This window comes from Manis javanica, chromosome 10 (assembly GCF_040802235.1).
Source record: "Manis javanica isolate MJ-LG chromosome 10, MJ_LKY, whole genome shotgun sequence".
In the NCBI taxonomy this organism is placed as follows: Eukaryota; Metazoa; Chordata; class Mammalia; order Pholidota; family Manidae; genus Manis; species Manis javanica.
Window position 1 is genome coordinate 60,687,670 of NC_133165.1, and position 144,179 is coordinate 60,831,848.

General features: G+C 41.2%; 1 long non-coding RNA gene and 1 other non-coding gene across 6 annotated transcripts; both read left to right on the forward strand.

Moving 5' to 3' along the window:
* Nucleotides 1-9,358: 9,358 nt before the first annotated feature.
* LOC140844100 (uncharacterized) lies at nt 9,359-59,252 on the forward strand. Of its 5 annotated transcripts, none has more exons than XR_012122322.1 (9): nt 9,359-9,585; nt 10,154-10,283; nt 11,881-11,927; nt 35,023-35,123; nt 44,371-44,398; nt 44,931-45,056; nt 45,168-45,255; nt 49,964-50,084; nt 51,370-51,807. It is a non-coding gene; the product is annotated as an uncharacterized lncRNA (long non-coding RNA). The 5 variants fall into 5 exon arrangements; XR_012122323.1 differs by lacking the exon at nt 51,370-51,807 and adding an exon at nt 58,352-59,252 and having other exon boundaries at nt 9,521-9,761; XR_012122321.1 differs by having other exon boundaries at nt 9,521-9,761.
* On the forward strand, nt 36,006-36,112 carry LOC140844123 (U6 spliceosomal RNA). Its single transcript, XR_012122375.1, has one exon. It is a non-coding gene; the product is annotated as a U6 spliceosomal RNA (small nuclear RNA).
* Nucleotides 59,253-144,179: the final 84,927 nt, after the last annotated feature.

Sequence of the window (144,179 nt, forward strand, 5' to 3'; positions counted from 1 at the left end):
GCCGGCTCCCTTGGCCTGCCGCGATCGCATTCCCCCTTCAGTACCCACTCGTTTCCTCGGGTCCCCTCGGAGGCCTCATCGTCGGTAAGACACGCTGACCCTCCCCAGACCGAGAAGGCCTTGAATTTAAAAGATTTTTTTCTTAAGTGCTAAGTGGGCTCTGTGCCCTTTTCACTTGTTCAAACATCTTGGTGCGCGTCCACCTGCCCCCTTTAGCCTTTCCTATGAGATGTGCTGCCAGAACTGTTCCCTTCTTTCAGTTCCTCTAATTCGCTCATTTTACTATTCCTTTTATTTTTAATTTTTACCTTTTTTTGCTATCATTAGGGTACAGTTACATGAGCAACACGGCGGTTACTAGACTCCCCATATTATCAAGTCCCCCACTCTTACCCCGTTACAGTCACAGTACATCCGCGCAGGGAGATGCTATAGAGTTACTACTTGTCTCCTCTGTGTGCTATAGAGCCCTCCCCGTGCTCCCCGCCTACGTCATGTATGATGATCCTAATCTCCCTTATTCCCCTTCTCCCTCCCTTCCCACCAACCCTTCCCAGTCCCTTTTCCTTTGGTATTTGTTAGTTCTTTCTCGTTTTCTGTGAGTTTGCTGCTGCTTTGTGCATTCAGTTTTTTCTGTTCTTATGGTCTGCAGATGAGTGAAATCATTTGATACTTGTCCTTCTCTGCCTGGCATATTTGACTGCGCATAATATACCCTCTAGCCCCATCCACGTTGTTGCAAATCTTTCTTTCACTTCTTAAAGCTCTGAACTTTAATACAGTATGAGTTAAGCAGAATACTTGGTAAATTGCTTAAAATACACCAGCTTCATGTGAGAATACCATCTGTCTGTTTATTGAAGCACTATGTACAACTACCAAGTTATGGAAGTAACCTAAGTGGCCCTCAGTAGATGAATGGATTGAGAAGAGGTTGGACATATACAAAATGTTACACTATTCAGCCATAAGAAGGAAACAGATGCTACCATTTGCAACAACATGGTTGCAGCTAGAGGGTATTATGCACAGTGTAATAAGCCAGGCGGAGAAAGAGAAGTACCAAATTATTTCCCTCATATGTGGTGTATAGGAACATAGAAAAAGTGAAGGAACAAAATAGTAGAAGAATCACAGAACCGATGAATGGACTAACAGTTCCCAAAGGGAAACGGACTGGGGAGAATGGGTGGGAAGAGTGGGGTAAGGGTGGAGAAAAAGAAAGGGGTCCTTACGATTAGCATGTGTAATGTGGAGGGGTCATAGGAAGGGATGTGCAACACAGAGAAAACGTAGTGAGTCTACAGCATCTTACTATGCTGATGGACAGTGAGTGCAATGCGGCTAGTAGGGGGACTTGGTGAAGGGGAGAGTCTAGTAAACAGAATGCTCTTCATGTAATTGTAGTTTAATGATAACAAAACGAACGAATGAACAAACAAACAAACAAATAAGTAAATAAATAAGGTCATTCATCATGACCAAGTGGGATTTATTCCAGGGATGCTAGGATGATACAATATTCAAAAATCAATGAACATCATACACCACATCAACAAAAAGGACAAAAATCACACGATCATCTCAACAGATGCTGCAAAAGCATTTGACAAAATTCAACATCCATTCATGAAAAAACTCTTAACAAAATGGGTATAGAGCACAAGTACCCCAACATAATAAAGGCCATATATAACAAACCACAGCTAACATCATCTTTAGCAGTGAAAAGCTGAAAGCTTTTCCTCTAAGATGGGGAACAAGAGAAGGATGCCCACTCTCCCCACTTTTATTCATCATAGTACTGGAGGTCCTAGCCATTGCAATCAAACAACACAAAGAAATAAAAGGCATCCAAACTGGTAAGGAATAAGTAAAACTGTCACCATTTGAAGATGATATGATATTGTACAAAGAAAAACCTAAAGAATGCACTGAAAAACTACAAGAAAAACTGAATTTACCAAAGCTTCAGGATGCAAAATTAATACACAGAAATCATTAGTATTCCTATATACTAACAATGTATGAGCAGAAAGAGAAATCAGGAAAACAACTCCATTTACAATTATATCCAAAAGAATAAAATGCATGGGAATAAACCTAATCAAGGAGGTGAAAGACATATACCCTGAAAACTACAAGGCATTCTCGAGAGAAATTAAAGAAGACGCCGACAAATGGAAATACATCCCGGGCTCATGGATAGAAGAATTAATCTTATCAAAATAGCTATCATGGTTAAAGCAATCTGCAGATTCAATGCAATCCCTATCAAAATACCAACAGCATTCTTCAATGAATTCATTGAACCACAAAAGACCCCAAATAGCCAAAGCAATCCTGAGAAGGAAGGATAAAGCAAAGGGTTAAGTTCCCTGACTGCAAGGTCTACTACAAAGCCACAACAATCAAAACAACTTGGTACTGGCACAAACTGACCCATAAATCAATGGAATAGAATAGAGAGCCCAGATATAAATCCACACATATACGGTCAATTAATATCCAATATAGGAGCCATGAATATACAATGGAGAAAAGACAGCCTCTTTAGCAAAGCTGGACAGCAGTATGTAAGAGAATGAAACTGGACAAAATGTTGCTCATGGGATTGTATATTAATGATATCAAAATAAAAAGAACAAAAAAAGAGAATGTCATTGGATTACTGTCTAAGTCCATACACAAAGTAAACTTGAAATAGTTCAAAGACCTGAATGTAAGTCATGAAACCATAACACTCTTAGAATAAAGCATAGGCAAAAATCTCTTGAATATTAACATGGACAACTTTTTTCTGAATACATCTCCGCCAGCAAGGGAAACAAAATAAAAAATGAACAAATGGAACTACATCATACTAAAAAGCTTCTGTACAGCAAAGGACACCATCAGCAGAAAAAAAAGGCATCCTACAATATGTGAGACTATATTCATAAACTACTTATCTGATAAGGGGTTAACATCCAAAATATAAAGACAACTCAGATGCCTCAACACCTAAAAAAAAGATAACCCTATTAAAAAATGGACACAGGATATGAACAGACCCTTCTCCAAGAAATAAATTCTGATGGCCAACAGGCACATGAAAAGAAAAGATGCTCTACATTGCTAATCACCAGGGAAATGCAAATTAAAACCTTAATGAGATATCACCTCATACCAGTTAGGATGGCTAACACCCAACAGACAAGAAACAACAAATGTTGGAGAGGATACAGAGAAAGGGGAACCCTCCTACACTGTTGATGTGAACGTAAATTAGTTCAATTATTGTGGAAAGCAGTATGGGGGTTCCCCCAAAAATAAAAATGGGAATACCATTTGATCCAGTCATTCCATTCCTAGGCATATACCTGAAGAAAACAAAATCCCTGATTCAAGAAGACATATGCACCTCTATATTTATAGCTGTACTATTTACAATAGCCAGGGTATGGAAGCAACCTAAGTGTCCATCAGTTGATGAATGGATAAGGAGGAGGTGGTACATATACACAATGGAATATTATTCAGCCATAAAAAGAAAATAATCCTACCATTTGCAACAACATGGATGGAGCTAGAGGGTATTATGCTCAGTAAAATAAGCCAGGCAGAGAAAGACAAGTACAAAATGATTTCATTCATTTGTGGCATATAACAACAAAGCAAAACTGAAGGAACAAAACGGCAGCAGACTCACAAACTCCAAGAAGGGACTAGCGATTACCAAAGGTAAGGGGTTGGGAAGGGTGGGTGAGAAGGGAGGAAGAAAAGGTTTAAGGGGCACTATAATTAACACTTACAATATAGGTAGATCACTGGGAAGGCAGTACAGCAGGGAGAATCAATTAGTGACTCTATATCATCTCACTACACTGACAAGACAGCGACTGCAATCGGTTGGGGGGGGCAGTGAGGAATAGATAATATGTGTCAATGCTGAAACCACAATGTTGTTCATGTGAAACTTTTATAAAATTGTATATCAATGATACTTTATAAATGATATATATATGTATATAGTTCTGCGGGTTGTGTGTGTGGTCATTTATGCGCTTACAGTTCTTCTGCTTAATTAAGGATGGATATCTAAAAGGAACAGGTCTCAGCTTGGAAAGCTAGTCTCTGCTACTTATGGTCATACTCTGTAGATTAACCTGAACTTCTTAAATGATGCTCTCAGGAGGGCAAGTCTTAAGGCACAAACCCCTTTCAAGTCTCTGCTTAATGCATATTTTTTACTATCCATCAAGCAAGGCAAACCCAGAATCAATGTGGAAGAGGTCTCAAGAGCCAAGATAGCACAATTTTTCAAGAGTTTCCAAGTATATTTTGAGAGAAAGGGAGAGGGAGCTAGTTCTTATGCATGTCATGAGCTCAGTTTTGGAGTCATCCTAAGTTATGTCCAAAAGAGCCACTTGTAAGGGCAGAGGCCAGCAAAGGGGAGAGGGTGACATAAAGGCATAGACAGAGGGAAGCACATTCACAGGGGCCATTACTGTACAATGTAGCACATCATTGTTAAATGTTAGTTGCAGGAATGATAGACTGGATGTTTGTATCCTCCCACAATTCACGTTAAATTCTAATACGCAATGTGATAGTATTTGGAGGTGGTGCCTTTGGTAGATGATTGGGTCATGAGAACAGCACCCTCACCGATGGGATGAGTGTCCTTATAAAAGAGGCATGAGAGAGATCCCTTGCTCCTGCCTTGTGAAGATACAATAAAAAGACACCTTTTATGAACCTGGAAGGGGGCTGTCACCAGACACAGATACTGTGGATGCTTTCCTTGATCTTGGACTTCCTAGCCTCCAGAACTTTGAGAAATAAATTCCCATTGTTTACAAAGTACCTAATCTAGGGTACTTTATAGCCACATGAATAGACTAAAACTGGAAACTTCCAACTCTTTTTCTAGGCATACAAGCATATTCATAACTATTGTGCCAGACGGGGATTTCACCTCTGGGCAAGTTCACTCTGGATTCGCTGAGACTGAGCGACGACAACAGAATGTTGGATGTAGAAGGGTTAATACCAAGCTTTATTCTCACAGTGGCAGGTCAAGTGCTAGAATCACGTTTGCAAGTGGCAAGTTTGCAATTCCCCTGAGCTGCTGTCTCTTCCAGCCCAACACAGCACTGGGTGGAGCTCTTATAAAGGCTCATTTCCAATACAAGTGCAAGCACATGCCTGTGGGCATTGTACCTGTGTGCAGTGGGCAAGTAGATTAGGGTCAGGTGGGGATCCTGCCCACGGGAACTTGCATTTTCCCTACAGGAAACACATATTCTGAATAGATGGGATGACTGATTTATGTTTGCTTAAAAAAGTGAAAGGTCACTAAATATGTGCAAAAAATCCAACTGCACTTGAAAGTCACTCATGAGCTATATTACAGAGATCCAGAACTTAATATAATTCCTCAACAGAATTGTACTGAGTGCCCACTTTTTCTAATAATCCAACAGTAAAATTGTGGAAAAATTAACCGGTAGAAAAACTACATGGATCTGGAATATTTAGCTTGCAAAGTTAAGTCCTCTCAGTTCAAAAATTTCATGATTTTAACTATTTTAATAAAAACAACCTAATATACTTTATTAAAGTTTGTAAAACTTTGGCCTGCAGCATCTGCAAAGTCTGCATTCACAAGGACAACTCATCTTTCCAGTCTTTTCATGTCCACAGCTTGCTGCACACTGATTTCTCTCCCTGAGAACACAGCAAAATGAAACATTTACTACAAATAGTGGATTTTAAATTTCTCATGGCCATGTTTTGTATTAGATGCTGAAGAAGTAGGTTATCATTCATTTTCTTGATAAGGCAGCAAAAAAGTGAATGGAATATAGATTGACTGGTACAGAAAACAGATGAAGCAATTATAAAAGTCAAGACTCCTGTGAAGTAATTTTAGTCAGATAAAACTTCTCATAAAACCACAGAGAAGAAAGAATGCAAGTTCAGACAAGTGTTCCAGTAGTGAGGCCATTTATAAACTTGTCACATAAATCCTTTCTCTTGGTAAAAATTGACTCATGCAGAAAATTTGATGAAAAAATAATGGCAAGTTTAAGCAATTTTCTGCAAAATTATATAGTGAGTGACTGAACTTGAGCTAAATTTTATTCACAGTTAGCTACAAATACACTACAGTACATTAGGACTTATACCATAGATAACTTGTATCCTGCTTATCTCCAGTGTGTAGCATGATATACAAGCCCAAAAATATTAGAATGAGCAAAAGAATGAAATTTAACAAGATTTTGCATTTAGTCATGACTGTAATGACATATGGGTTACAATCTTACCTTCATTAACTATTAGGAAATTACGTGGTTTCTCTGAACCTGTTTTCACTTCAGAAAAATGAGAATAAAATTTACCATTTGACCAGGTAACCTGAGTTGCTGGGAATATAAATGTGAGGGGAGCAAGTGTAGAAAAGACCAATAGTGACAAAACAAAACTAGTAAATGAATAAATGGAAAATAATAGCTATAATGAATGGAAAAACAAGGTGCTGCAACAGATTCCTACTATGAAAATAAATAAGCAGTTTTAAACATAGGAGATGACATTATATGTGCTCAAGATTTATTAGATTTTATCCCTACCTTCCCGTGCTAAATAAGGAATATGTAATTCAAACTATTGAGTAAACAAAGTTATATAATAAGAATATATTTACTATAGATAGCAAGACTGAAGAAGCACTTTACAAATAGGGTTCCTAGCATGCCTAGGAGACAGCATAACTGTTAAGAACATGTCTTCCAGCCAGAAAGATCTCTGTTCAATTACACCATTTAAGTTTGAGCACAGCATAAACCCACTCCAATCCTCAGTTTCTTAACTTCGTTGGAAAATGAGGACAATATAAGCACCTTTTACAATGGATTGTTATGAAGATTTAATGGGATAATGACAGTGTAGTAATCAAAACAGTATGGTATTGGCATAAACACACACACACACACACACACACACACACACACACACACACACACACACACACACACACACACACACACACACACAGACACGGGTGGAACAGAATAGAAAGCCTGGAAATAAAAGACCAGAAATATTATGAAGAAAGGATAGTCTTTCTGATCAATGGAAAACTGGAGGGCCACACGCAAAGGAATGAAACTGGGACTTTATCTTACAGTACTCATAAAAATCTACTCGAAATGGATTAAAGACCTGAACATAAAACTTGAAACCATAAACTCCTACAAGTAAATACAAGGGTAAGCTCCTTGACATTTGTCTTGACTACGATTTTTTGGGTTTGAAACCAAAAGCAAACGCTACAAAAGCAAAAATAAACCAGTGGGACTACAGCAAACTAAAAAGCTTAGCACAGCAAAGAAAACCACCAACAAAATGAAAAAGCAACCTACAGAATGGGAGAATGTATTTGCAAATCATCTTTCTGACAAGGGGTTATTACCCAAAATATATAAAGTACTCACACAACTCAGTAACAAAAAACAATCTAATTTAAAAATGAGCCAAGGATCTGAACATTTTTCAAAAGACATACAGATGGCTAACATGCACCTGAAAAGATGCTCAAAGTCACTAATCACAGGGAAATGCAAATCAAACCATAATGACATATTTACCTCATACCTGTCAGAACGGCTATTATCAAAAAGACAAGAAATAACAAGTGTTGGTAAGGACGTGGAGAAAAGGTACCCCTCAGGCACTGACTGGTGCAGCCACTCTGGAAAACAGTATGGAGATTTCTCAAAAAATTAAAATCATAACTACCACATTACCCAGCAATTCCACTTCTGGTCATAATCTGAAAGAAATGAAATCACTACCTTGAGATATCTGTACCCCATATTTACTGCAGAATTATTTATAACAGACAAGACATGGAAATAGCCTCTATCTGTCAACAGATGAATGTATAAAGAAAATGTGTGTATATACACAAAGAAATATTATTCAGCCTTAAAAAAGAATGAAATTGTGCCATTTGCAACAACAGGGATGGGCCTTGAGGGGATTATGGTAAGTAAAGTAAGTCAGAGAAAGACAAGACTAGTCCTGGGGATGTAACGTATAGCATGGTAAAAAATAATAATGAACGGTACTTGGATATAATCTCTCAGTAAAGGATTAGAAAAAATTACGATAGTTTCAAATCTGATGAATGTCTTTAAAATACTCCTCACAAAATCAGTACTGTTTTTGTTTTCTACTGAGCTATTTCTTGTTTTACCCAAACACATGGTCTGGAGATATCTACTATTTTTTTTTATTTTCAAAGGAATGTCTACTGTCAACTATATTTTTTAAGTGCTTTAAAAAAAAAAGGTAAAGATGAGAGGGGCTTGTCCAACCAGTGGAAAATGTCATTTAGATTTCAAATCTACATCTTAAGGAAGTTACCTAGTGGCATATTATACTCCAGAACGGCTGAAAACAGAGGGATGAGCAACACTTGCACAAGAAGAGCTGCAAACACCTGAGCAGGCACTTTCATGTAAGGGCACACTTAGTAACCAAGCAAGTTACAGAATAGGACTGGTGACAATTGAGGCCCCTTAGTCTCTCTCCACTCCCAGCAGTTAGCTGGGACAAATTCTAAACTCTTCTCTCTAGAGCCTTCGCTCTATCCTAGCTCCTCAACCTTAAAGTCCTCCAGTTCGCAAAGACAATGGTGCTACAAGAAAGGCAGGCGGTATCGGAGAAAACGAGATGCCCTCTACTCAATGCTTCATTTACCCCAAACCACGATCTTGGCTGCGCGGCCCCCACTCCACTTATGGAGTGGATTCTGACAGCAAAAAAAGGCTAAAACTTTTTTTCCCCCCGCTTACAGAGGGGACCCCCTGGAGTACCACTTGCAAACGTCTAAGGAGAAGACGGGCTTTTCCCACCTCTACACCGGGAACGAGTCCTTCCGTCCACACAGTCCGAGCTTCTCGTAGCCGGGACCGCTCCCCTTAACTCCACCCCCGCCGCTGACCAGCAGTCCTACCTCACCTGGGAGTTGTTCCCTAGGAGATGGCTTAGGGAAACCTCAGGAAGAGCGGTCTGGCGGGCGGCGCCTTGGGAGTCGCAGTCATCCTCTACTGTACTCAGGTCACCAGCGGAGACGCGCCTGAGCCCTGCGCCTCCCGCCTCCAGCTCCTTCCCCCAGCGCCCCTGTACAGGCGCAGCCCGCCGCACTGCACGCCGGGACGGCCTCCCTCTTCTTCCCAGAGACTTCAGCTCCCAGCATGCACAAGCTGCCAGGGAGAAGTGCACTCTGGAATTTGGAGTCCTCATCCCGCGCCTTCTACAGTCTTTGCCACAGGGGAATCTAAACGTAAAGCATTATCCACCGTCGTGAAATGTAGGCTCAACTTGCAACCGGGGCCTTTTCCCTGCCTTGGCCGGTTGGGAAATGGGGTCGCCTAGCAGCTGTGGGGCGCTATCATTTACTCTGGACCAGGTGGCGGGATCTAGGGTTTTGCTGTCACCGCGCTAGGGAGCGGTCAGGCTGGGCGGCGGGGCCAGGCTCGGGGGTTGCAGTAAATGAGACACCGCTGCTGGTTGCCAGACTTGGTGTAGGTAGGTGGATTTTGGTGAGCGGGAGCAGCGAGTTCCATCCCATGCAGGTTCCTTAAGCCTCAGGGTCCCGTGCAACAGTCCAGCTTCCCGACCCCTTAGTCTTTGGTCTGCAGTCCTTTTGCCTTCTTCTAGCTTCACCTGTGATTTCCTCGGCCCAACTGCACTCATTTCAATCGGTAATTACCGTAGTTTTTAATTTTACCCTTAGTTCCAGTTTCTCCGAATCAGGGCTCATTTTCAGCCTTCCAAGGATCCCAGGGCTTGGCACCCTTAGATGTTCTCTCGCGTCGGTAGGGGGACGTGGAGGAGGGGATTCAACCTTAGTTCTGACCTAGGTTAGTTTTAGAAAGGAATCCGTCATTGTTTATTTAGCCAGTACAGTATCTGATGGTTTGTGCTAATTGCTGTAATTTTGATGAGGATTATTTTGCCCACTTACCTGTTATGCGGTTAAGGAGCCATAGCTCTTCGCTAACACCATAGACGTAATATGTAAAAACTGCATATTGCTGTAAAAATAGTAATGTTTTTGCCTTGAAAATGCTAATACCTGCCTGTTTTGTTACAGAAGGTAAAGCACAGTGAAATAGTTCAGGATGGCCCCTAATATAAACTGGAAAGAAATCATGAAAGTTGACCCAGATGATCTTCCTCGTCAAGAAGAATTGGCAGATTATTTATTGATTTCCTTATCTAAGGTACTTAATTAATAAATAATGCATAGATATATACATACAACTATGATTAATCTTGTCCCTGAAATCACTGAATGATACAGCTATAAGAGTTTTTATATTTTGCTTAGGTGTTATTTATAAAATGTAAAATGGTTGCTTTTCTGTTTACTTAGTTGGAAGTAAATGAGCTAAAAAATGAAAGTCAAGAAAATGTGATACACGTTTTCAGAGTTAGTCACTAATGAAGGTTTGTATGCAATAGTTTTTAACAATAGCTTTGACTATTAGAGGAAGTTTCATTAAAGTACTCTGTAATGTCTAAAGCACCACTCAAAAATAAGATATCTTCACACATGGATCATGAGTTGTAGTGTGCAGAACATTGCTAGTTTCTGCTCTAAAGTTCTTTAAAGAATGTATAGGGGAAACAGAATAGGTATGTTTAAAAATAACATAAAGAGGTCCTATGTTAGTTATGTTAATGGTAATCTTGAGGTTGAAATGAAAAATACAGATGACTAACTGTATAGATTTGTTAGAAAGGTAAGAGGTTAGGTGTGAGAAGACCTAATAAAGGGCAAAGACTGATAAGTAGTTCTAGGTAAGTAGAAGGCAGTGGTAAAATGTTAAGGAGATTGTAGAGCTGGAGGTTATCATAAATGAAAACTGGGAATAGAAAATATGCTTACTGTTTGCTTTTGAGGAGACAGGTGCATAAAGTTTATAGCAGATTGTGGAGAAAACAGAAGTTGGGTATAATTTGGAATAGCCTTTCAAGGGCTTTAAAGGTGTATCTCAGGGTGTCAGCAATAAGGAGCCACTGAAGTTTTCTGAGCGATAGTTGATATATAACAAAAATATACCTTAAGTAGATAAAACTAGGTGTGTTAACAGGACAAACTGAAGGGACTTGAAGCTATTGCAATATAATGTTATGAAGGAGGTTAGACATAAAATTATAGACTGTAATAGTGACAGAACAGAAAAAAGTGGAAAAGTTGCAACCTAAAAGATAAGGTTTGAGGCATAAAGAGGAATCAAAGATGTTTCAAACTGTTAGGAATCTAGAAATTATATCCTTAAGAAAATTGTCTGTTAATTCAACAAATATTTACTAGAAGTCTTCATGTGTGCCAGGCTTTGCAGTCGGTAAGTATTGGGATAACAAATGAAAAAAATACTTATTTTCTTTGCTTACCTTCTAGTGTAAAGGCATATTGATATAACCCTTTTTTTAGTTGTTTAGATGAAAGCTCAAGAGGTAGAGCTAGCTTTAGAAGTCGAAAAGGCTGGAGAAGAGCAAGCAAAATTTGGTGGGTACCTTGGGAAAAAGAAGTCTATTGTGATGTTTAATAGTGTATTCCATTTATTCATTAAGACATAGAAAATTAGGTTTATCTCTAAAATGTGTAGACTCAATTTATTTTGAAGATATTTCTAGAACTCCTATTTCCACATCCCAAGTATAAAATAGTTATTTTCTCTTATGTTGCCATATTACTATAATCATGATGGGATCTACGAAAAGAATAATTTTATTATCTTGTTGATGTTTATGTAAAAGCTTGTTTTGAGACAAGTCTGGGCAATTGAAACATTTATCTTTTCTTTTTAATAGAAAACCAATTAAAAACTAAAGTAATGAAACTGGAAAATGAACTAGAGGTATGTTCTTTTGTATTCCTTAGGATATATTGTTACTTGTATGATTTTGAATTAATACTTTAAAATTCTATTATTGGCTAGAGAAGTCACAAGAATGATACTGTGCTCATAATTATTTGTGCAGCATGTATTACATGCCTTCACATACCTTAAATTCTAAGGATTGAGCATCCAATTGTTAACAAAATAAAAACATTCAATAATCTCATGGAGCTTACAGTCTAGAGAAGTAGACAGAAGGAACACTAGTAACTGAGACTGAGTGGAGGCATGCGGAAACTTGAGGAATAGTGACAGAAGGGTGTGGTAAAACAAGTAAGAACAAGTAGCTTTTGATCATGCCAAGAGCCAGAGTATGAATGTAGTGTTAAGGAACTGAATACATTGAGATTCTTGAGAATGTGGGAAGCAAACTAATACAAGTGGATTAGCCTTTGGAAGGTGGAAGGACCTTCCTTTGTAATAGGAAGGGAGGAATAAGGGATATGTACAGAGCTTTTGTTTGTAGGTTTAGTGACTGGAAATTGAGAGGTTGTAGAGAAGGTCATCTAAAAATAGGAGTTGGTAGATGTATGGTCAAATTTTAAGAAGTCAGGTAAAACTTCAAATATCTTGGGAAATGAGCTAGGAATTAGGAGATCTGGAATCAGACAAGTTTAGTTCAAATCCTGATTATTTCATTAATTCTATGAACTTAGATGTTATTTTTGATTCTTTACTGTGTATTCTTTACTACTACTGTGATTCTTTACTACTATCAATAAGTATTTACTAAATGAATTATGAAGTTGGATCGATTCTGTTAGCCAGGGAGTTGGAGATATTGGTAAGAAAGTAGTGTATAGATGATTATGAAATCTTTGCCAAATAGGCAAGAAAATCAAGATTGGAGAGGTAGGGAGAGATTAGAGAGGAGTAAGGGATCAGAATGCCCTGTGGGGTTAGAATGTTGATATTCCAGAAATAATTGAGATTATGTTTCTGCTGGAACAAGGACCTGCCTGGTGTGGGCATGACTGTAGGAGGTTTTAGTGAATTCAATTAATTTTGAGAGGTAATGACTGGAAAGTTGGTAGTTTGTGCTATCAGGAGTAGGCAGGGATCGATCTGATGTGAATATCATGTGAGATTCACAGCAGCTGGAATTTTTGCAGGGAAGTGAAGGAATGATAGCCTCGAAATTGCAGGTTGTGGTAAATCAGTACTTTGGATTGTCTGTGGAATGCAAAAGAACAAACATCTCCCAATTGAAAGGATTCCAAAGTTATTAGTAGACAAAAGGAGCCAAATTGCAGCTAAGGCAAGGAGATGGAGAGGATGATTCAGCAAAAGGGCTGAGGATATAACAATTTTTCCATGGAAGAGGATTTTTGAGAGCACAGTGGAAAGCTTTGAGAAGAAGGGAAAGTGAAGAATTTTAGTTAATGTACAGGAGTAAAAGAAATGTAGAGGGAAGAGGTGAGTGTGAGGCAGGTTAGATGACCAACAGTTTTGATGTTTCTGACCATGACTACAAATAACAGGTATATGAAGTAAAATGGATTAGTCTGCCACAGGATTTTAATGATAATCTTAGTCTGGGCTGTCCAGTATGGTAGCACTAAACACCTGTGCCTGTTTACTTTTAAATTCATTACAATTAAAATTAAAAATTCCATTATTTAGTTGCACCAGCTGCATATCAAGTTCTCTTTAGCCACATATAAATCATGGCTACCATACTGAACACTACAAAGAACATTTCCATTAACCTAGATAGTTCATCACCTGTGTTCTTAGCCTGGTGCCTGTAGTTCAGTGGCTATAACACAGCCTGAGTGATTGATGGTCAGTTCATCACTCTGGGAGCCTCAGGAAAACCTTAAGAGGTTGTCAGCCTGCTAACTAAAGCTTAAATAACCTAAGTTTTAAAAACAGATCCTTAAGCTAATGATTTTAAACATCTGATGCTGATTATAATATAAATTTTTTTGAATTCATTTTATTATCATTAATCTACAATTACATGAAGAACATTATGGTTACTAGACTCCCCCCTTCACCAAGTCCTCCCCCCCACAAACCCCATTACAGTCACTGTCCATCAGCGTAGTAATATGCTGTAGACTCACTACTTGTCTTCTCTGTGTTGCACATCCCTCCCTATGCCCCCCCCCCACATTATACATGCTAATTGTAAGGCCCCCTTTCTTTTTCCCTGCCCTTATCCCTCCCTTCCCACCCATCCTCCCTAGTCCCTTAACCTTTGGTAACCATTAGTCCATTCCTGGGTTCTGTGATTCTTCTGCTGTTTCGTTCCTTCAGTTTTTCTTTGTTCTTCTACTCCACATATGAGTGAAATCATTTGGTAGTTGTCTTTCTCCGCCTGCCTTATTTCACTGGGCATAATACCCTCTAGCTCCATCCATGTTGTTGCAAATGGTAGGACCTGTTTTTTTCTTATGGCTGAGTAATATTCCATTGTGTATACATACCACATCTTCTTTATCCATTCATCTGCTGATTGACATTTAGGTTGCTTCCATATCTTGGCTATTGTAAATACTGCTGCGATAAACATAGGGGTGCATCTGTCTTTTTCAAACTTGAGTGCTGCATTCTTAGGGTAAATTCCTAGAAGTGGGATTCCTGGGTCAAATGGTATTTCTATTTTGAGCATTTTGAGGAACCTCCATACTGCTTTCCACAATGGTTGAACTAATTTGCATTCCCACCTGCAGTGTAGGAGGGTTCCCCTTTCTCTGTAACCTCCCAACATTTGTTGTTGTTTGTCTTTTGGATTGTGGTGATCCTTTCTGGTGTGAGGTGATATCTCATTGTGGTTTTAATTTGCATTTGTCTGATAACTAGCGATGTGGAGCATCTTTTTATGTGTCTGTTGGCCATCTGAATTTCTTCTTTGGAGAAGTGTCTGTTCAGCTAGTCTGCCCAGTTTTTAATTGGATTATTTGCTTTTTGTTTGTGGAGGTGTGTGAGCTCTTTATATATTTTGGATGTCAACCCTTTATCGGATCTGTCATTTATGAATATATTCTCCCATACTGTAGGGTACCTTTTTGTCCTGTTGGTGGTGTCCTTTGCTGTACAGATGGTTTTCAGCTTGATCTGTTCATTTTTGCTTTTGTTTTCCTTGCCTGGGGAGATATGTTCATGAAGAAGTTGCTCATGTTTATGTCCAAGAGTTTTTTGCCTATGTTTTTTTCTATGAGTTTTCTGATTTCAGGACTTACATTCAGGTTTTTGATCCATTTCAAATTTACTTTTGTGTGTGGGGTTAGACAGTGATCCAGTTTCATTCTCTTACATGTAGCTGCCCAGTTTTGCCAGCACCATCTGTTGAAGAGACTGTCATTTCCTCATTGCATGTCTATGGCTCCTTTATCATGCATTAATTGACCATAAATGTTTGGGTTAATATCTGGGGTCTCTATTCTGTTCCACTGGTCTGTGGCTCTGTTCTTGTGCAAGTACCAAACTGTCTTGATTACTGTGGCTTTGTAGTAGAGCTTGAAGTTGGGGAGCAAGATCACCCCCACTTTATTCTTCCTTCTCAGGATTGCTTTGGCTATTCAGGGTCTTTGGTGTTTCCATATGAATTTTTGAACTATTTGTTCTAGTTCGTTGAAGAATGTTTGTGGGTAATTTGTTAGGGATTGCATCAAATCTGTATATTGCTTTGGGCAGGATGGCCATTTTGACAATATTAATTCTTCCTAGCCAAGAGCATGGGATGAGTTTCCATTTGCTAGTGTCCTCTTTAATTTCTCTTAAGAGTGTCTTGTAGTTTTCAGGGTATAGGTCTTTCACTTCCTTGGTAAGGTTATTCCTAAGTATTTCATTCTTTTTGATGGAATTGTGAATGGAATTATTTTCCTGATTTCTCTTTCTGTTAGTTCATTGTTAGTGTATAGGAAAGCCACAGATTTCTGTGTGTTAATTTTGTGTCCTGCAACTTTGCTGTATTCCGATATCAGTTCTAGTGGTTTTAGAGTGGAGGTTTTAGGGTTTTCTATGTACAATATCATGTCATCTGCAAATAGCGACATTTAAACTTCTTCCTTACCACCTTGGATTCCTTGTATTTCTTTGTTTTGTCTGATTGCTGTGGCTAGGACCTCCAGTACTACGTTGAATAACAGTGGGGAGAGTGGGCATCCCTGTCTTGTTCCCAATCTCAGAGGAACAGCTTTCAGCCTCTTGCTGTTCAGTATGATGTTAGCTGTGGGTTTATCAGATATGGCCTTTATTATGTTGAGGTACTTGCCCTCTATGCTTATTTTGTTGAGAGTTTTTATCATGAATGGATGTTGAATTTTGTCGAATGTTTTTTCAGCATCTATGGAGATGATCATGTGGTTTTTGTCATTCTTTTTGTTGATGTGGTGGATGATGTTGACAGATTTTCGAGTGTTGTACCATCCTTGCATCCCTGGGATGAATCCCATTTGGTCATGTGTATGATCCTTTTGATGTATTTTTGAATTCGATTTGCTAATATTTTGTTGAGTATTTTTGTACCTACGTTCATCAGGGATCTTGTTCTGTAATTTTCTTTTTTGGTGGGGTTTTTTGCCTCATTTTGGTATTAGGGTGATGTTGGCTTCATAGAATGAGTTTGGGAGTATTCCCTCCTCTTCTATTTTTTGGAAAACTTTAAGGAGAATGGGTATTATATCTTCTCTGTATGTCTGATACAATTCCGAGGTAAATCCATCTGGCCCGGGGGTTTTGTTCTTGGGTAGTTTTTTGATTACCACTTCAATTTCTTTGCTGGTAATTGGTTTGTTTAGATTTTGTGTTTCTTCCTTGGTCAGTCTTGTATTTTTCTAAGAAGTTGTCCATTTCTTCTAGGTTTTCCAGCTTCTTAGCATATAGGTTTTCATAGTAGTCTCTAATAATTCTTTGTACTTCTGTTGGGTCCATCGTGTTGTTTCCTTTCTTTTTTCTGATTCTGTTGATGTGTGTTGGTTCTCTTTTTCTCTTAATAAGTTTGGCTAGAGGCTTATCTATTTTGTTTATTTTCTCAAAGAACCAGCTCTTGGTTTCATTGATTTTTTTCTATTGTTTTATTCTTCTCAATTTTATTTGTTTCTTCTCTGATCTTTTCTATGTCCCTCCTTCTGCTGACTTTAGGTCTCATTTGTCCTTCTTTTTCCAATTTTGATAATTGTGATGTTAGACTATTCATTTGGGTTTGTTCTTCCTTCTTTAAATATGCCTGGATTGCTATATACTTTCCTCTTAAGACTGCTTTCGCTGCGTCCCAAAGAAGTTGGTTCTTTGTGTTGTTGTCATTTATTTCCATATATTGCTGGATCTCCATTTTAATTTGGTCATTGAGCCATTGACTATTTAGGAGCATGTTGTTAAGCCTCCATATGTTTGTGAGCCTTTTTGCTTTCTTTGTACAATTTATTTCTAGTTTTATACCTTTGTGGTCTGAAAAGTTGGTTGGTAGAATTTCCATCTTTTTGAATTTCCTGAGGCTCTTTTGTGGCCTAGTATGTGGTCTATTCTGGAGAATGTTCCATGTGCACTTGAGAAGAATGTGTATTCTGTTGCTTTTGCTTGTAGAGTTCTATAGATGTCTATTAGGTCCATCTGTTCTAGTGTGTTGTTCAGTGTCTCTGTGTCCTTACTGATTTTGTGTCTGGTGGATCTGTCCTTTGGAGTGAATGGTGTGTTGAAGTCTCCTAAAATGAATGCATTGCATTCTGTTTCCTCCTTTATCTCTGTTAGTATTTGTTTCACATATGCTTGTGCTCCTGTGTTAGGTGCATTTATATTTATAAAGGTTATATCCTCTTGTTGGACTGAGCCCTTTTTCGTTATGTAATGTCCTTCTTTATCTCTTGTTACTTTCTTTGTTTTGAAGTCTATTTTGTCTGATAGTAGTACTACAACACCTGCTTTTTTCTCCCTATTGTTTGCATGAAGTATCTTTTGTCATCCCTTGACTTTTAGTCTGTGCATGTCTTTGGGTTTGAGGTGAGTCTCTTGTAAGCAGCATATAGATGGGTCTTGTTTTTTTCTCCATTCAGTGACTCTATGTCTTTTGATTGGTGCATTCAGTCCATTTACATTTGGGGTGGTTATCGATAGGTATGTACTTATTGTCATTGCAGGCTTTAGATTCATGGTTACCAAAGGTTCCAGGTTACTTTCCTTACTATCTAAGATTCTAACTGAACTCACTTAGTATGCTGCTACAAACACAATCTAAAGGTTCTTTTCTATTTCTCTTTCTTTCTCTTCCTCCTTCATTCTTTATATATTAGGTATCAAATTCTGTACTTTTTGTCTATCCCTTGATTGACTTTGGGGAGAGTTAATTTAATTTTGCATTTGCTTCGTAAATAGCTCTTCTTTCTTCACTGTGGTTTTATTACCTCTGGTGACAGCTACTCAACCTTAGGAACACTTCCATCTATAGCTGTCCCTCCAAAATAGACTGTAGAGATGGTTTGTGGGAGGTAAATTCTCTAAGCTTTTGGTTATCTGGAAATTGTTTCATCCCTCCTTCAAATTTAAATGATATTCTTGCTGGATAAAGTAATCTTGGTTCCAGGCCCTTCTGCTTCATGGCATTAAATACATCATGCCATTCCTTCTGGCCTGCAAGGTTTCTGCTGAGAAGTCTGATGTTATCCTGATGGGCTTTCCTTTGTATGTGATCTTATTCCTGTCTCTGGCTGCTTTTAGCAGTCTATCCTGATCCTTGATCTTTCCCATTTTAATTACTATGTGTCTTGGTGTTGTCTTCCTTGGGTCCCTTGTGTTGGGAGATCTGTGGTTCTCCATGGCCTGAGAGACTATCTCCTTCCCAAGATTGGGGAAGTTTTCAGCAATTGCCTCTTCAAAGACACTTTGTATCCCTTTCTCTCTCTCTTCCGCTTCTGGTATCCCTATAATGTGAATATTGTTCTGCTTGGATTGGTCACACAGTTCTCTCACTATTCTTTCATTGTTAGAGATCCTTTTTTCTCTCAGTGCCTCAGCTTCTTTGTATTTCTCTTCTCTAGTTTCTATTTCATTTGCTGTCTCCTCCACCATATCCAACCTGCTTTTAATACCCTCCATCGTGCTCTTCAATGATTGGATCTCCTACCTGAATTCATTCCTGAGTTCTTGGATGTCTTTCCATACCTCCATTAGAATGTTGATGATTTTTATTTTGAACTCCCTTTTAGGAAGAGTCATGAGGTCCATATCATTTAAATCTTTCTTGGGAGTTGTATTAATAATTTTACTCTGGACAAGGTTCTTTTGGCGTTTCGTGTTTGTATATGGTGTCCTCTAGTGCCTAGAACCTCTATTCTGGAGCTGCTCAGCCCCTGAAGCAATGTCAGGGGTCACAGGGGAGTGGTACTGGTGCCTGGGGGAGGAAAGAGCTGTTCCCCGCCTCCTGGCTGCTGTGTCTTTCTCCACTGCCTGAGCCAGTTGGCCGGGCACACAGGTATAAGTTTTTGTCCCAGAGCAGCCGGATATGGATCCTTGCTTTCCACAAGTGGCCAGAATCCCAGTCTCCCCAGGAACTCTGCCTGTATTAACTTTCCAACCCAGTAATCATGCGAGTCTCATGAAAACACCATGAAATGTAGGTTTGTGCCCCCAGCGCAGATCTCCGGAGCTAGGTATTCAGCAGTCCCAAGCCTTCCACTCCCTCCCTGCTCCATTTCTCTTCCTTCCGCCGGTGAGCTGGGGTGGGGGAAGGGCTCAGGTCCCGCGGAGCCACAGCTCTGGTACGTTATCCAGTTCGGTGAGGTCTGCTGTTTTCTCCAGGTGTGTGCAGTCTGACGCCGTCCTCTTTCCTGTTGCTCTCTCAGGATTAGATGCGCCAACTATATTTTCTAATTGTATCCAGTTTTAGGAGGAAGCCTCTGTCTCTCCTCTCATGCTGCCATCTTTGGTTTTGTTGGTCATATTTTGATCAGGGTACTTACACAGCCAATTTCCTTAATCTTAGGTGTGGGAGAGTACAAGCTAGGTCTCTAGAAAGGCTGGGGTTCATTGTCCAATGTTTCTTGGGGCCACTGCTTTTTCCAAGTGTACCCTAAGGACAGAGTTCATGTTAAAAACCAGTAAGCAGAGAAAACAAAGCTATATTCTGAAAGTGGAAAGTGCATGATCAAGAGCTCTGGGGGACCTCTATTCAAACTCTGTGTTTGACACTACCAGGACAGGTGCGGGTAATGCAGCCCATTGTGTCCAGGGGCTTTAAAGGAATAGGAATATCATGACTAGGTAGTGTCCCCAGCAGCTGGCCCCCAGAACAATCCTTCCATGGTAGTGGCCATGCCATTGGTGCAACTCCCATAGCAGTTGCCAGCAGAGTCAACCTCCAGGAGACTGCACCAGGAGCAACCAACCAGGAACAGGATGATTCCAGAGCCCCTGGAATCATGCAGGATCCCTGCACCCAGTAAAGGAAAAACAAGTAAGAGAGGTAGTAGCACCTCTGAGAGCAACTCTTTACTTGAGAGTTCATTGTAAAAAAAACAGTGGTGCATCCAAAAGACAAGAAACAACAAATACTGGCAAGGATGTGGAAAAGGGGAACTCTCCTACACTGTTGGTAGGAATGTAAATTGGTGCAACCATTGTGGAAAGCAACATGGAGGTTCCTCAAAAAACTAAAAATAGAAATACCATTTGACCCAGTAATTCCACTCCTAGGAATTTACCCAAGGAAGACAAGATCCCTGATGTGAAAAGACAAACATACCCCTATGTTTATCGCTGCACTATTTGCAATAGCCAAGATATGGAAGCAACCTAAGTGTTCATCAATAGATGAATGGATAAATATGTGGTACATATACACAATGGAATATTATTCAGGTATAAAAAGAAAATAAATCCTGCAATTTGCAAAAACATGGATAGATGTAGAGGGTATTATGCTCAGTGAAATAAGCCAGGTGGAGAAAGACAAATACCAGATGAATTCACTTATTTATAGAGTATAAAAACAAAGCAAAATGAAAGGAACGGAATAGCAGTAGACTCATAGGCACCGAGAAAGGACTAGTGGTTACCAAAGGGAAGGGGTTGGGGAGGGTGCAGGGGTATTGAGAAGGGGATTAAGGGGCACTATAATTCTTAAACACAATATAGGTTGGTCATGGGGACAGTAGTACAGCATGGAGAATACAGTTACATCTTACTATGTTGATAGACAGTGACCACACTGGAGGGGGTGAGGAATTGATAATATGGGTGAATGTTAAACCACTGTGTTGTGAATTTGAAACCTTCATAAGATTATATATCAATAATACTTTAATAAAAAATGAAAGAAAAAATAAGAAGAAAAACAGTGGTGCAACTCTGCAAACTAGAGAACTGTAGTGGGGGAAGGATCTGTAATATTCCAGGTCTTGGGCTACTCTAACCAAAAGTAATGCCATCTAGTAGCTAGGAAGGAACAAGTGGGAAGGAATAGCCTGTTCCATGAGCATTGTGAGCACTACATGGAGCACTGCTGCTGGTTTGCTTCACACAGACTCAATAAATGCTTCCTGAACGGGACTGAATTTATCTTAGCCAAGGATGGGCTAAGGGCCAACATCCACATTCAGATCATCAGAACTGCCTATAAACAAAAAAAGGGACCCAACTTCACTAAGTGATACATATGTACATATTATATATATTTAATATATATAATATATACATAATATATGTATATATAATGAATATATATTCAATGTATATATAACCCATTATATATATGTATAATGCATTATAAATATGCAGATAAAATCATATTATCAAGTTTCTACTATTGTGGGGCACTGATCTAAGTATTTGGAACAAAGTAGATTAAGTCCATGCTCCATGGATCTTATATTCTAGAGCAGAAAGAATAACGAGTAACAGACAATATGCATATTACATGGCAAGTGGTGGTAAGTATTATGTGGGAAATGAAGTAAGGTGAGAGGAAAGGGAGAGGTGGAGATGGGTACTTAGGGCCATTAGTGAAGTCCCCCTAATGAGGAGGGAGACTCAGAAGTGACAAACACGTGGAAATCTCCAGGCAGAGGGCCCAACAGATGCAAAGGCCCCGAAATGGAAACACATTCCAGGCACCACGTGAGGGCAGGTGGCTGGAGCAGTGAAGTGCACAAGAGGGAAAGCCAAAGAGATGAGGTCAGAGGACAGCTAGGACCCAGGTCATGTTAAGGAATTTTGACTTTATTTTGATCAATTTGGGAAAACAAGGCTTAGGTGCTTGAGAAGATACCAAGACTGGGTGGGAGGTTACAGTTGATTTTTTTTCCACTCTTCAGTGTCTATGCATGTTTACACCATTTATAATTTACCTTGAACTAAGCATTGTAGAAGGTAAAGTGAAACACCAGCCATGGTCTCTACTCAAGGAGCTTTCAGTCTAGCTTGGGAGAAAATTCATACTCCAGGAAGCATCTAATGCACACAGTAAAGAGCACGTGCTGTATATTTTCCTGTTGCCCTTCAGATCCACTCTTTCCCGCCCTGCTCTGCACTGGGCTAGGCTGTGCAGATGCCATCAGTGGGCTCCCTGGCCCACTAGCTTCCCATCAGATTTAACCAGTGCAAGGTCCTGGCAAGAGACCCAAGGACTGGAGGACAGTGAGGCCAGGCTATTTGGCTCCCTGTTCTCCCCATGCCAGCTTGCCCCAGACTTTCTATGTCCCTTGACTGAAGCCCTCAGCTCCTGTCAGGCAGCCCTTTCCTACATAGCTGATTACCTTGGTGTTCTGGACAACAGTCAGTCTCTCCAAGCCTCTAGAAGTGGCTAAGGGTTTCTTGCTATCGCTTGTCTATTGGGCTTCATTTCCCCTTGCTGATTTCCCTCCACCCTACCCATACTCTTATACATAGTTCTTTAATTAAACTCTGGTTGCACCATGTTTTTTCTGCCAGATCGTGACTGGTACAGAGGACAACATATACAAAAGTCCTATATAGTGTAGGCTATGGAACCTAAATGCCGTATAACTGTAAAGGGCTAGGAGAATATATTCTTATTCTTATTGGAGGAATTGGGATTCCTGGAGAAAGTAGGATTTGATCTGGGCCTCAGAAAATAACAGACTTCTCTTATGCCGCAGAAAAACACTCCAGGCTAAGGAACGAGGTAAGCAAAGGCAGAGAAGTGGGGATAAACATTGCAGAAGACGCAGCCACCCCTAGAATGAAGATGGGAACTCAAGGGTACTAGAAAGAGAGATGGTGGGCAGCAGGGTGGGGCACACCAGGTCATGCACTGCAGTGCAAGTCAGAAAGAAGGGTTTCCACTTGGTTGGGAATGGAAACAAGGGACACCGGACAGAGTTCAGGGCAGTGAGTTGACCTGAGGAAGGTGCTAAGCAAAGACCATAGATCAATTTGGCTGCATCATGTTCGAGACTGGAGTGCAGGGGGAGTTAAGACAGGAAAGACTGGTTTGGAGTGGTTTCCAGAAGTAGCTGAGGGTGGTCCCATAGAGAGGCAGGGGCAGACACTGTTTATTTTGATGCTCTCTCTGTAGAGCCCCAGACAGGCAGTTTTTTCAAGGAAGGAGAGGCCAGAAGTAATGGGCACCAGATATTTTCCTTGCTCCCTTCAGGGTTCAGAAGCATACACAATTCTTAAATCTGCTTATCTAGATACTTTGCAATAAAGCTCTTTAAAATCATCAGCTGAAGTGAGATGTAATTAAGAGATGAAAGGTCAGGAAAACTTGGAATCCAAAAATATTCCCCCAGAATATCCTTTCCCAGTGGTCTATAGACAGGATTTGTCATTCATTCAGGGAGAAAATGAGGCAACTTGGGTAAGGAGCACATAATTTGTTCTAGGGTTGAGTTTTATTAGCTGATGTCTCATCTAACATGACGATTAATGGAACTCATTTGGGGTACAAGGTGTTTAAATTCAAACTAGGCACACATATTAAAAGAGAACGCAAAGATCTGAAGACACCCCCTCTTTTCCTTTCATTAGCTTGCTTTTAAGAGGTATTACAAAGATGAAGGAGAGGGGCATTCAGGTACCCCAAGATCTGGAGTGATTCATGCCCCAGTTTACTAGATAGCCCTGGGCACTTGGGTCCCATACACCTTGGACATATGATCCATTCCTGCATATTGGACCTTCTAGCTCCAGGCCTGCATAGACCAAGTCTTGGGCTGCAAATCTGGTCTCTCTCAAGTATAGGTCTGATAAGTTCAGAAGAGTTTGGCTCAGTATGGCCCTGCTCATCAGAGAAACCCGTAGATGCTAAACCAACTCTGGTTCTGATAGCTGATGACCTGGGTGAAATGGAAAGAATTCAGCAGGTGGGTTCTAAGACTAAGGGACCCTCCTGAGGAGTAATGGTGCCATTGGGAACATCTTAGCTGCCTGAGCACCCTCAAAATAATAACTAATAATTTCATAAGGCACTTGTATGTCCAGGTTGTATTCTAAGAACTTTACTCATGTCAACTAATATGACTTTCACAACCTTCAGTGTGGAAGGTACTAATATTAGTTCTATTTTCAAGATGAGGAAATGCAAGCACATAGAGGTTAACTAACTTGTCCAAGTCACACATCTAAGAAATGACCAGGCAATTACTCTGGCTGTAGAGTCTGTGTGATTGCAGCTCTCGGAACTAGGTGGAGATTTGACCGGATAAGCATCGTGATCACTTCAGTCTCATCATCACTGTCAATAACTGCATGTCACAATATGAACATTTCAGAGAAGCCTTCCATGTCTGTATGTCGTTCAGCTCTCTGGTTAGTCTCAGTAACCTATTACTCAAGAGAAACTTACTTCATCAGTGAGAACAGTGAGATGGAGAGAAGAGAGTGGCGTGCCCAGAGACACAGGCAGGGCTAGAGGAGGCGTTAGAGTTAGAACCCAGGTTTGTTGACTGCTGACAAATTTTCCTTTTGTTTTGTCCTCAAACCAATTATAAAATTTCCTCCATTTCAGAGATGAAGGGATAGTTTTGCCACACAATGGTCAAGTTTTGATGTGCCGCGACTTGGGGCACAAATTCCTAATGTGGCTTCCCCAAGAATGATTTGAGTCTGATCTTTCTTAAAGGCCAGAATTAAAGAACTAACTTTGCCAGATAAGCAAAAAGTCCAAACACAAGTTAATTATTTCCTCTTAATACTTTTGTAGCAAATCAGCCCCTCTGCCTCAAGCAAATAGGAAAGAGGAGGCAGGTAAGTTAGTAGAATGAGTCCTCTCTACCAACACGGTGAGCCCCTGATGGAGCCTAGAGCACCCTAGATCCTTAGGGAATTGCTTTCTGTTAATTTACATAGTTATGGGCATCTGCGCTCTTATTGAGGTTGAAGTCTGAAAGGCACTTTTATATTTCAAAATATCTTTTATTGGGGAAAAGCTACTTTCAATATCATTACAGACAATACATTATGCTTGTTACACCTCATAAGATGATATTGGACAGGGCCATTGTTCACACAGCAACATTCTCTCGTGAAAGTTTTGAAATACAGAAAATCTAAATGCCTGTAAGCAAAGACGTGCATTTAGCTCTCATGCAGATGGGTGGCCCTTCATTGGCATCCCCAACTGGCAGAAAGAATAAAAAATTAGCCAAGAAATAATGAGCTACTGGTAGGCAGATAATAAATAACTGGGATTAAGAGGGAGTTTGTTAAGTGGTCAGAATTGCTTTTTGGAGAAACAAAGAATAGTTTACTCATGACCAGGAAGGGTCAAAAAATAAAGTAACTGGTAGGCTAGGGAGGACAATACTTTAAAAGAACAGCAAAAGAGAAATAAATCATCATGGAGGTACTGGTAAGAATGAAAAGGAAGAAAATGGGTGTGGGGAAAGAGCAAGAGTCAGAGAGAAGGGGGGTAATTATATAGAAATTTTTATAAGGAAGAAGAGACACATGACGTGTATAAGGTACATTTAAGTGGAAGATAAAGGTGGGAAAACAGAATGTAGAAGTAGGACTAGGATGCTAAGATCAAACAATTTTCTTACAACACATGTGGTTATGCCTGGGGCCCACCTTACCAAGTGCTCTCTCTGCTTCTTTGGCCCTCTCCATTTAGTGCCACGTGTGTTCTCCCCCTTCCTGGATGGTACCAGTCCAGCTGTCTCTCTTCCCTTCTCTCTCCTCCTCTCATCCCAATGTCCTCTTAGGCTTTCCTCTTTGCTTGATCCCCAGTGAGTGAGGAAGCTGCCAAACATTTCATGTAATACACACTTTAGAGAAAGGAATTCCTCCATTGCTTCATCCTTGAGCTATGTCATTCTGTGTGCTGTTTTGCCTGAACTATCTCTAGAATCCTCACACAACCCAAAGAGGCGGGTGTGTTACTCTCATTTTAGAGATAAGTAAACAGAGGCTCCGACTGGTTAAGTGACTGGTTAGTAATGAACAGTGAACGGATTTGGATTCAGGGAAATCTGAGGCCAAAGCTCATTCCTACTCACCCAGAACAGATTGTGTATTGCTGAGGGTGTGGAGAATGCCCACATAGTTCCACCTGATCTTCAGTGGCACCTTCAGCTTCTGTGGTGGTACTTCTGCACTCCTCTTAATGGCTGGCAAGTAGAAGGGAAGAGGAATTGCCTCCATGGAAGTCCAGCCATCAGCACACTCAGCTCAAGCAGAACCCAGGGTCTCTTCCTCATGTGCTGTTTGTCTGTTTCCATGGTGCTGTCTTCGAGCTTGGCCCTTATTTTGCTTTCCCTTATGTGCCTATCTCTACTGAACAGAATTGCCTCATCTAACTTCTGAGCTATTAAGACAGCATCTGGGGGGAAAATGAAGCAAGGGAATTTATGCAAAGAAATTCTCTATCACGTATGTGAGCTGGGATAGAATTACACATTTCTGATCTGATTCAGTCAAGTACCATCATATTTGTAAATGGGAATGTTGACTACTAATCTAACTTGGTAGAGAAAGATTACCCAACACCAAAACATCACTGTCTCAGATCTTTGTAACAAACCAAAAAGTATCTATAATATCATATTTGTTAAGTTTTTCCTCCTCAAGAAATGAAAAACCAACATAACCCTTTGATGAAAGCAACTTTATCTAAAGATGTTGTGGGTTGAAAGCACAGATCCCATTAGATGACTAAATATCCATAACTGATAGTTATTTTAAAAAATAAAATAATACAATGACCCTCTTGGAGGAAAATAATTCTCTATCTTGACAAGGCAATGGGAAAGAGAAAGGCAGCTCTCCCTGCCCTGCCTTTTTTAACAAAAGTAGTTTCACGTGTCTAAAAGGACTGTTTGTGAAGAGTAAGGTAAGAGGAAACACTAATATCCTGAAATCCTACAAGGTCTTGCAAAGTGCCAAATAAATCACTGGGCTGTTACATGGCTAGCTGGCCCCTGCACCAGAGCTCATAGCAGACTGAGAACTTCCTTATTTGTGCAAAGGGCCACATTTTCAAAAGAAACTTCTGACTTCAGCTTACCCCTTCTAAGCCTATGTCAGCAAATCTCCCCACAATTTCCAAAGAAAGATCTGCTGCATTTACGGTAAGTGACCACTATACATTCTTGAGCTTCCCCTGGAGACAAGCTCTTCTGTTTTCTCTCTCTTTCCTCCAGAGCCTCCACTCATCTTCTTCCTAGTCATTGAAAGTTTTCCTGAAAGGATTGGGACTATGCATAAATTGGAGGTGTGGGTGAAGTTACACAAAATAATCATTCTTTTCTCTACATTCTAAGTCATTATCTATTTTCCTTTCAAGCAAGAGATAATTTTATTTTCATCCCCTAAAAAAAAAACCTGAGGACATTTTGACTTACCACTGGTGGGACCATATGAAACGTGATTTCAGACTAATCTGCCCGTTCACTCTTCTGGGAATTGGAGCTTGGCATACGCAGAACTGCCTGATGCCCTCACACTTCCAGGTCGCCATCCTTGCAGACTCTGGATCTCCTCCATTCCATCACGGTCTTGCTTTCTCAGCTCCTGCTCATGACGAGAAGAAAAAGAAGTCACTCTCCCACCTAGGGTGTTAGCTGATAAGAGTTTTAAGACATTACCCTAATTCTGGGGAGATCTGCTCTCTCAATTACTTAGCAAAGAAAAAAAAAGCAAATAAGATGACGATGACCTTCTCCTGGCCCCCAGATCTATCTGTACAGGTACAAAGAGTAGGAATGAAGCCCCCATAAGGCAGGAGTCTCTTAGGAAAGGTCCCTGGAAGACAAAACTCTTCCCAGAGCCCTCTCAAATCATGGCACTGAGCAAGGATCGAACAAATTGAGTTTAAATGTTCCCTCAAGTCTATTTAATCATCCAGTATTCTTGCTTGCTGATTTCAGTATAGAATGATGGAGAAAATGAATAACTAGGAAAGACTATGAAGATTAGCCTTAATCATAGAGAAAAAGTCCCTCTCCACTTGTTTATCATCTGAAACAGCCCTTTCCCATCAGCCCATATAATTTCTGAAGCCAAACATCCTTAAAAAATATTCCAGGAGAATCTTGTGAAATGTCAACCTATTTTGGAAGGAGCACAGCATGACTCTGCCATATTTAACATCATACATAGTTGAGTGCAGCCTTACCTTTAATTTGAGAAGATTTATAGTAACAAAGGTCAGTAACTTCCATTTCCGAAAACCCTGAAAAGGAAAGGGGTTCTTTTTGTTCTTCTTCTTCTTATGATTATTACTTATTATTATTTTATTTTTACTCTTTCGTATTTGAATATTAGGACTTCATTTTGAAGTGGAAACTTAGGTCGTATACAAAACAAGTAGGATTTCTCTTGTGTAGGAGAAATAGTTGTCCTATGTTGGAATTTGATGGCTCAATTTAGTTAATAATTAAACCTGTTTGTACGTAAATGAAAATGTTAGAAGTTGCAAAGCGGGGGCCTAAAGACCAAAAGCAGCTTGCAGATATATTTCATTTGGCTTACCCAGTGCATTTTGAAAATGTGAACTCAATGCCAACATTTAAAAATCAGGAGAGTTCATATTAACATCAAAATCTCTGGCTTTTCAGGAAATAAGGCAAGATCTGGCAAGACTGTGCTCCCAGTCTTGCATGGCATCAAAGGACCCCACTCCCTTTCAAAGGAAACCTGTGCGCTGCTGATCACCACAGTCTCTACCACTTCCTGTTATTATGCAAGGCTGGTTTTACTCATTGACAGGAGCCTGCCTTTCTCCAGCAGGCATTTAGGTTTTTAATCTTCACTTGAGTTTTGTATTTTCTGAAGTTTCCTCACTGCCATTCCCTGTTGCTCCAAATTCATCCCTACACTTCTTCCTTCTCATTCCTTATGCCCCATTGCTTGGCCTACTGCCATGCCTGACAGAGGTCAATTGCAACTTGGGAATTCATACTGAGGTCTTTCAAACCGGTTTTGTGCAAAAACACATATCTGGCACAAGAAACACTGTTTTCCCTTGTGCTTGAAAGTCAAACCAATTTATATTTAGTACCAAAGCATGTAAAGACCCTAAAAACCACTGCACATTTGAGACCCAATTGCAATTTTTTGTTTTGCCCTTTTGGTGACCTGTATAGTAGCTGTAGACAGAGTTAGCTCTATTTTGGGACTCTATTCATTGTAAGCACACATGTTATATTCTTACTGTTAGCAATTTACTTTCTCTGAAAGCAGTGTTGAGGTTCTGAACTTCCTACAGAAGTTCATAAACATGTTTTATATCCGGTAGCAATTCAAATGTGTCTCAGTACTACAGAAACATTTAGCTCTAAGGAATGTTGGATTCTCCCAGAGGAGGATGCCGCCCCAAATCACTCACGAAAGGCGTCTCTTGATGCAATAAGCAAGAGGAATTTATTCAGGAACCAGCTAGCTGGGGTCCAAGTTAGCCCGACGCAGCGGGTCTCAACAAGGAACCTGAGCACACAAAGCCAGAAGGTTTTATAGCATTTTCAAAGGGGGCAACATTTTCCACAATCACAATACAGTGTTTTTTCATAGACACATAAATCTTTGGCTGGGGCCACATCCTGGGGTCTGGTTAGATAAGATTACCTTTGGAATGTTTAGGGTGGTCCTAGCAAGATAAGCTTGGTGTGTATGATTAACTGATTTGAGGTCAGCTAATTAAAGGTCACTACATTTAACACTGGCTGACTAACTTGTTTTTCAAGATTCTAATAATTTTCTTCCTTCTAGGTTAGGGGGTGGTATTTAAGCCTTTAAGATGGCTGTACTTACGCTAACTTTTGATTCTTCAGATCCTACAGGAATACATTCAGGACCCAGAACAATCATAAAGCAAACTGCTCTTTCAACATTGCTGCTTAGCTATATAATAAACAGTTATCTCAGATATAATATGTCAAATATTGCATGTTTGATTCCATCTTTCCAAATGTGTTTATCTTGATGTGTTCCCTATTTCAGCAAATGGCAATTCCAGCCTTTCAGTTGCTCAGGCTAAAAACCCTGGAGTCATCCTTGATTTCTCTCTTGCTCTTACACCCCATATCCCAACCATCTGCAAGTCCTGTTGCCTATATTTCAAAAAAAGTCCAGAATCCATCCACTTCTCACTACAGCCACTATTATCAGCATAATCAAAAGCACCCTTACCCCTCACCTGAATTACATAAGTCACCTCTTACCTGGTCTCCTTTGCCCCCTTTAGTCTGTTCTCTACACAAGTCATACTGATCTCTTTGAAAGGTTAGATTGTATCACTTCTCAAAACTCCTCACATTTCCCATTGGCCAGAGTAAAAGCCAAAGTCCTTAGAGCAGCCAAAATCTCCAGTATGACCTGCATGCTCTCGCCATATGTCCTTACGTCTGTAGACCTGCGTCCCGCATTCCCCCACCTTGCTCACTGCATTCCATCCACTGTGGCCCTACTGCTGTTCCTCAAACACACCACACATGCCCCACTTCACAGCTTGTGTGTCTCTTGGTTCCTGTGCCCAGAATGCTTTTCCCTAGAAAGCTGTCATCTAACTGAGGTCTTGGTAAATGCTGCCTTTTGGGAGAGGCCTTCCCTGACCCTCTATTTTTGTCATATTGAGTGTTTTGCTCACTTGTTTTCTGCCTGCCTCCATCCACAGTGCATACATTTCACACTGTATGTGCAGGGATTTGGGCATTCTTTTCTCCACTGCTCTTTTTCAGTACCTAGAACAGTGCCTGAGACATAATAGTTCTTAAATATTTGATGAATGAGTTAGGTAGTAATACCATCAGATTAAACTTTTGTACTTTCAGCATTAAAGTCTGAAAAGAAGAAGCCTGCTTCCAGTCATGAGGGTGTTTGTATGATCTTTAAAAAAATAGAAGCCAAAATAAATGGATTTATTTCTTACATTTTTTTTTGGACATGACCAACAATTCTTGGTTTATCAAAGTTAACCTCTACCATTGAGTTCCAAACATGTGGAACCTTAATATCTGAATAAAGGGAAATTCAACATTTCAAGTTAGGTTAGACTAAGGGGTAAAGGATTTAATTTTGCTATTATGGTAACTCTGCTGGCTCTTACCAACACATCTGAAATAAGGCCTTTTGGACAGCATGTTTAGGTCCTTGTGGCTGTGGGGTATGTTTTTGGGTCCGAGTTCCACTCTGTTAATTCAGCAGCATCATCAATGGCTACATTTGTTTTGTTAAACCAATTAAGCAAGGAGGCCATTGAACTGAGGTGGCTCTCATGACTTAATAGCTTACATACATAAGTAAATCAAAAGCTTAACCTGTATATCCCTCAAGGTTAAGAAATCAAACAGCCAAATAGGCTTTGCCATATAAAGCAAATGCTTAAGCTATAGCCAATGAAACAATTCTTTGCTTTTCCTCCTCTCTATAAAAATCTTTCCCCCCAGCCCCTGCTGGTGGAACACTCCTACCACTTCCCATTTGGCACTGCCTGGTTCAAACTGGTATTTGCTCAAATAAACTGCTAATGTGTAATATGCCTCAGTTTATTTTTTAACAGACCTAACACCTTAATGTGGGTTAAGATGTTACAACTCATGGGCCTATATTATTCAAATGCAGCATGCTTCTTCTGAACTTAAAACAATGTAACTGCTGAAAAGGAGACCACACACATACATACACACACACACTCACATGCACCAGAAAAGTCTGCTGTTTTCGTAGGAAAAATTTTGAAGCAAAGCAAAATGGACACTACATTGTCCATCTTACAGTTCTTGTTAACTGTTGATCTATCAGGGTTTGTTTAGACATGGGTGTGATCACTGTTCATTATATATGCCGTCAAATATGTTTAAATGGGATGTGATCGATTTTCCAAAGTGATTATTAATTCTAGAGTTGTTATCCACCTATTTCAGGGAATTTTTTAGTACTGACTTTTCTTCAAAGCACTGTGAGGTGATGTAAAGCTGCGTACATGATAATAGCCAATTTTTACAAAGCTCTCACCCTGAATCGGCATTGCCACAAGGGCTATGCACAGGGCTATGAAGTGGACACTGTTGTATAGGGGGAGAAAGTTTACCTTGACCTTCTTAGGGCCCCTGGCTGGGTCACTAAATACAACTGACAAAAACAGACTAACGAGAAAAGGATACAAATTTCAGTCTTTACATATACTTCCTGAGTGAATGGAGTGACCAGAGTGGGAAGCTTTTATATCTTTTAAACAAAGAAACAATAAATTAGTGACGAATTGACAAGACCAAGAGGTTTGGGCTTTGGGCAGTAAGCAGTGAAGGAGTCACCGGGAAGATAAGCGTGAGTTTAACGAGGTTTGTGTGTACAGATTTCTTGACTCCAGACTCCCACCTCTGGTGTGAGAGCATCTTCCTTCCTCCTGGTTCTGGGAGGGCACCTGTCACATGTGTGTCTTAAGATTTGTTTCAGGGAAGAGTGGCAAGGAGGGAAAGGTCAGAGTGACCTTCCTACTTCTGCCTTTTTAAAAAATTCCTTCAGCTTAAGATGCTTAATATACCAAGGTTCTACATTTTGGGGTAGCATGTCCTGAACACCATCACTGTTATCTCCATTTTACAGATGGGGAAAGGTAAACAAAAAGAGGTTAAGCAGCTGGCCTGAGGTTGCACATCTAATTAGTTGCAGTGTTTGGTTTGGACCCAGGTACCCTAGCTCTAGAGTCCATGATCTTAACCATTGCTATACCAAATAGAGAATAATACAATAAGGAATATATTTGCTCTTTGTTCCTCCTCATTTCTGGTAGAGTTCCTAAAATCCTTGGAATTTCCTGAGAGATTGGAGTGTCCTTTGTGGTTCATGAGGGGCCCCTTTGGAGCATGCTTGAGTGCATGCTACTGAAGTGGCTGAGGTCGGGCTCCTAGGGAGTCTCAGAAAGCCCCTGGTCACCAGAAGACAAGTGATTAGCATACTAGAACTTTCAGTCCTGCTCACCAACCTCTGTGAAGGGTGCAGTGGGGGCTGGAGATCTCCAGGTCAATAGTGTCAGGACTGAGTTACATTTGTAGGACACTCAGTGAGTGTCTGCTGAGAATGGGAGAATTACTTAACTTGGTGGCATTGGAAAACACTCGAGAAATACAATAAGAGCACTCAAATAATGAAGTTATTTATAGCCTTTTTCAAAGGTAGTTCTGTGAAAGGTACAGGGAAAGATCCCTCTCTTGCAGAGTCAATAGCACTGTTTTGAATTAGACAATCTTTGAACAGATAGATCCAATTAAGAATATAAAAATCTAACCGCAATCAACAAAAACTCTTACAGAAATGCCTTTCATCTCCCCGCAATCCCCATCTCTCTGATATGAAACCCCAGAGGTGACAAAATATCAGGCAACATCAGAAAGGTAGTATAAGGGCATAGCAGGATATTCTGCCCAGAGAGTTTTTTATTGAGGCCAGAGCCAGGGTACTCATCACACCACTGGACATCCGGAGGGTGTAGCGTGCGGTAGCTCTTCACACCTCGGCTACACCCATGACAGGACATGACACCAGTGGCCCAAGGGTTATCCTCCCCAGGCCCAAAAGGCCAGGAATTTGTAAAGAACAGCTTCACCTCTTTGTAAATTCTAGTCACATGTGTCAAATATGCTTTCACGATATATACCCAACTTGCTTCTTTCAGGCTTCTGAAGCAGCAACAAAGTCTATAGACATTGAGGTGTAAATGTTTCTTTTGACTTCTCAGTCAGTGTTTTGGACCACTTTTTTGAGTTTTTAATCTTAAGAACTAAAGACAATCAAACTCCTTTAAATGATTCAATTTAATAATATAAAAAACAAAATTTTGAAAAGAAAAATAAATAATTCTTTAACATTAAAAAGATTTTCATATCTTTTCCAACATAAAAATATTGAGATTGGTTTTGGAAAAATGAAACTCCTTCAATACCTCTTGTTCTTATGCTTATAGCATGGTTTATCAATATAGTTAAAAAAAAACTTTTCCTAGACATACCATTCTAATTTTCCCCAAACACAAAGGAAGAGCATTTTGATTATAGTATTATTAAATGTATTGATTAAAGTATTATCAAATTAAATACTTGCTTAACACACCTTGAGAATAGAGGACAGTGATTTTTGTAAGATGTAAATGTGGCTGTTACGCTCTATTGCAATGTTTCTGTGGCTCCCTACCACTTTAAGATAACATCCACATTCCCAGCATAGAAATTAGGGTAAGCAGGACCACATCATGCCAGACCACTAAACATGCTCTTTCATCTGGAATGCCTCCTGCATGCTTTCTCTCGGATGCCTCCTGCTCAGGCCTTCTTCTGGCCTTTGCCTGCTCCAGGTCTCAGTGTCACACCCAGTCTTTCCTGAACAGTCACCAGCAAGACAGGGTTGGATGCCCTCCTATGTGCTAGTCTACAAATTCACCCACTGAAGATAGAGGTTCTATTTCCTTTCTTACATTCCTAGGGTCTAGCATGGTACTGATACATAGCCCATGACTAATAAAGGCTTATCCAATCAACCAATAAGCAATGTGATCTCTATTATCAAAAAAGTGGCATAAGACAAAATTAGATCATATACTTCTTCTAGATACCCAGTCAAATGCCATCCATAGCACTCCACTCTCCATCTGTATTTTCCTTTCAAAATGTGTGTAATTTATTCCACAAATATTGTTTGAATGTCTGCTATTTTCCAGGTGCTGTTCTAGGCCTTTGGGATATACACGGGAGAACAAAACAAACATCCCAGGCCTACTGAAGTTACATTCTCACAAGGAGACTGACAATAAACATCATAGTAAGTAATTGTAGGTGTTAGGTGACAATTACTATGGAGGAAGAAGTTGAGTCAGATAAGGGGTATCAGAAATGTGGGAGAATAGGGGGCAGGCTGCAATTTTAAATAAAGGCATTGGGTAGTCCTCATTGAGAGGATAATACTTGAGTAAGTGTTGGAGCAGAAAAAGCAAGCAATTGTTGTCCGCATGGACGTGCAGGGAACAAACCCTAGGCAGACATCAGATAATGCAAAGGCCAGATGGAAAGTAAGAGCTTGCTTAGCTTATTCCAGGAATAGCCTAGAGGCCAGAGTGGTTGGAGAAGAGCAAATGAAAAGGGCCAAGGGGAAGGTAGGGCAGAGGGGAAGGTAAGGCAGAGAGGAAAGGGTAGAGGTGGGCATGCTGTGGACGGGGTGCAGGGCCTAAGTTCTACTTCAACTGAAATGGAGAACCACACAAGGTCCTGAAAGAGGAATGACATGATTTGGCTTACATTTTTAATATAAACTCTAATTAGAGAACAAACTCTATTTTAGTAAACAAGAAAATGGTCTTTCTTAATTGGTAGCTTCCTCTTTCTAGTACAGTCAATTCTGTGCCCTGGTGAGAGTTTCATCCTATATGTCTGAAACACATTCAGCATTTCCCAGCCACATTACCTTGGCATGCAGGAACATTATGATCTGTGGCTAGGATTTTCCCAAAATTCACAGCCAAGTTGATTTTTAGGGCACTGTCTTAAGATAGAACATAGAAAAATATGTAATTTTAATCATGATTTTAAAATGTCATCTCTAAATAAGTAGTGGTAAGAGTTCTTTTATAAGGGGCACAAGATTCATGATGTGGTCCAAGAATTTATAATTACAGCCATTAATTATCCTGAAAAATGTTATAGCATCATGCTCACATCAGCAGCACATTTACTAAAATTGGAACAATACAGAGAATATTAGCATGGCCCCTGTGCAAGGATGACATGCAGATTCGTGAAGCGTTCCATATTTTTTTGTGTTTATAATAGCATACTAAGTGAGTTAAGTTAGACTCTTAGATAGTAAGGAAGTTACTCTTGAACCTTTGGTAATCATGAATCTAAAGACTGCAATGGCAATAAGTACATACCTATGGATAATCACCCTAAATGTAAATGGTCTGAATGCACCAGTCAAAAGGCATAGTCACTGAATGGATAAAAAACAAGTCTCATCTATATGCTACCCACAAGAGACTCACTTTAAACCCAAAGACATACACAGACTAAAAGGGAAGGGATGCAAAAAGATATTTCATGCAACTAATAGGGAGTAAAAAGCAGGAGTTGCAGTACTTGTATCAGACAAAATAGATTTCAAAACAAAGAAAGTCACAAAAGATAAAGAAGGACATTACATAATGATAAAAGGGTCAATCCAACAAGAAGATATAACCATTATAAATATCTATGCACCCAACACAAGAGCACCTACATATGTGAAACAAATACTAACAGAATTAAAAGGGGGAAATAGAATGCAATGCATTCATTCTAGGAGACTTCAACACTCACTCACTGGACAGATCAATCAGACAGAAAATAAGTAAGGACACAGAGGCACTGAACAACACATTGCAACAGATGGACCTAACAGACATCTACAGAACTCTACACCCAAAAGCAGCAGAATACACATTCTTCTCAAGTGCCCATGGAACATTTTCAAGAATAGATCATATACTAAGCCACAAAAAAGAGCCTCGGTAAATTTAAAAAGATTAAAATTGTACCAACAGTTTCTCAAACCACAAAGGTATGAAACTAGAAATAAACTACACAAAATCCCACAAACACATGGAGGCTTCACAAAATGCTCCTAAATAACCAATGGATCAATGACCAAATAAAAACAGAGATCAAGCAATATATGGAGACAAATAACAACAATAATTCAACACCTCAAAATCTTTGTGGGGCACAGCGAAGGCTGTGCTGAGAGGAAAGTATATTACAATACAGGCCTACCTCAGGAAAGAAGAACAATCCCATATGAACACTCTAAACTTACAATTAATGAAACTAGAAAAAGAAGAACAAAGGAGGCCCAAAGTCAGTAGAAGGAGGTATATAATAAAGATTAATGCATAAATAAATAAAATTGAGAAGAATAAAACAATAGAATCGATGAAAGCAGAAGCTGGTTCTTCGAGAAGATAAACAAAATTGATAAACCCCTTGCTATGCTTATCAAGGAAAAAAGAGAGTCTACACACATAAGCAGAATCAGAAATGAGAAGGAAAAATCACTATGGACATCACAGAACTACAAAGAACTAATAGAGAATACTATGAAAAATTATGTGCTATAAACTGGATAACCTAGAAGAAATGGACAACTTTCTAGAAAAATACAACTTTCCATGGTTGATCCAGAAGGAAACAGAAAATCTGAGCAGACCAATTACCAGAAACTAAACTGAACTGGTAATCAAAAAACTACCTAAGAACAAAAACTCCTGGACCACATGGTTTCACAAAGGAATTTTACCAAACATTAATGAAGAACTAATACCCATCCTCCTTAAAGTTTTCCAAAAAGCAGAGGAAGAGTGAATACTTCCAAACTCATCCTATGAGGCCAGCATCACTCTAATACCAAAACCAGGCAAAGATCCCACAGAAAAAGAAAATTACAGACCAATATTCCTGATGAACATAGATGTAAAAATATTCAACAAAATATTAGCAAACTAAATTCAAAAATATATCAAAAAGATCATCCATCATGATCAAGTAGGATTTCTTCCAGGGATGCAAGGAAGGTATGATATTAGAAAATCCATCAACATCATCCACTACATCAACAAAAAGAAGGACAAAAACCACATGATCATTTCCATAGATGCCAAAAAAGCATTTGACAAAATTCAAGATTCATTCATGATAAAAACTCTCAACAAAATGGGTATAGAGGGCAAGTACCTCAACATAATAAAGGCCATAAATGACAAACCCACAGCCAACATCATACTTAACAGCAAGAAGCTGAAAGTCTTTCCTATAAGGTCAGGAACAAGACAAGGATGCCCACTCTCCCCACTTTTCTTCGACATAGATCTGGAGGTCCGTGACACAGCAATTAGACAAAACATAGAAATAAAGGGCATCCAGATTGGTAAGGAAGAAGTTAAACTGTCCCTGGTTGCAGATGACATGATATTGTACATAAAAATCCCTAAAGAATCTACTCTCAGACTAGTACATCTAATATCTGAATTCAGCAAAGTTGCAGGATACAAAATTAATACACAGAAATCTGTTGCATACCCATACACTAGCGATGAACTAGCAGAAAGAGAAATCAGAAAAACAATTCCATTCACAATTGCATCAAAAAGAATAAAATACCTAGGAATAAACCTATCCAAGGAAGTGAAAGACCTATACTTTGAAAACTACATGACATTCAAGAGAGAAATTAAAGAAGATACCAATAAATGGAAACATATCCAGTGCTCATGGATAGGAAGAATTAATATTGTCAAAATGGCCATCCTGCCTAAAGCAATCTACAGATTCAATGCAATTCCTATCAAAATACCAATGGCATTCTTCAGTGAACTAGAGCAAATCATTCTAAAATTCATACGGAACCACAAAAGACCCTGAATAGCCAAAGCAATCCTGAGAAGGAAGAATAAAGCTGTGGGGATTATGTTCCCCAACTTCAAGCTCTACTATAAAGCCACAGTAATTGAGGCAATTTGGTACTGGCACAAGAAAAGAACAATAGACCAATAGAACAGACTTGAGAGCTCAGATATAAACCCAACCATATATGGTCAATTAATATATGATAAAGGATCTATGGTCATACAATGGGGAAATGACAGCTTCTTCAGCAACTGGTGTTGGCAAAACTGGACAGCTATATGCAAGAGAATGAAAGTGGATTACTGTCTATCTCCATACACAAAAGTAAACTCAAAATGGATCAAAGACCTGAATGTAAGTCATGAAACCATAAAACTCTTAGAAGACAACATAGGCAAAAATCTCCTGAATATAAACATGAGCAACTTCTTCCTGAATGCATCTTCTTGAGCAAGGGAAGCAACAGCAAAAATGAACACATGGCACTACATCAAACTAAAAAGCTTCTGTACAGCAAAGGACACCATCAACAGAACAAAAAGGCATCCTACAGTATGGGAGAATATATTTGTAAATGACATATCTGACAAGGGGTTAGCATCCAAAATATATAAAGAACTCACATGCCTCAACACCCAAAAAGCAAATAACCCGAGTAAAAAATGGGTGGAGGATATGAAGGGACAATTCTCCAAAGAAGAACTTCAGATGGTCAACAGACACATGAAAAGATTCTCTACATCACTAATCATCAGGGAAATACAAATTAAAACCACAGTGAGCTATCACCTCACACCAGTAAGGATGGCCAGCATTGAAAAGACTAAGAACAAATGCTGATGAAGATGTGGAGAAAGGGGAATCCTCCTACACTGCAGGTGGGAATGTAAATTAGTTCAACCATTGTGGAAAGCAGTATGGAGGTTGCTCAAAATGCTCAAAATAGAAATACCATTTGACCCAGGAATTCCACTTCTAGGAATTTACCCTAAGAATGCAGCACTCCAGTTTGAAAAAGATAGATGCACGCCTATGTTTATCACTACACTATTTACAATAGCTAAGATATGGAAGCAACCTAAATGTCCATCAGTAGATGAATGGATAAAGAAGATGTGGTATATATATATATATATACACAATGGAATATTACTCAGCCATAAGAAAAAAACAGACCCTACCATTTACAACAACATGGATGGAGCTAGAGGGTATTATGCTCAGTGAAATGAGGCAGGTGGAGAAAGACAAGTACCAAATGATTTCACTCATATGTGGAGTATAAGAACAAAAGAAAACTGAAGGAACAAAACAGCAGCAGAAGCACAGAACCCAAGAATGGACTAACAGTTACCAAAGGGAAAGGGACTGGGGAGGATGGGTGGGAAGGGAGGGATAGGGCGGGAAAAAAGAAAGGGGGCATTACAATGAACATGTATAGTGTGGGGGGGCATGGGGAGGACTGTGCAACACAGAGAAGACAAGTAGTGATTTTGCAGCATCTTACTATGTTGATGGACAGTGACTGAACAGGTATGTGTGTGCGATTTGGTGAAGGGGGGAGCCTAGTAAACATAATGTCCTTCATGTAATTGTAGATTAATGATACCAAAATAAAATATAAAAAAAAGAATATTATGTTTACTAGGGTCCCCCCTTCACCAAATCCCCCCCACAAACCCCATTACAGTACTCTCCATCAGCACAGTAAGATGCTGTAGAATCACTATTTGTCTTCTCTGTGTTACACAGCCCTCCCCATGCACACCCCCACATTATACATGCTAATTGTAATGTCCTCTTTCTTTTTCCCCACCCTTATCCCTCCCTTCCCTAACTTTCTCCCCAGTCCCTTTCTCTTTGGTAACTGTTAGTCCATTCTTAGGTTCTATGATTCTGCTGCTGTTTTGTTCCTTCAGTCTTTCTTTGTTCCTATAGTTTTTGGGTTTGAGGTGAGTCTCTTCTAAGCAGCATAGAGATGGGTCTTGCTTTTTTATCCATTCTGTTATTCTGTGTCTTTTGATTGGTGCATTCAGTCCATTTACATTTAGGGTGATTATTGAAAGATATGTACTTATTGCCATTGCAGGCTTTAGATTCATGGTTGCCAAAGGTTCAAGGTTAGCTTCTTTAGTATCTTACTGTCTAACTTAACTCACCTATTGAGCTATTTTAAACATTGTCTGGTCATTCTTTATTTTTCTCCCTTCTTATTCATCCTCCTCCGTTCTTTATATGTTAGTTGTTTAATTCTGTGCTCTTTTGTGCCTCCTTTAACTGCTTTTGTGGGTAGTTGATTTTATTTTTTGCCTTTAGTTAGTATTTGGTTGGTCTGCTTTATTTGCTGTGATTTTATTTTCTCTGGTGATATCTGTTTAGCCTTAGGAGTGCTCCCATCTAGAGCTGTCCCTCTAAAATAACCTGTAGAGGTGGTTTGTGGGAGGCAAATTCCCTCAACTTTTGCTTGTCTGGGAATTGTTTAATCCCTCCTTCATATTTAAATGATAGTCATGCTGGATACAGTGTTCTTGGTTCAAGGCCCTTCTCTTTCATTACATTAAATATATCATGCCATTCTCTTCTGGCCTGTAAGGTTTCTGTTGAGAAGCTTGATGATAGCCTGATGGGTTTTCCTTTCTCTAGCTGCCTTTAAACCTCTGTCCTTGTCCTTGATCTTTGCCATTTTAATTATTATGTGTCTTGGTGTTGTCCTCCTTGGGTCCTTTATGTTGGGAGTTCTGTACACTTCCATGGTCTGATCAATTATTTCCTCCCCCAGTTTGGGGAAGTTTTCAGCAATTATTTATTCAAATACACTTTCTATCCCTTTTTCCTCTCTCTTTTTCTTCTGGTACCCCTATAATGTGGATATTGTTCCTTTTGGATTGGTCACACAGTTCTCTTAATATTGTTTCATTCCTGGAGATCCTTTTATCTCTCTCTGCGTCAGCTTCTATCATTCCTGTTCTCTGGTTTCTATTCCATCAATGGCCTCTTGCATCTTATCCATTCTGCTTATAAATCCTTCCAGAGATTGTTTCATTTCTGTAATATCCTCTGGACATCATCCCTTAGCTCTTCCATATTTCTCTGCAGCTCCATCAGCATGGTTATGAGATTTAATTTTAATTATTTTTCAGCAAGACTGATTAGGTCTATCTCCTTCTCAGGGTTTGCCTCTGTGATCTTGGGCTGTATCAATTTCTTCTGCCTTTTCATGGCAATAGATATATTTGTGGGGAGCTGGCTTGTGTGTTGGGTAAGAGAAAGTCCCTTTTTCCCCATTTGTGGCCTTCCTCTCCTGGGAGAACAGCGGCCTCTAGTGGCTTGTGCTGGGCAGCTGCATGCAGAAGGGGCTTCTGATCTTGCCTGGCTGCTATGGAGTTTATTTAGCTCGGCAGTTGCTGTGGGCATGGCCTGCCTCAGTCTGCTTCTCCAATATGGCAGAGCCGCATCGGAGGGGGAACAGGCAGGAGGCTGTTTATCACTGTGAGGGGCCTCTGAGCTGTGCTGCAGGGGTTTAGGCACCCCGAGTTCCCTGGGATTCCCAACTTCTGAGCTAAGTGTCCTGGGGCACTTCCATCCAGCTGTGGGGTCCCTGTCCTTTTAAGGCTTTCAAAAAGCACTCGCTTTTCTTTGTCCCTGGGGCACCAGCTGCAGGGACCCGCACACAGGTCTTACTGTCCTGTTTCCCTAGTTTCCAGCACCCAACGCATGCACTGTGTGTCTGCGCTTCAGTGTGGATGGCTAAGGCTGGGTGTTTAGCAGTCCTGGACTCCCTCTCCCTCCCAGCTCTGACTTCTCTCCTCCCGCTGGGAGCTGGGGTGAGGGGCGCTCGGGTCCCGCCAGGCCACGGCTTGTATCTTACCCCCTTCGCAAGGCACTGGGTTCTCATGGGTGTGAATGTAGTCTGGCTGTTGTCCTGTGTCTTCTGGTCTCTCTTTTAGGATTAGTTGTATTTGTTGTATTTTAAAAAATATATATGGTTTTGGGAGGAGATTTCTGCTGCTATACTCACACCACCATCTTGGTTCTCTCTCTTGGGCCCTTTCTTTTATCCCTGCTGCCCAACCTGCAAACTCTTCCAGAAAAATACTGTGAATATTCATTTTTCAAACAACAAAGGAAGACATGTCTTGGATACTTTTTAGTATGGCTTCCCAGCTTCTTTGGGGACCAGAGATGGCTGTCATCAGCCATTTATAAAATGTGAATGCTTAAAGCACTCTAGCCATGGCCTGTGGGTCCAGGGCAATGCTCAGTCCAGTGTAGGACCTATAGAACATATTGCAACAAACAACAAAACCATGAGAAATCCAGACAAAGGGAGTCACTGGATTCTGTTAGGGGTAACCCTCTCAAGCAATTCTTCTTAGACATGGGTCATATACTTCAGTATCCATTCAACTTGTTAAAAAATAGAATTTTATTTTCTTTTAATTTTTCCTTGTTGAACACTTTCTGCAACTTGCAGCCAAAGAAGCATAATTAATAGAACATGATTTTACCAGTGTTCCCCCTTCTGGGCCTTAAACTTGTCTTTCCACATAACATCCCCTGCTTTATCCAAATGCATTTTCCTCTTCATTGATTATTTTCTCTGCATTTCTCTAACAATAGCAAAGTTGAGGGTACTTTTTATTTTGGCCACATTTTCCCTGTACTCACCAACTATTGACCCTCTCAGATGACCATGGAGAAAAATTAAAGGCTGGAGAGGAAAACCACACTAAGGTCCTTAAGAGGGATGAGTGGACTGTCAGAAAGCCAGTGGGATTGTGCAATCCCTGTTAAATTAAGAAACTCCCTGTCAAACTGCCTCAGTTCCTCTGCACACTAAGCAGGTATGAACAGTTTGTCTCCAGCACATCAGAACCAGCTGGTTGACTCACCTGGCAGGTTAGGTATCCTTACATCGCCTCCCTTTTGAGTAGAGTTTACAGTTCACATAATAGCAGATCAGCAGGCTCTAGGTAAAATAATGCTCAGAGGAAGAGTATTATGAGCTCCAAGCTTGCAAGTGCAGTTATAAAAAAAAAGTCATCTATTTAAACTTTAATCCCCACCTTTGCTGGAACTAAGGAGACAAGGATGAACTTTCAGCTGCTCTTCCATTTGATATGACTGAGTGCAGGGCTGTAAATTAGAAAATAACAAATATTGCTGCTAGGTAGCATTTGCAGCCCCCTGGGGCCTTCCTGGGGCTTTATTGACCACTGTGCAGGACTATGGGCAAGGCATCTCGGCCTGGACACCAGTAAAGGGGAGTGATTTGCACAAGTGCCCAAAGGACTTCACAAGGAGGCCTTCTCATCTCTAGGTAGTGCCAAGCATGGGTAGCCAAGAGGGTATTTTATGAGCCTCCAGTGTCTACTTCAGTGTGGCTAAAGGTGCTCTTAATTGGATTTCTATTCAGAGGCATTAAATTAATTTTACCTAAAAATATTGCTTACTTCGTTCAATGAAGGAAAATTGGATTTAGATTTAGAATCTCTGTACAGATGCAAAATTAGCTCTAAAACCTCACATTTTACCACAGCATATGGGCAAAGCAAAAATGCAAATGACTTTGCAGTTCTTGATTTGAATATAAGTACTATTGTGTCTGACACCAACATACTTTTCCACTTTTTCAGTTTGAAGTTGAGAAGACAGATGGGAGAGGTAAGGAAAATAGAGTCAGAATTGGCCTCCTCTAAGTCATTAGTCCCCTCAGGTGGGAATGAATCTCATTTAGGATGGGCCAGTATCAGAGCCAAGCAGAAAAAGGTCTTGCTTTTTCAGTCAAATACATGAAGAGAGAGAAAGACCACTGAGCAGGGAGGCCTGAAACTTTGATAAGTCCTTTCTCATGGGTGAGCCTAGAAAATAAAGGATCTCGAGACTAGATTATGTCTAAATATCCTTACAAGTCTAAATCATGCTTATAAATGACCAATTCTTATTACTCTAAAATTTAGGGAAAAATTTATCTCACAAAACTCTGCACAGAATCCAAACATAATAAACTCTTATTTATCTAAAATCTAAATACCTTGGAAGTTCAAATAATCAGAACAGTTTTTGTGAAACCAAATAATGTTCACAATAATGGTTGCTCTGTTGTACAATGTACTAAATTAGCTTCAGAATCATAAAGAAAAGATTAATTGCTGTTCAGTTTGGTTTAATAAAGTGTGTTCTAATTCTCTTCCAGGGAAAATCTCAGGAATGAGAAACAAATCAGAGCAGGTCAGAAAAGATGAAACATCCTCCATTATTGCAACAGATTCTGTCACCCTCAACAGAGAGGTTGTGGCTGGCATTGATTTTTTTTCTGATAGTAAGTAAATCTCCTTTCATTTGCACTTGCCTTGTTCCCATCAGTTCTTCTTGGCATCCAGAAAATACATACTTTGTATGTATTTGTTTGTTTGTTTGTTTGTTTTACCAGAATCAGAATATTGTCAGGGCAGGAACAAGAAGAAAAGAGTCACTGACAGCTTTATTTCTTGGGATCTTGAAGGACTGACCCAACTTAGGTGAGAAGTTTCCTAAAGTCCAAAATGGTATTAGAAAAAACTTGTGTTGTTATTACAATAGAGAGCTAAGTGCAACATTTAAGATGTTTATCTCTTTCTAGCGATTACACAGCTATCCAGTAAAGACGCTCAGAGCAAACCACAGGCCAAGCACTCAGCAGACACTGAGTACATGCTGATGGTTGAGAAGTTTTCCCATGTTCAAAGCCATATAGTCTCTGGGGATACAGACAAGCCCATCCTGGGAAGCATCAGTCCCATGTAACTCGAAGCCCCGTGGGGCAAAGGACCCAAAGAGAGACCTCCTGAGTGTTATTTGCATTCAGGGAAAACTTCAGAGAGAATTTAACTTATTTTTTTTTTCCTTTTCCTTTTCTTAAAAACAGCTCAGATCAAGACCATCAGAGTTAGAGCCAGACAGGCTGGGCTCAAATCCCAGTTTAGCCACTTGCTAGCCCAGTGACCCTGGGCAACTAACTGAACCTCTCTGTGCCTCATTTTTGCCCTTGTAAAAACCTGCTTCCTCGGGTTGTGAAGATAGAAGTGCTTTGACCTATGCCTGTCACATAGTGAGGGCTACCTAAAAGAGGTTCTTAATGATCTCAGATGCTTTAGATTTTAATGTCTCACCCATTTATTGTCACTTTAACAACTTCAGTGCTCTCACACATGGCAGAGAATATGAAAGCGAACAGCAAACTGTCGGGAGAGTCAGCTTGGTTTCCTAGCCACCCGGCCACCGCCGCCCTGCGCGGCTCTGCCTTCTGCTCTCTGCAGGGCGCTCTGTCTGCCCCTGTCCTCCTGACCGCCTTCCCCACCCCCCGGGCCCCCAGTCTTTCAGTGTCCTGGTCACCGTAGACTTCCCCATGGAGACTCCTTGACCTCAGGCGGCATTCCCTCTCTGGGGTGCTCCTGAGGACACAACCTGCGTTTGCATACTGCTTTGTACTGCATACTTCTTTTAATCTCCTAGTTTTACTAGATTGTAGATTTCTTGAAGGCAAAGCCATGTCTGGCTCATTTTGATAACACCCACAGTTCTGAGCACAGTGGCCTTCACATAGCTGGTCCTGAATTTGTTTCATAAATAAGAATAGAAGTAAAAACACAAAACCTACAGAAACAGTGAAGTAGAGGGTGGGTGCTGAAATCAGACAGACTTTAATTCTGGCTCTGTCACTATATGCTGTAGAATCTTGGACAGTAATTCTACCTGTTACCCCATCTACTCATCAATAAAGAGATAATCACGGTACCTCTCTTACAGGGCTGTTATAGGATTAAATGAGATAATGTGTAAAAGGGCCTAGAGGACAACCTGGCATGTAGTGAGCCTCAGTAACTGTTAACCTTAGCTGTTCCTAACACCTCATCAGCTCCCTCATTATAATTAGCCTGGGCTCTTTTGCTTATAGGGAACCTCTCCACCTACTAATGATCCCAAAGGAAAAAAACATCTTCTATTGCAGCACAGGAACTAAGTTCGGTGTTTTAGAAACATGTCCATTAAACAAACACTTTAAAATGTCAGCACTTCAGAAAAAGTTTGCATCTAAGGAACAATTCTGTTACTACGATCTTTGGAGCACCCATCTGAAGGTGTGGTAAGGGACACTCGATGGCAAGTTCTATTTTCCCTCCATACAGCTAGGGCAAAATGAGGCAGAGAAAGATTTGGCTCCAAGCTAATAGAATCAGTGGCATAGCTCATCTAAAAAATTTATTCATTCTCAAGCTAATAGAAGTAGAGGCATAGCTTATCTCAAAAATCTAGCCATTGGCTAGCCCACATCCACACACCAACTGCAGAAGCAAATCACATTTAGCTGTTTCTTTTAAGTGTTACTTTTAGTAAAAGGGTAGATCATGAAACTGAACCTTAAAAAAATCTAAATCTCCAGATGGTTAAGATGATGTGATTCAAATATTCAGCATTCTGGTGGTCTTTCTTGTTGAGAGAAGGAGCTTCAAGCATTGTATCATTCAGACATTGACTCAGTCAGGAGATGGAAACTGCATGAGACATTTTCACAGAGAAAGTATAAAAACTTGTTAGCTGGATATTGAAAAAGCAAAAAGGCAAAAAGAGAAGGCTATCATAGGAGTTGCAGCAGTAGGAAGCACCTACCTCTCCCAGGCCTGGAGGAACAGAGGGAAGGTGCTTGAATTACTACAATTTAGAATCAGAAGCTCAGAGGTGGGGCCCATAGGGCCCAAATCAGACATCTTAGAAGGGGCAGCTGTTTGGCTGAGGCTGGTCTCTCTGAGCCTGGAGAAGGGGCTGCCTGACCCTGGGACACAGGGACACAGATCGCTGAGGAAAGGGTATCAGCTGGCTGCTGCTGACCTCCTGCAGGGTGTGGCAAGCTGACTCTGAGCCTTAGAACAGCAGCAGCCTGGCTTCAACTGCTGCTACTGGAATGAAAGGTGACTCTGGGAACAAGACACTTTGCAAGGCAGATCCAACAAGAGCAGAAAACAAATGCAGAGAAGGAAGTTGCTTCTCCCTCCTCCCATCTTCTAGTCTGCGTCTAGCACATGCAATTAGCAGAGGAGGACCAGAAGCAGCTGGCAAAGCAACAAAGTGCTTTGAAGAGCCAAGTTTGGTTGACATCACCAAATATCAGAGGAATATCAGACAATAATTGGCACGAGTGCCTGGAGGAGGGGAAATTTTAAATATTTTCTGTGCTCTATTGTTATTTATACCCTATCTTGTAATGTATCTCTTACCCTTTTCTTGGTTCTTTTTTGCATGCTTTTCTAAAAATCATAACTGAGGTAAGAAAACTGTCCTACCAATCCAAGCATGTGTTTTTATTAGACTTGTAGATTAAAATCAGAGGTTTCTTAAAAAAGGGTGACACCAGAGTTTTAACCTGAAATTCCTACAAAATTATGATTTATCCACTATACTTTTTTCATAAATGCTACTTATCTTCAAGAAAAAAACATTTATTAATCTGTAGTTTAAAAAGATGATTGGAATATAACACTGAGAACCTAATGGACTCCATAATGTATCAGTAAATAATTATAATGAACCACTTTAGTAATGGGAGGTGCTAATGGAATCCACACATCACTAGAAAATTCTTAGTGTTTTTGTCATCAATGTCTTCATTTGAATTGTTACAAAGAATGAATTGTCAAAGACATAAAATCCCTAAGCAAACCTATTAAAAACTTGATTTTGTTTTCCTTGGAAGTAACTACGAAGTTACATTCAGATACAATGGAGATAAAATCTGGGAAATTTAGCCAAAGTATAGTACTCCTAAATGAATAGGAGTGCTGTCAATTTAAAAAGCATGTTAGGAGAGCAATTTTATGTCTGCCACTGAACATAACTTTGTGAATTAAGGCTGAAACAAAGTCTCTAATTCAAGGAGCCAATAGTTTAATTGAAAATATGTTCCTAGCACATCTCAAAGGGTCGGAGTCTGAGACAGATGGCTGATTGCCTCATGGCAGGGGGCATTTGGGCCCAGCTACAGCACATCTCCCAGTCCCCCTTACAGCAACCTGTGGCCCTGTGATTAATTTCTCTCCAGTGGACTCTGACAGACATGGCGTGCCTGTGTCACACAACATCCCACACATGCTCCTCCATGTTTCTCCCTTGCCTTAGAGAAAATGGCAGAGACAAAGACCAGAGTAATGTCGGAAAGACACATGTTGAGGACAAGAAAGTGACATCATCCTGAGTTTCTATGTGACTGTACAGAACAAAGACAACTCTCTGCCACCTCCCCCAGTCCCCAGCCTGGAACTTCTTCCCTGGACGGCAATAAGAGAAATAAACCTTGACTACATTTAAGCTAAAGTATTTTGGGTCAATTTATTATAGGGTTTTAGCTTACTCTAATTAATACATAGTTGAAAACCAATATATTGTATAGAAGAATTTGAATTGCATTAGAGTTCCTAGATGTGATAAAACCTAATCTGGGTGTTAATTAGTAACAATTGCAAATAATTTAGAAATTTAATGTGCCAGGAACTGTGCCAAGAACTGACATGTACTATCTAATTGTCACAATAGCCCTTTATGTTATGTGTTATTGAACCTTAACTTTGCCTGTGAAGTAAGTTTAGAACAGCCATGTATACAGCTACAATGGATGGTAGGCCCATAATCTGAACACATCTACCTCTGCCTATGAAGTCAGCATATGCTGGTGGGGGCTAGTGTAAAGGAAAGGTGTGTAGGTGTGTGTTATGGGGCAGGTTGGGGATGGGTGTGACAATAGCTGTAGGACTTTTCCTTTCCAGTAATATTCTTATAGAAAAAGAGTTCCCTTTGCTCTCCTGTTCTTCAAGCCAGTCTTGACTTCTGAAATCTGAACTTCTCTTTTCTCCATCAATGCTATGGCAATGGGAGAACCCAGAATAAATTATCTAGGTATTTAGAGCTGAAAAAGGAGTCAAAAACCCAGCCCTCACCAACCAGCATGCCCACTCCCTAACAGGAGCCCAGTCAATCTGAGGGACCATTAAATAGAGAGCATAGGGCAATTAAATGAATGACCCTTCCTTTGGAGAAGGAACCCCAGAAGGATCACATGCTGAGAGGCAGGGATTTGGGCCACAGAACAGAAGAAGCAGCCCAGTGAAAGGCAAATAAATACCCATTGTTCAAGATTACCAACTGCTAGTACTGATAATCAAGAGCTAACTGTAAGTCTTCTTTTCTTTTTGCATCCAGATGGTCCTGGAGGAATTCAAAGCAAATAAATACATATACACCTGGGTATGTCTAAATAAATTTATTTCCAAGAACTACTGGGTGTTGAGAAACCATGCAGAGTTTTGGACATCAACTGCAGGTATGGACAGTATTTCCAGTGTTGTCTTTGAGCTAACATGTTTAAAGTGTTAGAACTGGTCTTTTTATTTTTAATGGAGGACATTTTTGAGTCATTTCTATTGCAAATGGTTCAGTGGCTCAGACTGACATTTAATAGCTAAATAGAGCCTTCTGCTTAACCGGCTGTACGCCAAGACACCCCCACTTGAAGCCCTTCCCGGAAGCCTGCAGTTCTCCTTAACCAGCAGTGACAGCCAGCAACCAAAGAGGTTAAGCCCACTCAAACTGAGAGCACCAAATGATTTCACTTCAGAAGCATAACAGCAACAGAAACAGTGGATGTCCTAAGTGTTGTTTGCCAAAAATGCTTGTTCCTGCCTTCCAGGCATGTGGTGGGTGGCACTTCCTGGCCCCTGGTGGGCTAAGTGTGGCTCTGTAACTCATTCTGGCCAATGAGGTAGGCGCACAGGTGATAGTGCTGCCTTCAGTCTGCAGCATTTAACTGCTGGGGCAGGACCCTCTAGACTTCTGGTTACTCCATCAGAGCAAGTGGCAAGTTTGAGTCAGTGATTACTCCATGAGAGACATGCACCTTGAGCAATAAATAGCTTTTAATTATTTCACACCACTGGGAATTTGTAGTTATTTCTTACTCTTACAGTTATTTTTGCAGCATGAGCTCACTTTTCCTGATAGGTAACCATAATTAAATCTCATTAAGTGCTCACCCACACCTAACTGTAACCAGAATCCTAACCCTAACCCTAACTGTAACACTGAACCTTAAACCTGACTCTAATTGTAACTGACATTCAATAGCTAAATATTCTTACCCTAAACATAATGCTAATCTTAACCCTAACCCTAATCTTAAAGCTCACCCCTAACCTGGGGCCCAAACCAGATATCCTGATCCTGAAACCCCAAAATCCTAAACCCAAACCCAAAGACTTACATCTGAACCTGAACCACAACCGTAACCATGACCCCTTACCCTGAATTGAGCCGCTGAACCACTGAACACTAATCCAAGCCCTAACCCTGAACCCTGAACCTAAACTGTTGAATCTCACCTGGACCCCTGACCCAGACCTTTAGGAATCCAAAGGAACAACCATGTCCTATTCAAGCCCCAGTTGACTATGATAAAGCAATGCGGTGGAATCATCATTTCATTCCTTAGATCTGCTCTTTTGGTGCATGGCTTTCTTGTTAGCCTGACCTTTATGTTCATGCTTTCCTTGAGGGACATTTGTATCTACAGAAAGGAAATGATTCTTGTCAATGAATCTCTATTCCAACAGGATTGGGCTAGAAGCCTGGTAAATTGAGCTCTTTTTACACTTGTGTGGATAAAATGGGAGTTCCTGTGGCCAGGATTCTCACCTGGCCATGGCCGACTAGCTCACTGCACACCTGTGGGCACTACATGTATGTTGACTCTATGAAAAGAACTCTGCCCAGTGCTCTGGGCACAACACAGTGGCAGAGCTGCAAGGCTGCAGGAGAGCAGAGCAGAGGCTGGAGTGGTGGCAGCACCGAGGACAGAGGCCCAGAGGATGGCTGTGCAGGACAACTGTGCAGAGAGGCCCAGAGGACAGCTGTGCAGGACAGCTGGGTGGACAGAGGTGCCCAGAGGCAGAGACCGGCTTGCTGCATGCAGACTCACTCTGAGTGAACAGAATTTTAGTGACTGATCTGCCACCTGGAAATAAAGTTGGGTATAACCCTTTTAACCCAAACAGCATTTTGCTGTCAGTTTCTTTAGTCACATCAAATCCATAGCAAACTTGCCCAGGGCTGAAACCCACTGGCAAGACAACTTGTGATTGTGGTTCTTCTTTTAACCCCAACCCTAATCCTAACACTCACCATAACCCTAAACGTAAAACCTAACCCGAATTCTAATGGTAACCATATCCTCGCCTTAAACCCAAAATGAAAACTAAACCTACCACTACACCTACTCCTACCTCCTCAACCTTACCCCCACCTTCACCCACATATAACTATAACCCTAAACCTAAATAAAAAACTTATACTAACCTTAAACCCAAAACCTATCTCTAACCATAACCATGTTCTCAAACTACACCTCAAACAAATCCTAAACCTACCCATACCCTCCATCTTCACCATTACTCCCATCTTCACCTATACTTACCCTAAGTATGACTGTAATCATAAACCTACCCTAAACCTAACCATAACCCTAAAAATAGCATTCACCCTCACTGTCACCTTCACCCACACCTTACCATAACCAGAAACCTAAACCTAACCCCAACCCTAAAACTGAACCTGAAACATAACTGTAACCATAGCCATATCCTCACGCTACACTTAATCCTAAACCTAATCCTACCCCAACTCTAGCTCTAAGACTAAAGCCTCACGCTCACTCACACAGAACCATAACCATTAACCTAACTCTATTGCTAACCCTTAACTTATACCCAACACCTAACTCTACCTTTAACCATAACTTCATCCTACAACTAACCCTAACCCTAACTCTACACATACCCTTACCTCCTCATCCTCACCCTCATAATCACCCACACACAACCGTTACCCTAAACCTAAATCTAGCCCTAACCCTAACAATAAACACTAACACTAACACTAACCTTCAGTATAAACATATCCTCAAACTACACCTAACCCTCAATGTACACCTAACTCTAACCCTAAATCCTAATCCTTCTCTCACCCACACTTCACTCTTAGGCTAACGATAAACTTAAACCTACAACTAACCCTAACCCCTCACCCTAACTCAAACCGAAAATATAACTTCACCCTAAACCTTACCCTAAACCTAAAGTTGAATGTAATCCTAATCTGGGCCTGAAACCGGACACCCTGGAACTGAAAACCGAAAGCCCTGAAGCCAAACACAAACCCTAACCCTGACTCCTTACCCTGAACCAAGCCCCTGAAGTGGATCCTGAAACCCTGAACATGAACCCAAAACCTAACCCTGACCCATTACCCTGAACCCAAACCAGAACCCCTGAATGTGAATCTGAACCCAAACCTTGAACCCTGAACATCAACTGCTGACTCCCACCTGAATCCCTGACCTGGTCCTATAGGAATCCAAAGAAATAACCCTGTCTTGTTCAAGCCCCGGTTGCATATGCTAAAGGACTGCAGCAGAATCAGCATTTATTTCCGAAGATGCACTTTAGGCATGTGGCTTTCTTGTTCGTCTGACCTTTATGCACATGATTTCCTTGAGCAACACTGAGGACATTATTCCTCTGGAATGAATCTCTGCTCCTGAAGGACTGGGCTAGAAGCATGGTGAATTGCACTGTTTTTGTTTTCTGACTGCAATCATAAACCCACCCTACACTTAATCCTAAAACTAATCATAATCCTAACCTTCACCATAACCCGAATCCTAAACCCGAATCTTAACTCTCATGGTAACCATATCATTTCACTACACCCAAGAGGAAACCTAACATTACCCCTAGTCCTACTGTCAATTCCTCACTCTTCCCTCACCTTCACCTACACATAACCATTATCCGAAACCTAAACCAAACCCTTAACCTAACATTAAGCCCCAAACCTAACTCTAACCACAACCATATTCTCACCCTTCACCTAACAGATCCTAACCATACCTGTAATCCTCCACCCTCACCATCACTCTCATCTTCACCACATCCACATAAACATAATCCTAATCCTAAATACGGCCTTGACTCTTACCATTAAACAATACCTTAAGTCCTATTATAACCTATAATAACTAATCCTCACCCTATGCTTAACCCTAAACCTAACTCTATCCCTAACCCTGGCCACTCACCTTTATAGCTCAAGCTCACCCTAACATGCACCCACACCTTAGTGTAACCCTAAACCTAAACCTAACTCAAACCCAAACACTTAACCCAAACCCTAACTATATCCATAATAATATTGTAACCTTACACTTTACCCTACATCTAAACCTACCCTAACCATGGCCACCAACCATAAACCCACATTTACCATAACCCTAAATCTAAATCTAACCCAAACCCAAACACTGAATGCAAAGCCTAACTCTATCCATAACCATATCCTCACCCAACACTTAACCATAAACCTAACCCTGGCCACTAAATCTAAACCCTCATCCTCACCCTCACCTTCACCCACACTTAACCATAATTCTAAACCTAATTCTAATGCTGACCCTCACCCTTAACCCAAATCCCAACTCTAACCCAAATCAAACCTTCATCCTTACCCTAACCCTTCACCTAACACTAACCCAAACACCTCATACACCCCTAACCCCTCACACTCACCCATATCTTCACCCACACCTAACCATAATAGTACACGTATCTGTAGTCCTAATGCTAACATTAAACCGTAACCCTTTTACCATAAAGATATCATCACCTTACACTACACCTAAACCTAACCCAAACCCTAACTTTAGCCACTAACACTCACCCTTCACCCTCACCGTCACTTTCACACACACCTGTCAGCCGAATCCTAAAGCTAATCCTAACCTAATACTGAATCCTAAACTGCATGCTAACTGCAACCATATCCTTACCCTACACCTAAAGATAACCTTAATCCTAACGCTGATCCTAAACCTAATCCCTCAACCCCACCCACACTCAGTTGGATCTAGAAACTGAAATCTATGTCCAATGCTAACCCTTATATAAAGCCTAATCCTAACTCTAATGCTAACCAAGCTCATCCTAAACCTATCCCTAAACTACCCTTACTCCTAACCTCTCAACCTCACCTTAACCTTCATCCACAGCTAACCATCATCCTAAACCTGAACTGAGCTCTAACCCTAACACTAAGCCCTTACCCTAAACCTAACTGACGCCATAAACCCATCCCACCCTAAACCTAACTGTAACATTAATAACCCTGGACACTCACCCTCACCTCACCTGCAACCTTACCATAACCTGAAAACTAAACCTAACCCCTACCCTAACACTGAACCTGAAACATAACTGTAACTATAACTATATCCTCACCCTACAGTTAACCCTAAACCTAATCTTAGTTCTAACTCTGGCCACTAACACTGAACACTCACATTCACCCTCATGTTCACCCATGCCTAACTGTAATCCTAAACCTCAACCTAACTCCAAACTTATTACTCACCCTAAACCTAAGTCTAACCATAACCATATCCACAGCCTACACCTAACTCTTCACTCTAAATCTAAAGCTAGTCCCAGCACTTAACCCTCACCCTCACTCACACGAAATCATAACACTTAAACTAACTCTATTGCTATCCCAAATCCTAAACCCGTTCCCTAAGTCCTTCCCTAATCATAACTTCATCCTAAAACTAACCCTAACACTAACCCTACATGTGCCCTTAACCCCTCATCCTCAACCACATCTTCCCCCACACAAAATGTAACCCTAAACCTCAATATAGCCCTAAATTTAGCAATACAAACTAACCCAAACTTTCAGTGTAACAGTATTCTCAAACTATACCTTACCCTCCACCAAAGCCTAACTCTAACCCTAGAAACTTACCCTTCCCTCACCCACACCTCACTCTTAGGCTATAGATAAATTTAACTCTACAACTAATCCTAACCCCTCACCCTACCTCAAAGTGAAACTATAACTTCACCCTAAACCTAACCCTGAATCTAATCCTAATCCATGCTCCAAACCTAACACCCAGAATCTGATAAACCAAATCCTTGAACCCAAACAGAAACCTTACACCTGAACCGAAACCCAAACCTTAACCCAGAACTGAGCCCCTGAAATGGATCCTGAAGTCCTGAACCCAAACTGAAACCCTTACAATTCAACACAAATCCCAACAGTAACACTGACCCCTTACCCTGAACTGACCCCCTGAACCCTAACCTTAACCCCTGAATGTGAATCTGAACCCTAACCCTGAACAATACCTGTGGACTCTCACCCAAACCCTAACCCAGAAATGTAGGAATCCAAAGAAAAAACCATGTCTTGTTCAAGCCCCAGTTGCATATGCTAAAGAACTGCAGCAGATAAAACATTTATTTCCAAAGATCTGCTCTTTAGGTGCATAGCTTTCTTGTTAGTCTGACCTTTATGCACATGATTTCCTTGAGGGTCACTGGTATCATGGAAATGATTCCTGTGGAATTAATCTCTGTTCCTGCAGGACTGGGCTAGAAGCATGGTGAATTGCTTTCTTTTTGTTTTCTGACTGTGCTTATTCTTCTAACCCTAAGCCTAACCCTTGCCACCACCCCTAACCCCTGACCCTCACCTTTACTCATACCTAACTTTAACCCTAAGCCTAATCCAGGCCCTTACCCTAACACTGAATACTAAACCTATCTCTAAGAGTAGCATAATCTCACCCTACAGCTAATGTTTACCCTAACAGTAACGCTAAACCTTTTCCTCCTAAACTTCACTCTCTCCCTGAGTTACATAGAGAACCAGAACCCTAAATTTACTCTACCCCTAACTCTCACCATAACCGTAAAGCTGTCTGTCACCCTAACAGTAGCTTTAACCTAAACCTAACTCTACACTGACTGTACCTGTAACCTTTCCCCAACCTCCAACACATCACTCTCACCTTCAACCACCCCTACTCGTAAACCACAACCTAAATCTAGCCACAACCTTTACATTAAACTAATCCTAAATCTAAACTTAACCATATTATCACCATACACCTAATCCTAACTAATCCTAGCCTCTAACCCTTCTCTTACCCATACCTCACTGTTAGTCAAAAGCAAAAGTGAATCCTCCACCTAACGCTAGCCCTAATTCTACCCATACTCCTACACTCTCACCCTCACTCTCATCTTCACCCACACCTAACTGCAACCCTAAACCTAAATCTAGCCCTAAACCTAATATCAAACCCTAACCCTAACTCTAATCATAACCCTGGCCACTATCTCACACCCACCTTCACCCACTCCTAACTGTAACCCTTAACCTAAGCCTTACTCTAACCCTATCATGAAACCCTACACGTAACTCTAATCTTAACCACATGTCACCATTAAGTTTAACTCTTGTTTGCATTTAATGGCAATTATCTTATAAGGAGAAAAAAATTGGCATTTGAAATAATCCCCTCCCAGATTGTCACTACTTGAGTTGCCAAGTTGCATGATAATTTTAACCAAGCTATGTGAAACAGATAACATTTAATCATGTAGTCTGCATTGTCTGCAAGATTTGGGTCTACATTCTTGAACCTGGGCTCCCTGAGTTACAGTCGTACTGTTGGGAGCAAATCTGTGGGCCTTTAAGCAGATTCGGTCACAGGAGCCTTAAGACAACAGCAACGTTTTGAGTAAAAATCTTTCCTGTAAAATCAGCTGGAAATCTTTCCTATAAAGTCAGCAACAATGAACCCATCCACACGTTAGAAACAAGTTTTCCCCTATCACTAAGAAGCACATTTAGTGAACTCCTAGGTTAGAGCTGGGGTTAATTTACCTAGCAACATTTGCATTTCTAAGTCAGAGTTAGCAGTTGGGCTACCTCACAGCATGTGCCTTTTCTGTCCTTTGTTAAGCAAGAAACACCTCCCCCGCCCCCAGAATGGCGAACCCCCCGCTTCTCTTTCGGGTCCTCCGTTCCCGTCAGTGCCTACCAAGACCCAATCACCGTTCTGCACCTCCCCGCCGGCGCCACCTAAAGTCCAGTTATCTCCTGACCCACCCCTTACTTGCTACTTGTATAAATTGAGCCTGTAAACAATAAACTTTGCCAGCTTGATCAGACATCCTGTCTTGCTGGTCATTCTTTGTGTCTCTTGCTTGTCTCATTTCTGCAGGCGTCTCCGGTACACTCCACGTTCGTCCCGCGGGCCGGGACACCTGAGTTACAGTCGTATATTTAAAGAAAAAACAGAAACTGAAAATGTTACCTATTTAGCAGGTTTCACTTTAGATTAAATAGATTTTACTCTCTGTTCCCTCATAATTATATATAATTAAAAAGCACCGAGGAATGTGCGTGAAAGCACAATGAAGTAGTAATCATGTGAACAGTGGTTTAGTTTAACTTACTGCTTAGGGGAAGCTGCTTTTATTCAGATTAATTTGTGAAAAGGCTGATGAGAACATGACAGTGAGAGAGAAGGGAACATGTTCTTTCAAATTGCTCTGCTGAGAAAACACAATTAATGAAACACATCTAATTGCACAAATGCTTCAGAAGGCATTATTACGGAGTACACTTTAAAGGTTGTGCTCCTATGTAACGACTTCCTCTTGGGGGGAAACCCATCCTATTCTTCAGAACCTTTATTGAAGTCATATTGACTCAGATCGCTGCTGTAAAAGAAGACTGAGGTGAGGATCTCTAACCATTGGGAGCTGGACACAGGCGTCATGTTAGTGCCGGGCTGCTCCTCACTGGCGCTTATGCTCCAGAACAAAGACAAGAATGGAGATGCTGACTCTGCCAATCAAGTCACTGATTTGTTAAAAAGCAATGTACTGGGCATCCACTGTGGTAAGATGCTGCCCTTGGTGTTCTGGGCACAAAGCATAAGCTCATTAATACTTGCTGGACATTCACTGTGTTGGGCACCACCTCATTGAATCTCACACCCACTCTGTGGGATCAGGTCTGTTACTGCTATGCTTAGACCAGGTAGGAAATAGGCTTATGTAACACATATAGAATGCTAGATCATGATTTAAGTGTTAAAAAGGAAAATAAGGCAACGGAAGGAGGGTAGGAAGAGCTGGGGCTGCATCACTGCAGTAAAGAGGGTGGCTAGGAAATGTCACTAGAAGGTGACATTTGAGTAAGGACCTTAAGGAAAGGAGGAGAAAGCCATGGAACCCTCTGGGGAGGGCTCTCTAAGCAGAGAGAGGAGCATATGCAGAGGACTTGAGGTGGAAGGATGTGGAAGGGATGGCAGGAAGGCTGTGTGGCCAGGAGGAGAGAGGTGGAAGGAGCAGGGGGTCCATCAGAGAGGCAGGGGGCCAGAGCATGGGGACCTGGGTAGGTCACTGAGGGACTGTGGACTTTAAGTGACAGGGACAGTCCTTAAAGTTGTATGAGCAGAGGAGGGTCATAATGTGACAGCAATAGAACCACTCTAGCTGCTGTGTTGAGAATAGTTGGGATCCTGGTTAGGATGAGGCAGTCTGTGGGGGAGAAGGTGATATGGTCTGGCCCCAGGCCGCAACAGTGGAATGTAAAGATAAGGCCAGATTCTGGATAAACTATATTTTAATAGTAGAACAAGAGGATCTGTGACAGCTCTGATGGGGAGGGGAAAAGGGAGTGGTGTTGGGCTCTGCAGGTCTGTGGCCAGGCTCCAGAGATGCAGGGCGGGCAGTCCTTCACTAAGGTGGGAAAGACAGACAGGGGCAACTTCGGAAGCCCAGTTTGAGACATTTAAGTCTGAAATACTCATTAGGTGACCAAGTGGAGATGTCAAAGAGGCTAACAGTCCTGAGCTAAAGAGATGAACAGAGCGGGAAACATACTTTGGAGCAACATTATCATAAGCACAGAACTTACAGTCAAGGAATGAGGGAGGCCACCAGGAAGATGGGTGTGCGGGAAGCAGATGCCCAAAGGCTGAGTTTGGGTCATGCCAACCTTCCAAGTTTGAAGATGAAGAACCAAAAAAGGGGGTCTGAGAGCAGCCACAGAAGCAGGAAGAAAACAGGAGTTCAGACCCTTGATCTGGGGGTCTACTAGGCTAGAAAAAATAGCATTATTCCAGCTTTGCCTACTTTCATGGTGTTCTGAAATAAAATGAGACGATAAATATGAAATTCTTTATAAAAACGATGCAGCCTTCTATGTTTCTAAAATTCTCAAGGACTTCCCAAGGGTGCATGCAAATGAAGTGTATTGACTTTTTTAAATAAGTGTACACATGTTTATTATACTGATTTAAGATAGATTAATTTAAATAAATCAGTCAACCAAAATTATGAGGTAGACCTCTAGGAGTAATAATACATTTAAAAACACTGAGAAAATTATAAAACCCACCAAGGTTCTTAAACATTGCTGAGGCTCCCTGCATCCTCCAGCCATTTGATCCATCTTTCAGTGGCTGTGGCAGCTAGAAGAGGAAAATATTTGCCTTTTATGGTACCAGTACCACTTTGGGATTTAACTTCCCATTCCTCTACCAGAGGCTACACAGCTGTCTCTGGGCAGGACCCAAGAAATAAGGTTGTGTCCACATATGTCCTAAAGATAGTGACATCCTAACCCTAATGACTCTTAACCTTGTATGGCATCTAGATACATTTCAGATCTGTTTTTAGGATTGTAATATTTGTGTTTATTGAACTTAGAGCTTATAATAAGTCTGAGTCTTCAGGTAATGGTAATGACAGAAGCAAAAATGCTAGAAATGCCCCATAAGGCAGTTGTCTAGTGCACAGAGAACTTGGAATCAGACTGTCAAGTTCAGATCCTAAGTGGGCACCTATAAAATAGAAATAAGCCTGGGACCTCCCTGCTAGGCTTGTTGTGAGGATTCAATGAGTTAATATTTGTAAAGCTCTTAGGATGGTGTCTGGCATTTGATGGGTGCTACACAAGGGCCCATTCCATAAGAGGAAATACTCCACACACACCCACCGTGTGCACAATGTTGCCTAAGCATGGGAGATACAACAGAGAACAGGACAAACCCATACAGGGTGGTGGGGGTCTGGAGAGCAAACCAGGAAACAAACACATGGGATAATTCTAGTGTGTGTGAAGCAGTCAACAGAGATATGGGACAGAGAGTGGCTAGGAGTGGAGGGCAGGGAGGAAGGCCTCTGTGAAGGGGGAGTCTGAACCAAGGCCTGGGCACTGCAGAGGCACCAGGCATGTGAGGAGCCAGAGGCAGAGGGTTCCCAGCAGAGAAAACCACAGCAGCAAAGGTGAGGCAGCCAGGAAGGCAAAATACCAACCTGAGCTCAGAAAATGAACCATCTCATTAAATGTGGGAAAGGCGTATGAGTGAGACATGCAGGGCCCAATTAAGTCATTCAGGAATCGGGTGGAACATATCCATGGGGGAGCCTTTCACACCTCTGGGCACAAGTCTGAGAATGTATTGATGGAGCATCCATCAAGCTTAATGCTACAAGGTAAGGATGTTTAAATTGTAATGTGACTGACAGGCACATTTTCACAGCAGGATTGAGGAGTTTGCCTCCTCTTTTCACCCACCCATCCACCCTCTTATTAACATGTAACTGCAATCTTTTTATGTGTTCTTTGAACCAAGGCTGGACAAGGGACAAGGTAACTTTCCCCTAGTATAAAATGGCCTTTCTGGATGTCTTATTTTGCCCACCTAACTCTGCTGCTAGGATAACCTGGCCCAATCTCTTCTGTCTGAGACTATCCTCAAATATTAAGTTGATAGCCACCTGGGATCAGGCTTTCTGCCTCAGCCCCCGTGGCCTTTTGGCCTGCACAGCCTGATGGCAGAGCTTGCGCCTTTCTGCTGTCCCCAGCCCTTTGCTTTGTTTCACTTGTGACAGCTATGGACCTTGAAGAGAAGACAAACAGGTTTAGTGACCAGTTTGGTCCCAGCGGACCTGCACAGTGGGAACTCACCTCTACCCTGCGATCTCGGGCAGTGCCTGCCTGGGCACAAGGAAGTCAGCCAGGTTCCCAGAGAGCCCAAAGGCCTCCAGTCCAAGCAAATCCGTCAGTCTGCTCACTAAGGGAGCAAAGCTGGCTCTCCCACCGTAATTACAGGGTGACTGATTTATCATTCTGAACTTGGGTGCATGGTAGGGGTAGTGTTATTTGTGCTAGTTTCTAGTATTGGGCCAAAAGATGAAATACCAAGCTAGTCTGATTGGTTCCAAGAATCCGTCTGCACAAACAGAGCTCCTGTATATGCCAATGTGTGTTTGAAGATTATGCCACATGGCTCTGTGTCTTTGGCAAAGCCCTTTCAAAAGGAAATTACAAATCTTCATATATTCAGAGCCATTTAATAACTGGCAAGCTACTGCCAGTCACCTAAGCTGCTGCCAAATCTACAGAAATATCTTAAAGGATCCATCCTTGTCAGGTTAGTTTTATACCTAAATAAACATACCACAAATGACAGATGCTACATTTTCTCTAAAGGAAAGAAACATTCATTTATCTCTAGCCCTGGACCATGTCAGTGTAAACCTGCTAAACTCCAGATGGGAAAATAATACTTTGTAAAGATTGTGGAAGGCAGTGTGAGACTCGGTCCCAGAAATGAACTGTGGATGGCAGAGGCGGAGATTAGAATTATAGCTCCTCCATCTGACAGCTTCGTGTCCTCCAGCAAGTTTCACAACCTCTACAAACCTCAGTAACTCATCTGTGCAAAGGGAACTATACATTTTTACGGTGAGTGAGTCAGCTACTGTATAAGAGAGGCAGTCAATAAACCAATGTTTCTCAGACTGGCAGGGGTCTCATGAGGAATCCTCTAGATTTGGAAATTCTCTATGAAGCAGTTTTACATGTATGTTTACCTTTCAATCATAATCTTAAAATCAATATAGCCATATTCTAGGTGGGTTGAAAGATCCATTTGGATTAGATTTTAGGGCTCAACTTGGAATCTGAGTTTATATGTACATTGGCCCAAATGATACTGCTCGAATGGTCATGAGCTAGAGAGAACAGGAGAAAAATAGGGCTGATATAAAGGAAGCAAACATGCCAAGTGAAGGTCCATGGTGCCTGCAGGTTGTGTGCATGTAGGTCCTAAGAGTTCAGCAGAGAGAGAAGTGGGAGAACTAAGGGCGTGCATGGCACTGACCCTACAGGCACCAGGAAGGCCACATGCTCGCACCATAGCTGTGAGCCACAATTAAACTCACAGAACGGTGTTTGTCACGTTTAATTAAAACCATTATTTTGAATCTTATTGGTTTTAATTAATACCATTATTTTGAATCTTATTGGTTTTATAATTTTGTTTCTAACATGTAAAATTGTTTTGATGTCCTGGTAGTTTGCAGTAATAAAGAAGCTCACACCTGGTTTTAGGCTTTACATATTTAAGTAAAAATAGAAACAATTGTTATCAACAGTGGATGTTCATTCAAACTTTTTTCCCCCATAGAATGGTTTCAAAGATTCTTCAGTCTTCAGAAACCCAGCAATAACTAGTCACTGTTAATATAATTATGAAGGAAATAAACTGATGTAAGAAATAAACAGCCTTATGTTATTTTAAGTGCAAAAGCAGATTCTCTATATTACATAGATATTATGACTAATATTGTGTGGAAAAAATTATGTCCAGGAAAAACAACAACATAATGGGATATTCTAAATAATAATTGTTAGGTGATAAAATTATGAGTGATGTATTTTTTCTACTTTAAAACATTTTGTCTTTCATAGAAATGATTTTCATAATTCTGAAACACACCTTAAATGGGAGGAGCGCCTCCAGGGTGAGGATGTACCGTGCAACTAACACAGGCTGATTCCAGACCCGCCACTGAAGGGCGGGCGGGGAAACCGGCACTTCCAGCATTTCCACCCCAAGCCCCAGCCCCTGGCTTTAACAGATTCTTGTACTGCTCACTAAATACCTCCTTGGTAGCTCCAACAGGTGTGATTTACAGGGCAAGTTTCTCTCTTTGTAGTACTGCTAAGTTCCAGGAACAGTCTGTGCAGGCGTGAGGGGGTCTCCCCCGAGGCTTCTCCCTTGGCACGTCCTCTCTGCCCACTCCTTTTCCCACTATGGGGAGATAGGTGTCTACTGGTTGGTTTCCTGTCTTTCTAGCACCGCTTTTTCTCACCTCTGCCTTCTTTCTGGTGTGCTTCCCCAAGCGGTAGTCATCGCACCATGCCCAGCCAGACGGTTGGTGGCTGCACTTCCCAGTTCCATTCCTCCCTGATGCTTAACTTTGGAGAGCATGGTGGGAATTCCTACTTAACACCAGCTGTACTCTTTAAGTGCCTAAGGCTAGTTACAACGGGCACACACATGATCACTTTGTTAAAATACCCAGGCTGCCCCAAAGCACACACATCAGTGTCTTTGGAGTTGAGTGCTGGCATTGGTGATTCTAATGTCCAGCTGAGGTTGGGAGCCATCAAATCCGTGGCCCAGAGCTGAGGCAATATTGTGAGTCTGAGAACACGCACTCGGAACCAACTGCCTGAAACTGAAACCTGGCTCCGCCATGGACCTGCTAGCTGCATAACCTCCAGCAATTTAATTGATCCCTTTGACCCTCCGTTCCCTTACTCTCAAGGAGAGGACGCTGCTGGTGATATCTACCTCCTAGGGCTGAGGTGGGGATTAAATACTAGCACACCTATGAAGGACTTAGGGCAGGCCAGCATGCATTCAGGCTGGTTCTTCTTACTGATAATTATTATCACTCATCATCCTATAGGCACCTGGCCCAGCGACACCCAGGTGGCAGCTCCAGGAATAAAGGAACAGGAGTTTTGGTCTTGGGGAAGAGTTGAATCTGCTCTGTAGGATGGAAGGCTGTAGACAGAGGTTGTAACGTCCTCCTTTTCCTCTGAAACAAGATTTTATGGAAGTTCCTGTCCTGAACAGACCTTTGCTGGTCTCCAGTCCCCACCAGGCACTGCAGCTAAGGACACTTGGGAGTCGTGTATATCAGCCACACTGTGTGGACCTCTCCTAAGCAGCCCCATGGAGCTTGAAGCAGTGCCTGACAGGAGCTTTTCATGTAAGCACAAAACCCCATTTCTGCAGCCTTCTCACAGGCAGACCTGATTTCAAAAGGACCTGCAGCCCCCAGAGGCCTTCGGTGACCCTTCCTCCCCCCTGCCCCCACCCCAGGCTTGTGGGAACTGGGGTGTGTGACCTGTCACGATGGGGTTCATCCCCCCTCCAGTTTGCTAACTCTCGCCTTAGAACAAAAGCTCTCCCGCCTGTATGTGCAGCACACCTGTGCGTGTTTGTTTTGATGTGAGTGTTGATTTAGCATCAGGCTCAGCGGGGGATGTGGTTATGGCGCTGCGATAAGGGCCTCTGAGCAGCTTTGCGGACTGGAGGAAATTTTCAAGTCGGGTAATGAAAACCGAACCGCCCTGCTCTCTGGCTTAAAAATATCTTCACCAAAATTATGAAAGCACCGCAAAAACAAAACAAAGTAGAAACCATCCCTCTATCTTGGGGAAGTTTTCCTCCCCCGCCTCGATCCCCAGAAAGCAGTGGGGCCTGTTAGAACAGGTACTCAACTCGCGGTGAGTCCGGTTTTCCACTGGCGCTTCCCGCACTACCTGCACTCCGCACCCGGGCCCCTGCCGCGATGCGCTGCCGTCTGCCATCCCTTCCATATGCCCTCGCCTTGCCTATCATGTCGGTGAATCCCTGGATTGATGCATATGTAGCCAATTATTAAGAACCAACTATTCATCGGGTAGTGTGGGAAATGGGAGAAGAGAGACAGAAGCAGGCCAGGCACTGTCCCTGGGCGCAAATGTGTAAACAAATAGGTACAACCAGGGGTTTGGTAAATACATGCTGACAACGACATGCGTCTAGGGGAAAACTAATTTTCACAAGTGAGGACCAGCAGTATTTCGTAAAGAAGGTGACACTGAAATTGAATGTTGAGTGATGACTAGGTGCTTGCCAAGGCTGGGTGGGGTGGAAAGGGTGATGTACAGACAAAGCTTCAACAAGGGCTGAGTTGCAGAGCCTGGTGGGTGAGGAATGGCAGACACTTCCGGGCGCCAGAAACCTAGGTTGTGAGAGGTGTGTGCGTATGAGAGAGAGAGGCGAGGAGAGAGGAATGCTGTTGGATACCAGAAGAGGTGAAAAGGGAGTAGGGGCCACATTCAAGATGTTTGATCTAAAGGAGTTTAGAGCTCCCTACAAACACAGAGGAGCCAACGACAACGAGCTGTAAGCACAACCCAGTCAGATCAGGGCCACTGGAAAGTTCATGCAAAATAGTTAGGTATACAAATGGCTAAACATTAGAATAGGTGCTTTGTTTCATTTGCCACCTTTTTTTTTAACCTTGTTAGGTAAGAAATCTGCAAGCAGTGGTATAATCCTGTTCCCTTGCTTACTTCTTAAGTGACAGTACTTAAAGTTTCAGGACATAAATTTACAAATTGTTGCTTTGATTTTCAGCCTCCTCTGTGGACCTTCCATTTAGACAGTGCAGATTGAGAAAATGTCATATCCTAAAAACTTTCAAGATTAATTCCATTGTACTCTTACCACTCCCTTACTCTCCTTCCCGCATCATGCATTTTTCTTCTTTTTTTGTGTACCTTGATTATCATCTGGCAAGAAGAGATCATATCATGAACATTTTACAACCCCATAGTGCCAGCATAGAAGAGGCTATTAATAGCTGAATGACTTAAAACAATATCCCCACATGCAGTTGCATATGCCTGGCACAGAACAGGTGCATAATTAGAAGAAAGCACATAAGCTATGGAGTCAGAAAGTGCAGGGATTTAACCCTGGCTAGGTCACTTGATCATTAGTAGTCCTGGGCAAGTCGTTGTAGTTTCACTCTGAGCCTCAATTTCTCCATCTGTAAAATGGAGCTAATAACATTGTTAAAAGACTTTTTTTTAGAAAGATAAAATCGTGACTCTCATACAGATATAAAATGAACACATTCTAAAGATTTTATCTAACAGATTAATGTTAAATTGTTTCACAGTAGAAATAAAGGAAGCACAAATTTATATGACATACAGGAATGTGGAAATGAGTTTACAAATAGAAACTGGCTTTTTCTAATGGGGCGGTGAGTGAGAGGAGAAGCCACTTTAATTCCATCCAGTCAGAATATATTTGGGTATCCATAGACCAGAATCTATGCACTGCTATCTGTTATCTGTAACCTACAGAGTAGCATTAAAAGCCATGAAAGGCTCAGAGTCACCCCTCTTAGAAGCAGAATCAGGTAACTTGTAAGAGAACAGCAAGGGAACCTGAATGACTACTGCCATGGTGCTCATGTGAAAGTCAGTGGGCCTCAGCTCCCACCAATGTAAAATGATAGTGGGTGAACACTGCTCCGCCATGACCCCTTCCCACTGGAGGCCAGCACCAAACAATGTGTGGTTTTCCACTGAGACACAAACTTTCCTCTGTAACACCTAGCTGGTATCCTATGGTTGCTGGGAGGATTGGATCTCACATATGTGGAACATCTTGCATAGTTCCAAGAATGTACCAGTTGCCCAGCAAGTGATACCTCGGTTTATGGTTATCAATATAAGTTATTAAAGAAAATTGCTTCTTGGCTAAGTTTTTGCCCATCCAATCAGAATGTGTATCTTTCCATCACTATCACCTAGTGGCCTGTATGAGGGCCTGTGCACAGGCATGGTACTAAGTTGATTTTTGAATGAAAAATTTATATTCAGGACAATAGTCTGATGAACAGTGAAATAGATTTTTAAAACAATTGCTGATTGACCTTCTGAGTTAGGAGAGACAGCAAGGGAACCTGAATGACTGCTGCCATGGTGCTCGTGTGAAAGTCAGTGGGCCTCAGCTCCCACCAATGTAAAATGATAGTGGGTGAACACCGCTCTGCCATGACCCCTTCTCACTGGAGGCCAGTGTGAGTTCTACTGAAAGTGGGCATTTGCTTTACCCTGGTTCTAATCCTTATTCGAACACAGCTCTCACTGATGAAAACTGGATTTCCACTGTGCCTACTATGACTTTCCGGAAGCACTTTCTTCAGGGGACCAACACCAAGCAATGATGGCACCACTGTCGCTGGCAGTTCAGTTCCTGTGGGAAGCAGACTAGACAGTTTCCTGAACTCACTCCATGTGAAATGATGAGGAAGCACAGATGGAAGCGGAGCTCAGTAGAGTATGTGTGTGCACATGTGTGTGATTAAATAGTGGTAATCAAAACAGCCAACCTAAATTTAAAATGATTGTCCTTGCATATAGCCAAAATAGTTTTCTGCTGGTAAAGAGGGATGGGATAGGTACAAAAGTTGGGTGTAGTTTGGAACTGTCTCTTCTTTTAGTGTTTTGGATCCCAAAGTGGCTCCACTTGTCTATGTCTTTCCTTTTTCAAAGCCTTTCATTTTAAAATGGTAATAAGGAATCATACAATTTGTACTCAACAGTTGACATATAATAAAGATTGGTTATCTGCACCCAGTTGAGGAATTGAGTTAAAAGGGTCTGAAATGGTGAAGTCATTCAACAGAAGCTCATTTCTCCCCAAAGCCTGTAGCTGTGTACAAAATAAGCAGTTTTAGCGATACTCTGTGTGTGCACTAGTCCTCAGGGAAGGGGTCCCAGGCTGCTTCAGACCTTGGTCCAGACCACATCCCTGTGATCATCCATTGCACACAACAGAGGCTGACTCTGGCCCATTTAAGGAAAAGAGGGATTTAGTGGCAGGAAATGGAATGGAAGAGGAAACAGAGCTGATCTGGGATCCAGAGAGCAGGAACTAATTCCTAGTGGGCATGATTTCTCATGGCTGTCAGTGATTTTCCCCCTGCCATAAGCAAGATTTTCTGAGGAATTCTTTGGGCTAGATTAGCCCCTCAATGGCTACAGGAAGTGCAGGTTACTGACTGGTAGTGCCACCAAAACAGAGCACTATTCAGGGGGGATCAAGGCCCTCAAGGGTGTCCTGATATTACCGAGAGAGGAGGGAATGATGCTGACAAGCTAAAACCACAAATGTCCACTAAACACACCTACTCATGGAAGTCTGCATATCATGTGAGTGGGGAAGCCATGGAACCTTATCATGGACCCCAGCTTTAAAAACGGGGCTCTAAAAACCCCTGAGTATGTCTACTCTGTGACCAATATTGAAATGCCTTCCTAAACATACTCTATTTCCTGAAAGTATGCTTGCTGTTTGAGGACCTAGAATTAAAGAAAAATTGGAGAACCTGTTAAAAAAAATTAGAATGAAGATACCAAAAAGTGACAAGAAGCAAATAAAGGAGCCGGGAACAGACCAACTTTTCCCAGTTCTGATCCTCGATTATGTCATCTCCATGTAAAGATGTATCTACTCTTCCACCAGGTGATCCACCTGACATGCGTGGGGTCCGGTGACATCACAGCAACTGAAGTCCCAGGGAGGATGATGGAGAGAGACCTGTTGTATACAGACTGAAGCTATGGGGCAGTGAGACTGTAGAGCCATGCCTCTGGGCTTGACTTCTGATTTCCCTGAGATGGGTACAGCACCAGAGAAACCCGTGATGGAGGGGGAGCATCTCCCCGATCTCAGCAGGATGTGGTGTGGACCGAGGCCTGAAGCGGCCTGGGTTCCCTACCCTGCGGACCAGTGCACACACAGAGTATCTCTAAAACTGCTTATTTTGTACACGGCTACAGGCTTTGTGGAGAAATGAGCTTCTGTTGGATGACTTCACCAGTTCAGAACCTTTTAACTCAATTTCTCATTTGGGTGCAGATACCCTCTAAGGCCCCCTGTGAGTTTTGCCCCTGCCCACCTCCCCAGATGCGTCTCAAGCTCCTCTTGCTCTTAATTCTAATCTTTAGCTACATTGGCCTCCTTTCCAACTCTCATCCTTCCTCAGACCTCAAGGCTTCATCATACATTATACACTCAGCTGATGTGCCCCTTCCCAGCTCTGGCTGATTCCAACTTATTTCTCAGTTCCAGCTTGAACTGGATTCCCCACAGAAATCATCACTGATCCAAATTAGATCAGGCCCTCACCTGTCAGCCCATACTTGTTTATCATGGCACCCACCATACTGGTAAATTATCTGTGTGCTAACCTAGTATATCCCTGTCTCCCAAGCCTGATAAACTCTGGAAGGGTACAGGCCAAATCTGTCTCATTCACCTCTAGAACCCCAGAGCCAGGCACATGGTAGGTCGTCATTCAATAGACTGAGAGGAGCTATCAAGAACAAATAGTTGAAATGAAATTGGCTAGGGTATTAAATTTTGAGAATGATGTACATGCTAACAAGTGTAGAGGTGGAAACAGATGTAAAGCATAAAATAGAATTGTAGAATATTTTCCATTCTTTCAACCTCATGAGTGAAGGGAGCTGAGAAACCAGAAGGAATGGAGCCAAAGGAGTTAAGGTTTTAGTTAAAGCTAAAAGTTCACGTACCACATTTGGTTGCCCTGGCAACAGAACGAGCATCTTATGATAATGATATTATAATATGAAAGCAAATACAAATAAATTAACAACTTACCAGAAAAGGAGCAGCAAATGGTCTAGTTAGCTTCACCTTTGGGGATAATATGAAGTGAAGTCTTGGAAGGGGCTCTATGCTGCAAAGGACACTGTCCAAAACTTGAGTTATATATAAAGGAATCAAGTCATGGAATTTGACAAACCAATTTTAAAATCTATATGAGGAAGCACATAAGGCTATGATCAAACTAAGATGGTTTTAAATAACAGAACAAGATATGATACTTGCCCTATATGTCAGTTACCTTTTAGCACAATTATGTTGTGGAGACTACGACTACAAAACCTCAGTGATTTAGTTTATTATAAAACAGTAAACATTTATTTTGGCCCGTTAGTTCATGAGATGGCCGGGCAGTTTTGGTGCTCTAAGCCGTGTGAGGCTATTTTGACAGGGTTCTCTCACAAGGGCAGCTGGTGAGCTGCTGGCACTGGTTGGTCTAAGATGGTCTCAGCTTGGATTGACTCTACCCTGCATCATGTGTTCTCTCATCCTTCAGCACCTGAGTGAGCTTATTCTCATCATAAGGCAGAATCCCAAAAGAGGGAGTGAAAAGCATGGAGGGTCTCTGGAAGCCTAGGTTTGGAACTGGCACACTGTTACATTTACCACATTTTATTGGCCAAAACAAGTAGCAGGCCAGTCCAGATCCAAGGGTGGAGAAATAGACTTAACTTCTTGATCCAATGAGCTGTAAAGTTGTATTGCAAATGGCATGGATACAAGGAGCCCATTAATTATACCCATCAGTGCAATTAGCCTACCATACCAGAAGTCAACTTATTATAAAGCTACAGATAGTAACTAATTCTGTATGCTATTGGTGTAGATATAAACAAAATAATGATAATGTATTATGATCCAAAAGGGACTTGTATAATACTAAAATATCATGACAGAGGTAGCAGCAAAGATTATCTATGTGGGAAATGATAGACTATTCAACAAACAGTGCTATGACCATATGCTATCTAATGGGGTAAAATGGATCATTACCTCACATCATATACAAAAATCAATTCCAAGTTTATTAAAGATATAAATGTAAGAAGCAAAACTTTAGAACTTTTAGAAGAAAAGAGGAGAGTATCTCTGCAACTTGAGTGTTGAGAAAGATTTCTTAAACAAGACACAGAAAGTTCAAATCATAATGAAAATGTAGATAACCTTGCTTATATTATAATTTATAACTAATATGCAAAGAAACCTCCAAAAAAAAGTGAAAAGTAAATCCCTAGTCTTTGGGAAGATATTTACAAAGAAAATAGTTGAGCAAAGATTAGTACTGAGAACTAATAAAGAACTTACAAAGTCTGAGCAAAAGATAAATCAGTAGAAAAAAATAAACGAAAATTAATATGCAAAGGAAGAGGCAAATCACAGAGGAGGTAACCTGAATGGCCAATAAGCATGTTATAAGACCAGTGATTGCATTAGTAAATGGACAAGTGCAAATTAAAACTATAATTAAATATTTCTAACCATTAATTTGGCATGGATGATGTAGTCTGAAAACAAGAGTTAATGTGGAGCCACTGGAACTTTCACACAGTGAGTAGGAATTGAACTCAGCATAACTACTTTAGATACCAGCTTAGCAATACAAATTTTGTAAAACCAAACATGCATATATGCAACTACCCAACTCTTCTACATATATGCTAGAGAAAGCTTCTCATACTTTTCTCACTTCAGGCATGAGACTATTCATTGCAGGATTATTTGTAATAGTAAAATGGAAAAAAATAAGAGGATGCACTAATATATATTGGCATATTCTTGCAATGGAACACCATGTTATAGTACAAGTGAATGAACTAGAGGTAATATATTTACATGGAAACAGTTCACACACATAATGTTCAAGAAAAATGCAAGTTGCAGGAAGGTGTATACAATGATACCAAGTTTAAAGACATGTTAAACCATACCATATTGTTTAAGAATGCATACATATGTAATAAAAGCATAAATATGTGCATGTGAATAATATTTAAGAAATTCAGGATAGTAGTGGTAGCTACCTCTAGAGAGCAGGTGAGGTTATAAAGAAGAGAATTTCATTGGAAAGTTACACAGGAGGTTCCAACTGTATGCATACTGCTACATTTCTTAAGCTGAGTGATGTTAATATAAGTGTTTTTTATATTATTCTCCATATACTATTTGTATGCCCAGTGTTTAACTTAAAAATTATTAATATTTGAGAGTCATGCTATGAAAGAGAAAAAGAGGTGATGGAATTGGACAAATAACTTAACTCGCATTAGGATGTTAACTCCTATGTAGACTCATCTATAGTCCTCTTTGCTCCAGCTGTTCTCTCTGGCCCACAGAACTTGTTCTGTAATGTTAGAGATAAACAGCAGCAAAAAGATTCCATAATTAAAAAGTTTGAATAGTGCTGGGTTAAACAAAGTTAAATAGAGTTCTTTTCTGCAAAATTTGTCAGAGTATTTAAAATGCTGAGGGATGCCATGAATCTCTGAGTAGGAAATAGAGTAAGCAGCCTTTCTCCCAGTTGGGTAACCCTGGAACCATTTCTTCATGCAGCATGTCAGGCTGACAGGTTTCCATGAAATACATTTTTGGAAATGTACCCCCGAAAGTTTCATTTTCCTGTCATCTGCTTCTATCCCCATGTCTCAGTCTGCCCAGAAATTCTACTTCCTTTTCAATAATTGTGTCCTTGTCATTTCATTTCTACTGCTCTGCAGCTCTCCCATGCCTTTGTCTCCCTTTCATGGCATTGTGAAAACAACACTCAATTTGAAATCCTGGCCCCAGTGCTTTTTAGCTGGGGTACCCTGGTTTCCATGCCTTGGTTTCTATCTACAAAACAGAGGGAATAATAAAATCCCTACCCTTAAGAGCTGTGAGTATTGAGTTCATGCATATAAGATGCTTGATCCTTTTTTGAACTTGTTAAGTGTTGACTATTATTTGTATGATGGGGGAGAATAATTGTTTAGTCTCTTAAGAGACTACTTGGATAGAGAAAACGTTAGTTACTAGGGCTGCCATAACAGTATCGCAAACTGAGTAGCTTAAACAACAAAAAACTATTGTCTCCTAGTTTTGGAGGCCGGAGGTCTGAGATCAAGTTGTTGGCAGGGTTGGTTGGTTCTGTGAAGGAGAAATCTGTGCCCAGCCTTCCTCCTAGTTTCTGGGCACTGTCTTGGCGCTCCTTGGCTCTGCTGCATCACCCTGACCCCGTCTTCATCCTCACATGGTGTTCTCCACCTGAGCATGTCTGTCTCCGCATTTCCCCCTTTGGGAAGGACACCAGTCATAGGGGATCAGCGGCCCACCCTCCTCCAGGCTGACTTCATCTTAACTAATTCCATTTGCAAGGATCCTTTTTCCAAATGTGGTCACATTCAGAGACAGTGGAGGTTAGGAATTCAACATATGAATTTTTCAGGGGACACAATTCAACCCCCAACAAAGATCAATTAAAAACTTCTATGAAAGTGTGCTGCATTCTTGTTACAAAATGTACAATTCTGTGTTTATCACAAATTCTACATGGTGCAGCACCTAGTAACCTACTTCACTGCACACACAGCCAGAACCTGGCATGGCATAGCTTAGATGGTTTTGGGGGATGATGTTAACAGAGCTCCTCCAGGGACTCTTTAAAGTGAATGTCCTGTTCACTTATAAATCTATGCCCAGTAATTGATTGCGTTACCTCTGTTGACAGAGAAGAATCTGTTCTGTTAAGAGTTATTAGATACATAGGGTTTGTGTATAACAGGAGCTATAGCACTATACAGAGAGATTAAATAATTCTTGGAGTCAGGGACTTGAGGAAATTTCCCACATTAGCTGTGCTGTTCCATGGTTAAACTGAACACAGAATCCAGCTTTTCTTATGTGCAGGATTGCATTATGCCCACTGGCCCTTAATACATGTGCCTTCTTTATGGACTACTCAAAATATTTTTCCCCAAGAATATTCAGAATGACATTGGTCACCTTGAAGCTAGAAAGGCTGTTCAAGTCAAAATGACCTTGTTAAACTGAGGCAGCACAGCATGATGGCAAAAAGCATGAATTCTGAAGTCTAACTATCTGGGTTTCTGTCTCAGATCTGACTGTAAGATCTTGTGCAAGAGCCTTCAACGTCCTTCGTCAAATAAGCAAATAACCACACTTGCCTGACAGGGCTGGTATGAGGATTAAATGAGGTAATCCATGAAATAGAACAGGGTCTGGAACATAGACTGTGTTCAATAAATGTTAGTGGCCATTACTCTCAATGTTATCACATAACCTTAGAAAAATCCCCTTGAGATAACCTTTCCCTTTTAAAATGTGAAAAGTAAAAATAATACCAATCAACACAACCACTTTCATTTTGGTGTATTAACTTATAGTTCCTAGGCACTGGGAGTGTGAATATAATCTTGTATTGTTCTATATTAATGTAAGCAGTTTCTGTGTTCTTACACAGTTGCTCTAAATGGCTTTACGAGATTCAATTGCATTGATACACCAAATATTACCTAATAGTTCTCCTATGGTTTAATATTTAGAGTTTTTGTTTTGTTATTTTAGGTACCACTAATATCACTTTATCAAACCAATGAATTTTTTCTCATTAAGAAAAATTAACCAGGACAGTCTCCCCAAAACCTCTGCCTAAAGGTCTTTGTTTCATTTTAACCATGCATATTGTTTTGACTTAAATTACCATCCTCACCATCTATGCCTCCACCTCTCTGTTCCTTAAGCTCTAGTTATGAAAAAGCCAAACCAGCATTCCTGTTTCTTATTCTCCCTCTGCAGTTTCTAGGCTTCCTGTACTGTTCCTTGCTGTGTCATGTCACCCTAGACCTGCTCATCCTTCTCCCATGCTCTTCAAGGAGCTCACATCCTCTTCCAGGGACATGGAACAGGAGGAACGCAAACAAGGTCAGGGTCATCTGGCAAGCTCTGTGCTCACTTTCTGGGACTAGGCTTGTTCTCGGAGTCCAAAAGGGAAACAATATGATTCCTTCTAAAGCATTTTTCCTCCTGTTATTTGCCAAAGTTCTGCTCATCTTTCAACAACCAACTCAAATTCATCAAACTCTAGGCAAAGCTCATTGCTCCATCTTTACTGCTCCCAGAGCACTTGCTACATATCTTGGTATTCTTGGTAATTCATAGTGATTGTACCTTGTAGATGCTCAGAAATGGTCAGAAACAGGGATTGCACATTGTAGATGAGAAGTCAGTTGTGAATGGGTCTGTGTATGAGAAGTTAAAGAAAGGGCTTAAGTTGCCAATTTTGACAGGATTGGATAGGAGGACAGTGATGGTGAAGAACAAGGACTTTGGAATAGACTTTGATTTTGAATATTGATACAGCACGCTAACTGGGAAACTTGGGAAATGTAAGTCTCCTCACCTGCAAAATAGGATGATTTCTGTCAGCAACTTTCCTGAAGGGTTAAGAGGTGGATTAAATGGGTTAATAGATATAAAGCACATAAGCACATGGTTTAAGTGTGTAGCAAAAAAAAACTGGCCCAAAGTATTGCCCTCACCAATGGATTTTGTCCCTGGACCCCAGACTCCCACCTCTTAAAATATAAATAGAAGCAGTACCATTAGCTTACCAGGAGGACTGAGTAATGTGTGTTTTCAGTGAGTTTCTGGCATTACTATCAGTGGGTATATTCTGCTCTGGTCTCACACTCAACTCTTGTTTCTTGCTCACTCTAAGGGGATGCTCATTTAACAAAGGCTGCTAACTGCATGCTTATCTGGCCCTGTTCCAACTCTGGTCCATCCCCAGGCCTTTAACACAGCTGCTTTGTTGCCTGAGATCCATCTCATTTTTTGTCTTTTCTTTGAGCTGAAGGTTTTTTCTGCACAGTCCGTTTCAGGGTGCGAATTCAATGAGCGATCTGGAAGGAATGACGTATCAAGTCACCAACAACCATAACTCATTGATTATGACCAATAACTTTAATCTAATAAAACATTATTGGTCCCAAAGAAAGAGTCCTCACCAAGTAGAACTGTTATGAACAGAGGAGGAGGAAGCACAAGGGAGAAAATAGAGATGTGGATGGCCTTCCCTAAATGTAGCCCTGAACAGCAAGAGGGTGTAGACTATGGGCATCTCTCAGGAAAGGAAGGGTAAGTACAAATGGGGGAAGGGAAGACAGAGGAAGAATGGCAATAACTTCAGGTTTTTCCAGGCATCAACCTTCCTGTGCCCAGCAACACTCATTTGCTAGGTTGGTGAATGGGCTGCAGGTTCTGAGGAAAGCCAAAGTCACAGGGTCAGATCAAGGTCGCAGGCCTTGGTAGCATGGGCCAGTGCCTGCTAGTGACATGCATTCTTATTACAGGCTATTTGACCATCCAAAGGCAAGTGAGGTATGCTCACTGGCCCTAGGGAGGCTCTTTAAAAACTCAAAGCTTTGCATTTGATTAGGAACCATCAGATAAAGAGAGAGTATTAATGTATAGAAGGCTGCTAAGGGATAAAACTGAAGCAATGCCAAAGAATTTAATCTAAAAGCAGACACAAAATAAAATCATAACTCTGCTTGGCCCAGATGCCTGAAGCATCTTGAAAGATGGCATATTTCTGCAGCTGAATAATGTTAATCTTGAGTTTGAAAAGAGAGTGAATATAGAGAATTCTGAGACTGCTAAAAATCACTTCTGATTACACTTAGGTACTTTAGTAAATCAAACATTTATTAGGAAATTATGAAGTAGACAACATAGTACAAGAAAATAACGATGAAAACAACAGCTAATCTTTACAGCTGACACAAAGCTCTCATATGGCAGAGGACACTCATGTTACATGTGTGCAACATAGTACATGTCACGATTTTCTCCTTTAAGGAGCTTACATTCCAGTAACAAAAGAAAGGCATGTACACAATACATTATATAATACAAGTTGGATGATAGTAAGAACTATAAGAAAGGTAATAAATTATGATTGTCAGTGAGTAGGCTGCATAAAGGAAGTATAATTTAAAATATACTTTGTACTTTTGATAGGTGGAGGTGTGAGACAGGCACAAAGAAAACATCATGTACAAGGGCAGGAAATGGAAATTTGCAGCATGTGTTCGAGGAACAGTAGGGAATTCAGGAAGAGTAGGTTGTGGTGGACATCTGTTACTTTTTCTTACTCAATCCCTTCTCTGCGTTATGGAAACTCTTTCTTTTGGGGAAACCCATGTACTCTTAATATCTGCAGACCAACTGACTCTGCAGAGTCTGTGGTCATCACTTGACCCATCACTACCTTCCATTTCCCTGGATGTAGTAATTGCTTCATAATTAGGTACATGACATAAGTTATCCAATGTCCCAAGACTAAATTCTAGGAATTTTATTGGAATTTTAACAGTCTCTTTCCATGAGAGTGGTAGCTGTAAAGGAGGATGAAAACTTGAAATTTCTAATGGTCTCTCTGAGGAGAGTGCCTGCCCTAGAGAAAGGTCACCTCATTTACACACCTTGGATCCTGTCATGTCTAAAGAAATCTTTCACTTGACTTTTCAGATAGAGAAGACAAGACATTCCCCATTTGTTTACCCAGTTGAAATGGTTTTCACTTGTGACCACTAGAATCATAGTGCATAGCTGAGGACAGATCGGAGAGATCTTTGAGTGTCCTTGACTTCATTCTCCAGTCAACAATATGTCACAGAATGTTTCAGAAAGTGATGGACTTTTGCTATTCCATACCCAAAACAGTTTTTTGAGGCAGTGTTGTAAACACGGAAACCAGGTAAGCCACTTTTACAAAGGCAGAGCCAGGAGTAAGTATTGTTGGCTTTTCTGAATTCTCTTTGTAAGTCCTACGGAATCATCATTGCCACCTTCTCTGAAACTTAGTTTCCTAAGTATTTTTGTAAGCACCTGCATATGCATTACCTCACTTGATACTCATGTGAACCCTATGAGAAAGGTCCGGTTATTGTCATTTAACATGATACCAGCTCTACAAGGATGGTCCAGCTATTATCGCCAGTCTGCAGAAGATAAAATTGAGGCATGAGGAGGTTAACAAATCCCCAATGATCCAAAACTAACCACATGGCAAAACTAGGATTTGGACTTTGGGAGTCAGGTCCTAGAGCCTGTCCTCAAAGAAGACAACTGTCCACACCATGAAGTCTCGCCTGCCACAAATTCTCCTCCCTAGTGGCCCATCTTCTCCTCCTGCTGGCCTGAAGGTACATACTTAGAGTCATTTCTTTAACCAAGAAAAGGAAGCTGCAGGTGTTGTTTCTAGAATACCATCAAACTGTTACTTGAGTAGGAGAATGGGATGCTGGCCTCTTCCCTTTAAAACAACAACAGAGCCTTAAAGGGCACAGGGAAGTTTTGAAGAGCAAAATGTGTGGATGAGTTCAGATATTGGGGCACTACTTGAGGAAATGCCAAGTTTCCCTGGTGTTGGCAGAAGGGCTTCTGGTGTGCAGGTGAAGAAAGAAGGGCCATGCAGAAAGATTTTGCCTCCTCACAGAAATCCTCTCTCTAAAAATGCCAATTTTTGTGAAAATTCCTCCAAAGCCAGGCTCACATCCATAACTAGCCCTGGTGTGCATTATTTCAATCAGTCCCCTGCTACAAGGAGATGAAGCTACCTACGCCTCCCAAGTACTACCGCTGTCAAGTATTTTTCTCTGCCAGACCTTCCCACGGCCCCAGATGGTCTATTTCTTCCTCCCTTGTCATTTCCTAAGGGGGTGGAAGAGAGGAAAGAGTTAGAAAAGAGGCAAGAAGCACAGAATTTGCCAATCCCAGCCCTGGTCCTCACACAACATGCCAAGCAGGGCTGGTCTCAGGTTGGTGATTGGTTGAGACTCAGCCCCATGCTGGTGCGCCCCTGCCTGCCCACCTTCCCTCCCACCTCAGGTTACCAGGTGCTCTATGCCTTGACCTAAGTAATGGGCACACACAGAAGGCATGCCCTTCTGGGTCACTGGGGTGATGGCATTGAAGGAGCATTGGGGGGAGAATTCAAAGGAGGAGGCAGCAAGCTTCTGGCATTATCCATTTATTCATTTGTTAAACAAACATTTATTGAGAACCTATAATACACTAGGGGCTTTTCTTGATGCTGCGGATAGAGTGGTGAACCACTGTCTTCATGCAATTTTATTCTGATGGGGAAGACAAGTGACAAACTAAGCCACGAATATACAGGCTAGTGTTAGATGGCAAAAGGTGCTATGAAGAAAAAAAGTCTGGATACGGGCAGTTAGAGAGTTTAGACTTATAATTTAGGAAGAGTTGTCAGGGAAGACCACACTGATAAGGGGGCAAAAAACGTGACTGGGGGCCAAGTGAAAGTCAGACGGAAGATCATAGCAGGTTGAAGCAAAGGGAGAGGCAGAACCGTTTTCCCGGTGAGGCAGACGGCACAGCTGGAGCCCAATTACCAAGCAGAGGAGTTGCTGGGGATAAAGCTGCAGAGGAAGCCAGGGGTCCGTGAGAATTTGGTCATGTATTCTCAGGGTGATAGGAAGCCCTTGGAGGATTTTGCCTCTAAGGGTGGTATGATGTGCTTCCAGGGGTGCTTGAGGTGCAAAGAATGTAGGAAGGCAAGTGAGGAGGCAGGAAGACCAGTTGGGAGGCTCTGCAGAGGTCCAGGTGACAGATGAAGGTGGCCTGGGCCTGGGTGATGGTAGAGGTGGGAAGAAGTCAAGTTGGAGATACATTTTGAGTTAGAGCCTCAAATCTCATTCTGTGGTTGTGCGCTGGAACCCTCTGGTGGCTGTGTTATTTGCCTTGGCTCACCTCTGCCTTCAGCCATGGCTGCGATAGTTCCCAGGAGCTCCCTCTCACCTGTGGCTACTTCTCCAGGACTGGAGGAGCCCTTTTGGCCTGTGAACAGCCTACACAGAGTGCAGCCTGGGCCATTATTACACCAGAGCAACCTCAACTAACAGGGGACTGGAGTCATATAAATGCTCCAGTCACTTGTCTTTCAAGTGGAAGATTGTAGAGCACAATCCATATACTTCTCTGAAGTCCAGTCTGCATTAGTGACATTGAACACGTCCCCCCACGTTAAATCATTCTCCATTCCTCGCTTTTCCTGCTCTCTCACTCCTACATCCTAGGATCACCTCCCAAATAAGTTACTTTGACTCAGTTTCTTGCTTCAGTCTCTGCTTTGGGGAAACTCACACTAATATAGGGAAATTGCCCACTCCAACCGTCACTCACCTGCTACAGCAGTCCTAGTTTTCTCTCCAGGCCTTAGGCTCTTGAGGGAAACGTCCAGGAGATTCAATCCTGTATGCTGGTTTCTAATTTTCTTCCTAGGGTCTCTGATGTTTACAGCCAGAAACAACTTTTTCTCAACTCCTCCAAAACATCCGTCATCCATCCCCATTCAAAGGTCAACATCTACAGCCCAGCTCATAGAAATTCAACTGAAAACAACTGCACATTACAGAGAAAAACAATCAGGGACTTTTACAGTTAAGAGAATATGGGATACTATAAAGAAGACACAGTCTCATATACATAAGTGACTTTGTAATGTTCCTGAATGGACACATTGCCAAGTTTATAAATGATAAAAGGACAAGGATATGGCTGAGTGATAATTTGGCTGAGAGATATTATGCTTAAATGAGACTTGCAAGAATCACTTAAAGTGCTTTGGCTGGTAGGTTCTGAATGTTCTTTATAAGAAATGACTATAGATTAAAGAGATATGAGACGAGTGAGTAATGCAAAGCAGAAGAAATCCTTAAATCAAAATAGACATTTTAATAACTATGCTTTAAATAAATTCCCCCTCTGAAGTCCTCTAATGTTTAACAGCTGCAAATAAATATGACACCAGGAGAAGCTAATCAAAAAGTTTAATAATGTAGGAAACAAAAGAGCAAAAAGGATACTGAAACGACCCATTTTCAGTCCCCCCAGGATTTCAAGCTCTCTCCTTTTGCCCTCCTGCTCATGTTGTAGCCTAACACCCTGTGGGCTGGGCAACCTCCTGACTAAGAATTAGGGTGCCAGCCAGACTGGGTTAGAATCTCAGCTCTGTCATGTTTCATCTCTGTGTGTCTAGGCAAGTAACTTAACCTTCTAAGCCTCAGTGTTCATGTCTGTACAATGGTACTAAACCACCTGACAGTGTTGTTCTAAGAGTTAATTGGGCTAATACGTTTCCAGGCAATGTGCCCAGGCAGGTTGACATGCTGGCCTTAAATTAGATCAGTCACTACCAGTGCTCCAATTAGTTGATAAACTTTGAAAATCATTCCTGCCTTGGCTTGTGCTGTATTCAGCCACAAAGAATCCACAGGATGTAAACGTTTACATAAGAAATCAGTATGGCGACACATATCAAAGGCCCTTAAACCAGTAATACTTTATCCCACTTCTGGGAATTTATTAAAACATAACAAGCTGAAGACCCACCGCTACTTGCAGAGGTGTGAGCTATGAAGGCAAAACACTACGAGCAATGTCAAAATCCAACAACAGGAAAAGGACTAAAGTTGTTGTCATTCTTTTCTTCAGTGAAAATTATGTACTAGTAAAATTATAATTATGAAAAACAGAAACCCATAGAAATCTGCAGTGCTTATGATATAATGTTCAGTCAAAAACGGTAGCATAGAAAATTGTGAATACATTCTGATATAATCTGTATGTTACATGTGGACAGGAACGACAGAATGTGCAAGAATAACTGCGGCATTACTAATTTTCTTTCTTTTTTCAAAACCATTTAGCATGTTTGTTACAGTATTTTAACAATTAGGGCTGAAGGTGGGTGAGAAAAGTGGCCCTCCCTCCCTCAAACCGCAAGCTCAGAGACAAGGAATAATACATATAAAGCATGGGCCAGAGTTCTCTTTCTCCCATCTGTCTTTTCCTCTTAAGGCCTTTCAGTAATTGCATGAGGCCCACCTACATTATGGGGAGTAAACTTCTTTACTCAAAGTCTGCTGACTGAAGTGTTAATCACATCTGTAAAGTATCTTCATAGCAGCATTGTAACTCTGGTGGGGGGAAATCCTGGGGCAAAATACCTGTGAAACCAAAATCAGTCAAAGGAAGAAATAAAGTGGGAGAAACCTGTTTATTGCTTATCAGCAGTCATCCACTTCTGCTCACTTGTGTCTCTCATGATCCGGCTGTAGAAAAAGGGACCCCAGCCAACATCTCCAGTCTAGATATGCCCTCACTCCCCCTTGTAATTGCCTATTGATATGGAGTTGGACTACTTCTCACAAGCCCTTGGAATGACCTATTGATACAGAGATGCACTAAGGCCAGGTGAGAGATTCTGGAAATATTACAGTTTTACCCACAAGCATCTAAACTAGTGTTGGACCAAACATCTCAGAACTGTAGCCTAGCCAAGGTGACACACCAAAGTAACTATCTCACTGTTATTTCCTATATTTTACTGGCTAAAACTTCCAAGAAAACATAAAATAGTAACAGTGTGCAACCAAAAAGCCTGATGTGAACACAGGACTTCCTCCCCCTACCTTTGGTAAAGGAAAGAGCTTTATTGCAAGACAGCTAAGCAAGGAGATGGGAGGCTAGCTCAAATCTTCCTGCTCAGTAGCTAGAGAGGCTTTTTAAGGAACATGAGGGTGTGGGATTGGATGAGGGCTGGGAAATTCCTACTCAGGTTTCTCCATCCCACAGTGATGGTCACATCCTCTGATAATTAGTTACATGCTGATTTGGGACATGTTTTCTGTTGTTAATGGCCAGTTCCCTTTTATGTCTGGGCTGCAACAACTAATGGCAGCCTCCACTCCCAAGACCTCTATCTCCAAGTCCCTGAGGGGACATTGTTAGTACCATTGTTTGGAGAATTTTTTTCTAGGACATCTAAAATGTCAATGACTGGGCAAATGAATCTATCCTGAGCATGCCCTAGATGGCTCCATCAGTTTCACCAGTACCTAGTGGGTTTCTGTGGAAGTTCTGAGGGAGGCTTGGAAGCACCTTGCTGTTCTCTGGAAAATAAGAATTGCCTGTGACTATTATTACCCTGTAAGGCACAGCTTCATCTGGACATCCTTATTCTATTTCCAGTTCTAAAAGTAATGCTCTGTCTTAAGTATCTCTATTAAGGACTATCAAAGAATTATTCTCTAGCCCGACTTTTTTTAGACATAAATGAGTGCCATCTGCTAAGATATTTTTCTCTTTTCACTTATTGAGATGTTTTATTTATAGACTTCCTATTAGTAAACCATTCCTTGCATTCCTTGAAAACTTGGTCAGATTATCATCATCTTTTCAAATGCTGCTGAATTTAATTTCTTAGTATTTCAGTTCAATTTCAATTGGTATTCCTAAGTCAGTGTCAGCTGTGTCTGAAGGGTTTCATTTGTAACTGGGGAATCAGGTCTGATTTTGTGATGTTAGAATTTGGTTTTAGAGTTTTAGTGTTGCTTATTCATAAGAGTGAATTAGTAAATATTCCATGTTTGTACCATGTAGCAATTCTTGAAGCATGAGACTAAACATGTTCTTATTGGCAAGATATATAAACTATCTCATCACAGAAGTAACTGGTGACTCCTTCCCTTAAATTTTCTTCCATCAGCTCAATATTAACACTATATCAGTTCAATATTATGCCACAAAAAATACATACATTTCCCTCACAGAAGTGATCTTTCTGTTTACTCTGACTTTTGAGCCCCCTAACTACTTTCTCTAAGGCTCTGTAAACCTCTGCTTTCATTTTTTCTTTTTCCTTAGTAGGAATTGCCACTGTGAAGAGGGGCCATTGTCTAAACACAGGTCTCTGAGTCATCCTGCTTCAGGAATCAACCCTATATTCTTTGACAAATCCTAACTTTCCTCTTTAAAAGCATCACTGTGTGGGGCTTCTCCCATAGGGAGGCCAGCCAAGGCCAATTTGGTTTATACTTGCATGTGGTTTCCTACAAAACAAACTCAAACAAAAGTGCAAAATATGTGTGGCCACTCCTGGCTGAAGAAAAAAATGTCAAGGTTTGGCCTGAGTGGTCTTAGTGAGGACAGGGCAGAGCTCACAGCTTTTCTTCCAAGGCCTGAGCTGCCACTTCGAGCTCTGAGTGGCTTCTCCTTAAGAAAGAGGCCAGCACTGAGGGCAGTAAGCTCTGATGCAGAGCTTAAAATCCTGCCCTGCCAGCCTGCATGCTGCCCCTCTGCAGCAGATGGCTGATGATCTAGGCGGTCCCCAGAATCAAGGGGGGCTGAGAACCAAGTGCAACATTGGTCCAATACTGACCGAAGCCATGTTTTCTACTTATATTTAACTTTCATCATGCTTTCTGGTGATGGGATTTTTTAATTAGTTACAAAACTGAAAATTATTTTCATAAGCCAGCAGCATCAGAGTTCTGGGTACGCTAGTGATCCACAGATGTCAATAGATGTTTCAAGAGGAGGGGGGGAAAAACAAGCTTTTCAAACAAATCTGGGAAAGGCTTGGTTAAATAAAATTCAGTGGATTTCTTTACAATCCCACAGAGCCTTTGGTATATTGATGTCTTTTGTGACCTCAAACTTTTTTTCACAATATACATATTAACAGTTACAAGTTACACTGTTGTTGAGTAGAATGTATTTTGGGGACCATTATCTAAAGTAATCCATCATTATCACCTACACTTACTGAGTCCTTTCTAGGCACTGAGTACAGTGGTGAGGGTTTACATGCTTTATCTCAGTCCTTGCAACATCTCTAGGAGGTGGGCATTGTCTTCATTGCCAGGGACTATTCCATGTGTATTGCTGCACTTGCTCCCATTTCAGGATCCCATCTTGTGTGCACAGCCTTGTGCTGCCTCTATAGCTTTCACATTTCTCAGTCTAGTACCCAGCCATCCTCCTGAACAGTTCTACACAGCCTTCTGTACATAAAGATGAGAAGTTTACAATATGATTTTGCATATCAAAGGAGGATGGGTGAATAGCAGAAACTAACCTAGAGTGACCATCTCACTCAGCAAGAAGCGTGACAGCTTGTTTTATGGGAAGCATGCCCAGTTCAAAAATTTCCCATCTCAAGAAATCCCAAAATGAAAATTGCCAGCCTAGATGACATAGTTGGGGGAACCCTACTCCTGTTACCTCCTCTCTTAAGGTGTCCCTTCATCCTCTCCATGCAAAAAGGTTAGGAATTTTCCACACCTATGAGTTAGCTATTTTACATAAAAATGACCCCTAGTGCAAGTCTCAAAATAACCACTTGTTATATGTTAGGAGTCTCCAGGTTGGCTGGGGAGCTCTTCTTTGGGCTCCACTGAATTGAGCTGGGCCAGTGCAGGTGTCTGCAGTCATCAGGAGGCTGGCTGGTCTAGTATGGACTGAGCTGGATAGCTTGCCTCTGCTCCATGTGGCCTCTCATCCTCCAGCAGGATGCTTTGGGTTTGTTCTCATGGTAATTTCAGGGGTTGAAGAGAGGAAAGAAAGCAACCCCCACCATGTAAGCACTTTAAAAGTCTCTGGCTGTGGCACATTTGCTACCATTCCATTGACTAAGGCAAATTTCATGATAAACTCAAGGTTGGAATTGGAGGGAACAGCACAATTATGGGGGAAAGATTATGTAGGTACTCTCAAGCATCAGAAACATCCCTTGACTTGAATTTGAATCATATGGTGAATAGAATTTAATACAGGCTAAAAAGAACCATACTAAACCAGGCTCTTCAGTGACACCCAATTCCAGAGCTCACCCAAAACCCAGTTCAGAATACTGGAAGCCCTTTGTACAAATTTCATCAACTAAAAGAATGCAGTACTGAAACAGATCAGGATATCCCTCCCCCAAAATATGCCACTTTAGCATAAGAATTATTTTAAGATGAAGACATTTGAAATACAACAGATGCAGAAAGAAGGCTTCTTGGAGCTTTCCTTAATATGGCTAAAAGCAGACATTTCTGGGAAACCAGGCTACCATAAATTCCTTTCTTGGGGTGAGTCTGTTTCCAGAAGAGAAAACAAGAGGAAGCCTACCATAAATGCCCTCTCTAGGGCAGTTTTATGGCCCTGAAGGAGATGGAAAGGCCACTCATACCTGTAAAAGCAAACATCACAAACTTTCTGATCTTATTTGTTTTCTTAAAACTCATTTGTCTTTCCTTTAAAAAAACAAAAACACAAACAAAACCTGTTCAACCTTCCCAAAGAAGCCTTTTCTTCCCTCTCTCTTCCCCTTACTGTTAGATATATAAGCCCCAAATCCTATACTCCTTTAACACATTAATGAGCACTCCTGCGCACGTCTATCCTGTATGTGTAAATAAACTTTTTCTCCTGTTAATCTGTCTTTTGTCCATATAATTTGCAGGACTCAGTCGATATAAGAGAGTAGAAGAAATGCTTCCTTCTACCATATAGGACCATCTCTAGGAACTACCCAGGTCAGGAGTCATGCTTTAAGAATACCCTTACTATATAAGCCGTTTGAGTTAGAGTCTTGTTGCTTACAGCCAATAGCATCCATCTGAGTTGCCTATTGAAAAAATAAAGAGATATCAAAGAAATAAGACATAAAATGTACATTTGGGGGAAGAGGTCAGGGCAGGAGATAGAGATTTGGAGATCATTGGTATATAGATGTTATTTAAAACTGCTTGACTAGATGAAGTCACATTGGAAGCAATGCAATCAGAGCAGAGAAGAGGTTCTCTGGATGCAGTTTTAATATTTGGAGGCTGAACAAGGGAAAAGAAGACATCAAAGGAGATTCAAAGTAACGAGTAAAGTAGGAGGCAAATAAGATAATGTGGTATTATGGAAGCCCAAAGGGGAAAGAAAGGATGTCAAGAGAAAGAAGAATAGATTCTATCGGATACTTCCCAGACTGCTCCGCTCTAAAGCTCTTTCCCCTGAGGAGCTTCATCTGTTCCAGAACCAGCACCCTTGCCCTCTATGCTCCGAGTTTCTTGAACTTTCTTTTCCTGTGCTACATCTCCAGGCCATGCTCTCCTTGCTCCGTGGCTTCACCTACATGGCACCCTCCAGCCTTCCTCCATCTCCCCTCTCTGTTTCCTGCTGCTCGTCCTGGTCTCAGCTTAGACACGGCTTCTCCAGATCTGGCTGAGGGGACCTTTCCACATTCCTCAAAGAACTCTGCACTTCCCCCATTGTATCTGTCTGTTTGGGCTGCCGTAACAGAATACTATAGACTGACGAGCTTAAACACATTTATTGTCTCACAGTTAGTTCCAGAGGATAGAAGCCTGACATCAAAGTGCTACCACAGCTGGTTTCTGGTGAGAACTCTCCCCTTACCTTACAGTCAGCTGCCTTCTCACTGCATCCTCCCCTGCCTCTCTCTGGGTATGTGTGCAGAGAGAGTGTTCTGGTGTCCCTTCTTATAAGGACACCTGCGGGAATCTAGCTCCAGCTAGGGGTGGGATGCCCAAAGGTGCAGGACGGAGTTGGTGTATGGTGAGACAGGACACGGAGTCAGATGGAGGTGGTCTCTCGGCAAAGTGCCGATGACAGCTTTATTTATACCATTTTGCACAAGGACAGGATTATTTTTTATTTTTCTGATGATTAATTAGTATAGGCAGTTGGTTAATAAGTATAGGCAAGCTTTTTTCTTTCTTTTACTTTCTAATCTATTCATGGTTGGTCAAGCGTTAGGTGATTGTTTTTCTGTTCTTTGAAACTTTCTTATTAACATGTACTCTATTGTATTTTACGTTTCTATGCAACGCAGTTTCTAAGTAGTGCATGTGACCATAGGAGCGTGCAGTATATAGCAGCGACTATGGAGTCTATCATCTCAGGGTGTAATACAGGTCACCTAGTGCCACAGTTAGCTAGGATTCTTTCCCACAAAAATATTCTTAGAGGCTTTAATAAATTTATAATCAATCTAAAATCATAAACTCGTATCTTCATTATACACCCCTTTACAGGGCACAGTAGGCAGCAAACTACATTTCCCCTTCTTATCTACATTTCTCTTTCTTCTGTGTGGATACCAAAATCTCCCTGCCATATGCTACACAGGTCTCTATGACTCCACTACTGCAGGGACTAAACAAGTTCTTACATGGTGAACAACGCAAGAGCATTCATATCATAGAAACTGTTTCTGTTTTAACTACAAACCTTAAACTATAAACAATCAAGTCAAATATGATGTATGATTATTCATTTGATTTTTATACTTTATATGTGAATCTAATAAAATGTTAATGTAGTAGGTAAATGCAAGATACAGATAGAATGCATGATTTAGAACTGTAAGAAGGCAAGTGTAGATGATCAGGTTTGTGCCTACAGACCAGGTTTTAATCCAAGCTGAACAAAACATCCACAGGTGTAGAAGATTTCTCTCAAAACTGGGGGGTGGGGTGAGGTTCTAAGCCTCACCTCTGTTGGTCCCCTTTTTCTCACCTGATGGCCCCCCTGTGACTGTGCCTGTCTTAGGTTGTTCCTCCCTTGAGGAATCTTAACCCGTCTCTGGCTATCCAGCCATCTTACAGGGCCATACAGGGAGATGTAAAGCTGGTAAGTGAGAGAGAAGTAATATTCTTTGAAAAGGTTAGTTTTTTACTTCTTTGCAGATTTATGCTCCATGGCTTCTATGCCCAGCACTTGTTTTGAGGTATCTTTACTTCCTGGAAAATTATGGTACTTGGTAATTTCACGTATGAGGCACAAATTCTAGTAAAGGTGAGGCACAAATTCTAGTAAAGGGCTGTGATTAGGAAAGAAGAAAAACAAACTATAGAAGTAGTAGAGGGAAGAAAACATGAGATGATTAATTGTCAACAGGGTTATTCTATTCAATATTTTCTCATGAATCTATTTCTATAAAACTTTCCATCACTAGTTTCACTAGCATTGTAAACAAAGGGGGGCATTTTCAGTGGAAATGGGGTGGTCAATGTTTGACTAACCACCAGTTTTGGTACTTTATGCTAAGATCGCCATTTGGCCCTGCGTGTTCTATTCTTTAGGAGCACTGTCCTGAAAAGCTTCTGGGAAGTTTATGTTCTCATCTTTTCCGTGCTGCTTATCAAAGGTTAGCTTAGTCTTTGGCAACAATGCAAGTAAAATCAAAGCTAATAGTATAATGGAAAATAACAAAATCAAGGTGGGTAATTGAGGGAGCCAGCTGTGAAGGCCCCTGATTTGTGGGGGTCTTCCTCCAGCCTGAGCTTTGCTACACAGCTTGAGTAGCATGACTCCCAGCAGACACCTGTCCTATGGGATTAGGGCCCAACCCTAAATGACCTTCTTTAACTTTAATCACCTTTTTAAATGTTCTTTCTTAAATGCCCTGTCACACTGTGGGTGAGGGCTTCAATATGAATATCTTAGAGTGTGATTCTTGACTTGGGTAGCTTATAGCCATGGAAGTTTATCAGAGGAAAAATCATTTCCTCTACCCTCTTGGACTGGGTAACTGAGTGCTGTAATTATACTGACAAAAGACAGATTTAGGGAGAAAAAGTTTATTTACATGACCATTCAGTCCATAGCATTCATCAGAGCACTTACTGGTTGATAACTTCTCTATTTCCTATGTGACTGTAAATTCTGTGAGGTCAACCCTAGCAGTGTGTGTACTTTGATTTTCCATTCAGCACAGGGCAGGGTGCCTAGAGGTGCTAAAAAAACATTTATGGACTAGATAACTGAGACACTGAATGCTGGTCCACCTCTGATCTGCCATCTGGCCAACCCACATAGTTAGCCAAGGCAGTACCCTAAATGGGATTTCTCCAGGATTGTCCCATTTTCAAAGGTCAGTGAAATCTCGCCCATTTAAAATAAATGGAGGGAAGCCTAAAATAAGTTATTGAGAAATCACAGAATTTTAAAGGAAGTTTTGGTACTTTCAAGCAGCCCCTAAAATGTATCTGCTGTACCTGAACCACTGCCTTGGAATTTGCTCACTAATTGTTTGCCTTCACAGAAATGATGTTAAAGTTGTTTAAAATGTGATGAAAGCCCTTTCTTTAGTAAACGAAGCAATCAACCCTCAGGGTGCATATTATCCCTTTGTTTAGCAAATTTTACTTGCTACATACAGATAGGGCAAAAGTCAATTTTATTCTGGCCTCCAGAAAAATACAAGCCCTTGTTCAGGATTCTGAAGACCCCCACATTCTATGAAAGGTTAAAATGGATGAGAAAAGGGGGCTATGGAGGGGCTCAGAATTGCATTCTTTCAAAACTCTGTCTTTTGCTGTGTAATATCAAGGCAGTGAGTTTGATTAATAGCTATTAGGATCCTATTTTTAGAAACAGGAAGTCAGCAGTGACATGTATATTCTTTTCCTTCCTCTCCTGAAGATTACATACACATTTTTTTAAAGACACAAAAATGATTTAGAAATATAGAGAGAAATCTCCTTTTTTAAGGCATTTCATTTCTGTTTTTTCCTAAACTCTAAAATGTGTTAAGGGGGAAAAAATCTCTTTTAGCTTTCCAACTGTTCATTGGTGTTAACCCTTCAGGGGTGCCTTACCTTTTTTCTTAAATAGAGGGTGATAGGTAAAGGCTGTCTCTGAGATATAAATGTCTGGTTGCTGCATTTTAAGCAATAGGATAAAGAGGAGGAGGTCAGCTCCCTGAGAGTTCCAGCTTTCTCTCTGTGGGGCTGGATTAGGACTCTTACCCTGGGGTTGCCCCAGTGAGGCCTGTGACCCGGAACAAGCTGACACAGCCTGTACTGACAGTAACACGTGAACAGACACAACCAGGCCTGGTCCTCCTCCCAAGCCCAGGCAGCGTCAAGTGGAAAAATTATTTTGAGTCAGACAATACCTCTGGCTTCAAGAATCGTTGCAAACAGCCAATTTCTTAAATAAGTGCATCAGGTAACAGGGAAGGGTCAGATGCTGGGAAAGACATATTAAACTTAGATAATTATTTAAGCACAGCCCCAAACCAACAATACTTTGACTCCTTTGGCCCTTGACATAAATGCAAACATGTGGATATTTCCTATTATATCAGAGAGTTTTTGTGATGTTATACATAGGAAGAAGTATGGCCTAGAGATTGGCAGACATTGCCTTGAATCAGCAACACCCAAAAGGGAAGAGGAAAGTGGGCATGTGTGCCAGGGGCTCATATGGCCTCTTTCTTTGATAGATTGGTAATGGTCCCCAGAGGATAACTTCTGGCAAAGGCCACCTCATAACAAATATGTCTCTTTGGCTACCAGGCAATTCTCTAAAGTAGCTGAAGCCTGCAGGTTCTGAGTTATAAAAAGAGGCTTTAATTTTATCACAATACAGGGTTTGAAGGTAGGCATGATGCCATGTGTGAAATGAGAGAAGGCTTCGGAGGATGCAGTGGGAAGGGTCATATATACCAGTGAAGGCTGTATCTTAAATGCTTGCCCATTCTTGGCAAGGCCCAATCTGGCCACATAAAAGGATTATGGGCCTCTGTCCAACAGAGTCTGCAATGACAAGACGTGCTCTCTGGTCCAGGCTATAACCCACTAATAAAATTGCCTCTCCTTGCCCTGTGTAACAGGATAAGGAAGACCTCAGCCCTCCTCAGGCACCCAGGGGCTGCCAGAAGAGCATCTTTGTGCACATGCACATGCACACACCAGCCTTCAGAGTGCACTGCCCTGGTAAGAACAGCAATACTTGCTTTCCTCTAGCCCGGGACCTTCCCTTCCTTCTCACTGGGTCCACAGATGAGGAGCTTATTAAGTTTATTTTGATTTTGTTCAGAGTATTTTGACTTATCAGCTACGGAGAGGAGCCTGCTCAATTAGCATCCCATTCTGAAATAGAAGATTAGTGTTTGGCTAAAGTGTATTCATCAATGTCTCTAGGATTGACTTTCATATTTTTGCTAATTTTGGCCTCAATATTTTCATCTGTAGAGTGGGATTACAATGATCGACTCACAGAATTATTAGGCTTGAAAGAGAAGATATGATAGTGCTATGTAAAGTAGACAGAAAATGGAACAGCCATTAAGAGATTCATTGCTGCTAAATTTATTCATATAGCTATAAAAACGGGATTATGGGATCATGCATTTTTAGCTATTTTCTCACTGTGTGAACTTTAGCAAGTTAACTTCTTAGAGCCCTAATTTTCTTACCTCTTAGACGAGGCAAATAATATCTATTCTCATGAAGCTGTTGCAAGAATTAAAAACTTATTCTTACACTGAGCACAATGCCTGATACATAGTGTGCACCTTTAAAATAGTAGTTATGGCTATTGTGTTAGCCTGGAAGACATTTAGACAAATGAAACAGTTCTTTGTTCCCTGGCTAAAGTGCTCTTTCCCGCTTCAGAATTGAATCGTGACCTCAGTTACAGTTGTGAGTGTGCAGGGGTGTGGCTAATGAGACCAATGTCAGGGGAGTGCAAATAAATATTTCATGGACTGTACTTAGAACACTTTGCTTAATTTATCAAAGGGTTAGTATCCCTTCCTACACTGAAAAAGCAAAGGCAGAAAGAAACTTAAAAAACAAAGAAAGCAAGCCAAAACAACTAATGAAGCTTCTTGGCACACAGTTTGCTAAGTTTTCTATCAATTTAGCCAGAGGTTGGGGTCTTTATTGAACTGATAGGAGAATGGAAAACATTATATCTTAGGCCTATCAAATAATAAACCATAACTTTCAACCTTGAAATCTGAAAAAGGAAAAAAATATTCTAAAGCCTGTCAATAAATAAGAGCTTTCAGAGACATGGTATGGTCTGTTGAGAGAGCAAAAGAAAAAAAAAAATCAGAAAGAAGTGCACAAGATAAAAGGGAATAGGCTTCCAGGTAAAAATTCCACCTGAACACCTGGGGAAGACAGGCATGTCATACATTCACAACCACAAGCTTATGTGAGGGTACCTTCTCCTCACAGAAGGAACCTGAGTAGGAGCAACCACACAGGTGCCTCGATAAAAAGAGTGATGTCTATTTCTTCTGTCACCAAGTGCCCAAAAGAAACTCATGGGTCCTGAAAGGAGAGTCAGTCGTGGCTGGGCTGGCACTGGATTCAGTTATATCCTCCAGAGGGAAAAAGGGCCGGTTTTGAGGTGGAATAGCAGAAACCCAGGAGGCAGGAATTGGAGTTGCAATAGACTAAAAAAAACCTACTGGTCAGTTGGTCATCAGCTGTAATTTATCTAGGGCCGGGGTGATGCAAAGCTTTGTCCAGGAACCCAGGGGACCTAACTCCCAGTTCAGGGGGTTCTACTTTAACAATCCTGAACAGAGCTTTCTTACTTGTCACTTTGCAAGCAAGCACATGGAGAAGACCAGAAACACTGAGAGACTGCAAACAGATCTCCCCTCCCACGCCAACCCGGGTTGCTCTGAATCCTGTGTACAGAATAGCTTGGAGACCACGTGCAAGTCTGAAAGTAGTGTGAGATCACATCACATAAGGGATGCTCACAGCAGGTTCTGAAAGTGGGAGCAGGGAGACAGATCGTGTATTTGCCATCCTTGAGCCACAGTCCTATTAAATAGACACAAAAAACAATCACAAATGTGTAACACAAGTACTGTCACCTACGAACTAGTAACACCTGCACCACGTTAGTCTTTGGGTATCATCAGCTGCTCCTTGAAACATGTCCTTGCCCTGCCTCCAAAAAGATATTGCCTGTAGGATTTTCTCATGCTTCTGCATGAGTTTGAGTGTCTGCACTTATTGGCTTGGGTGGTGTAGCCGTTGCGGCTATAATTTTCCAACTTTCTCTGAGTATTTGTATTTGCATAAACTTGCCTGAATTATACTGCTGGGCTGGAGAAAATCTTTGGCTGGTTAGGAAAATTAGCAACTCTGTTTTAGTATCTCACACTTTGTGCTTAATATCTTTCATTTAGGTTTACGTGGCTCGACTTAGTTGCTCAACCCTCACCCAGTGAGGTCTGTTAACACGAGCCCCTAACTGTGCTCCTTTTTCCATCCATTTCTCAAGGTAGTAATTTTTCCTTAGCACTTGCTCCCTTAAAGTACATCTACAGTCTTTTGGTCCTTAAGACCATGAGCTGCCCAAACAACGGCTTGGTCAAAGACCTCACCGTTCAGAGAACGTTGGCCCAGACGCCGTAAGCACGGCTGCCCCTCTACCATCAGTACCTCTCTGTGGATCATCGCTCCAGTGGGGCCTCCCAGCAGGGCTTCCCCATGAATGCCCCAAAAAACTAGCAGCTAGGCAGGCGACCAATAAGTCCTTAAGAAACTGACCCACTTCACAAACCTCCTTCTTCCTGATTATAACTGCTACCTCTGCAGAGAAGCCCCTTTGAGACTTCAAGTCCTTTGTCTCCCTCTGGGCAGATAGCAGAGAGCAGCTTCAATCACGTGTGAGGAGGCAAAGAGGAGATGGAGGGATCTAACAGCGATGGAAATACTTCCCCTAGTGCCCAAACTGTGCCTGCTCCCCATCAGCTGTGCCTGTCTGCACTGTCAGGGGCCAACCCAGGCTGCCCCTTGGGCACAGGAGGCCCAGGGGCGGTACAAACCCTTCATCACAGTGGGGAGCTTGTTAGCTTGAAGGGGGACAAGTAAAAGTAAAGTTATTTTGTGACAATGACCTGTTCCAATTATAGGTCTGGCTGCTTAAATACATCCCTTCACACTTTCTGCGTGCCTTGTTTTACATATAAAAACTGACAGCAAACGTATGATGGTCCCATCACTGCCACCAAAATAAATAAATGATTTGTGGAAATTCATGAACACAGAATAGATTATCAGGTAAAAAACTTAAGAGTACACTTGGAAGCTATCAGGGAGGGGAGCTCTGAGTTACTCACTTAAAATTCAGATTGATAAAACCATTATAAGAACTGAAGAGAGAGATGGGTGACTAATCTGGCTCAAGGAAAAAGGAAGGTGTATTTCTTACATTAAATAGATTTACCTTCCGGTCTTCATGTGGGAAAAATAGTATTTTGCTTTTCTATCATTTTTCAGCCTCTTACGACAAGTACAGTCTCAAATTCCCATGACTGGATTAAACCACTATAAACAGACCTCAGAAAATCTACTCTTTTACACTCTGGCATTTAGATTCAGGAATTTCCCCTCTCCTTACTGATATTTAAAAAAAGAAAAAGTCTCTGCAATGCTTTTTTGGTCTGTGAGTTAGTTTCTCTTTCACTTGATTTCTATGCCAAGTGATGAAAAGTCTGCAGCAGGAGGAAGGAAGCAGGACTGTGTAAAGTTTATTAACGAGATTAGAAGCCCTGGGGTAAATGCCTGTGTGAGATCCTCAGAGCCAGTCAGTAATTTCAGGCACCAGAAGGCAGCAAACATAAATCTGATAATCTTGAGAAAATCCTATTCTAACAACGAGTCGATTTCAACTCATTTACAGGGTGTTTAGTTGCGGCTCCATCCTATATCTTATTCAAACACAAATAAATATGTAATGCTTACCAGACCTCTAAGAGATGGGTTCACATAGCTCCTGCCCCCTCAGAGGAGGTAGCTGTGGACTTGTTGGAAAGACAACTTGCCTTAAATTATGCAGTTGGCTGCTTGGACACATTGTTCATATGGGAAAGAATAAAATAAAAACACCAGCTCATCATGACCTGGTTTTAATGGGCTTCAATCCGACTTGAAGGGGAGAATGGGATCCACAAGAGCTACAACTGTTAGACCACAATCCATACCCTGAAACTTGAATTTTAATAAAGGGGGCTTTGCCATTTCTCTAAATTGGCAGTGAACATTATTTTTCATTTTCAGGGATTAAGATTTTACTGCTGCCATTTAGTCTAATGGCAATTTAGTCTGTGCTACAATCTTAGCCTAAGAAACTCTGAAGTTGACATTCACATGTGTGGACTATGTGCAGAGATAGAATCCCATCCCGTTATTCCTATAGCCAGGACGTCAGTGAGAACATTTAATACTTCTGCTTGGCACTAATTTGTTGCTATTTAAAGCTTAAGATAAATTAATAGTTGTCAGTAGTTGTATGCTGGATTGTAAACTCCCTGCAGGCAAAATATAATTCACAGTGTACAAGCTAGAGGTGTTTGTTTTTGATGAGGATGATGACTGGGATGTCTTCACTGGCTTACCAGTTAGTCCCAGCAAAAGCTTTAAAAGAATTGCCATGATATGGTTTTTTAATTTCCAGAGGACTTAACTGTTTCTTAATTTCAACAAATAATAGCAGAAAAACCATCAAAGCCAGAGAATGGGACAAGCCCTGGATTCAGCAATAAAGACAGGAAGGTATTTCATGGGGACGATACAAGGGATTCCCACTAGAGCCAAAGATGGGTATGAAGAATGCATAAGTGGAGTTGTGTAATGAAGCTAAATGCCAGGCTAAGCTGTGGGGTGGAGTATAAAAATTCTCTTTTGTGTGTGAAATGAAGGTAAATCTAGGGCGAGAATGGGCATCAAGTTGTGTTCTTCTTTAGAGTACTCCAGGATTGGGAAAGAAGTGTTTGGATGCAGATACAGAAGGCAGAAAACTAGACCCTCTGGCACCCAACGGCCTCAGAAGTGTTGTTGGAACAGTAGGGCCCTGTCAAGTCCATGGAACTTTAAGCATTGATGTCATTGCTTCCAAGGTCTACTCATGTCACAGCTGGTGCCGCAAGGGACTGTGCTTGCTCTAAATACAAAAGGGCTGCCCTCTGACTGACATATTCAGATCAGGTCCACCCCAGGCCCACTGGTAGCATAGCAGGCCGTGGAGGTTGATAAGCCTCTGAATTTAGATCTGTTTTTATCTCCAGTCTGTCCTTTGATCCCAAGTGACTTGAAGAAACTGGGTAGTAGATTCTCTTGGCAAGTTTTGCTGAACAGGAAACATAAGCCAAGCAAAATAAACAATGGTCTCCCTCATAGGAACCTTTCTTTGTTTTTAAGTATTGACTTCAAAGACACCAAAGTACCCTTTTCTCACTCCTTTGAATCCTCCTCCAACCACAGTGGTTGCCTGTCTACAGAAATAACCCAGAAGCAGTGGTTGGGAAATGAATAAGATGCCTGCCATCACTGGGTGGTGCTCACTCACTCCCCATAGTTTGGGAAGCCTTGGTTACTCAAAAGTCCTCATGTATCTTGTGGATTGTATTCCTGCCCCCAGTAATAGCTTTCAAGACCCTCTACTCTGTCCCTAAGTAATGAAGAGTCATTATCCCATGCTCATGCCCATCATCATCACTGGGGTCTGTTTGAAGTCTTGGTACCTCATCCCAGTGACAGCATTTTAGGGATTAAACATTCTCAAATTTACTTAGAAATGTCACTATTACCAGGCACTCAAAAAACTTGTCAAGGAGGTCTAACCTTTAACAAATGCAGTCACCTTTGCCTAGGAAATGAACAAGAAATAATACTCCTACAGCTAAAACATCAACTGGAGATATTTTTCCTTAACTAGAAAAATTTTGTCTATAACACACAACATAAGGCATTTAACTACCTTAGAATATTTCTAAAAAGAATTTAAGTGTTAATGCTAGAATGGTTATAAATATTGTGCAATCCCTTCATTTCTTGGAGAAACTGAGGCAAAAAGAGGCTAAGTGACTTGCTCAAGGAAATTATACTCCAAAATTCCTCTTATAATATTAATAAAAACAGAAACTCGAATCCCTACCTGCACACTTTATCAACAAGCCTGTTACTATTGTCTGACTCTTGTCACAGTGTGGAAACCACCCTGCAATCCAGACCTTTCTGCTGAGGATGCTGTTCCTCTCCTTTATTTAGGTCTGACAGTTGGTGGAGTGGGCAGAGACTGCCCATGCAGTGGTCACAATGGGGGGATTTTCCTGCTGTATAAAGAGAACTTGTAGACCTAAGAAGGATTCCTCCCAGATCAAGCTTTCCTGGAAAATTCCACTTTAATCCATAATCAGAGAGAAAAACTGGAGGCAGGCCCAGTCTGCAAGTATAGCAGTCTTCACCACTTCTCAGCTTGCTCACCCTGCATCTAGAAAGAGATAGCATAGAGTCAGCTAACAGACTTAGTCTTGCTTAAAACCGTTCCCGTTTCAGCCATTGTGATTTCCTGATTCTTCCAGAACTTGGGGAGGGCATCAGGGAGGAGAAAAGAGGCTAAAGCATCAGGCATGAAATTATTCTGAGGACACTGAGCACATGGAGAAGAAAGCAGGGGGACCACCCCCATCACCCAAGCCCAGAGCCCCACAGGAGCTCTCTGGCTTCCTCATTTAATATTCTCCACCCAGGGAAATTCCCGCAGGGGCACTACACCCCCAATTATCTCTGTTTTCCTTGCATTTCCAACAACTACTCAGAAGTAAGAAAAGGCTTTCATTGCAAGTGTGGAAGATAAGATCTTGAAATATTAATCATTGTGTTTTCTTTCTTCCCAGCATTTTCTGACCTTTCCCCTAGTAGGCAGAAGTATCTACTCTGTTGGCAGAAACATTAGCGTTGTTATGTCTGGAAGACTGAAAGAAAGGAAAGGTTATTGTTCAGAATTTTTATTTCCATTCAAGGCAGATCAGAGAGTTTATGTTAAAACAAATACTTGCAGGTGGTCAATGGCAGGAGGCCTCCTGTCAAGAGCACGCATCCCTCCTCGCCTCACTGGTTATCCGCTGGGTGGGGGCCTCCCATCTTCCTGTGACATGTTCCCACACTTCACCCCAGGTGATCCTCCTATGACCTGGGAAATTGCTGAGCCCGTCTGAACGGCCCAAGGTGGAAGGTCCTTTGTCCATAGGCCAACAACACTTAAAAAGCTGGAGTCTTTGACCTCCAGAAGGTGGTGGAATAAAGGAAAAGACCTAGCAGTAGTATGTGAGTGGACTTGGGGTTGGCGTACGTAATTTGTCCCGTAACACAGCAAACAATGGTGTTTCTCAACAAGGTATTTTGAGACAAGAGAATAAGGATAATACATTTCCCCAAATACTCTATACTTTCTCAAATATATCTATTCTTTATGATAGACCCTATTTTAAGCAAATATAGGAAACTACATTTTCAATGGGAATTTGAAAGATCCCCCAAGTAAAATAAAAACCTACCCAGATGGTTTAAGACCCAGCTCCTAAATAGGCTGATGTACAAGGAAGGGTCTCCTAGGTCACTCAAATAAAAGCATAAGAACCAAAACTGATTCTTTAAGGAGTCCAGTCAAAGACCAGCAGCCCTAGGTCTTAACTTCCTCTTCAGGGCATGGAGGTCCTGCCAGCTTGTCTCCCGCAGGGAGTTGGCCCTGTCACCCCTTCCCAGGTTCCCCTTTCAGGAACCCCAAGAGGCAGTAAGCTTTTGGAAAGCTTTGCCAATGGCAAGAGAGTAGCAAAGAAGATAGGTTCTTCATTAGTTTCAAGTCCTGTCCAGGGGAATTTGCTGGGAATTCCCATTACATAGCATAAATAGGCAGTTCTCCAAATGACCCCTTCACATCAACCCAGCACAACAGAAGGAATCAGTAAATGCACTGACCAGTACTTAAGGGTAATTTTAGGTTTGGGATATTTGCAAATTAGGGCCTTTGGTACGTTTTTCCCTGTGTATGTAAAGCAACATATTTCTGCACTATTTAAGAGAGAATTAGTGTGAGCTGCCAACAGCTGGCTGACAACCTTGATAGCTGGGTGTACTGGAACTGGTCCAGATTTCACATAAAGAGTTCATTTTGGGTTAGTCAAAAAAGGGGAGGAGTTGGCCTGGATCCTGCTCCACAAATTCAGGAATAAGGAGTTGAGATTCCCTCCAGAAATTGCTGGAGAGTGGCTCTGTGGGTCCATTAGCCAAGCACTATTTGAGGTTCACTTGTTTCTCTATTAGTTGGTCCAGGATTTTCCTCTGACAAGCCAATGATTTAATGCAGCAGTTAAACCAAGTGAATATTAATTTACGTTTTTCTCTGTATTCCTTTTACAAAGATTATTATTTCTTGCAGACTCCAGACTTTTTTAAGTTTCTTTTTCTTCTTCCTCATGAAGAAAGACCAGCAGCCCTAGGTCTTAACTTCCTCTTCAGGGCATGGAGGTCCTGCCAGCTTGTCTCCCGCAGGGAGCTGGCCCTGTCACCCCTTCCCAGGTCCCCCTTTCAGGAGCCCCAAGAGGCAGTAAGCTTTTGGAAAGCTTTGCCAATGGCAAGAGAACAGCCTTCCTTCTACTCATCTTCACTTTAAGTTTAGCTTATTAGACTGAGTCTGAGTTTAAAGCATAATAATTTAATATTTGTTGAAGAATGAAATCCTCTTCTTTTTCTAATCTGTGACTATTTCTGGGTAATAAAAATTTCATGTTTCAATTGGTAATAGCCATTTTTATCTTCAAAATAACAAGTAATCAGTGTAAAAAAAAAGGTACAGGAAAGGGTAAAGAAAAGAAATCTCAAATCCCAGTAGTAGAGAAAAACTAATACTAACCACTATTAGTGTTTGAATGTATATGATTTTAGTTGTACTGATTTTGTTTACAAAATTAAAAATTAGTAATCTGATTTTCTCTATATTTTGGATATTATCCTATGGGAATAAAATTAATCATCACCATTCTTAAGAGGTACAGAGTACTGCAATGTATAAATGTGCTTTAATGGACATTACTAGACATTTTTGCTAACACAAATAATGCTATAATGAACTTCCTGTACATACATCTGTGCCCACTTGCCCAGTTATTTCATTATGATAAATTCCTGTAAGCAAACTTTGCTAGATCAAGTCATATACATTTTTTCAAGGCCTTTGATGCATATTGCCAAAAGCCTCTCCCCCTTGCAAACTTCTCATTTACAACTTTGCTAGTTCAGAAGAATGCATTTCTTCCTCATACTCTCACAGATACCAAATATAAGCCTTTTGAAAATTTTCACCCATTTGAGAAAGATATTGGTGCCTCCCTATTGTTTTATTTTCTTTGATTTCTAACAAAGTTGAGTGTATTTTCATATGCTAATAAATATTGGTAATTTTTCTTTTTTGAATGGACTGTTTGTGCCCATTTTCTCATTTTTTTAATTTTATACCTTTTTATTTATACTTGATATATACAATATATTAGTTTCAGGTGTACAGCAAAGTGATTCAACAATTATCTACATTATGAAAAGCTCACCATGATAAGTATAGTTACCTTCTGTTGCTATAAAGTTCTTACAGCATTATTGACTATGCTGTATTCTTTATCACTTTGACTTATTTTATAACTAGAAATTTGTACCTCTGCCTCCTTCACCTAATTACCCATTCCCCTCAACCACCAGGCTATTCTCTGTGTTTATGAATCTATTTGTTTTCCTTGTTCTTGTGTCTTAGATTCCACATATAAGTGAAATCAATTGGTATTTGTCTTTCTCTGACTTATTTTACTTAGCATAATACCCACTAGGTCCATTCAGGCTGTTTCAAGTGGCAAGATTTCATGCTTTTGTATGGCTGAGTAATATTCCACTGTATATATATATCACATCATTATTCATCTGTCAGTGACTTTTACATTGCTCCCATATCTTGGCTATTGTAAATAAGGCTGCAGTGAACATAGGATGCATATGCCTTTCTGAATTTATGTTTTTGTTTTCTTCAGGTAAATATCCAGAAGTGGAATTATTGGGTCATATGTTATTTCTATTTTTTAAATTATTGCAGAAACTCCATACTGTTTTCCATAGTGGCTGCACCAAATTACATTCCATCAACAGTACATGAGGGTTCCCTTTTCTCCATGTTCTTGCCAGGACTAATATTTCTTGTCTTTTTGATACTAGCCATTCTGACTGGAATGAAGTGATATCTCATTGTGGTTTTGATTTGTATTTCCCTAATGGTTAGTGTCATTGAGCACCTTTTCATGTGCCTGTCGTCCATTTGTAGGTTGTCTTCGAAAAAATGTCTGTTCAGGTCCTCTGCCTACTTTTAATCATATTATTTTTTGGTGTTGAGTTGTACGAGTTCTTTACATATTTTGGACATCGATTCCTTGTCAGGTATACCATTTGCAAATATATTCTCCCATTCAGTAGGTAGCCTTTTCATTTTGTTGATGGTTTCCTTTGCTGTGCAGAACTTTTTAGTTTGATATAGTCCCACTTGTTTATTCTTGCTTTGTTTCCCTTGTCCAGGGAGACGTAGCCAGAAAAAAACTGCTAATGCCAAAGTTCAAGAATTTGTTTACTGTCTATGTTTTCTTTTAGTTTCTGTTCTTATATTTATATCTTTAATCCATTTTGAGTTTATTTTTGTATATGTTTTAAGACACTGGTCCAGTTTTGTTCTTTTGAATGTAGCTGTCCAATTTTCCTACACCATTTATTGAACAGACTGTCTTTTCCCTGTTGTGTATTCTTGTCTCCTTTGTCATATTTTAATTGACCATATAAACATAAGCTTATTTATGGGCTCTCTACTCTTCTGTTCCATTGATTTATATGTCCTTTTTTCAGTTGCCAGTAGCATACTGTTTTGATTACTATAGATCTGTAGTTTAGTTTGAAACCAGGGAGCAGGATACCTTCATCTTTGTTCTTCTTAAAATTGCCTTGGCTATTCAGGGTCTTTTGTGATTCTATACAAATTTTAGGGTTATTTGCTCTAGTTTCTATGGAAAATGCCATTGATATTTTAATAGGGATTGCATTCAGTCTGTAGATTTCTTTGGGTACTATGGACATTTTAATAATATTGATTCTTCCAAACCATTAGCAAAGAATATCTTTCAATTTCTGTCTTCTTCAATTTCTTTCATCAATATCTTATAGTTTATGGAATACAGGTCTTTCACCTTCTTGGTTAAATTTATTCCTCGGTTCTTTATTCTTTTCGATGCAATTGCATAGGAATTGTTTCCTGAACCTCTCTTTCTGCTAGTTCATTGTTGGTATACAGAAATGCAACAGATTTCTGTATATTGATTTTAAATCCTGCAAGTTTACTGAATTCATTTATTCTAATAGTTTCTGTGATTTGGTGGAGTCTTTGATGCTTTATATATATCATGTCATCTATAAATAATGACAGTTTTACTTCTTTACCAGTTTTGATACCTTTTATTTCTTGTCTGATTGCTGTGGCTAGGACTTCTGGTACTATGTTGAATAAAAGTGGTGAGAGTGGGCGTCCTTGTCTTGTTTCTGTTCTTAGAGGAAAAGCTTTCAGCTTTTCACCATTGAGTATGATGAGTATGATGTTAGTGTGGGTTTGTCACATATGACATTTTTATATTAAGCTATGTTCCTTCCGTACCTACTTTGTTGAAAGTTTTTATCATGAATTGATAGTGAATTTTCACAACTGCTTTTTCTGTATCTATGGAGATGATCATATGGTTTTTATCCTTTGTTTTGTTAGTGTGGTATATCACAATGATTTGCAGATATTGACCTATCCTTTCATTCCTGGAATAAATCCCCCTGATCATGGTGAATGATGCTTTTAATGTATTTTTTAATTCAGCTTACTAATATTTTGTTCAGGATTTTTGCATTTGCGTTCATCAGGGATATTAGTCTGTAATTTCTTTCTCTTTTGTGGTAGTGTCTTTGTCTGGTTTTAGAATCAAGGTAATGCTAAACTCATGGAATGAATTTGGAAATATTCCATCCTCTTCAGTTTTTTGGAATGATTTAAGGATAGATACTCATCTTTAAATGTTTGGTAAAATTCACCTGTAAAGCATCATGGTCCTGAATTTTGTTGGGAGTGTTTGAATTACTACTTCAGTTTTGTTAGTAAGTAATCAGCCTTTTTAGAATTTCTGTTTTTCCTCCTGGTTCCGTCTTGGAAGATTGCATGTTTCTAGAAATTTATCCATTTCTTCTAGTTGTCCAGTTTGTTGGCGTATAATTTTTCATTGTGCCCTCATAGTTGTTTTATGTCTGTGGTATCAGTAATAACTTCTCTTTTATTTATGAATCTGAGTTTTCCTTTTTTCTTGAGACTCTAACTAAAGGTTTATCAAATTTGTCTTCTCAAAGAACCATCTCTTAATTTCACTGATCTTTTCTATTGTTGTTGCTGTTGTTTTTTGTCTCTATTTCATTTATTTCCACTCTGAATTTTATTATTTCCTTCCTTCTATTTTGGCATTTGTCGTCTTTTCCAAGTTCCTTTTTCTAGGGGTAAGGTTAGATTGTTTAATTGAGATCTTTGTTTCCCCAAGTAGGCCTGTATTTATAAACTTTCCCCTTAGAACTGATTTGGCTGCATCCCAAAGACTTTGAAACATTTTGAGTACATTTTCACTAGTCTCTTGGTATTTTTTAAAATTTCCTCTTTGATTTCTTCATTGACCCATTCATTGTTTACTTGCATGTTTTGCCTCCACGTGTTGGTGTTTTTTCCAGTTTTTTCCTTGTGATCCAAGGTTTATATCATCATGATTGGAAAAGATGCTTGATATACTTTCAGTCTTCTTAAATTGAGACCTGTGTTTTGGCCTAAGTAATCTATCCTGGAGAATGTTTTATGTGCACTTGAAAGGAATGTGTATTCTGCTTGAGGGATGGAATAGTCTGTATATATCTGCTAAGTCCATATGGTCTAATCTGTCATTCAAAGCCACTGTTGCCTTATTGATTTTCTGTCTGGATGATCTGTCCATTGATGTAAGTGGTTTGTTAAAGGACCCTGCTGTTATTCTATTTCTCTCAACACCTCCCTTTATATGTTAGTATTTGCTTTATATATTTAGGTGCTCCTCTTTTGGGTGTGTAGATGCTTACAATTGTTATATTTTCTTGCTGGATTGAATGCTTTCTCATTGTATAATGTGTTTCTTTGTCTCTTGTTATAGCCTTTGTTTTAAAGCCTACTTCGTATAAAATAAAATACTACTACCCCAGCTTTATTATTTCATTTCCATTTATATGGAATATCTTTTTCTATTCCTTCACTTTTAGTCTTTGTGTGTCTTAGATCTAAAGTGAGTCACGTGTAGGCAGTATATAGTTGGGTCTTATTATTTTTTTAATCCACTTAGTCACCCTATGTCTTTTGATTGGAGCAGGTAGTCCATTTACATTTAGAGTAATTACTGATACATATATACTTATTGCCATTTTGTTAAGTGTTTTCTGATTGTTTTGTATTCTTTTCTGATCTTTGTTTCTTGTTCTCTTCCTTTGTATGAAATGACTTTCTTTATTGTTATGCATAGATTCCTTTCTCTTTAATTTTTGTGTATCATATTTTGATTTGTGGTTACCATGAGGTTTACCTATGACTTCTTACATATATAATAGTCTATATTAAGTTGATGGTTTCTTAAGTTCAAACATGTTCTAAAAGTAGTACATCTTTATTTCCCCTCCTCCATGTCTTATATCTATTTGTGTTGTGTCATACCTTTTTGTTTAGCAATTCTCTTCATTAATTATTAGATTATGGTTAATTTTACTACTTTTATCTTTCCACCTTAGTATTAGCTTTTAAGTAATTAATCTACTACATTTACTGTATGTTTGCTTTTTCCAGTAAAATTTTTTCCTTTTGTAATTTTCTTGTTTCTCTTTACAGCCTCTCTTTTCCTCTTAAAGAAGTCCCTTTAACTTTTCTGGTAAGGCCAGTTTAGTGGTGGTGAACTCCTTTAACTTATGCTTAATTGGAAAACTTTCTTTCTTTCAAATCTAAATGAAAGAAAGCTTAGTAGAGTATTCTTGGCTGTAGGGTTTTTCCTTTCAGTCCTTTGAATATATCATGCCACTTCCTTCTGCACTTTAAAATTTCTGCTGAAAAATCAGCTGGTAGTCTCATGAGGTTTCCCTTATACATAAATTGTTGCTTTTCTCTTGCTGTTTTAAGATTTTTCTCTTTCTCTTTAATCTTTGATATTGTACCCAGTACATGTCTTGCCATGAACCTCCTTGAGTTCATCTTGTTTGGGACTCTGTGGTTTCTGCACCTGGATTTCTTTTTCCTTCCTCAGATTAGGAAACTCTTCAGCTATTATTTCTGCAAGTAAGTTTTCTGCCTCTTTTTCTCATTTCTCCTCCTTCTGGGACTTCTATAATGCAAATGTTAGTACATTTGATGTTGCTGCAGAGGTCCCTTCACCTATCTTCATTATTAAAATTCTTTTTTCTTTTTGCTCTGTAGCCTGAGTGCTCTCATTACACTGTCTTTCAGATTGCTGCTCCACTCTTCTGCATCCTCTGTTACTTCCGTCTAGTGTATTTTTCATTTCAGTTATTGTTATTTCATATTCAGTTCTGATTGTTTTTCATATTTTCTCTGTCTTTGCTGAAGTCCTCCCTGAGTTCATCCACTCTTAAGTTGGGAGTATATCTTTGTAATAATTAATTTGAACTCTTTATCAGGTGAATTGCTTAACTGTGTTTCATTTAGTTCATTTTATGCAGTTTTGTCTTGATATTTCATTTGGATCATATTCCTCATCACCTCATTTTTTTTTTACTCTCTGTGTTTGTTGCTATGAGTTAGGTGAAACACCTCTTCTCCCAGTCTTGAAGGAGTGGCCATCCCTTGGGTAGACTGTGTGTGCCTGGTGGCTTTGGCTAGCTGAAAGCCAGGTGAGTACAGGGTGGGGGAGTCCCAGTGTGTGCCAGGCTGGGGGCACCTTGTGGGGCTGGGGTTTGGAGGGGTATGGTACAGGTGTCCCACTGTGCACAGTGTGGGGCACTTTGATGGCACTGCCAGATCTGAGGTAGGTGCTTTGTGTTTGGGTGGGGAGTTCCTCAGGAGTTCCCTGAGCTTCTGTGGGCATCCATAACTTGATTCCCTCTGTGCTATCAATGTGTGAAGGGGAATATAAACAATGGCACTCCCCATACCTCTGATCCCAGAAAGAGTTACATCAGTTCCTCACTACTTGGCACATTCCAAAGTTTGTAAGTTGAATTCCTTTACTTACAATCTAGTTGACATTTAAACCATTTGTTTTTCTGTGTCCCAGTGCAGGCAAATCTGTGTGAAGATCTCTCAGTAATATCTATCCCTACTGCAGGTTGCCTTGTTAGGGAAGGGTTCCCACCATTACCATGTCTCCATCTCTTCTGCCATTTTTCAAGTGGTCTCTTCAGCCCTCATTGTGCAGACGGTGTTGTGCAATCAGTAGGTGTACATGTGATATGTATGTGGGAAGAGGTGGATTCAGGTTCTTTCTATGCCACCATCTTGGACCTCTCTCAGGGTTCTTTCTATGCCACCATCTTGGACCTCTCTTACACCTATTTTTCTATTCAAATATTCATATTTTCATTCCTGATTTATAGCAACTTATTACATTCAAAAATGACATTTTCTAGACTGTATTTCAGGGAACTTCATTGCCCTGTGAGATAATAATAGGTGTGCTGAGATAGGGGAAAGACTTCTGTGGTCATTTTTAACACATCATTTCCTTAAGTTAACTGACCATCAAAACTTTGTTTTTCCACACAACACCCATTGGCATCATTCAGAACACTGGTGTGCTAGGAAATAAAATTTGAGAAATTGCTTTCTTTAAAGCATACTAATGGTTTAATCTGTTATGTATGTAGCATTGTTTTTCCCCATTCATCATTTGTCCTTTACATGTTTTTTTTTCCATCTAGTTTTTAATTCACATACTCAGATCTCTCAGTGTTCTCCTTTGCAGTTTAGTGATTTAGAAATATGGACCCTAAAGTCACACATGTTTGGTTTGAATCCTGGTACCACCACTTGTAGGGACCTTGGGAAAATTACTTAACCTTTCTGTGCTTCCATTTTATCATCTAGAAAATGAGAGAAATGAATAGTAAATACCTAACAAGTTGTGAGGGTTAAATTATTTAATATAGGTAAAACATAGAATTATGTTTGACACAGAGTGTCAGAGGATGACAACAATGGTGATGTTGGGTTACTTTTTAGATGATATGGAAAGTCTTTTCCTACATCTATGTTGCAAAAAAAAAACCTGTTTTATTCTAGGATTTTTATAGAAATTGATTTTGCTATTAATTACAGAGCAAAGAGTACTTCTTTCATCACTGGTTAGCCAGATTTTTCCAACACTATTTAATGATCAGTACTCCCTGTATCATATGCTATCACTTTCTTCTGGATTTTTCTCTTCTGCTCAGCCTATTCTGATACCAAGACCCCTCCTTCATATTCCTTTTCAGAAAAGTCACAACTGTGTTTGCCTGAACCAAGAACATGTGTTGGATTTTCCCCAAGAGACACATGGTCAGGGTGAGGGACCTTGAAAATGGGAATTGGTTTCCTACAATGCAGATGGGAAATATAGATCCCACAGACTTTCGAATTTGACTGTTACTGTGCCTGTTGGTACTCACATGCTGCTGAGGCCTAGTTGGGGTTACAGCCTGGGGATTCCTTCAGGAATGTTTGAACTCTAATATTGTTCAATTTATCGAGAAAAATGAATAGCCTCAAATGCCATCTGATCCTTCTCCTTTCTGTTGCAGCAGCCAAATGACCTCAAAATCACTAGAAAAGATGCAAGGGGGAAGGGATAGCCACCTGACCCAGCCCAGGCCATGGGAGGAGATCCAAGTAGTCACAGTTGACAGGAAGCTGTGGTACTTCAAAGAGGCTTCACAGAGGTGGAACCAGAGCAGCTTTGAGGATATTTCACTCAAAGCTGAGGGAAAGCCAGAGTTCTCAGAATTGCCTATGGGGCCCAACACAACCTTCATCTTCTCTGTACCCCATCAGCTCTTATTCACCCTGTTCCTAACAGCCTCTTTGCTGTTCCTCAAACATTGCTGCCATCTCAGGGCATTTTCATATGTTAATTCCCCTAGAATGTTCTTCCAGTACTCAGATTAATTGTTTCCAAGTCAGTTGAAGGACTTTGCTCACATGTCAACTTATACGCAAGGCCATTCCTGACCATTGTACTTAAGGCTGTGCCAGCCCTCCTTACCCCTCTCTAGCTTCACATGTCTCTGGAGCATGGATCACTGCCTGACAAGCTATTTTACATACTTTTTGTTTAGTGTGTCTCTTGTCACCCTAAAGTATGAACTACTTAAGAGTTTATACTCTATTTTGTACTGATATTTCTCAACACCTGGAACAGTGCCTGGCATACAAAGGACTCTACAATTGTTTGTAGATGAGCAAATGAGTGTAGCAGACACTGTCACTTGCATTCTGCTTTGGGATGTGTCTAGGCCTGTGAACAATAAAATGTTCCCTCGGAACAGAGCTGCCTGATCGACTCTGAATTTTTAAGCCAGCTTCTGCAAACCAGGTATTTCTAAAGTAAGGGGAAAGCCTGCATCCCCTGAAAGTGATAGCAGGCATAGTCTTGCAGTGACTTCCCTCATTAGATGCCCTAACTTCATACCTGAGGCTGCCACAAAGCCAGGCTAATGAAATGCAAGCTAAAACCAGAGTAAGACACCACTGTACACCCACCAGAGTGGCTAAAATGAAAACACGGAAAGTTGTGAGTGTGGTGAGGATGGGGAGGAAGAAACCCTCATACAATTTGAAAAATTGGCGGCATATAGCAAAAGCACATCCCGTGGCCCAGCATTTCTACACCTATGTAGAACCAACAGGAATGCCAAAACACAGGTAATACAGTGTTTATAGTCTGTTTGTAATGGCCAAATCTGAGGCAAAAACTGGAGCAAAACAGTAAAATGGATTTTTCATAAATATGGTATGTTCACAGGGTAGACTACTCCACAGTACATGAAATTAATAATCTACAAACCCAAGCATGATATGGATAAGCTGCACAAACATAATGCTGAGCAAATGTCAGACACAAAGAGTATACAGTGTGTACTTCTATCTATATAAGATCATAACGAGGTAACATGACTTTATTTTGCTAGAAGTCTAGAGAGACTAGAAAGGAACATGAGAAGTGCTTTGGGTTTCTGATAATATGCTTTCGATCTGGGTGCCTGTTACATGGGAATATTCAGCTTTTGAAAATTTATCAAGCTGGATTATTTATGTCGATTTTATGTAAAATTTTCTAACTAGTTTTGTGCATTAGAACCACTAGTTGGAGATGCAGGGCACTCATTTGCCAAAGAGACTTGTTACTCCAAGTTGACACTATTTCAGAAGCCCTGCTCCAGCACCTGGGGTGAGTGGGGGAATGGGAGGGGGTCAGGTGAGCACCTTCCCATCATGGCCAGAGCATATGTCTGAGATGCTACAACATGGAAAAGGGGCAGGGAGTAGATGCAGAGAGAAGAAGGCTGGTAGAAAGCCTCAGGCAGCTGGTGTCTGAGATCACTCGTGGCTTCATGGCAAACACTGCCTGCTGTCAGGGGCAGGAGGGTGAAGATTTTCCAGCCAGCCTCAGAGGGTGTCAGCAGCCATAGGACTGTGCTGGTAAAATTTCCAACCAGATATCCAGGGAAGGAGAATGACCTCTGCTTATAAACTGAATCTGGAAACCTTGTTATAGAAAGCAGTACGGAAAAAAAGACACAGAAAGATAGATAGGGCAGGACTTAAGATATTTCTGAGGAGCAAGCTGCAGCAGGAACTCCGGCTGACAAGCCAGAGTCAGAACCCCTTATTTCCTTCAATTAACAAAACTAAACAGGAAATGAAGGACAAGAACATACAGGAACTACAAGGCCCCACAAGGGTGCCAGAGCCCATGTGGAGGGGGACTCCTCCCACACCAGACATGCAGGTTTTGTTGTTCACAGTGCAGAAGGCTCCAGCAAGGTTTTAAGGGTCCTGCTTCCAACATTGGGGTATAGGGGTGGAAGGCAGTACCTAAATAAAGAGAAAGACCATCCCATAATATGCTATTGCTCTGGAAAGGAAGGAAACAGACAAAAGTCTATAGTTGAGAGAGAACCCCTCTTTAGTTCTCCAAGGACTGGGGCCACTTGAAGAACGTTGGAAACAGTGAATCGGCCAAGGATTTGCATTGTTTCCAGCCTTCCGGGAGCAGGCTCTTACTCTGATAAACTCCACCCCTCACCTCCCAGGATAGGCAAAGGCCCAGCAGAAGCAGCTACCAGGAGAAAGGAGACTTGAGATGCAGTGGTGCTAGTTAGGGAATTTTAAGGATGACAGCTGAGAGTCGGCACCTGTGCCACCATCCTGGCTTTGGGTTCTACAGCCCCTGTGTGGAAGCCCCCCATCAATCCTGTGTGTGAGAGTCCAGGAGGAAGTGGGAGTGAGTGGTGGAAGTTGAAGAAGACAGCACAGCAAACTCAGGAGACTTGCAGGCAGTGGCTGGATGCATCAGGCCAGCTCTAGCATGTTCGCTGTACGTGTCCAGATGTGTAGGCAGCATATGGGGTGGTTAGTATGGTGATCCTTATGTAAGAACTGTGGGCAGAAAGCTGCACTAACACAAAGAGAAAATATTCAAGCACTGGCTTGTCCCTTTTTCTCTCTTGAGAGTGTCCCAAACAGGTCCTTCAGAGGATGGAAAGTGTTGGTTTTGTCTCTGAGGAGATGCAGATGAGACTCAAGAGGACTTGCCAAGCCAGCAGTCTAGGGTGTGCCCTCTGTGAGTATGATGTGCACTGTTCATGGGCTGAGAGTAACCTAGAATAGAGATGCAAACCCTGACCAGTTAGGAAAAGTCCAGATGAATCACACTTTCTGAGGCTAATAATTTAAGAGATGCTAGTTATAATCTCTGAGCCTCACAGCACTGTGAAGGATAAAAAGAGATAAAACTTAGATTCAGATGGACTCTTTGCCTTCTGAATAGACACTGAAGGAGACCCTAACCTGAAACCTACATTCAAAATGCCCAGCATTGCTTCCCAGAGACAATGGCTTTCAATTTGTTTTTTTTTAGAAGCCAACAGCATCAGATCCAGATGCTAAACAAGGACAAGAAGGCAATTTTGCTGCCTGGTGGGCAATGTCACCTGTTGGCAATGTTCATAGGGACCCTGGGGCTCCTGCTTCTATCCAGTAGTTGATGGAAAGGATGATTGTTAATAGGAAATGTCTGGATGTCCTAATTTCCTTGGATAAAATTATATTTTACAAGATTTTGGAGGCACATGAATTCTGATTCTCAAAGTTCAGAACAGCCTGGAAGAATCAGGGTTGACCTTGTTGTTTTTCAAATACAGATTCCGTTAAATATATAGCATCATAACAGGATAAGGGCAGATCCTGAATAGGTATTTCCTAGCATCTGTTGGCCATTTCCCACAAATCTTAGAGAACCAAAGACCTATAGGCTTAATGGATATTATAGGAGATTTGAAGATTTGAAGATAACCATACCATGAGAAATATAAGGCCAGAAGAGGTATTCTTGGACAAAAGAAAAGGTAGGGCCCTTCATTTTTTTTTTAACCACTTTGGAAACTGGTAAATAAAGACCTGTAAGCAGAGCCCAAGGCCTTAGTGTCTTGTTTCAGCCAGCTTCTTGCACTAAGACTAGCTGATTGCACTTGGTTTAAATCCTTTAGTTTAAACACTCTAACTCCTGTATGGGGTGCTTGAGAGCTATGCTATGTCAGGGGGATGCCAGGAACATATCTCAGGCTTCTGACAGCAGAATTTAGCTATGCGAGATCCAATATCCTATTTGCAGATCAGAACTTTTGGGCCTAAGCTAGGCAGTGGGATACAGTTCTAGGAGGGGTATATGTGAAGTACACGGGTGATCACAAAAACCCTCTCACCCGTGGGCTTTTCAGTGCCAAGCCAGATATAACAGTAGGAGCAGGGGGTAGTCTAGATTGATTCTATTTTCAGGAGTGATGTCTCTCTTGGAGCTTCCCCCACAGGATGCCACATCTCTTGAGGGAATCAGAGTCATATGAGATTCCCAGGATCTAGAGAAAATCTGTAGCTTTTATGCCAGAAAGCACAGCTTTCCAAGATGGAGCTGATAGTGGTTCTCACCTTTGTAGCTCTGGTAAATTTAACTCCTCCAGCAGAGAGAGACCAAAGCAAGCTCAGAATAGGGGATGGTCAAGGAAAGAAACCCAGGATCTCCTGTTGGACCAGACTAGAGTTTTCTCTAAGTGGATCTGAATTTTTCATTGAGATTGGCACAAATCAGAACTAAACAGTGCCTTATGAAAACGTGCAAGGCACTCTTCCCCAAGCTATTGTCGTATGGATCTGAGAGCCTTATAACGCTTTGGATGGAATATATGAATGTCAGAGAGCTTTATACTGTCTGGAACTCTGTTATTAGAGGGCAGTATGCTGGTGGACTGTTCCTTTTACAAGTCCCACCCCAACAGTTTTGGTGGTACTTAAAATAATAAATTTGAAAATTCAGTTCTTGAAACTAAAATCTTGAAAATTTATGTGGTCCATACCTACGAGCATTATCTCCAGATCTCTTCCTTGTTTTTTCCTGGGAGTCACTGAGGGGTCTCCACTGTTTTCCAGGTAAACATTACAGCCATTTATTTCTTGATATCTAGTTCCGTGCTCTCCACCCTTGAGTACTTATCTTCCATCCCCATCAACTTTTGCTTTACAGATCCCTTCATCTGATCAGTGATTTTCTTGTCAAATGTCCTTCAAAACCTACTAGGATGAAGTCCTAAGGTTGGTGTTTTCCAAAACTCTGGAAATGATTCCAATGTGGACCCACAGTTGAAAAGACCCATGCTGAACCATGGCGAGCCGTGAGCCCTTGCTGAGCATCTATTTATAGCCTGTGTAATGGTGGCTCAGGAGTAGCACAAGGACGCGCCAATTGAGTCATTCACCCTTTCTCACTCACTGCTTCTTGCCTCCTTTGCTGCCTCCCACTCTCTCTGAGGCAGAGCTCCTGTCATGAAAGTGACTTCTGAGCACACAGATGCTCTCTGCTTCCTTTAAGAACTCCTCTGCAAATTTCTTGGGAGTTAGCACTCCAATCACTATCATTCGTTCAGAAAATGTAAATCACCTTTTTTGCTTTGACTTAATCATTTCCCATTCTCCCAAGGTTATTCAGAAATTCAGAGGTCGATGACAATAAGTGAGCCAGTGAGTGGGCCTGTGGACACACCTCACTGTTCCATTAAAGGCAAACACATGCCTTGAAAGGTAACTGGCAATGGCAACACCAGGAAAAAGCAGTGTTTGTCCAATTTTGAAAAAATAAAGAGGCCTGTCTCTTGAAAGTGCATTTTGATCTCTCTAGATTTCAAGCAGTGTTCAAATGCACATCAGTTCTAACCTTGTTTGCATTAATCTTCTTTTCAGAAATTGCACATTTGTTTTCAAAGCATTTGTTCAGAACATTCTGTTGCCTTGTGGAAACCATGACAATTATGCCCAGGACATGAAGTACACCTGTACATAGAGCCCCTGCAAGTTTAATGTCTGCTAACCCATTGGTAAGTACCCAGAAACTGTACAGGAACTAGGATAGAAAGCCATTGAGCCAGGAAATGTTCACTTCCTAAGAATTGTCATCTTTGTGGTTACTCAGCAGCCATCTCAGCAGAGGTTAAGTCATTTTTTTCATTGTAGTATAGTTGATTTACAGTATTAATTTCAGGTGTGCAACAATAATTTCAGTGATTCAATAATTGTATACATTATGAAATACTCAGCATGATAAATGTAGTTACCATCTGTCACTACATTATTGACTATATTGTCTAGGCTACACTTCTCATTCCTGTGACTCATTTATTTCATAACCGGAAGCTTGTACCTCTTTACTCCCTTCACCTATTTCACCCATCCCTCCACCCCACCGTGGCAACCACCAGTTTGTTGTGTATTCATAAGTCTGCTGTCTGGGTTTTTGGTTTGTTGGTTCATTTGTTTTAGTTTTCTAGATTCCACATGTAAGGAATATTATGTGGTATTTGTCTTAGTCTATTTTAGTTCACTTAGCATAATACTCTTTAGGTCCATCTGTGTTGTTGAAAATAGCAAGATTTCATTCCTTTTTTGGCTGAGTAACGTTGTATATGTATACCACATCTTCTTTATCCATTCATGTGTCAGTAGGCACTTAGGTTGCTTCCTTATCTTAGCTATCATAAATAATGCTGCAATGAGCATAGGATGCATATATCTTTTCAAATTAGTGTTTTGGATTTCTTTGGATAAATACCCAGGAGAGGAATTACTAGGTTGTATGGTATTTCTCTTAATTTTTGAGGAACCTCCATACTCTTTTCCATAGTGGCTGCACCATTTCACATTACCAGTAACAGTGCATGAAGGTTCCCTTTTCTCCATAGTCTCACCAGAACTTACTATTTCTTATCTTTTTGATACTAGGCATTGTGACTGATGTGAGGTGATATCTCATTGTGATTTCGATTTGTGTTTCCCTGATTAATGTTGATGAGCATCTCTTCATGTGCCTGTGGGCCATTTGTAGGTCATCTTTGTAAAAATGCCTATTTTTAAATCAGATTTTGTTTCAATGTTGAGTTGTATGAGTTCTTTATTATTTTGGAGGTCAATCCCTTGTCAGATATATCATTTACAAATATATTCTCCCATTCAGTAGTTGCCTTTTTCATTTTGCTGATGGTTTCTTTTGCTGTGCAGAAGCTTTTTAGTTTGTTGTAGTCCCACTTGTTTATTTTTTCTCATTTCCCTTGTCTATGGAGACAAAACCTGAAGAAAAAAATTGTTATTGTCCATGTTCAAGAGTTTACTGCTTATGTTTTCTTTTAGTTTCAGTTCTTACATTAGATTTTTAATCCATTGGAAGTTCATTTTTGTGTATGATGTAAGACAGTAGTAGTGTAGTTTCATTCTTTTGCATGTAGCTGTCCAGTTTTCCCAGCACCATTTATTGAAGAGATTATCCTTTCCCCATTGTATATTCTTGGCTCTTTGTCATAGATTAATTGACCACATGAAAATGGGTTTATTTCTACACTCTATTCTGTTTCATTGATCTATGTGTCTATTTTTAAATCACTTATTCATTCATTTATTCAATAAATATTTCCTTGGATGTCTACTGTGTACCAGGTACTATACTTTGAATTGGGGCTAGACACATAGACAATGAATAAAACATACCCTCAGCCCCCAAAATCTATGATCTAAAGCCAATCATATAAACAGATAATGGCCTTTGCAAATCCGTTTCCTCTCCCTGATGTGCTTTTCTCCCACCTCTTTGCCTGGCTAAATGCTTTTCAATCCTTTAGATCCTGAGTAGGATATATTTACTCTAGAAACTACCCCCACCACCTCCTGACACTTCATATCGGGGTTAGGTGTTCTTTCTATGTACTAACATAGCACCCAGGGCTTACTGCTATCTTAGGACTTTGCACTTTGTATTACAGCTACTTGTTTACATATCTGTACCCCTTCACTAAGTAATGAGCTAGTTAGGGACAAGAGCCATGTCACATCCATCTTTGTATCTTCAACGTCTAGCACATGACAGGAACTCAATAGATAATTGTTGGGTGAATAAGTGAATGAGTGATGGAGGTATTCACAGGGTACTATGAGAACACAGAGGAAATACACCAAATGAGACTTCCTGAAAGAGGTGGCTGCTAAGTGCAGTCCTATGTGAGAAGCCCACATCATCCAGACTTGGGCTCATTGGAGGGTAGAAGCAGAAGGGCAGTATGCTGTCTGCTAGAAAACTTCCATCATAATGGTGTTTAGATAGAGTGCAAAATGCGAGGTAGGATATGAGGAGAGGACAAGCTGGGGCAGCTAGAGTAAGGTCTTGGGGGGATGGAAGGTTCTGACCAAACCAGTCTCAAACTCCATTTTCCCCTTTGTTCCCATCTAAATGGATAGACACACAGATTTGAGGAGTCCTGGGAGCTGATCTTCAGGGATTACACACCTGTTCCCAGCACGTGCAATAGCCCCTAAGAATCCAAACCATGCCGAAAACCCTTCTCTGATGTAAGAACCATTTCCTACCTTCCATGAGATTCAGTGCATAGGAGGAGGGTAGCTCCAGAGGGGAGCTGCCAGGTCACCTGCTTGGTATTTGTGACAAGTTTCTGTCCCTTACTGCAAGTTATGGGTAAAAGACCTTGTCAAATGTGATGGACCCAGGTTTCCTCTGCCCAGCCTCTTCCTAAAACCCGGCTCTTCTTGTTCAACCTGGGCAGTCCTGGGAAAAACATTGTCCAGTTTTTCCTTACTCTGTTGTGGCCTTAATATTAATTTTGGTGACTTAATCATTTACATTCAATGGGTCCAATATCCCATTTAAGGTTAATCCAGGCTTTAAGGAAACCTTCTGTTTTAAGATCAGCTGATAGGATTCAGTCATTAATTAATTCAACAATGACCCGAGTACTTTCTCTGTGTCAGACACTGTGCTGGAGTCTGGAAACTCAAAGATGAATGAGAGACATGGTCCTTACCCTTAAACTGCTCACAGTTGAGTGGAAGAAGCTCTAGGCCATGGAAATCACCTATGTGGGGCAGTGTTTGAGGCCACTGTTGACTTGTCTAAGCCCGGGCTCCTTGAGATGTGGTCACCTGGGAATTGCTTAGAAATGCACAGTATCGGGCCCCTCTTCCAGATGTACTGAGCCAGAGCTCAGGAGCCCAGCAATCTGGGTTTTTACAGGCCCTGCAAAAGATGATGAAATTTATTTTTATTTGGGAATTTCTGATCTGAGCTCTACACTGAATCACTCCCAGCATGTGTGGAAGACCTACCAGCCATCCTCAGTCTTCCTTTCACAATTCCCCTTCTCAGGGAGCTACTTGGAGTAACAGGAAACACCAACCCAGGGAGATACTGTCCAAAATGAAGTAAAATGCTCTTTTGTCACTAATGGCAATAGCAGACATTTCTCCCTAGAATCACAGAGATGGGTGGCTTCATGAGGATCAGGGTGGTGGGGAATAGTATCTGGACAGAGCTATTTCAGTGTCAACATATAAGGAATCAGAGAAGGTAATGTTATCCTTGTCTCCGTTCTGCCCCTTGCTGCTTCAGTGGGGAGAGAGAGAAAAAATCCTATCAGCTGGACTGTTCAGAAAGGAAGCAGGGACCCAGGCATTACTTCAGGGCATGGGAATGGAAATGGGATAAGCTGAAACCATAAACAACTTGAATGCTTAGGAAAATAAAGGCAAGGGGGAGCCAATTCACCATTTGGGCACATGAGTTCTGCAACTCTGTGGTGGTTATCAACAAACACAAGCAGGTTGCTTTCTTTCTGGAGTTCTAGTAAAATGGATCCTGCTACTAGCAAATGGTTCAGAGCTCTTGGCCACAGTTTTTTGGCTTATCGCCAGGTGTCATTAGTGACCTATTTTCACTGCAGTGAGATCAGCCATGTCTGCAGGCCCCTGCATCAGCGATTTCTCCTCCCCTCACTAGCTCCAGGTTGGCAAAGCTGACACCAGTGTCACAAAGTGCTACCCGTGCCCGCTCTCTGGAGGTGGGGAGAGCACCATTTTGTTCTAAAGATGTTGGCTTTGACCCAAGGTTATCCTGAGAGCCCAGCTGTCAAGTCTCCTCCAAATAAGCTGCTGAACTTGGAATTATCTTGGCCTAATAATTAATCAGGACCAAAAATAGCCCCAAACTGCTTGGGCTTTGCTTAAATCCTACCCAGGTGGGAAAGGTAGTTTTTAAATACTCTAATTGCAACACTGTTTGGTAAGGCTTTGCATCAAAATATGAAAATAATTACCCAACATGCCAATTTGAGAGATTATTCACAGTTAATCTGGCTCTCTCAAAACAATTAATGCAAACTTTTGAATTGCTCATTGATTTAAAATGACCAAATCTTGTTAGATATTAAAAGCAGGCAGAAATTGTATTTAGAATCTTCTAAGAAAACCCTCAAACTCGAATTCACAGCAAGAAAAAAACCATTGGTTTAAAGAGCTGCACAAGCAAGCCTGTTGCCAGGCAGACTAGACAATGAGCTGCCTTCCACAAGAGGGCGTCTGCCCAGCACGCAGCCCTGCGTTTCCCGGGAACCTGGCCGCTCACTGCTTTGCCCTCCACACAGTGTGCTCTTAGGGGCAAACGCTTCGCGTCCTGAGGAATGCTGCTTCTGTGATAGCCTTCTGGCTGAGATCAGCAGGAAAATGTTATCTCTGCGACATCACAGAAGCATCTTCAGATCGAGGGACATCAAGCAACATATTAAAAATAAAAGGGAAGCAACAAACACATCTCAACTGACTTCTCTCCATAACAATCTTTGTTGTGCTGATGCTCTAATGGTAAGAATATAGTACAATGAAGTGAGAGCATGTTTGATCGCAGTGATCTGTGTCTGCCCCAAAGTTAGAAGCAGGTATGGCACCAGCCAACGAGGCCATTGGCAGGGCCAGGTATCCCCTGGGAGGCCCTTCACCCTCACTGCCATTTCTCCCTCCCTGAGAGCACAACGCCACGTCCCACTCAGGCACCCTCCAGGCTCCACACCCAGGGCCACTTCCTCAGGCGCTAGACCCACAGCCTCCATTCCTACACCCCCTGCCCCAGCTCAAGACTGACCATACTTCCTCAGTGACAGTCAGGGAGGACTTGCAGTGAACGAAAGAATAGATTTGCTCCATCTAGACCGAAGTGAAAAATTAGAACAGGGTGTGAGAATTAGTGCAAGATGCTTTGAGAAAAGACCTCTACTCCCACCCCAACACATAAACCCACACATCTTAATTGAGAGGCCAAGACTCCACCATATCCTAGAAGCATAAATTAGAGGAGTCATATATCCTCTCTGAGTTCAGCCTTCCCATCTATAAAAAACATGGTCATAAAAATATCAATTCTACTCCACAGGTTCTTCTGGGGCTAAAATAAGATAATGTGTATGAAACCCTTGTGAATTATAAGGAACTATATAAACATAGTGAGCACCCATCCCTGGAGCTGCTCAAGCATTAATAGATTGGCAGGGTAGACAAAAAGAAAGAAAAGTTGAATTAGGTTTTATTAATATTATTCATATTTCAGCTAACAGAATCACTAACTTTCCTCTTGAAAAGAATCTGTGATTCTATGAATCTGTCTCCTGTCATAGGTTACCTAATATTATGGATGGAATGTTTGTGTCCCACCAAAATTCATATGTTGAAACCCTACCGCACAATGTGATATTAGAAGGTGAGGCCTCTGGAAGGTAAGTAGCTGAGGTCGTGGGGACAGAGCCTCACGAATGGGGTCGGCACCCTTAGAAGAGCCACAAGAGAGCTTACTGCTCTCTGCCACGTGAGGAGACAGTGACAGCCGGCAGTCTGCACCTCACAGAAGGCTCACTGGAGCCCAGCCGTGCTGGCACACTGATCTCAGACTCTGGCCACCAGGACTGCGAGGAACAAATTTCTGTTGTTTACAAGCCACCCAGACTATTGTACTTGTTAGAGCGGCCCAGCTGGACTAAGACACCCTAGTTGGCCTTGACCCAGACAAATGTTTCTAAAGATAAACACTGAAAAATTCCTTGCAAAAATTTTACTGTGAGAAATGGTCTTTTTTTTTTAAACTTGTGAAAAACTGGAAACTCTAAATATCCCACATGGAATGGTTTAATCAAACCTCTCTACATAATAAATTATGCATCCATTATAATGATATAGAAGAACATGTGATGATATTAAAAAGTCTATAATAAGGAACTAAGAGAAAAAAATAAATTCTCAAACATGTACAGCAGACATTTAAAATGTGTGCGGACATGCACACATACAATGTATGCAGAGTGCATACTGAAGAGTCCAGAAAAATCAGCAAGATGTTAACAGTCTAAGGAGGTTGGATTCTGGATTAACTTCATATTTTTTACTTTTATTTTCTATTCGACAAGGAACATATATTATTTGGGTAATATGAAAAAAAAAACAGGGTTGGTTATATATAAAATAAACAATTCCAAGCTCTGGAATTGAGAGACCAGTGGGGGAGTTTTGAGGCTAAGGATGCTCCGAGGACACTGTCAGCACAACTATGGAAGAAAAGCATGGGGCCCAGAACTCTGCCCCACTGAGGCCCTTATCTAAGATGACTCAGGTCCTTGTCTGACATTGCTGTTCACCCAGCTCTATGGTGCTTGCTTATTGGATAAGGCCTCAGTCAGAGATGGAGAGGGTGTTTGCCTCTGATGTCTGTATGGAGGAAGAAATAACACCAAAACCTTATAAATTCACAGTCTCAATCCAATGGGTGCCCTAGCAAAGTAACAATTCTGTTAAAGGAAGAGGGTCCCTAGAACAGAACAGAGCATTTGATGTGGGCTGGGTAAGAATCACACAGTGAGATCTGTGGTCATTGGCACAGAAATATACACAGTTCATCTTGAAAAATCTCACCCCCTCCCTAGAAGTATCTAATAGACTTTATGAATGCATTTTTTCTACTCAGTATAGTCAGCCAATGTGTAATAAGTAAGTACTGAAGGTCACACTTACTGGACTTGGAAATGATGCACATCTCCTCATTTGAATGGTTGATTTAATATTGTTATTTCTACCCTGTATCATTGGGTTAGAGCTCAAATCTAATGAAGCCTCAGGAGCTGGTTTTATTCCCATATATGGTTGTTATCTTAAGACAGAATCTTCTCCACTGCCACAAAGCTCTTCTTCTTAAGCCCTTAATCTAGATACGTCACAAGGTGGCTATATAACACAAGGACATCATAACTCCTGGGAAGTTATGGGAGCAAACGCTTCGTGTCCTGAGGAATACTGCTTCTGTGACAACCTTCTGACTGAGATCAGCAGGCAAACATTATATCTGCAACATCACGGAAGCATCTTCAAATTGAGGGACATCAAGCAACATATTAAAAATAAAAGGGAAACAAACAAATCCTTGTCCCACTGAGACAGTAGGCCTCCATTCCTATAAACAGGAAACCACTGGCCATTTGTTGCAGGGGTGGCCAGAGGAGGCCAGGAGTGAAGCTTCATTTGGCAAAAACGACGCAGAACAGGGATTTGCCAGACAGAGCCAGAAGAAAGAGGACAGGCAATGGGCATACCCAGAAGATGACACCAGCAGGAAAGGGGAATATTTTCTGCCCTTCCTTAGAATAGTACTGTTGTCAGGCAGCTGCGTCTGTGGAGGTCGCTCACTCTGCTCTAGGTGAAACCTCTACCTGGATGGTGGAGGGTTCTTGACTCTGAGAAAAAATTCTCAAACAGGTCTGATGAGTGTAGGCAAGGAAGGAATTCATTAAAGCAAGAGTAGTAGTGCATGGCTGCAACTATGCAGGCAGTACAGAGCCAGGAAGAGCAGAGGGAGGAAAGGAAAGCTGATTAAACTCCTGCTCAGCACAGGGCAGATCTTTTCCCAATTCCTGAAGCCATGGTCACCTGGCATCCGTGTCCGCTGGAATCTGCCCAGCATGGGAACTAAACCCCTACCTACAACCCCGGGATTTGGAGGAGCCATAGAGCACTGGATGGAGTGAGTTTATATTTTGAGAATTTCCCAAAACAAAGATTTTGGGGGAGGCTACTAAAAAGCATGATCTTACAGCTGCTGTCCTGTCCAAGTCACCCAGGTGACAGAAACCTGAAGCCCAAATCAGAGACCTCAGTAGCCCTTCTCTACTTTTCTGAAGTAGGACAACAAGTGAAGACTTCTGCTTAAATTCTAGAAAATGGAATGAAATAGCAAAGTTACATAGATGCTTACCACTGGACGAGCACAGAGACTAAACACAGTAAGTTGAGCAGTGAGAAGTCTTTGTTTAAGGCAAAGTACACACTTGAAGAAAGGGGAGTGCAGGCAACCTTAGAGAGGAGGTGTGCTTAAGGGCTTAGGATTATGTCTTTTAAGGTTTTCAAGAATGGGGTAAATGGCTAGAGGGGCAAGGCTTGACGTGGTGTCTCATGATGTGTATCTCCGGTAAGCGACATTATGTCACTATCCACAGTCAGTCCTCTAGATATCCTGTAATATAAACTTAACACAAGAAATGTGTTGATCCTGTTCTTCTCCAAGATAGTGGTTACCCTCAAGCAGTGGGGACATATCACTTAGAACTGCTTACCCTGCCTTAACATAGGGTCGATGATTGGTTGATTACCATAAAATATGTTAGGAATCTTACCTCCTAACTCCCTGGTTTTTAAAATGGAATCTTAGCCTTAAGATGGAGTCCCTCCTGTTCTTACTACACTATTTATGTCTTGGCATTTTTATCATAGGCAGGAAAAATTAATCATGATGCTTGCCCCATGTGCCTGCCCCACCTCAATAGCATTCCTCTTTTTCTCCTCTGTGTTCCCCATACCTCTTGTTTTATTCTATCAAAGTACTTGTCACCCCATGTCATTCTGGCCTGTTTGTCTACATCCCTTTGTAAACTTCAAGCTTCATGTGGGCTGGAGCCATGTGTCCTTGTCCATAATGGTGAATAGGCTGCTGTCCCCAAGCCTGACATGCTGTAGGCTCCTAGTACATGCTTAATAAATGTGTCATCAGTATGAGAAAATGAATGATGTATGCAAAGATTTACCATGAAGAGGAAATGAGCAGTATATCCTAATGAAGATGGGCATAGCACACAACTTGGGGAAGATCAAAGTCAACCCCTTGGATGGACTCAGGGGCAGGTTTTAAACAAGGAGACAGGAAGGCCTGTGGCATTACTTGTCAAAGAGACAAAAGAGCCTCTTGAGTTGAGTTGGCCTAGAAATCTTGTATATTTGCAGCAATCACCTTGTTTGATGTGAGTCGCAGAGTATTTTCTTCTGTTCCTTATACTGTATAATGGGGAAAAATGATTTCTGTGTGTTTCAAATACTCCCAGGGCTGATGGGCATGTAAATGGCAAAAAGAAAGGAGAGGGTCCCTGTAAGGCCCTGGGATAATTTACATAAAAATGCCCTCATGGGGTAGGAGCCAGGATGGCGGCGTGAGTAGAGCAGTGGAAATCTCCTCCCAAAAACACATAGAGCTATGAAAATATAACAAAGAAACATCTTCCTAAAATAGAGACCACAGAACACAGGACAACATCCAGACCACATCCACACCTGCAAGAACCCAGCGACTTGCGAAGGGGGTAAGATACAAGCCCCGGCCTGGAGGGACCCAAGCGCCCCTCCCCCCGGCTCCCGGCGGGTGGAAAGAAACCAGAGCGGTTTTTTCTTTTGGCGAGTGCTTTTTGGAAGCCTTAAAGGGACAGGGCCCCCGGTGCTAAGGAGGCAGGGCGGCAGGACTGGTGAGCGGGTGCCTGGGATCGGCACCTGAGGACAAAGAATATCCCGCGTTTTTCCCTGCAGGACCGGTGGGCGGGTGCCTGAGACCGGCACCTGAGGACAGAGGAAATCACGCGTTTTCCCCCTTTCTTTTTTTTTTTTTCTCTTTTTGGCGCGTGCTTTTTGGAAGCTTTAAAGGGACAGGGACCCTGGTGCTAGGGAGGCAGAGCAGCAGGACTGGTGGGCGGGTGCCTGAGACCGGCACCTGAGGATGGAGGAAATCACACGTTTTTCCCCTTTTTTTCCCCTCTTTTTGGCGAGTGCTTTTTGGAAGCCTTAAAGGGACAGGGACCCCGGTGGTAGGGAGGCAGGGCGGGGGGACTGGTAGCGGGTGCCTGGGACTGGTGCCTGAGGACAAAGAATATCAAGCGTTCTTCCCTGCAGGACCGGTGGGCGGGTGCTTTTTGGAAGCCTTGAAGGGACAGGGACCCTGGTGCTAGTGAGACAGGGCAGCAGGACCAGTGAGCAGGTGCCTGGGACCAGTGACTGAGGACAAAAAAAAAAATCGTGTGTTTTCTCCTTTTTTTTTTTTTTTTTTTCTGTTCCCTCTCTCATTGTTGCTGTTGTTGTTTTGGTTTGGAGAGTGCTTTTTGGAAGTCTTAAAGGGGCAGGACAGGTGACTTAGATCAGAGGCAGGGAATCTGGGGATCTCTGGGCACTCTAACCCCCTGGGCAGCAGGGAGCACAGAGGCCCCTTACGGAGATAAATAGCCTCCCGGCCACTCCCCCTCCAACAGGGCTCCACCATTTTGGAGGAGCAGCCCAGCCAGGCCACGCCCACAACAACAGCGGAGATAAACCCCATAGCAACCGGGCAGGAAGCAGAAGCCCTGACTGCACACAGCTGCCGAACACAAGCCACTAGAGGTCGCTATTCTCCCAGGAGAGGAAGGCCAAAAACCAACAAGAAGGGAAGCTCTTCCAGCGGTCACTTGTACCAGCTCTGCAAACTATCTCTATCACCATGAAAAGGCAAAACTACAGGCAGACAAAGATCACAGAGACAACACCTGAGAAGGAGACAGACCTAACCAGTCCTCCTGAAAAAGAATTCAAAATAAAAATCATGAACATGCTGACTGAGATGCAGAGAAAACTGCAAGAGCAATGGGATGAGATGCAGAGAAAAATGCAAGAGCAGTGGGATGAAGTCCGGAAGGAGATCACAGATGTCAGGAAGGAGATCACAGAAGTGAAACAATCCCTGGAAGGATTTATAAGCAGAATGGATAAGATGCAAGAGGCCATTGAAGGAATAGAAGCCAGAGAACAGGAACGTATAGAAGCTGACACAGAGAGAGATAAAAGGATCTCCAGGAATGAAACAACACTAAGAGAACTATGTAACCAAACCAAAAGGAATAATATTCGTATTATAGGGATACCAGGAGAAGAAGAAAGAGGAAAAGGGATAGAAAGTCTCTTTGAAGAAATAATTGCTGAAAACTTCCCCACACTGGGGGAGGAAATAATTGAACAGACCATGGAATTACACAGAACCTCCAACAGAAAGGATCCAAGGAGGACAACACCAAGACACATAGTAATTAAAATGGCAAGGATCAAGGACAAGTAAAGAGTTTTAAAGGCAGCTAGACAGAAAAAGGTCAACTATAAAGGAAAACCTATCAGGCTAACATCAGACTTCTCGACAGAAACCCTACAGGCCAGAAGAGAATGGCATGATATACTTAATGCAATGAAACAGAAGGGCCTTGAACCAAGGATACTGTATCCAGCACGACTATCATTTAAACATGATGGCGGGATTAAACAATTCCCAGACAAGCAAAAGCTGAGGGAATTTGCTTCCCACAAACCACCTCTACAGGGCATCTTACAGGAACTGCTCTAGATGGGAGCACTCCTAAAAAGAGCACAGAACAAAACACACAACATATGAAGAATGGAGGAGGAGGAATAAGAAGGGAGAGAAGAAAAGAATCTCCAGACAGTGTATATAACAGCTCAATAAGCGAGCTAAGTTAGGCAGTAAGATACTAAAGAAGCTAACCTTGAACCTTTGGTAACCACGAACCTAATGGCAATTAGGTTCTGCAATGGCAATAAGTACATATCTCTCAATAGTCACCCTAAATATAAATGGAATTAATGCACCAATCAAAAGACATAGAGTAATAGAATGGATAAAAAAGCAAGACCCATCTATATGCTGCTTACAAGAAACTCACCTTAAACACAAAGATAAGCATAGACTAAAAGTCAAGGGATGGAAAAACATATTTCAGGCAAACAACAGTGAGAAGAAAGCAGGGGTTGCAGTACTAATATCAGACAAAATAGACTTCAAAACAAAGAAAGTAATAAGAGATAAAGAAGGCCACTACATAATGATAAAGGGCTCAGTCCAACAAGAGGATATAACCATTCTAAATATATATGCACCCAATACAGGAGCACCAGCATATGTGAAGCAAATACTAACAGAACTAAAGAGGGAAATAGACTGCAATGCATCCATTGTAGGAGATATCAACACACCATTCACCCCAAAGGATAGATCCACTGGGCAGAAAATAAGTAAGAACACACAGGCACTGAACAACACACTAGAACAGATGGACCTAATAGACATCTATAGAACTCTACATCCAAAAGCAACAGGATATACATTCTTCTCAAGTGCACATGGAACATTCTCCAGAATAGACCACATACTAGCTCACAAAAAGAACCTCAGTAAATTCCAAAATATTGAAATTCTACCAACCAATTTTTCAGACCACAAAGGTACGAAAGTAGAAATAAATTCTACAAAGAAAACAAAAAGGGTCACAAACACATGGAGGCTTCACAACATGCTACTAAATAATCAATGGATCAATGAACAAATCAAAATAGAGATCAAGGAATATATAGAAACAAATGACAACAACAACACTAAGCCCCAACTTCTGTGGGACGCAGCGAAAGCAGTCTTAAGAGGAAAGTATATAGCAATCCAGGCACACTTGAAGAAGGAAGAACAATCCCAAATGAATAGTCTAACATCACAACTATCAAAACTGGAAAAAGAAGAACAAAGGAGGCCTAAAGTCAGCAGAAGGAGGGACATAATAAAGATCAGAGAAGAAAAAAACAAAATTGAGAAGAATAAAACAATAGCAAAAATCAACGAAACCAAGAGCTGGTTCTTTGAGAAAATAAACAAAATAGATAAGCCTCTAGCCCAACTTATTAAGAGAAAAAGAGAATCAACACAAATCAACATAATCAGAAATGAGAATGGAAAAATCACGACAGACTCCACAGAAATACAAAGAATTATTAGAGACTACTATGAAAACCTATATGCCAACAAGCTGGAAAACCTAGAAGAAATGGACAACTTCCTAGAAAAATACAACCTCCCAAGACTGACCAAGGAAGAAACACAAAAGTTAAACAGACCAGTTACGAGCAAAGAAATTGAAAGAGTAATCAAAAAACTACCCAAGAACAAAACCCCGGGACCGGACGGATTTACCTCGGAATTTTATTAGACACACAGAGAAGACATAATACCCATTCTCCTTAAAGTGTTCCACAAAATAGAGGAAGAGGGAATACTCCCAAACTCATTCTATGAAGCCAACATCACCCTAATACCAAAACCAGGCAAAGACGCCACCAAAAAAGAAAATTACAGACCAATATCCCTGATGAATGTAGATGCAAAAATACTCAATAAAATATTAGCAAACAGAATTCAACAGTAAACCAAAAGGATCATACACCATGACCAAGTGGGATTCATCCCAGGGATGCAAGGATGGTACAACATTCGAAAATCCATCAACATCATCCACCACATCAACAAAAAGAAAGACAAAAACCACATGATCATCTCCATAGATGCTGAAAAAGCATTTGACAAAATTCAACATCCATTCATGATAAAAACTCTCATCAAAATGGAAATAGAGGGCACGTACCTCAACATACTAAAGGCCATATATGATAAACCCACAGCCAGCATTATACTAAACAGCGAGAAGCTGAAAGCATTTCCTCTGAGATCGGGAACCAGACAGGGATGCCCACTCTCCCCACTGTTATTTAACATAGTACTGGAGGTCCTAGCCACGGCAATCAGACAAAACAAAGAAATACAAGGAATCCACATTGGTAAAGAAGTTAAACTGTCACTATTTGCAGATGATATGATACTGTACATAAAAAAACCCTAAACACTCCACCCCAAAACTACTAGAACTGATAACGGAATACAGCAAAGTTGCAGGATACAAAATTAACACACAGAAATCTGTAGCTTTCCTATACACTAACAAAGAATCAATAGAAAGAGAAATCAGGAAAACAATTCCATTCACCATTGCATCAAAAAGAATAAAACACCTAGGAATAAACCTAACCAAAGAAGTGAAAGACTTATACTCTGAAAACTACAAGTCACTCTTAAGAGAAATTAAAGGGGACACTCATAAATGGAAACTCATCCCATGCTCATGGCTAGGAAGAATTAATATCGTCAAAATGGCCATCCTGCCCAAAGCAATATACAGATTTGATGCAATCCCTCTCAAATTACCAGCAACATTCTTCAATGAATTGGAACAAATAATTCAAAAATTCATATGGAAACACCAAAGACTCCGAATAGCCAAACCAATCCTGAAAAAGAAGAATAAAGTAGGGGGGATCTCACTCCCCAACTTCAAGCTCTACTACAAAGCATAGTAATCAAGAAAATTTGGGACTGGCACAAGAACAGAGCCACAGACCAGTGGAACAGATTAGAGACTCCAAACATTAACCCAAACATATATGGTCAATTAATATTTGATAAAGGAGCCATGGACATACAATGGCAAAATGACAGTCTCTTCAACAGATGGTGCTGGCAAAACTGGACAGCTACATGTAGGAGAATGAAACTGGACCATTGTCTAACCCCATATACAAAGGTAAACTCAAAATGGATCAAAGAACTGAATGTAAGTCATGAAACCATTAAACTCTTGGAAAAAAACATAGGCAAAAACCTCTTAGACATAAACATGAGTGACCTCTTCTTGAACATATCTCCCCAGGCAAGGAAAACAACAGCAAAAATGAGCAAGTGGGACTACATTAAGCTGAAAAGCTTCTGTACAGCTAAAGACACCATCAATAGAACAAAAAGGAACCCTACAGTATGGGAGAATATATTTGAAAATGACAGATCCGATTAAGGCTTGACGTCCAAAATATATAAAGAGCTCACATGCCTCAACAAACAAAAAACAAATAACCCAATTAAAAAATGGGCAGAAGAACTGAACAGACAGTTCTCTAAAAAAGAAATACAGATGGCCAAGAGACACATGAAAAGATGCTCCACATCGCTAATTATCAGAGAAATGCAAATTAAAACTACAATGAGGTATCACCTCACACCAGTAAGGATAGCTGCCATCCAAAAGACAAACAACAACAAATGTTGGCGAGGCTGTGGAGAAAGGGGAACCCTCCTACACTGCTGGTGGGAATGTAAATTAGTTCAACCATTGTGGAAAGCAGTATGGAGGTTCATCAAAATGCTCAAAACAGACCTACCATTTGACCCAGGAATTCCACTCCTAGGAATTTACCCTAAGAACGCAGCAATCAAGTTTGAGAAAGACAGATGCACCCCTATATTTATCACAGCACTATTTACAATAGCCAAGAATTGGAAGCAACCTAAATGTCCATCGGTAGATGAATGGATAAAGAAGATGTGGTATATATACACAATCGAATACTACTCAGCCATAAGAAGTGGAAAAATCCAACCATTTGCAGCAACATGGATGGAGCTGGAGAGTATTATGCTCAGTGAAATAAGCCAAGCGGAGAAAGAGAAATACCAAATGATTTCACTCATCTGAGGAGTATAGGAACAAAGGAAAAACTGAAGGAACAAAACAGCAGCGGAATTACAGAACCCAAAAATGGACTAACAGGTACCAAAGGGAAAGGAACTGGGGAGGATGGGTGGGCAGGGAGGGATAAGGGGGGGGAAGAAGGGGGGTATTAAGATTAGCATGCATGGGGGAGAGGGAGAAAGGGGAGGGTGGGCTGCACAACACAGAGAGGACAAGTAGTGACTCTACAACATTTTGCTAAGCTGATGGACAGTAACCGTAATGTGGTTGTTAGGGGGGACCTGATATAGGGGAGAGCATAGTAAACATAGTATTCTTCTTGTAAGTGTAGATTAAAAATTAAAAAAAAAAAAAAGAAAGAAAGAAAGAAAGAAAAGGGGGATTTCTCCTTGATAGGATAAAACTATTGGTAAATCAAAGATCAACGCATGCTTTAAATATCCTTAATGTTGATCACTTAAAGGGTGTCAGATGATCAGCTATGGAGGTACTCTTTTCTGATAATATTCCTTTCTCTTAATAAAAAAAAAAAGCAGTTACTGTGTGCTGACCTCCAATGAGTTCTGCACAGTGGTATAGAGGGCATGTCAAAGTGTGGGCAAAGGGTCTGTTTGTTTCTATGCAGAAGATCAAGGCCTAGCTTGGATACCCAGAAAATGAACTAAGATACGATATGAGGAGGAGCTTCCAGCATCAGCACTCTCTAGAGGACTTGTGCCGGGGGATGATCATCAAAAAGCCTCCACAGGGATCTGGACGATGCTGTGGTTGTGGCTGCATCCAGCCCACCATCTACTGGACTTGCCATAGGAATGAGGAGGGAGATATCTAGGCTGGCATGTGCATACAGTGAGACAACGAATTTGACCGGATCTGTACTGTTGGAACTCAACCAGGAGTTGGGAGGGGTGCAAGTTGTAGCACTCCAAAATCTCATGACTATAGACTATCTACAGTTAAAAGAACATATGGGATGTGAACAGATCCCAGAAATGGGCTGCTTTAATTTGTCTGATTGTTCAAGTACAGTTGGACAATATCCATCATATCATAGATAAATTTTCACAAATGCCTAGGGTGTCTAAATGGTTTTCTTGGCTTCACTGGAGATGGATGGTAATTATAGATTTGCTTTGTTTATGTCACCGTATTCCTATTATGTTAATATGTGTGTAAATTAGTTAGTAGTTTAAAACCTATACATACTTAAGGTACTATACAAGAAGATATGTCAAAGAAATAATCAATCCTCCCAAGTTTCCTTCCATATGCTACATCTATAGCTTTTCTTCTTCCTTCCTAATTACAACCCTTAAATAGAATTCATGCCTCATATTGAATTTACCGAGTATCATAATTCCTCCAGGTGGTAAAGATACCTCGAGACAAGTGCTGGGCATAGAAGCCACAGGGCATAAATCTGCAAAGAAGTAAAAAGCTAACCTTTTCAAACAATATGGCTTCTCTCTCACTTACCAACTTTGCATTTCCCTGTATGGCCCCGGAAGATGACTGGTTAGCCAGAGACGGGTAAGATTCCTCAAGGGAGGAACAACCTAAGACAGGCACAGTCATAGGGGGGCAATCAGGTGAGAATTTGGGGATCAACAGAGGTGAGGCTCAGAACCTCACCCCCCCTGCTTTGAGAGAAATCTGCATCCATGGATGTCTTGCTGCCCTTGTCTAGCCTGGATTAATACTTAGTCCATAGGCACAGACCTGATCATCTGATCATCTACATTTGCTCTCTTACAGCACTAAACTATGTTTTCTACCTTTATCTTGCATCTACCTACCACTTCAGCATTTTATTAAAAATAAAAATAATAATAATAATAGAGGGAGAAATGTGGGATCAACATATAAATGAAGTACAAAAATCAAATGAATATTTATATTTGACCTGATTGTTTATAGGTCATAATGCGTGATCAAAACCGAAAGTTTCTGTGATGAATGCCCTTGTACTGTTCACCATGTAAGAATTTATTTACTATGTAAGAATTCGTTCACCATGTAAGAACTTGTTCGTTATGCTTCAGAAGATTGGAGACTGACGAGAATTAGGCTTGAGATGGATTAATGATTGTACATTGAGCATTGACCCCCCTATACTGAATTTTATTGTTGTTAACAACCATTTGATCAATAAATATGAGAGATGCCCTCTCAAAAAAAAAAAAATGCCCTCATGGGGTGTTCTATTGCCGGTCAACAGCTCTTAACATCTAGTAAATAATTTTCCTATCTGAAGCCTGCTTCTCTTTCTTATGTATCACCGGTTTGTAAAGAGAGTTTTCCCATTCTCCATTCTTGAGAAAGCCCATCAGGGCAAAACAAACCCATATACACCGGTATCCCTCCTTAAATGGACATTACATCAGGCCCATTGTAAGTTCCCAGATTGAGGTCTGTGTCTGAAGAAAAATGGCCAAGATTTCTCCTACTAGTAGTAGGAGTTAAGAGGAATAATTTAGGCTTCCGTAAGCATTGTAAGCATAGATCTCAGCACAGGTTTTAGAGGCTTAGCCAGAAATAGGGGTGATTGAGGAAAGGCAGGGCCTTGAAACCAGCTATATAACTGTGTTATTGTCTTTGCCTGAGAGAGCCCTGCAAGAGGGCTGCTGATTAGCAGGGAAGTCCATTGTCCCCCTTTTGCATGTTCTTAAATCTGTGGGCACCCACTAGTGACATGGTGTAGAGAGAAGAAAACTGGCCTGGGAATCTGGACACTCAGCTGTTCTCAATTTGAGCAAAACAATCGGTTTCTTAGCAAGTGAGATGGGAGCTTTTCAGACCTGTCCTTGCTGTTCCCCTAAAGTAGAATGTGCTGCCCCAACCCCCCTGCAGCAGAGTCTTGTCCTCAGGTTTCAGCTGAAATGCACCTCCTCAGAGACCTCCCCAGATATCCCCATCCTCTATCATGTCACTCTTTCTATTTTGCTCAGTATATGAAGCCATCTTTGTACTTGTTTTACTGTGTCCTTTCCATACAAAAGCTGCATAAAAGCAGGGACTCTGTCTCTTGTGTTCACTGCTTTAGTATGAGCACTTAGAACAGCATCTGGCACATATTGGCCCTCAACTACTGTGTACTAAACTTACGAAGGAATGAGTGAGTAGCTGAATATGAGGTTAAAGATGGCAGTTGGAAAAATGCTTTCTGTTACTAATAGTGTAGGTCTCTTCCCTTGAAGAGGAAGTGTGTATTTCCTAAAGGCAGGGGAACAGGGGACAAAGTGGGTATTTCCATCACAGGAAAAGCCCTTTATTCCCAGCATTTCCTCCCCAGTGTGCATTTCTGCCTGTGGATAGACACACCAGAAGGCAGCAATGAGACTGTAGGGGGAGGGTAGCAATGCAGAATTAGTAAACTAACTTATCACTGGGATTTAAAGCCAGTGTTTACATACAGCTCCCAGAAGGCAGAAGATGGCTTTGTCTTACCATTTGGGTGCAGTGAGAAATGTAATGAAAGTAACCGAGAAGAACAACTGCCGTCCATGGGAAAGTGCTCAGGGAGAGGACACCAGCAAGCATGGACAGCTTGCATCTGGCTGTTTTCCATCTCTCCCTGCAGCTCAGGATTCCAAGCAGCAATGGACCCTCATTCACAGTGCACATCCCCCGGATGTGCCCCCCAGCGGCGGTAGGTGTCTGCCTCTGTCTGGCGGCAGCCAGCCCCAGCCTGGTTCTCTCTGGTACCTTTGTCCAGCAGAATGACTGAGGGTGTCAACCGTGGCTGTTGAACAGTATGAAGCTAAGGCCTTGTTTACATAATGACCTTCATTTATATAGGATGCAATGTTCTAACGAGGCAGGAAAGACATGCCAGGGACCATAACCCTCCCAGACTTTTGTTTAGCACATTATGCAGTTAACAAAGCTTTCACATGAATCATCTCATTTTATTTTATCCCTCATCACTGTACTTTGTGTAAAAAAAGAGCAGGTGTTTTCCTTCATCATTTTATAGAGGTTTTAAGAGTTATTTTATAAAGTTATAAGAAGTCAGTGACTTGCTCCAGGTAAGAGAGCTGAGAACACCCAGGTCTCCTCATCTCCAAAGGCAGTATTAAAATGCACATTTCTAGGGAAAGAACCCAGGCACGCAGCCTCTTTTGTTACAACCAAATTGTCTCTCTGTAAAGCTTTATGCAGATACAAGAGGAACCTATTTTATAATTTTGTTGAGTTTGATCAGGATCAGTGACTAGCCAGGCTCAGCACAGTCCCTGGCACCTGGCGATTATTGAATGGTGGAAGGAAAGAAGAAAAGAAGGAAGTTCTGTTTTAGGGGGTGAGATTAGCTACACAGTGCACCCAAATGCTCCTTAGGAGAATGATGTTATAGCCGAGACCCCCTGCGGTTGATCATCTGAACATATGAACATGGAATTTTGGAACTGACGGGCCTTGGCGATCACATAAGCTGTGCAGTTCTGTGTGCCAAGTTGTTTATGCCCCACTGCAGCCAGGTGTCTGCCCCCATCATCAGCTGATCTGAATTCACATTCCCATGCACGAACATTTAAAGCAAATAACTTCCTGGACTAAATGTACATATAAAAGTGTGTTTAAATGAATCAGACTTCTTTTGGAAGTTAAAAGGGGTGGGATGGGAACAGCTGACATGCTATGGGACCAGTGGCAAAGCGGACCATCTCTCTGATCTTCTGAGAGTTCCCAAGTTGAAACACTACGGGGAGGTGATTCCTTCCCTTGGGATACAGGCTGCATCTGACCCTTAGGGGTGTTAGTTTTGAATCTCAATCTCCCTCTGGTTCTCTTCCTCTTTCCCTCCTTCCCCCATCCCTCTCCCCCCACTCTTTCTCTCCTTTCCTCCTTCTGTCCCTCCTTTCCTCCCTCCCTTTCTGCCTGTAAATGACTTATTCAAAAATAAAATTGTGGCTGAGGAGATAGGAGAGGCTGGAAGGTTTCCCAGCCTATATTTCAAAAGAGACATCTTATCATTTTAACATTAGGAGTTCACCATTAGGTCTAGGGAATAGCCTTCTTCCTTTTATTTTGCCTTCCATTACATATTAATTCCTTCATTCATTTGTTAGGTGCAACTGTGAATATGAAATTGCCCTTGCTGTCAAGGAGCTCTATCCAAGTAAGAAGGAGCAGGCACAGGGCAAAAGTGCAGGAATGAGGCTAAAGGGTGGAGAGATAAAACACAAGGGACCTCGTGTACTGGTGGTCTAAGGAGTTTGCCCTCAGTCCATGGATCATTATTTCCTGAACTTGGGTATTAAATACTGTGGATCAACTGAAAGAAAGAATTCATTAAATATTCTTGATATTGACGACTTCTTTTTATTGCAACATGACTTAAATATATACCAACATAACCCAGATATAGCTTCCCAATGTTTACAGCCATTATAAACAATAAAACCAAAACAAACTTACAAAGTAAAATCCAATCTAATGTAATTTAATAAAATTCACTTAATGCAATAGATGTTCTTGTTCAACTGAAACCAAATGGTTTCTGGCATGTGAACATGACACTTGCTAAAAGCATGTGCACTATTTTAAATTCAGCATGTCTATGACCGGGTGCTAAGTAATGACTCAACTTTCCCACTCCTTTGTAGTAAGACTAGCATGGAACTGCCATCAAAAGAAACTATGTGATGTCATATGGCCACCACACCCCTATGTGCCAAGTTCATCTCTGTTCCTTTCTCCATAGCTTGGGACAATAAATACGGCTAGTTGGCCCCAGGTTACAAGTGGTCATCAAATGACCTTGAAGATGCATGTACTCAATTTATAAACTGTCCTTAAGGTTAAAAATGGGGTTTTTTTTAATGCCCGAGAGGTCCCATCATCCCCAAGAGTGCACTGCTGAAGACCACAGCATGAAGATTAAGCAAGTATTACATAAGTCCTTGGGGCCCACTTCTGACAGCTTTTGAGCAAGGAAGTGACAAGATCAGATTTCCATCTTAGAGCAATTACCCAGGGGCAGCAATGATGGTACATTAGGGGAGAGAGAAAACCGGGAATTAGGAGGTCACTTGGGAGACAACTTTGATAATTTAGGTGAATGATGATAAACACCTAATAGAGAAGGATGAGTGGTGAGGTACAGGAGAATGAGCCAGAAATATCTGCAAAAGGCAGAACCTGCAGAACTCACCGGCTGATCAGATGTGACAGGTGAAGGAGGAGAGGGGTTTCCAGCCTAGGGGATGCTGTTAAGCCTGGATGGGAACAGAAGGAAGGTGGGGTTAGTTTCACAAATGGCCACTTTGGGCAGGCTGTGAAACTGGGAGAAGACAGACAAATATACTGGGTTAGAAATGAGGAGAAAAAGCTTCTAGGTGAGGCTGGGAAGCAAGCATGGCCAAGTGGTCACTGGCCTACAAACTACGATTTGGTGTCCACACACGTCTCAGCACGAGCTCTGCCACTCCCAAATACAATGTTTCTCCAGCCTCTTGTTTGCTACCCAAAGTTCCACCTCAGATGATCATAGCTGCAATAGTCTAACTTAATACTCTGCTACTTTTTAAAGTACAAGATCTGAAGAGACTAACACTTTGTGATTGATGACCCGGATGGAATGATGTGGTGGACAGTGGAATCAGCACTCACTCAGACCATGGCTTCAGTTTTGCTCTGCCACTTACTAGGTATAAAATGTCGTCAAGTCACTTATCCTCTCTGTCTTCTTTTTCATAAGCTGGAGTTATAGAACCTTCTATCAGAAGGTGGTTAGCTCTAAATAAAATAATGCACTTTGGTATCTAACACAGTGCCTGCAACATCTTGGTTAATAAATCATTCCCATTCTCATAATACAATGGACAAAACTAGACTTCCTGGGTTTAAACCATGCTCTACCACATTTTAATGATATAAGTGAACTAACCTCGTTGTAACATGGAGGAATAATGATTCTAGTGCAAGGATTTATTGAAGTGACTCACTGAGTCATGCACACCAAACTCTGAGTACCACGTGTCTTGCACAAAGGGTACACTAACATTAGCTCTTATTGTCATAGTTACTCCTTCCTCTCTTCTGATGTTTAAGTTTGAGATTCCTCCTTGCTTGTCACTTTGATGAGAGAGGAGGGAGAAACTTTGTGGCACTGGGCACCTAAGCCAGGGGGTGTAAACCTTCACGGGCAGAGGAAGAAAAGGCAAGTTAACAGACTCATAGGCATTTATTGCCTATTTCTCAATTTTGGTCCAAGATGAGCCAGGGTCTGTAATGCCCCAGGGAGGGAGACATAGAGTGGCTGCAGCGCAAAGCCCTGTGATGAAATGGAAAGCCTGCCCTCGGATGTTTGGCCAAGAAGGCAGCCATGTGGATATAGGTGCTGTGAGTTCTTAATGAGCTATGACAACACTTACTGTTCTCAATGAACTTTATGTTTCACTTATGAGTGGTATGTGGCATTCACTTAAATGCTGCAGTTATGCTGGATTTTGCCCCAAATGTTAAGAGAGGCAAGAAAAAGAAAATCTTCAAACCAACTTGTATTTCCTAAGGGCTAAGTGCAGCGAAGTTAAAGCTGGAGAAGCTGATCTGAAGGAGCACAGGCCAGTGAACAAGTTTTCCTAGTCTATCCAGCATTATAATGACAAATTCCTGCCCCTAATCAACCAAGGCCATGAGCAAACTGGTTCTTTTAAAAATTTCATGAAAGATTGACTGGATCTATACTCTCAGAACTCAACCAAGAATTAGGAGAAGTGCAAGTTGCAGCGCTCCAAAATCGTGCAACTATAGACTATCTACTGTTAAAAGAACCTATGGGATGTGAACACTTCCCAGGAATGTGTTGTTTTAATTTGTCTGATTTTTCTCAAACTATCCAAATTCAGTTAGACAATATCCATCATATCATTGATAAGTTTTCACAAATGCCTAGTGTACCTAACTGGTTTTCTTGGTTTCACTGGATATGGCTGGTAATTGTACGTCTGCTTTGGTTATGTAGCTGTATTTCTATTATGTTAATGTGTGTACACAATTTAATTAGTAGTTGGTTAAAACCTATACATGCTTATGTTACTCTACAAGAAGATATGTCAAAGAAATAATCAATCTTCCCATGTTTTCTTCCATCTGCTACTTCTATAGCTTTTCTTCTTCCTTCCTAATTACAACCCTTTAGTAGAATTCGTGCCTCATATTGAAAATTACCTAGTATCATAATTCTTTCAAGTGGTAAAGATACCTCAAGACAAATGCTGGGAATAGAAGCCACAGGGCATAAATCTGCAAAGAAGTAAAAAGCTAACCTTTGCAAACAATATGGCTTCTCTCTCACTTACCAACTTTACATTTCCCTGTATGGCCCCGGAAGATGACTGGTTAGCCAGAGACGGGTAAGATTCCTCAAGGGAGGAACAACCTAAGACAGGCACAGTCTCAGCGGGGCCATCAGGTGAGAAATTTGGGATCAATAGAGGTGAGGCTTAGAACCTCACAACCCCCTGTTTTGAGAGAAATCTTCTGCATCCGTGGATGTTTTGTTGCCCTTGTCTAGCTTGGATTAATACTTAGTCTATAGGCACGGACCTGATCATCTACATTTGCCCTCTTATGGCACTAAATTATGTTTTCTACCTTTATCTTGCATCTACCTACCACTTCAGCATTTTATTAAAAATAATAATAATAATAATAAGGGAGAAATATGGGATTCACATATAAATCAAGTATAAAAATCAAACGAATAATCATATCTGACTTGATTGTTTATAGTTCATGATGCATGATCAAAACTGAAAGTTTCTGTGATATGACTGCCCTTGCACTGTTCACCATGTAAGAACTTATTCACTATGTAAGAACTTGTTCACCATGTATGAACTTGTTCGTTATGCTTCAGAAGATTAGAGACTGTTGAGAATTAGGCTTGGGGTTGACTAATGATTGTGCATTGAGTCCCCTATACAGAATTTTATTGTTGTTAACAACCATTTGATCAATAAATATGAGATGCCCTCTCAAGAAAAAAAAACCAAGAGATTAGAAAAGAAAATCATAAGGTAATTTGAATATTGGAATTGGACACATGTTGAGCTACTTGGAGTTATTTTAATTTTATGAAAGAAGAAAAACTAAGTATGGATGACAAAAGGATATATTTTTTTACATAAAACAGATTAAAATAGATAGAAGAAATGATCAGAAATTAAAACAGATTGTTAAAAAAAATTTTCATGAAAGAAACCGCTGTGCATTTTTCTCTCTAGACTCTCACTTGGAATACAAATAGGGCCTGGCTCGTCCAAGCTTTTGCTCACAGCTACTTTACGCCTGAGCACAGAGCCATGTTCCTGGTGATTTGCTGCCTCCATCACTATCAGAGAAGAATAGTTTAAAATTCATTTCAATTTGTTGAATCCTGAGAGGATCAAGTGGCTTCTGGGTCAAAATGGAGCAGAGGGGTCTATTAGAGATAGATACATTATTTATTTGGGTACAAATTTTAATCAAACTTTTCCCCAAGTAAAAGAAGAAAGAAAAAATTGCAGAGAACTAATGTACAAAGTGCTCCCTATTTGGGGGCAGGGCAGATATCTGCCACCTGTATGTGTGAGGCAGGGCAAGTCACTTACCCCCTGAGCTCAAAGCCTTCTGCCATCAAGTCATGACAGCACTACCAACCTACAGGCTGCTTACGAAACCCATCATTATCTGTCCCCTACTCCTGCCTCAGTTCTAGTCACCTCCTGCTGGCATAGTCCTCTCAGGTCCTCTCAGGGCTCCCTCTTGCCTCTGACCCTTACTCAAGTTAACACTCATCTGCCTGACACAGTCCCCCGACCCCATCCCCATTTCCAGGCTGAAGTGACTCATCCTACAGACCTCCCTGTAGAAGCCACTTCATCCAGGAAGTCTTCTTTGACATTCACCTCCCACAGTTAAAGCCTAGGTTGTGTGCCCTCCTGTGAGTCCAGAGCACCTGTGCATATCCCATCAAAGCATTTACACCACTGCTCTGGTGTCTTGCCAGGCCATCCCCCTGGACTGTGAACTCTGTGTAAGCAGAGATCATGTCTTCCTTCTAGTGGCACAGTATCTTCAGGGCTTAGTACAAGGCTGCATACATATGAAGCATCCATTATATACTTGTAAAGTAAATGAAGATGGCTAAATGTCATTCTGTTGCTATTTGTATGGTCCTCAGAATAGTGCAGTTAATGCTCACAAGAAGCTATGCGCGTGTTGTGTTGAGCCAGGTGCCAGTGCAGGGCATTCAGTAAGTGCTCAGTAAATGGGATTTGGGATCATTCTAGGCTGATGGAAACAGTGTGTCCTGGTGCTGCATAGAAAGCATTTCCAGCACAGATGGGGCATTTAACTTCATCGTCTTAGAAGTACCTAGACAGAAATCTGAATAGGCTTTGCCTCTTTATTTCATAGAAGAACAGCAAACTGTGAATAAAAGTACACTCTTGTTTGACAAATAGAAAATAGGAAACAGCATCTAAAGAAACTTCTTCAGCATTATTGATTCAAAATTTTTGCGGAACACTAGAGGTCTCTCTTGGTACTGAATCTCCAGTCCTCTTGATGCAGAATTCAGAGTGACAACTTTATGCCTCAGCCCCACTGGATATCTCTTCAATAAAATTCTAAGACAGTCGGTACCCTGAAATCAATTGGTGCCTAGAAATCATTACAGAGACAGGGCGCAGTTTCCATAAGCCAACAATTTGCCTGAGTGCACATAAATCATAGAAGCTACCTCCTGTGGCCACACATACAATCTCAGTGGAAGACATATTTAGTTTTCCAGAACTGCTCACTGTCTGCTATGAAGAGTCAAAGGTGACAGTGATGGTATTTTCATTCATTAGGATTGGAAGCCATAAGGGAAGTGGTCTCTAAGATATTAAAAATCCAGTAACTCTCTCAGAGTTAAATGGCAAAATCAATGGAGGTGTTAGAGCGCGGCAGTTACCTTCACAAGACAGGACAGAGCAAGACTTGGCTCTGTGTTGGAAGGAATTGATGTATCCAAAGAAAAACAATGTTTCTTGGGGCAGCTGGTCATCTAAAGAGAGTTGGAGAGGTGAAAGAGGCATATGTGTGTAGCAAAGCAGACAAAGAGGTTCCCTGGCCCTGGTCCATGGCAGACAAATCCCCCATGAGGGGCTGGGTGCTCTCACTGATGAAATCTGAAGTCCCTTGTTAGAAGTGTCATAAAACTAAATGTCATTTATTTCCAGAGGAATTAATGTTTAAACAAAAGGGTATTAACAAGAAGCCTACATGTCAGAACATGTATCAGGGAGTCACTCTAGCTGGGAGGAGGAGGGAGATTGAGAAAGAGTGGGCTATGCATCACTTCAGAAAAATGCAGAAAAAGTTTTGAACCAGCCAGTAAAATTAAGACAAATGTAAAGAAAGCCTAATATAGATATAACTGGCTTAGGCAATGTCCAGGAAAGAATGTGAACCCTGTAGTACTTGGCCAATGAGCAACCAGAGGAGGGACTCACGTGCTAGGAAATAAATTACTTGTAACAGCCCTGAGTATGCCTGCTCACCAGACACCCGATCTTGCAAGACCTCCATTAAAGCCTCACTCCACTGTCTCTGTGTCCACTCCTCCTAAGTAAATGAGCATATTCTCACAACTCTGAGCAGTCACATGATCAGATCCCATCCTCAGCAATAAGGTTTCTGAATTTCATTTGAGTCCCTGTGTCCATCTGCCAACAGGGAGAGGAGACACTACTCAAGCCACACAGAGGAGCCGTCTAGTCCCTGTAACAGGTCCATTTCCCATTCTGAGTTTAATGTCTCACATTCTGGAATGTTCATAGAGTCTCTTCTAAATTTGGTGTGTGAGTTGGCTTCCCCAAGACTCATGAACTATTGGGCACTGGCTAGATTGAGGTTCCCACCCTGTGAGGCTGAGGGTCATATCCTAGGGCGAAGCGTAATCACCAAAGCAGTTCTATCTGTGAACCATTTCTATGCAGGGATATACCCCCTAAGGCAATACCTCCTGCAACGACCTGGCTTCCATACCTTGACTTTCCATTTATATAGAACCCTGAAATTGTTGGATTCTCCCAGAGGAGGACGCCACCCCAAATCACTCACAAAAGACGTCTCTTGATGCAACAAGCAAGAGGAATTTATTCAGGAACCAGCTAGCTGGGGTCCAAGTTAGCCCGACGCAGCGGGTCTCAACGAGGACCCCGAACAGTCAAAGCCAGAGGTTTTTATAGCATAGCATTTTCAAAAAGACAGTATTTTCTTACACAGTGTTTTAGCAAGATAAGCTTGGTATGCATGACTATCTGACCAAGGTTAGCAGTCTGAAGGCCGCAGCTGCCCACCACCTGGTGTTCATGATTAACTGATTTGAGGTTAGCTAACTGAAGGTCACTACATTTAACACTGGCTGACTAATTTGTTTTTTTCAAGATTCTAATAATTTTCCTTCTCCTAGGCTAGAGGGTGTTGTTTAACCCTTTAAGATGACTGTACTTATGCACTTATGCTAACTTTTGATTTTTCAGATCCTACATTTCCCCACTTCTCTTCAGGGGCATTCCAATCATGGAATGTTTGTGTCTCCTTGTGGGGTGAGTGAATGATATTGTTGCCTCAACATCAGCACATGAACAGCACTCACTCTTTCTCTAACAAAAGTTATCAGCCTGAGTCAGGGCGATGAGTTCTGCTCACTGTGCAGAAGTGCCCTTTGGGAGTCCGCTGGCCCACACGATCCGGTCATCATCCACTACTGCAGCTCCAGCCATTCTCTTACCATCCATGATGTAACTGCTCCCGTCTGTATACCAAGTCAGGAGTCCCGGTCCTCCTAAGGGCTGATCTTGTAAGTCCCGGCGGGTCCCTGTCTCCTCGGCCAGGATTTCCTGGCAGGCATGAAGCACTTCCTTCCCCAAATCGGGGAGCAGAGTGGCCGGGTTTAGGATGGCAGGGGGCGCAAACTCCACACAATCATGATTCAGGAGTAAGGTTTGGTAGTGAGTCATTCTGGCATTCGACATCCATCTCTCGGGTGGTTGTCGGATTACACTCTCTAACGCATGTGGAGCAACCACAGTGAGTTTTTGTCCCAGTGTCAGTTTGTCAGAATCTTTAACCAAGAGGGCCATGGCCGCCACTACTCTCAAACAGGCAGGCCATCTGCTACTCACTGGGTCCAATTTTTTTGACAAGTAGGCGACAGGTCTCTTCCAAGGTCCCCATTGTTGGGTCAACACTCCTCGAGCCACTCCACTTCGTTCATCTACAAAAAGGACGAACGGCTTAGTCACATCTGGCAAGGCCAGAGCGGGTGCCAACAGGAGGGCCTTTTTGATATCATCAAAGGCCTGCTGTTGTTCAGGTCCCCAAACAAACGGGGCCGCCCCTTTGGTTAGGGGATACAGAGGGGCGGCTAAGGTGGCATATCCAGGTATCCATAGTCTACAAAACCCTGCCGTCCCCAGAAACTCGCGAACTTGGCGTGAAGTAGTAGGAACCGGGATCTGCGTCACAGTCTGCTTTCGGGCTTCAGTAAGCCACCTTTTCCCCTCTCTCAGGGAATATCCCAAATAAGTCACTTGTTGTTGGCAGATCTGTGCTTTTTTGGCAGATGCCCTATATCCCAATTTAGCAAGTTCAGTCAAAAGGGCTCCAGTGGCCTCTTGGCAAGCTTCCTGAGTAGGGGCTGCTATCAGTAAGTCATCAACATATTGTAACAAAGTTACCTGTGGGTTGGAGGCTCGGTAAAAAGCCAAGTCCTGATGCAAAGCCTCGTCGAAGAGGGTAGGTGAATTCTTGAATCCTTGTGGCAAGCGAGTCCAGGTCAATTGTCCAGTAGTTCCTGTGGAGGGGTCTTTCCATTCAAAAGCAAACAGCGGTTGGCTACTCTGGTGCAGGCACAAACAAAAGAAGGCATCTTTTAAATCTAAGACTGTATACCAGGTGTTTTCTGGGGCCAGAGAGCTTAACAGGTTATAAGGGTTCGGCACAGTGGGATGAATGTCCTGTATCCTCTTATTAACTTCTCTTAAATCTTGCACTGGTCGATAATCTCCTGTTCCCACTTTCTTTACAGGCAGCAAGGGAGTGTTCCATGGGGATTTACATTTTA